Below are 132730 nucleotides of genomic sequence, written 5' to 3' on the forward strand. Positions count from 1 at the left end.
AATGTCCTTTGACCAGGAGCTGGCCACTTGGAATGCCTCTGGTGTCGCTGTGAGAAGGTCCTCCGTTATGCATGTGGCAGGACTCAGGCTGCATTATAGTAAGTGGTCTGTGGTTTGCTCTTCTCCACACTCGCGTGTCGTGGACTCCACTTTGTGGCCCCATTTCTTAAGGCTGGCTCTGCATCTCGTGGTGCCAGAGCAGTCTGGTCAGCACCTTCCAAGTCGCCCAGTTTTTTGTGTGCCCAGGAGGGAGTCTCTCATCTGGCATTAGCCACTGATTGAGGTTCTGGGTTTTAAGCCTGCCACTTTTGGATTCTCGCTTGCTGAGGTGTTTCTGTGAGTATCTCTGTAGATCTTAGTAAATTATTTCTTGATTTTAAGGCATTGTTGTGCTGGCTGATACCCAAATGGGATGGGATGGGCTGGACTAGACGTCAATGCCTTGGTCCTTTAATTTCTGGCTGCTATTTCCTGGCAGATGTCAGGTGATGCAATACTGGCTAAACGGTATGATTTCTCCATTGATATGGGGTGTAGATATCCTGTGATAATGTGGCATGTCTCATTAAGAGCCACATCCACTGTTTTAAAGTGATGAGATGCATTCCACACTGGGCATGCGTATTCAGCAGCAGAATAGCAAAGCACAAGGGCAGATGTCTTCACTGTGTCTGGTTGTGATCCCCACGTTCTGCCAGTCAGCTTTCATATAATGTTATTTTTAGCACCCACGTTTTGCTTGATAGTCAAGCAGTGCTTTTTGAGCATAATATCTGCTTTGAACTGGGGTATCTGAGTCCACACTGCCATATATTCCAGTTCAAAGCATATGGAGCCCACAGTGGCACAGCAGGGTAAACAGCTGAGCTGCTGAACTTGCTGACCAAAAGGTTGGCAGTTCAAATCCGGGAGGTGGGTGGGTGAGCTCCTGCTGTTAGCCCCAGCTTCTGGCAACCTAGCAGTACAAAACATGCAAATGTGAGTAGATCAATACGTACCACTCCAGGGGGTGGCCACATGACCTTGGAGGTGTCTACGGACAAGGCCGGCTCTTCAGTTTAGAAATTGGGATGAGCACCAACCCCCAGAGTCGGACAGGACTAGACATTATGTTAAGGGAAAGCCTTTACCTTTACCTAAAGCAGATAATGTAGGATTTTATTCAGCTGTGTGGAAGGGGTCCAGGCAGCGGAGCCACTTCTTACGGTGGAGATCCAAGCCCCATCCACACTGCCATAGAATCCAATCTCTGAATCCAGATTACCTGCTTTGAAGTGGATTATATGGACTATAATCCGATTCAAAGCAGATATCACTATGGCTGGATCTACACTGCTCTATATCCCAGAATCTGATCTCAGATTATCTGCTTTGAACTGCATTATATGAGTCTACACTGCCAGATAATCTGGGATCAGATCCTGGGCTCTAGGGTGGTGTAGCTCCAGCCTAAGGGCCCTTCCACACAGCCAACTGGTTTATCTGGTAGTGTGGACTCAGGGCCCTTCCAGACACACCCTATATCCCAGATCTGATGCCAGGTTTTCTGATTTAAACTGGATTTTTTTTTCTTCATGTCAGGAACGACTTGAGAAATTGCAAGTCTCTTCTGGTGTGAGAGAATTGGCCATCTGCAAGGACGTTGCCCAGGGGATGCCCAGATGTTTTGATGTTTTACCATCCTTGTGAAAGGCTTCTCTCATGTCCCCACATGGGGAGCTGGAGCTGACAGAGGGAGTTCATCTGCGCTCTCCCCGTGTTGGATTCGAACTGGCAAGCTTCAGGTCAGCAATCCAACCTTCAGGTCAGTAGTCAGCCACTGGGGACTCCCTCTAGATTATATCACAGAATCATAGAGTTGGAAGAGACTTCGTGGGCCATCTAGTCCAACCCCCTGCCAAGAAGCAGAAAATCGCATTGAGTCCGCACTGCCAGATAATCTGGGGTAAACAGAAAATCTTTGATCAGATCTTGGGATATAGGGCCTATCTGAAAGGGCCCATGGTGATCTAAGTCCACATTGCCATATAATACAGTTCAATGTGGATTTTATACAGCTGTGCAGAAGGATTATAGGCATTTCCACTGCCATATAATATGTAACCCAATTTTTCTTCCTAAGATATAGATGTCATTTCCTAATTTGTTCTGTCATAAAAACATGGACAAAGTTTATTAAACTACAAAAATTTATTCTATCATCAATTGGTTCTATAATTAAAACATGGATTTTTAATTATGTTATAGCACATTTTGCTATAGTTTTTCACTTAATATTTCATTGAGTCGCAACCAATTCAACATAGTTTGTAGCAGACACAAAATAAGGTTTCTAGTGTATAACAACTACAGTAGAGTCTCACTTATCCAACATAAACGGGCCGGCAGAATGTTGGATAAGCGAATATGTTGGATAATAAGGAGGCATTAAGGAAAAGCCTATAAAGCATCAAATTAGGTTATGATTTTACAAATTAAGCACCAAAACATCATGTTAGACAACAAATTTGGCAGAAAAAGTAGTTCAATATGCAGTAATGCCATGTAGTAATTACTGTATTTATGAATGTAGCACCAAAATATCACAATGCATTGAAAACATTGACTACAAAAATGCGTTGGATAATCCAGAACGTTGGATAAGCGAGTGTTGGATAAGTGAGACTCTACTGTACTTTAAAAGTAAGAACCACACAATTAAACGGGAAAACAATACTTTCAAACCAGGAACAGATTTTCCCCCAAATTGTGTTACGTAGCGTAATCTGGATCAGTGCCGGATTTAGGACAAATGTGGTCCTGTGCTAGTTAAGTTATGAGGACCCTTATTTGGGCCTTGAAGGAGGTAGGCCTGGTAGGACTACACAGTCAGTCAGGCAGACATGCTCAGGAAATGCAGGAATAGTGAAAATATTACGTGACACTGGGTCAGACATGTACATTGCAACAAATTTAAAGCTATTGCATGTTACCCAAGGCCTCAATTTGCAACAAACTAGATCAAACTTACAAAAAACACTCCAGAAAATGTTGGCATCACTTTAATATCATCACTCAGTGAAAAACAATGGCACACACCAACACACATATAAAACATAACAAAATTAAGAATAACATTAAAAAATCCTATTTTAAAAATATTCCTCAAAATAACTAACTTAACCTAAACTAACTAAGCTAACAATCTACATTAGGTTTGGTTAGTTATTTGGGTTAATATTTAAAAATTGGTAATTTTGATAGAGGTACCTTATCTGGGAACTGCAACTGATCTGAATATTTATTAAAACATTACTTATTCTGATTTTGCTTTGCCATTTTTGAATATATAAACCAAGAGCCCTGTGATGACTCATGGGCCATGTAGTCCCGTTCCAAGTACTATTGTGGCAGACGAAGAGGAAAACTTTGGTTTTCCACCGTTTCAGCCAGAATTGGAGCCCTTGCACCTGCAGGATGTTTGCCCTCCAGAAGTCAGCCAAACAAGCCTTGGGCAGAAATCTCCCCCGTTCTCTCGCCGGGATAATTATAATCGAGATAGAGGCGCTAGGGAGGCGAAGCGCCGAAGCGCCAGGATCGCTGCCAGACAATTAACTGATTAAGCCTGTTTCCCTTGGGAAATCTTAAGGAGTCATGCATCTGGACATAGTATGGGTTTCACTTCTTGTTCCCCAGGGAAGTGTTCCTTGGCGGGAAAACAAGATCCTATATAGGTGTTTACCCGCAAGGAGATCCTTGCGGAGTCAATTCGTCAGCTTCAGGAGTGAGATCGTGTGTAGACTACGCTATCCAGTTCCTTGTTTCCAGGACCTTGTTCTCGTTCCAGCCCTGCCTTGTTCCCCGGACCTCGCCACGGATTTCGCCACGGACCCTGTTCTTGTTCCTTGCTTTTTGTTGCCTTGAATCAAGCCTTGTTTTGCCAAGAATCTAGTTTGCTTCCAGCCTTGTTGCCAAGTTCTATGGACTAAAGGACCTTGTCATTTCCCCACACTTTGCTTGGCAAAGTGTGTGTTTCGGTTATTGGATTATAACTTTGGACTCTAATATCTCATATTGGACATTGATTTCCTGGACTATATTTGACCTTTCCTGAAAGGTCTACTTCTGAACTATATTCTTCACTTGTTTTTATTGACTTTATATATTCCTTTAATAAAGATATTAGATAGATTCTGGTCTCTGTGCAAGGTTATTGGTGCTCTGCAGCCTGGGTCCTGACAAGCCCTCCCTTAATAATTTGGTTTCTATGCCACCGAGTTACCGTCATGACTGCCTGCTTTGTGGCACGCTCCCATTGACTATCTACTCTATCATTATGTTTGGAATCACTCCAAAAAAAAAACTATCTTCAAATTTAGAATTGCACCACATAAGCAAAATCCATCGCAAACTTTTTTTTTGGCAGGAAGCTGGGCCCCTTGACTAACAGGACTCTGTGCTTAAGCACACCTAATCACAATGGTAAATCCGGCACTGATCTGGACTGTATAGCAGTGTAGATACAGTGCTAAATAGGCATTGGCTTCCCAGATTCTCCTTTCATCCAGAGATGCAAAAAAGCATTTTCGATCAACCATAACAATAATATATGTTCTTGCCCAACTCTGCTTTGTCTCATAAGTGTTTGGCAGCATCAGATAAAACGGAATGCACAAGTATTATGTGTGCTCCAAGGCTTCCTGTAAGGTCAAATACGCTTTTCACACCCAACAAGCGTGAAAAATAAACTCCCAGGCTGCCCCCCTCCCCTCCGCCTTTAGTCCACTAATCCTGCTTCCAGTCCCTGCCTTTGTTAGGATCCATAGCATTGCTCCTAGCTCAAACCATGGCAATGCTGTTTACACATAAAAACCACCTTAGTTGTTGTTGATAATAATAATAATAATAATAATAATAATAATAATAATAATAATAATAATTGTGCGGTTTTCTGGCATTGTATATTTTTGCCGCTTCTGTGATTGTTCATTTGGGTTTTGATGATTCCGTAGCCCACTTGTCGATGGATGTCCAGAATCAGCAGCATCCACCGCGGTCCTTTTTATCCTGGGCGATGACCGAGCCAGTATAGACTTTGTTTGGGTTTGATTCTCCATAATGCTAATGGGTTAGGTGCTCTTGGTTGTGCTCCTCAGCTGAGGCCTCTCTGGCTTGGTTGGACCTGCCGGTAGTTACACTACCGCCAGCACAGCCCTCAGTCATCATTGGAGCAGCTAAGCCCCCACCACCACCACCACGTCAAGGTGGCACCTGACCATTGATCATATCCTCAGCTGCTGTAAGAAAATCACACAGACAGACTACAAACAGAGGCAAACTATGTGGCCCAAATGATTCATTGGAACTTATGCCTCAAGTACCACCTCCCAGCAGCAAAGAACTGGTGGGATCACAAACCTGCAAAAGTATTGGAAAATGAGCACGCAAAGATACTGTGGGACTTCCGAATCCAGACTGACAAAGTTCTGGAACACAACACACCAGGCATCACAGTTGTGGAAAAGAACAAGGTTTGGATCATTGATGTTGCCATCCCAGGTGACAGTCGCATAGATGAAAAACAACAGGAAAAACTCAGCCGCTATCAGGACCTCAAGATTGAACTTCAAAGACTCTGGCAGAAACCAGTGCAGGTGGTCCCGGTGGTGATGGGCACACTGGGTGCCGTGCCAAAAGATCTCAGCCGGCATTTGGAAACAATAGACATTGACAAAATCACCATCTGCCAACTACAAAAGGCCACCCTACTGGGATCTGCACACATCATCAGAAAATACATCACACAGTCCTAGACACTTGGGAAGTGTTCGACTTGTGGTTTTGCGAAACGAAATCCAGCAAATCTATCTTGTTTGCTGTGCCATACAACGTCATTGTGTTGATGATGATAGAATCATAGAATCATAGAATAGTAGAGTTGGAAGAGACCACATGGGCCATCTAGTCCAACCCCCTGCTAAGAAGCAGGAAATTGCATTCAAAGCACCCCCGACAGATGGCCATCCAGCCTCTGCTTAAAAGCCTCCAAGGAAGGAGCCTCCACCACGGCCCCGGGGAGAGAGTTCCACTGTCGAACAGCTCTCACAGTGAGGAAGTTCTTCCTGATGTTCAGGTGGAATCTCCTTTCCTGTAGTTTAAAGCCATTGTTCCGTGTCCTAGTCTGCAGGGCAGCAGAAAATGATGATGATGATGATGATGATGATAATAATAATAATAATAATAATAATAATAATAATAATAATACCCTGCTTTTTCTCTTTGCAAAGCAGACTCAAAGCGGCTTTAAAGCCTATCTGCTACAGTGCATGGCATGGCTAATGAGTTAGTGAAAGGATATTATGAGGTCATCTGAAATGCAAGATAGAGTTAGGAATAATACTTCTGTGCCCTTTCCCTTCCTTCATACCATAAAATCATAGAGTTGAAGAGACCACAGTGGCCATCCAGTCCAACCAACCCTCTGCCATGCAGGAAAAGAGCAATCAAAGTACCCTCAACAGATGGCTATCCAGCCTCTGTTTAAAGACTTCCAACCATCACAATATGATAGTGAAGCTGGGAATGATTAATTAGTGTGAACAAAATAAAATGTTTGATTATTTTATTTTGAATGTTTAACCATCTTGTGAAAAGTGGTTGATAAAATTATGGGACATATTGCCATGTCTACCGTGTTTCCCCGAAAATAAGACAGTGTCTTATATTAATTTTTGCTCCCAAAGACGCACTAGGTCTTATTTTCAGTGGATGTCTTAGTTTTCCATGAAGAAGAATTCACATTTATTGTTGAACAAAAAAATGAACATTTATTATATACTGTACAGTAGTTGTCATCACAAACCAGCATAACCAGACAAACTGTGAATCCTATCAAGAATGTCTTGTTACTACCATTATTTCCATGTACAACGCTCTATGGTACGTACATTTACCGATCCTGCATGCTCTGGTGTTCTGCTCGGTGGGCATGCTTCCAAACAAAAGCTTTGCTAGGTCTTACTTTTGGGGGAGGTCTTATATTTAGCAATTCAGCAAAACCTCTACTAGGTCTTATTTTCTAGGGATGTCTTATTTTAGGGGAAACAGGGTAAATCAGAAAACTATTTGCTTCAATGAGAGGATAGAAAACAGACACTGACAGATACTGTACGAACCTTTGAATAAGTTTTCAATCAATTTTTATGGATGTTAACTGTGAAATTTTATATACCGTTGATATTTAATTCTGCTTTAAAGTTGGTATATTTGTAGTTTTTAGATTGTATTGAAATGCTTTGAATGTAAGCTGCTCTGAGTATTCTTTGTGGAGAGAAAAAGTGGGGCATTAATAATAATAATAATAATAATAATAATAATAATAATAATAATAACAACAACAACAACAACAATAATTAATAACAACATTAAGAACAATGTGGATGCTGACATATTTTTGTTGTTAATTTTAAAATAGCACATACACGTATTATATATATATGTATATATATGTGTGTGTGTGTGTATAAAAGCATTCCCAAAGTTACAAACCAGAGGGGCAAGCTTGTTTTCTGCTGCCCTGGAGACTAGGACGTGGAACAACGGTTTCAAACTACAGGAAAGGAGATTCCACCTGAACATTAGGAAGAACGACCTAACTGTGAGAGCTATTCAGCAGTGGAACTCTCTGCCCTGGAATGTGGTGGAGGCTCCTTTTTTGGAGGCTTTTAAACAGAGATTGGATGGCCATCTGTCAGATGCTTTGAATGGGATTTTCCTGCTTCTTGGCAGGGGGTGGGACTGGATGGCTCATGAGGTCTCTTCCAACTTTATGGTTCTAAGACAGGTTCTGTGGGTTTGTTTTTAAATTGAATTTGTATGTGTCAGAACAGGTACATTTTAAAAATGTAACTCCAGCCAAACATATACTTTTAAAGCTTTGGATAGCATAGGAAAGGGTTAACACCCCTGTGGTGTAGGTTTTGCTGTCTGCACCCCTGTTTAGAAGATTTCTCCTCATTTTCTGTCCCTGTGATAATTGGACTTTAAAAAATGGGGCTTGTTGTGGAAACAAGGATTAGTGAGAGAGCTTCAGTGGAAACACCTTTTCACCATGATAACTCTTTTAGGAGTGAATTCCCTTTCCGAGGGGTCACTTTTTCTCACTTCCTGTTTGTAAGTCTGATGTTTGTAACTCGGGGATATATATGGTTTTTCTAAGATAGGAATTGCACATATTCAGAGACATATAATTTTTATGGACAGAAACTCACATTCACAGTCTCTCTCCCTCATGTCGTTCCCTAACAAGTAGAAAAGAGAGAACATTCAAGGCATGAAATATGTTGTACCAAAACAGTCTGAGAATTCAAGCTGAAGTTAAACCAACCAGAATGTGATCAGTGCCTGAATGCGAAAACTATGTAACCTTTTTATATATGTCACTTTGAGTTCTATGGTGGAAAACACTGGGATATAACGCTGTGTTCTACACGCTGCTTCTTCAACAGTGGGTCCTGACCCCAAATGGAGTCCCCTTAGCTCAATGTTGGGGGTCACAAAAATGTGGCAACAGTGAAAGGTTTCTGAATGCCACCGATTTATACAAATATGTTTGCAACAGCATGCAGTGTTTAGTGGATTTTGCAAAAAAAAAAAAAGCTTCAGTTGTATGCCACAAAAAGGAATAATCAGCCTGTTTAGAAAGCTTTGCAAATGCTGATTTACTATCACTAATATTTGTTTTATACGTATTTTATATACCTACTAGCTGTGCCCGGCCACGCATTGCTGTGGCGAAGTATGGTGGTATGGGAAATAAAGTATTGAGGAATTGGTAGTAGTTAAGGTAAAGGGTAAAGGTTTTCCCCTGGCATTAAGTCCATTATAAATGGGTTATATAGCTGTGTGGAAGGGCCTTGAGTCTACACCGCCATATAATCCAGTTCAAATCAGATAATCTGTATTTTACAGGCAGTGTGGAAGAGGCCAAAGTGAGGCCTAATTCTGCCTGTCCCCTGGGCTGAGTGGGTTGCTAGGAGACCAAGTGGGCAGAGCTTAGCCTTCTAACTGGCAGCAATGGGATAAAAACAATTATTCCCCTCCCTCTAATTAGGACTTAATTTTTCTTTTCTTTTTGTTGTATGAACGTAGAGGCATGGATGAGGGGTTGTGTTGCCAAGTTTAGTGTTTCTGGGATGTGTAGTTTTGTTGTTTTGTCCTAGGCCAATTTTTTTTATCCTTTTATATATATAGATGTAGCAATGGTCATGTAAAAATATATCCAGTGGAAAGGGCTCATGAATGGGAAAGATGTAAGAAATCTTGTTCTATCGTATAGGACAGGGCTTTTGCAAATCAAGAATTTATGCTCTTTGGTCTCTTATATTGCATTTTTTGATCTCTCATCACTTCCCATGTCATCTCCATTAGTCTTGTACTATCCTTGGTAACAGTCAAGGTGGGAGTGAAGGGTGAAATAATAGAGAAAGAAGTAATCTGATCTATGTTTTAAGTCTCCTGCTTAGAAAAGTTGGAGATGCCAGTATGGATTTCGAATGTTGTTTCTCTAACTATCCGATCCCCATTCATAATCCAAACGGCAAACCTAGCACAAGGATTTCTAAACTGGGAGTCCATGGATGGAATGCAGTCCATCAACCAGATGCAAAAGTATTTTCTCCCTCAATTTTTCCATGTTACTTTTGAAATTGTGCTTAATTGCATATGTCCATTTCCAAAGCTTTCATTAGATTGTTAGTGTGGTCCATCCTCTCAAATGATGCAAAACCATTGCTTTGAGAACTAGACTTTTGCTTGATGTAGTCATTATAATGGTGGAAGGCAGTGGAATTAGACAGATTAAAGAGATTAAAGCTAGTTGAACAACCTAGCACAGTGATGATTGATAAGAAAAGGGGGCACATTATAACCTTTTTTCAATGTTTCACTTATCACTGTTGAGTTTATAATGTTAAGTTTTAAGTATAATTCAATAAAATACATATACAAAAATGAACTGGGATCCAGGAAGAATCCTAAGGTAGCCAAGACTATATTTTTTATGAATCAGGGTGTCTAATCACTCATCTGGTTTGCTCCCCTTTCAATTTTTGTATTTGATACTCTGGCAGGGATGGGGAAGGGATGCTCTGGGCATCCTAAAACTAATGTCTTTGAAGATGATCATCATAGTTGCAATGAGAAACATGGCACTATCCATCCATTGTAGGGGAAAACAGGTTCCCTCCCCCAGCTGTTTGGTTTTTAGCATTTCCCTTCCTGTGTCCAACTGCATTGCACTGTCTGCTATCTGGGTCTGTGGCATTCTGGCAGATCAGCAAATAATTGCCGGCAGTGGAGAGTGGGGGTAGCTGAGAGTGGCAGCAGTAGCCAGGGTTTTTATTATTGACATTAAACAAATTACACATCCAGAAACAACACCTGGAAGGTGAATACTCTACAGCCTTACAACTCTTACACTGTAGAATACTTTCTGGGCAGGGAAAACTGCCTGCTTACTAGGGTTTGAGAAACCTCAAATGACATAATGCTAAGTAAGGAGTTATATTTGTAGGGAGAGCTTTGTGTAGTGAGACTTGTTTTATGCAGGAACATTATTCCTGCCCATTTTCTGGATACTGAAAAGTATATACAGCCCTGAATTGCCTAAACTTTGGGAAGGAATGTTTCTGTGCGTCCTGCACATGGTGGTATAGCAAGATGTAAAGTACTGTTTCCAACATTTTATTTTTGATAGTTCTATGAGCCCCTTTAATGTGTGGCCGACTTCCCCTGCCCATAAAAAAGAAGCAAAATCTGGGAATAAATAAATCTCCAGCACACTTGGAGAATACAGTAGACTCTCACTTATCCAACATAAACGGGCCGGCAGAATGTTGGATAAGCGAATATCTTGGATAATAAGGAGGGATTAAGGAAAAGCCTATTAAACATCAAATTAGGTTATGATTTTACAAATTAAGCACCAAAACTTCATGTTATACAACAAATTTGACAGAAAAAGTAGTTTAATACGCAGTAATGCTATGTAGTAATTACAGTATTTAGCACCAAAATATCACTATGTATTGAAATCATGCGTTGGATAATCCAGAATGTTGGATAAGCGAGTCTTGGATAAGTGAGACTCTACTGTACTAGCAAAAGTCAAGCATTTTAGATATATGCCTAACATACTCCTTTATTTACTGTCACAGATATTCTACTGAATATCTTCCCAAAAGCCAGAGTACAAGCAATAGTACTATCTTAATACAGTATAACTAAAAAGGATATATTTCCTTTCTTTTATTTTCCTCCGTTTTCTTACCTGGCTCCTGTTTTTTTCAAATGAAGAACATAGCATTGGGAGGAGTGAAAAGCAATTCTCCTCTTGGGCCAAATTCTTGTAGAAGATTCTACCCATAGAGCTATAATTTGCCCCTATGTTTGCCCTTAAAAGGGCAAATAGCTTCAGGGAAGAAGCTTGCATTTTTTGTTAACTAAAATGGTAGTTATGGTTGTGGCGCTTTATCAGTGCTTCACTTCTAATTTCACACTCCATCAATAGAACTGAATATAATAACTTTATTGTCATTGTACAACAAAATTAAATGCTTTATGTATGAACACTGAAGAGCAAGAAAATCTCACTCATCTCTTCCTGTCCTGGCTTCAGATATTAAACATACATTATTATCTTTCTGTTAAATCCAGTGATCCTGTAGTTTCTGGCTTCATAATTCCTTAAGGATGGCAAACTTTAGTTTAAAAGGAGAAAGTGAAAAAAAATTCTTGATTTACTTTATATGTTGATCAGGGCCGGCCGGAGATAATTTTCAATGTTAAGCGGGGGTGCTGAAAAGCACCCCCGCCACCGGCCCCACCTCCTGCGCCCTGGCCCCGCCTCCCATGCTGCGTGGGAGGCGGGGCCAGGGCGAATAGTGTGGGAGGCGGGGCCAGAGTTACCCCCCCCGCCCAGCGTGCCCTGGCCCCGCGTCCCACGCTACTCCCGCTCGCCCGTCTGGCCTTTTCTAGCTGGCCAGACTGCAGCGGAGGTCCCTCCAGGCCGCGATTGCGGCCTGGAGGGACCTCCGCTGCAGTCTGGCCAGCTAGAAAAGGCCAGACGGGTGAGGGCAAATAGCGCTGGAGGTGGGGCCAACTCTGGCCCCGCCTTCCGCGCTATTCGCCCTGGGCCCGCCTCCCACGCAGCGTGGGAGGCAGGGCCAGGGCACGCTGGGCGGGAGGGCGGGGCACCGCCCTGACGGTGCCCCGCCTCGCGCCCAGTGCACCCTGGCCTTGTGGCAGCTGGCCGGGCAAGCCTTGTGGCCTGGCTGGCCTTACCCAGCCGGCAGCCAGCCGGGCAAGGCCAGCCAGGCCAGGGTGCACTGGGCGGGAGGCGGGGCACCGTCAGGGCGGTGCCCCGCCTCCCGCCCAGCCTGACGGCGCCCCCCTGGACCTGCGCCCGAGGCGGCGGCCTCAGTGGCCTCCATAGTGGGGCCGGCCCTGATGTTGATCTGACAAACTGGAAATAGCTTATTATTGGAAAGAGGCAAAGAGGTTTAATTTAGCTCAATGGACAGCCAGGTGGTAGAAACTGATTTTATTCAGAAAAACAAAATTGTCAAACTCAACAGTTTAAGGGTGAATTCCTCCAATGGAATCCAGAAGGACTGGTGCATTTCTTGAGGCTACCATGTTTGGGAAATAGGCTCTTTTGTGGAATACCTAGAATGTGATCTAGAAGAGGGCTTCTTAAACTTTTCCCACATGCAGCCCTTCCACCCCAGAATTTCTGATGTGACCCCCAGGTATAGAAGTGTATAAAATATGTATAAAAACCAAACATCTACTGATAATAAATCAGCATTGTCAAGGTTTGCTGAACAGGCTAATTTCCCTTTTTATGAATTACAACTGAATTACATTCTCTGCAGAATCCACTATAAACACTGCACATTGCTGCAAACAGATTTGTGTAAATGGGTGGCATTCAGAAACCTTCTATTGTTGCCAACATTGAGCTAAGTGGACTCCATTTGGTTTCAAGTCCCACAATTTAAAAATCTCTGATCTAGAAGATGGTTCCTGTGCGATTTTCCACAGATGTCTTGCATTCCTTCATGGGATTCTCCCTGGTGAAGGTGGGAATTTGGGAAGTGAAATGCTGTGTCCTAAAGTCCCACAGAATTCTGGCATTATCTTCCAATTCCCTGCTTGGTTGATGAATCGTTGAGGGCTGGTTTGGGAGAAGTTCCAGGCTCTTTGACAAGACTATAGATGGCATGCTTAGAATAGGTCTTGGAGACTGGTTTAAATGGAATCTGCAGTCCTCAAATGGAAGACTCGAAAGTGGAGAAGGGTATCTGATGGGGATGAAGCAGCTGTCTGTGGCTGGTTTTTTTTTTTGGGGGGGGGATAAGTTTGAAGTTCTGTACAGAATACAGTTGTGTCTAGAACAGCTCATACAACGTGGTTCCATGGCTTAGTGCACGCGTGTTAAAACACAAGGCCTGGGGGCCAAATCCAGCCAACCATGTTATTTTATGTGGCTTTCATAGAATCATAGAGTTGGAAGAGACCACTTGGGCCATCCAGTCTAGCATTGAAAAGGTTTGTCTCTTGCCTGGGGGGCATCCTTTGTTCAGAGTCATTAGCCATCCCTGGGGCTCCTCTACCCTCAGAGTGTTGCTTCCAATCTACTGTTCTGATTTTTGAGTTTTTTAATACTGGTAGTCAGATTTTGTTCATTTTCATGGTTTCTTCCTTTCTGTTGAAATTGTCCACATGCTTGTGGATTTCAATGGCTTCTCTGTGTAGTCTGACATGATAGTTGTTGGAGTGGTCAAGCATTTCTGTGTTCTCAAATAATATACTGTGTCCAGGTTGGTTCATCAAGTGCACTCTGAACAAAGGATGCCCCCCAGGCAAGAGACAAACCTTTCCAATGCTAATTAGGGTGATTAACTGCAACATTAACTGGCTTCCAACTGACAAAGGACTCTTGTCACACCCTGGACTCTCCACAGATATATATTTACCTTCCTTGCCTAGTCTCTCCATGCCTCACAACCTCTGAGGATGCCTGCCATAGATGTGGGCGAAACGTCAGGAGAGAATACTTCTGGAACATGGCCACACAGCCCGAAAGACATACAACAACCCCACATCTAGATTATCACATCTGGATGATATGGCAGTATTAAAGGGTCCCCAGAAAGACGTGGCCCCGCCTGCTTTGGCCCAGCTCCACCCTTCCACTCGTTTCCCAACTTTTGTCCTCCTGACGTTTCCTCTTCGCTGTGCCTCTCACCCTCCTTCCGGGTTTTCGGAATACACAGTGAACGAGACTTCGAGGGTTGGTTTGTTTTGATTTCTGGACGCGTTGTCTTTTAGGGAAACGTCAAAACAAAAACAAAACGAAACCAGAGAGGGGGAAAAACCCTCAGCGCGACGTCACACACAACCCACAGCTGACAAGCCGAGTCCCATAATGCATCGCAACCTCTACTTTGTCGCTCAACCGCACTTGACTTTCCTCCTCACTGTATTATGCCCGCCTACCGGGAGAACTATGCCAACTCTCTATTGGTTGCTGCAGGTGCTCGTCTTGCATGGGATTGTCTCTTTTGCCGCTTGGACCTTAGTCTTGGAAATCGTCCTCCAGCAGAACAGAGCACTCCCATTGGATGGCAGCCCTTCTGTCATGAGAGGCCTGTCCCTGATTGGCTGTGCCCAGGAACCTCGGGTCCGCTGTAACCAGGCAGCGTGGTAGGGTGCGCGTTGTTTCCACGTCAGTGAGAGGAGCGGAGCCGGTGCCTGAGAGACCCTTCTCCTCCGGGAACCCAGCGCTGCGACAGTGGGCTTCACGGCATGCCAAGGCGGCCGTCGACGCCGCCCGCCAGCAGCGCCATATTGGATGCCGGCTGGATGGAGGGGTGAGTGAGAGAAACACACAGGCCAGGCGGCCCTTGACTGGGCCTGTCTCTTCAGGCGAGGCCTGGGGCCAAGGGTGGCGCTCCAAAGATAAAGGTGGAGAAAGAAGGGAGGGGGCAAGCAGGGCGCGGAGGAAAAGGCCTGTATTCGGCCGAGCTCTTTGCTCTGCCCACAAACCCAAGGTATTATCCTCCTGTCATCGAAGGCTGCGAAGGAAAGGTGAAAGGCCGCTTCTGCGTTCTGACGGATCCCAGGCCCGCCCCAAGGCTTGCTCACTCCTTTCCTTCGAGGAAGGAAAGGAATTAAATGCTGCGTGCTTCGGAAGGCCCATTATCTGAGGGCCCATCCACACAGCCATATAACCCAGCATAGTAAAGTGGAAAATCCCACAATATCTACTTTGAGCTGGGTTATCAGAATCCACACTGTCATATATTTCAGTTCAAATGTGGGATTATTCAGCAGTGTGGAAGGGGCATGTTGGGGAGGAGTGTCATCCAATCATAGACTTGTACTCTAATCACACGGAAAGGAGGAGATTTAAAATACAATAGTTTAACAGAGTGACACGAAGGCGGGTGCAATAGAAAGAGTGCCACATTAGACTGATCTCCATCATAGGTTTTATAGTTGACCAGTGTAAAGTAAACATGCACGCACACACAAACCAAACCTCTCCCCCTTTTCTGTCTGCAGTTTACCTTCCAAGCTCTGTCTTTCCCTTTGGCTTCTGTCCTTCTCCAGAGCTTCTTGGGCGCTTTCCACACAACTGTATAAAATCCACATTGAACTGGATTATATGGCAGCATGGACTCATATAACCTACTTCAAAGCAGATATTGTGGATTATGTGTCTTGATATTCTGAGTTACATGGCTGTGTGGAAGGGCTTTTGGTTCTCTGTTCCAAAACAATCCTGTTCTCCAAAACAATTCTCTTGGCCAGTTGCAACATTCATAATTGCCTCAGGTAGATAAGAGTTCTTTCTTCTACCCTGAACATTCCACAAATATATATAAACCCCACTTGCCTAGTTTCCAACAGACCTCACAACCTCTGAGCATGCCTGCCATAGATGTGGGCAAATCATCAGGCGAGAATGTGTCTGGAACATGGCCATACAGCCCGGAAAACTCACAGCAACTCAGGGCCTCTCCACAAAGCCATATAAGCCAGAATATCAAGGCAGAAAATCCCACAATATATTCTTTGAACTGTATTATCTGAGTCCACACTGTCATATATCCCAGTTCAAAGCAGATAATGTGGGGTTTTATTCAACTGTGCGGAAGGGATCCCAGTGATTCTAGCCATGAAAGCTTTCAACAACACAATTTTCCCATGTTTTGCCCCTCCTGTGCTTCTCCCTCCCATCTCTCTCTTTCATGTCATCATGATCTTCCATCATCTTTCACTCATTTTTCTCCTTCTGTGTCTGGCACTATCTTTTTCCAACTCCTTTACTCTGGGCCCTTCCACATAGCCATATCACCCAGAATATCAAGGCAGAGAATCTGTAATATTTGTTTTGACTGGGTTATCTGAGTCCACATTGTCATATAACCCAGTTCAAAGCAGACAATGTGGGATTTTATTAAGCTGTGTGTAAGGGGCGTCAATCACTCCTCCTCCCTTCTCTTTAACACATTCTCAAAACTTTATCCTTATGAAATTCATACTTATAAACTCCTACTCTCTTCATTTTGAAGACATCACTCAGTCCATCCAGCCCAACCTCTTGCCAGGCAGGAAAAGCACAATCAAAGCACCCTTGACAGATGGTCATCCAGCCTCCAAGGAAGGAGCTGCCACACCACTCTGGGGTAAAGAGTTCCGCTGTTGTACAGCAGTTACAGTCAGGAAGGTCTTCCTAATGTTCAGGTGGAATTTCCTTTCCTGTAATTTGAACCCATTGCTCTTAGTCCTAGTTTCCAGGGCAGCAGAAAACAAGCCTTCCCTCTCTTCCTTACGACATCATTTCAAATATTTAAACATGGCTGTCAAGTCTCCTCTCACCCATTTCACACAACCAGGCAAAGTGTGGCCTTGCAGGGATTGCCAGACTGTGGCTTCTATCAACCCAGTAGTGGGCAGGAAGCTGTGTTTTGTCTATGTCTAGCACACTGCTTCTTGAATCGTGGGTCCCAACTCCTTTAGCTCACTGTTGGGTCCACAAAAAATTAGGCTGCAGTAAAAGGTTTCTGAACGCCATCCATTTACACAAACCTGTTAACAATAATGGCAGGGTTTACAGTGGACTCTGCAGAACATGCTTCAGCTGTTCTCCACAAAAATGAAAATCAGCCTGTTTTAGCCAGTCTTGCAAAAATTGATTTATTGTCAATGTTTGATTTTTATACGTTTTATATACTGGTGATCACATAAACATTTCTCAGGTGGAAAGGGGTCACGAGTGGAAAGGGTTTAAGAAGTCCTGCTCTAGCATTCCTGTGCTGAGGATTCCTTTATGAATGCATACAGAATGCCCACCCTTTCCCTTCTTCCAAGTCAAATTCAAGCTTCAGATTTTGACACTATAGCTTCTTGTGTTTTGGCAGATTTGTATGAAACAGTTCCTTATGCATTTACACACAGATGAGGACTAATATCATTTGGACAGAACAGGTTTATCTCTACTTCAAAGAAATAGGGTTTATGTATTTGAAATATCAGGACCCATTTGCAGGGGTTTTATCTGAAAGAGCCAGTGTAGTATAGCAATTTGAATGTTGTACTAGGACTCTGGGAGATCAGGGTTCACATCCCTGTCCAGCTATGAAAAGCTACTTGATAACCTTGGTCAAATCAAACTCTCTTAGCCTCAGCGGAAGACAGTGGCAAGTCTGTGAATAAGCATTGCCAAGTAAACCCAATAATACGATCACCATGAGTCAGAGGTGATTTGAAAGTACACACAGCAAGAACAAATGCATACTCGTATATTTAATAATTATTAGCCATCTACTGTCATTATTGAGGTTGTGGGGAAAGAGATAGCTTGGCAGAAGTTACACCTTCATGTTCCAGGCATGTATGATTGAGTATTACCTGAATGTAAGTAGTTGGTGACCTGAAAGGTGGACAGCACTACATAGATTTCTTTGATCTCTTAAGCCAAACAGATCATCATAGTGTCTGAATCAGTAAATTGAAGTTTAACAAAAAAGATTAGTCTCTAGAACTACAAAAGTAATCCATCTTTTTTGGCAGTTGAGCCACAAGTAAAGATAAAATAACATCTCTAAAACTGAGCAGTATGTATGACCTGGTATGTATGCTAGTCAGACAGGAGGTATATTTAAATAGCCTTGCAGGTTCTTCAACTCTTTTGTCCTTGTGCTATGGTTTGCAGCCCATGCCACTTGCGTGTTAATCAGAAATACTCCTATAAAAATATCTTTGTAGAAACAAAACTTACAATGTATTTCAACAGATTCACCATTAAAAAACCTGTGGCTGTTGGTGAATGTTTTAGAATTACAATTAGAACACTAATCTGAAGAGAGACCTCTCCACCAGTATCTTACAAACATTAATATAGAAATTAAAAGGAGGAGCTTTGGTAAGTGCAACTTGAGGAGGCATACTAGAAAAACAGTTACTTTATTTATCCTTCAAGATATAAACTTTTTAACAAATGTGTAATACTTTAACAAGGTTATCTCTTGTTGGAGAGGAATTATTTTTAAATTTCAATGGCACATATGTATAATGAAATTATTAGCAAGGAAGGATACAGTTCTGCAAGGAATCTGTAAAAGTACCATCTGAAGACTAAATATGCCGATTGGTATTCGTGTAACCAAAACAACTATAACTATATCCTTGGTAGATAACCTGTATTGGGGACTGCAGAATTTTAGCTCTCTTGGATTTCTTAGCATCTTTCAGTACCATTTATTTTTTTATCCTTCTGTATCTGATTGAATTTTATGTAGGATGTACTGTTTCGCTGTGTGGTGTCAGAGTCATATCCTACATTTTATGCTAACCAGCATATAAATATGTGTGTGTTCTTTTGTGTGTGTGAGAGAGAAAGAGGGGGAGAGAGAAGCTGCTTTGGAGTGACCAGGCTGGTGACTCCCAAATTTATTGCTACTTGTCATCTAATACCAGGGCAACATCTGATACCTTTAAATGCTGTTTGGGTTCAGTAATGAGCATAATGAGAATGAACAAAGTGTAATTAACTAGTGAGAAGATAGAGTTGCTGTTGATCAGCAGAAAGTCTGGCCTGGGGATTGGGATTAATGTTATTCTTGGAAAGTTTGTATTCCCTTCAAAAGGTTACATCCGTAATCTGGGATAGTTGCTTCACTTTGCACTGCTCATGTTGTAGTTAAGATAACTGTTGCACAACACTGCTGACTTCATATTGCCCTGACAGTAAAGATCTGCTTTGGTTAAGAGTTGTTCCTTTCTCTAGAGGTCTTGGGCCCAAGGACTGCACTTTGCTCATGAGCTGCACTTTGTCCAATCATGCTATAATGTGTAACTCTTCTAAAAAAATCCATTCCCCAATTGGCTAGTTCTGAGGCAAAGTTATGTACCATAGTGGTGGCTAAGATCTGTCAGCAGTAATTTCCTTCAAACTCTTTTTCTTTAAAGACTACTTAACTAAAGTGTGTGAAAATTGTAAATTGTGACAGTCCTATTTCTTTATTAGTGAATGCCTATTAAATAAATTGCACAGTCTGTTCTTGGAAAATGTTGGTATATAGAAACACTATATCAAAAGTAGCTGTTCTTTTCTGATAGGTGATTCTAACTTAATTTTTCAATTTCAGGGTTGCCAGGATTGTAGATAAGAACATTTATATTGTACAAGGTGAAATCAATACAGTGGTGGGAGCCATAAAGCGCAGTGCAAGATGGAGTACTCATACACACTTGGTAAGTTATTTTGGAAAGCTGCATCCTAATAAATGCATCATTTCTCTCTACAGCTAGCATCCCCAAAATTTGAATAATTATTACATGATAGTGTAGGTATGCTTGATTTTTTTTAGTGTGTGCATTTATGCAAATATGACTAATACATTGTGTAATATACAGTATATTGAATGAATTACATTGCTATCCTGTCTCTTCCTTAAAGGGCTCAAGTTGTCATTATGTAGTTTTCCTCCCGCATATTTTGATCCTTGCAAAGACCCTGGGTTGGAGGGAAGACAGGACTAGCCTGAAGTCATCCAGAGAGTTTAATCGTTCAGTGGAGATGTCTTAGTTCAGTGGTTCTCAACTTGGGGTCCCCAGATGTATGTGGCCTACAACTCCCAGAAATCCCAGCCAGTTTACCAGCTGTTAGGATTTCTGGGAGTTGAAGGCCAAAAACATCTGAGGACGCCAGGTTGAGAACCACTGTCTTAGTTCATGTCTTAACCATTGCACTTTACTATCTGATTATTGAACTGAGAGTCAATGTAGTGTAGTGGTTGGAATTTTGAAATTAGGAAAGATGCAGGTTTAAATTTTCAGTCAGTGAACAAGGTAGAAATCTCTTATGAGTCTACCCTGCCGTACAGGATTATTGTGAGTGTGAAAGGGTATTCATGTGTAAAGTATTGTGAACACTGTGATGGATTTAAAAAGAAATTTTGGGGAAACAAATATATATCCTTCTAATACTTTAGTCCTATACATACTTTAATTAATTTGAAATCCAGCTTAGGGTTACTTTTAAGTAAATATATGTGTTTGTATCATATTTTAATCTTGCCTTGCTTTTGTACTTGGGTGAACATAAATGTTTAAAATTAGAGTCATAACATGAGAAAAGCTTATTTATAGACAAATTCTTGCTGGTGAAAATTGGTTTCCAAATTAATACCAAAAATGGAAAACTACAGAAGATGTGCAAGTACATATTGGAATAGCTCAGCAATGAAAATGAATACAGTAGAGTCTCACTAATCCAAGCTAAACGGGCCGGCAGAAGCTTGGATAAGCGAATATCTTGGATTATAAGGACTGATCAAGGAAAAGCCTATTAAACATCAAATTAGGTTATGATTTTACAAATTAAGCACCAAAACTTCATGTTATACAACAAATTTGACAGAAAAAGCAGTTCAATACGCAGTAATGTTATGTTGTAATTACTGTATTTACGAATTTAGCACCAAAATATCACGATATATTGGAAACATTGACTACAAAAATGGCTTGGATTATCCAGAGGCTTGGACAAGCGAGGCTTGGATTAGTGAGACTCTACTGTAGTTGCATCAAATTTAGAACGAAAGTAATTTGCTGTTGAATGATTGGCAAGCTAAAATTATAACTAGCAAAATTATTTTACAAAGAAAGTAAAGGTTGAGTATCTATTTTACAAAGTAGTACAGGTTGAGTATCTATTATCCAGAATACGACAAAATTGTCCATATGAGTGGCAGCAATAGTGACAACTTAGTGTATATGAATGTTTTCTTGCACAAGATTATTAAAATATTGTACATCAAATTACTTTCAAACTGTGTTTAAGGTGTATATGAAACAAATGAATTCAGTGTTTAGAATGAGGTCTCATTTCCAAAATATCTCATTATGTAGATGCAAGTAATCCAGAATATTAAAAAATTCAAAATATGGACTACTTTTGGTCCATATTTTGGCCCAACCATTTTGGATCAGGAATAGTAAACCTGGTCAGAGAGGCTTTCAAAACACACATTCTGTGATAATAGGAATGCCAGGAAAGTAGATGGGAAGAATCCTCTGTTAACTAAGGGAAGTATTTGTAGAATTGGATTAAACACTTTAATAGAAAAACAGTAGAATATTTGCTTTATTCAGGTCAACTTTTTTGTGTGCTATTATAACTATAAACATCAGTTGTGTGCAGCCAAGTGGCTGCTGCTGCTGATCCATGAAACATATATTATGCTTTAGAATGAAATCACAGTTTTCCCCTGCTTTGAGGTCTTTTGAGTGATTGCACAGTACTTGAAAATTCTCCAGACTGAGAGAAAGGTGGACTGTAAATTGAAAAAAATAAGTAGAAAAAAGGAAATCGTGTTATTATTATTTTCTTTAGTGATGAGTTACCTATTTTTGTTACACAGTGAAAAGCAATATTGTCATATCTTATTTGGTGGCCATTTCTGAATTTGAATGCACAGATGTCTATAGTCCACAGTGAAACAGAAAAAGGAAAAGTATGGTATATAATATAGTTTAAAGTAACTAATTTATAAGTTCTATATTTGTAAGTTTTGTATTTCTATAGTAATAAAATCTTTTATATATCCAATCTGTAACACCAACTTGTATCCAACTTGTATAAGAAAGGGGTTGTGGTGACGTACCTACTTACGTCTGAGCTGGATTTAAATGAAGTCAGTGATAAACCATGACCCTGTCCGTGTTGTATATCCAACAACTAATGTTAATCTATTTGCAGAATTTGTTCAAAAAAAGAAACATATATTCTAAATTAAGTATCCAATAATTATATTATTATGCAACTGGAATTGTATAACTCTTAACATAAATGTATAATATGGCAACACTTCACATAAGTATACCTATAAACCTGTTGCATTGGCTTGGATTTCATAATTCATATTTTTCATATGTTTAGGATGAAGAACGAGATCCCCTGCTGCACAGCTTCAGTGTTTTGAAAGAAGTGTTGAATAACATAACTGGTAAGTTGATTCTGAGTGTCTCGAGGAATATCACATTGCATTTATTTTATATATTTGCCTGTATGTTAGGCCTAAAAAATGAATGAGTGCCTACATATACAGGCACTCAATCATTAAAATATAGTGGTATAATGATATTACTGAGAAAACAATACTAGATCCATAATTGGGGCCCAGATTCAATAAAATTTAATTCAGTTACACATAAACTCAAATCAAAAATAAAATAAAATTATTAGGTAATACCTTTATGGTCATAAACATGCCCAGAATTGTGCATGGACTATAGAGATCTGCAGATGTTTTTTATCAGGCAAAACATTTTTAAAAAGATTGAGTTTGAAAGAAGAGGAAAATCAAAGATTGATGCTGGTCAGTTCACATTATCAGAGGTTTAAGAAAATGGAAATACAGAAAATTTCCTGTGAGATGAACAGCTTTATGACATCCTATGTGGGAATCAATAAATGAAAGAAAGGGCAAACAGGTGTGATTATAACAAGGAACAAAAAGGAAGGAAGCAAAAGGAGGGGCTTTGGTTGGGTGAATGAGGAATCCATGCTGTTATTTTCTTCCCCCCAAGCTTGAGACAGGAATCTTCAGGGAAGGGGAGATAAAATGATGGATGGCATTTTTTAATCTTGTAATTAAGCATTTAACATAATGCTTAAAATTTTTTATCTTTTCAGTCCAAGTGTAACTGAATTAGATATATTAGTAATAAACTGGTTACAGTAACTCCACCAACTTTTCCCTCTCTGGTTCCTGCATACATAAGTGTATTACTAAGTAGGCTTAGAAAATTTCAGATTGGTTCTGAATGTACAAAGTTCTGAATCCTGCTTGCGTTGGAATTATGGGATGAGATGCCACTCTTATATAGATGGGAAATTGAAATTGAAAGCTTAAGGTTCTTTAAACTTTTGTTACATTGCCTGAAAAAAATGCTTAAATGTAAATAACTTCTCTTATCCAAAATACTTTTGTGGTGCCTAGTCTCCAAAAACGATACATACTTGTTTTTGTTGAACCTTTCAATAAAGAAATTCAGCAAACCCCCCAATTTTTCTAGTAGATAAATGTGAAAATGTGATAAATGTGAAAACGGGAGCCACACCTTAAGTCTCAGCTGCTCTCCTTTGAAAACAGTGGGAATTCTTAGGTTATCTTTTTCCCATCGTGATAATAAGAGTGTATCTAACTAAGCCGGTGCAACAGTCAGGAAACTAGAAGAATTAAACCTGGAATTGGCCATAATTATAAGTGTCTTGTATTATGTAGTGTAGAAGAACCCTCTACTTCCTTTGGCTTGTTTGTGTCTCAACTAATGTGAGCATAGTCATGCTCTCCATCCATGTGTTTATCTCCCATATGATAACAACAATAATTCTTACTTGCCTCTCCTCACACTTGACATGGTTAAAGCACTTCATCATAAAACATTATGTAAAATACATATATTAAAATGTATTTCTATGAAATATGTATATTAAAATACACAGAACAAAGATAAAAATGCAATAAACACAGTATATAAGTTTAAAATTCATAGTCAAAATGGACTAAATAGGCCTTCAGGAAGCATGAAGAAGAAAAGGTTGGCTACCTGTATCTGTGGTTCTTAAAGTGGTCATTTATGAACACACACAATCCTCTGTTTAACCCTCTATTGGTTTGCTCAAATTCCTTTGTTGCAGGCTGCAGGCGTGGAATTGTGTGGGTTTGAAAGGGAATTGTACTGAGCATGTGTGGTATATGGCACATGCTCAGTACATGTGCCCCATACCAGGGAGGGCTCAGCCAAGGAGTGTAGCTCTAAGGTTTCTGAAGATGGTTTGCGTAAGTGTTGAGAATCCAATATGTGTTAGTTCACGGATGAACACTCGAAGAAGCACAGTTATAGGTCAGGAACTTACCATTTAAACATCATTTTCAAGGCATGCATTTTTATTGGTGTCTAAGCCTGCTTCCCCAATGCAGTGTATAAAACTACATTACTGAATTTGTGCCACAGACTTTGGAAAAACTTTTATTTTGTCTCTATCTCTTTTTGTCCCTAGTTTATGAGATTTTTTTGCCTTACAAGATTCTTCAGATACTCTAAGAGTGGCTCCTAAAATCTAGAATTAGAAATCAGATATAGGGCTGTGTTTAAAAGAAAGGGGGATTATTACAGTAGAATCTCACTTATCCAACGTAAACGGGCCGGCAGAACGTTGGATAAGCGAATATGTTGGATAATAAGGAGAGATTAAGGAAAAGCCTATTAAACATCAAATTAGGTTATGATTTTACAAATTAAGCACCAAAACATCATGTTATACAACAAATTTGACAGAAAAAGTAGTTCAATACGCAGTAATGCTATGTAGTAATTACTGTATTTACGAATTTAGCACCAAAATATCACGATATATTGAAAACATTGACCACAAAAATGCGTTGGATAATCCAGAACGTTGGATAAGCGAGTGTTGGATAAGTGAGACTCTACTGTATTAGCATAGTATGCTATTTCTAAAACTGTTCTTGATTACAAACTTTGATTTTTATCAGAGGATTTTCTACAGAAACTGTTTTAACATCTCAACCCCAAATCATTGGGCTCATTGGGATGCAATAATTCCATCTTCCTACATCACACTCATCCTATGAACTTGTGTACATCATCAGCATGGCTGCTGTGATACACATGATGTGTAAAAAGAAAAAGGTGACCCAGCCCCAGTCCAGTGACTGGTAGAAGGGCACCAAATTTACATGGTCCTTACGGAAAAAAATGGAGCTGGAATTCTATTTTCAGATCTTACACTAAAGTAAGATAATGAATAGTGTTTCTATGAAAAAATAATAGATATGGACAACTAACATTGGAAAACAGATTTAAATGTTATACTTCAAAGCAATTAGTGTCAAGAAAATTACTAATAATCTACTAATTGATTTGTCATTAGTATTTCTGCTGGCTGCCTTGCTACAGAGTTAACCAAGAGATACCTATGAGGTTGAGATAGACAAATAAGTTCAGTATTGTAAACACATGAAGGTAGACAATTATTTTAGAGTTGGAGTCAGTTGTTATCTAACTGCTAGACTTAGCAGGGATTTCAAGCTGGACACTAAAAGAGGAACTGAGAAAGCTTGTAGGAAAGGAAGAGAAAGGAAAAAAATAGCTGGAAAGAAAGAATTATGCAGCCTGCTATTTTTCCTATTCTTTTCTGGTTGCTCTTGGACTTCTATTTTTTTTCACGTCTCACTTTATATCTTGTCATCTCAGGGCAGCATACAAATAAAATTAGACAGTTTAAAACAGGGGTCCTCAAACTTTTTAAGTGGAGGGCTGGTTCATGATCCCTCAGACTGTTGGGGGGGCCAGACTATGATGAAATAGTCCAAAATTAGGATTGTTGTTGTTGTGTGCCTTCAAGTCGTTTCAGACTTAGGTCAACTCTAAGTCTAAGGTTTAGGACAGGGGCCAGGTAAATGAACTTGGAGGGCTCAATATAATAAATCAGAATAAAAACAGTGAAACTTTTAAAAGAGCAGAGAAAATATTTGAAATGATAATAGTTTTAAAAATTATATTGTGCTAAGTGTGTTTTAGAGTCTGATCTGTGTGAGCTTAAAAGTAAACACTTTGTATTCAGTGGAATTTATTCTTACAGTCGCTGTCCAAAAACAAACCACTAAAAATCCAAAACAACTGCAATCATGGAAGAATACATTACTACAAACACAAAACTGTCTATGACATTTTTGTGTTTTATGCAATAATAATTCACGTAAACTTTGGACAAATTCTAGATGTTTCGTTTAGGAATGTCAACTTGGGTACGCAACCATGATGGTTTTATGGAAAGAAGTAAAGTTAAAAAGACATAATTAAAAGGAACAGAGTGTTTAATGGCAAACTATTACGTGCATTTTTAAATTCAAAAGTTAATTTTTCACATTGGAAAAGAGCCTCGCAACGTCAGTGCTTTTTGTGTGTGTTTAATGGTGTCTTATAGCAATAACTGAACATCTTTTCAAGGTGTTGTTGGAAATAGGACAGCACTAATTCCAGGTGCAATAGTTGTGCACCCTGTTTGATGGTGTCCAGTGCTGTTTTCAGAAACTTCTGAAAGCAAAGTTACAGTGTTCGGCTCTTGCATGGATTTAACTAGAGCATTTCTTCATTAAGTTATGGATGAAGTAGCGTTTATATTCAAATTTATTCAAGCAGTAATCTTTGACATTTGAGTTAGCTTTTAGAACAGTTTTGCATTTATAGTAATATATATTCTGTATTTCCTCAGTCCCTGCTGAATTTGTTTTAATCTGTTCTGGATGCAAATTTCCAACTGCCTTGTCTCACTTCTCCTCTTGCTCCTCTTTCCTTCTCCCTCCTGTGGACTATGTTTGATCAGGTGTGGCAGGAATATCCTTTCTCAAGCTGCGCCCTTTATATTAGTCAATATTACCATTCTCTCCCTCCCATTCTCTTCCATCTCCTCTGAGCTTTATCAGTTGACTTATAATTTTGGAATTCTCATTGGAGTCTGTAATACAGTTTGTTCATTATTTAAACAAAATCTGTTTAATGAGCAGAGGGGGCAATGTAAATGTTAGGCATGTTGCAGTAGAGTACCTTTGTTCTCCTTGGAGTCTTTGCTTATTTAACTGTTTAGGAATGATGTATGAGAGGCCCTGATTTGGGATGGAAAGGTATGTTTCATCGGGTCAAATTTGGTTCTGAGAAAAGAGCTGAGTATCCTAACCAGCTCAGATTCAAATTACCTATTGGCTGTGGAGATGTTGTTCAGCTTTAGCCTCTTGTATCTATACATTTAAGTAAATAAAATGGGGGAAAATAGAAAAACCAATTTGAAGGGGGCTATTGGTCCTGGTCTTTTGGTCCTGTGCCTGCTCCTTCATCCATGGTTGTATACCCTTCCACTTATTTTTGGTTTAGGATAATGCCTGCTAAAAATCAGCAGCTCTCTCAATAGATAACTTGCAAACATTTTGGCCTATCTATGAATATGAACAGAGAAACAGAGGCTTTAACCGAATTTTAGGAAATATGGATTTTTAAAAAGCTATTTTTTCTGCTTAAATTAAAAAAAATCAGCATTTGAGCTTTAAAGATAATTTAACATCAAAGGGGCATAAAGGAACGGATTAAAAAAGAGTAGCCAGACTGACGTAAAATGAGTTCCCTTCCACAGATTTTAACTGACCAAAGGCAAAATTACTGTTGTCCATAGAGGCAAATGACCTTGATAATCTTCTCTTCTTCCCTCACATTTGAATATGAGCATGGTGCCCTTTTACTATTTCTTCTCAAGCTGTTTCTTTTGCTCAATATTGTCTTATTTGTTAGCTAAAATTGTAATTAATCTACAGTGTTAAATATTACCTGAAGTGCTTATGACAAATATGTACATAAATAGAAAAACCTGTATTGGATTTATTTAGTCTATTTATTGAAGAACAACATTGATGGATATTACTTTTCATTTACTCCTCTTTGTGCAGGAAAAAACCCACCAATGACCTAAATTTTTGTATTTTTATATTTCAAATGATGTGTTTGTCTGTATCTGAGTAGTTTATGCAATACATGGTTCTAAAAACCACAGGTAATAGCAGTAGTTTCCAAAAAATGTAGCAAAGGGTTGCAAATGAAACATACACTTTATCGGTATATTTCCATCATGGGCCACACAACATCAGCTTGATGTGACTAAAATCTACTTATGGCAGCCATGTGTTTTTGCAGTTGTGTCAGAAGAAAGTATCTAGTACTTCCTTGCGTAATATAATGTATCCTATTTGTTATGCAAATTTGATACACTGGAATTCAAACTTTCCATTATATTACTTAGCTATGTCTTCTGTTTACTGAGAACATTGTCATGTTATTAGAAAACTGTGATATTTGTATTCTTGGTAATTATAAACATTTAGAAATATTCAGTTGCCCTATATCACTGCCCCTTTCCTCTCTGTAGCAATCCCTGATGTGTCTAATGTGATCATGACACTCTCAGTCTTCTTCTCACCATGCTGAATATGCCCAGTACATGAGTTTTGTTTTTCATATCTCCCATCATCCTTGTCACCCCTCTATGACTTTGCTTCTTAAATGAAGGTGACCCAGAATTGAATGCAATACTTCAGATGAGGCTTGACCAAAGGATAATATAGTAGGTCTATTACTTCCATTCATTTGGAGCTGAACTGAATGATAATCCAGGGCCAGTATGCATGTCTTATGATCAGTCCCAGTATGGCTCAAACAGGGACTCCCCTAGCTGTTGCAGAGGCATGAGGGAGTCCTGACTACCCAGCAGTGTTGAACATGGCTTGGGAAGTTGGCACCAGTGGAAAGCTACTCTAATTATTCTCTCCTACCCTCTGTATTTTGATGGTCTTTGGTTGTGACACAGGTTCTACCTATTTGCTGTTGCCTGCATTGATATTGGCCAGGCCATGGGGTGAGGGAAAGAATCCCCCCTTACCCCCCCTATTTCTGGAGTATCCCATTGCCAAGGCCAGTGTCACTGACGGCTGACAGGTAGGACCTGGATTGCGGCTGTGCTGGAGGGGACGATGAGTTCCATCCAGTGTCCCTAGGCTGCTTGAACCCAGGAACTACAAACTGGCAATGGGAAGGCTTGGCTGGTGGTTAGTGTAGATGTGTTCTTGGAAACCATGTTTACATTAATGCAGGCTGCAATGGATTTCACTTTCTTTACTGCAGTACTATCTTGTCACCAAATAAACAGTTTGAATCTGTTTTATTCTACTCTGTTTTAGCGCTATTGCTAGGCTGATCTATTTTGAAGAAATGAACTGTTGGATATTGATGGAGGGCTTTTTCTACATGCTGAGCAATTACAGTAAATCTGTGTAATTTTTGTATTAAAATCATGGAAAGATTGGGAATAAAATGGATATAAAAGCAACAGTTTCTTCTTTCAACAAAAATACCTTCAATTCCTTCTTCAAACAGAGTGCAAACGATTTACTAACCTTTACATTTCATTTCTCACCAATCCTTAATTATTTAGCCTTTGGGCAGTAGAAAGTAAACAGGAAAGATAATACTAATGTTGACTCTGAGTCACTGTGGCAATTAGTGAGTCTCAATTAGGCACAAACAACTATACAAATGCTGTAGCTGACTTTAAGTGTATGTTTTAGGATTGAAAGGTGGGATATGAACAAGGCTTTAATAAGTGATTAAATAAAAGTTGTTTATTTTCCATCATAAGAGACTATAATGGACATTTTAAGACATGTTTAATTAGCCAGATACTCTGATTAACATACAGGTGTTAAATACCATTTATACATCATTTCGTGAAATTTCTCTTTCAGATCATAACAAACTAAATATCAATACTTTGATTCACATTTTTCCTCATTGCTCCAGGGGAATGTTAATGGCTCATATTTTGATTCCATTTGATCATAAAGTCTTTAATTTGGTCATCTTCCATTTCAGTTTTCAGTGCAAATTTTTACTTGTGTCTCTAATTCTGTTTTATTAAGCTCCATAGCCACGCTCAAGCTCTCCATCAATGGACTTCAAAATTGAGTTTGTTTAATTAATAGATGGTTCTCTTTATTCTTTGAAAATAGTCATTTGTTTCATTATTTTTAATTAAAGCTTTCCCTACTGGTCAGTAAATGCAGACTCAAAAGAAAAATAAGAGAAATAATAGAACAGAGAGGTCTTGTAATGTTATCTAATTAAAATTTGCAAATCATAATGTTTAAATGTGTGTTTTACTTGTTCCATTTATAATCCTGAATGTACCTTTCCCCCTAGTACATTTTATACAATGAAAACGAGAACAAAAGCTATCCTTGCAATATTTTGTCTTTTTTATTTTAACTGATTTGAAATACCATAATTCTTCAACTAATATTTTAATTTTGTAATGTTTCATATGTTTTGTTGTGAGCTGATAGGTCAGAATAGTTCTTTTTACAGTAAAGTTATATGTATGCTAACAGAACAAAGTTTATTAGGACTAATATTAAGATGTTTTCACTTTTGGTCTTGAAACTGTATGACTACTGTGGTAGTTCAAAAGATGAGGGAAGGAGGGAGTAAAGGAAAGATTCTGAAAGAGGAAAATAGCAATGTGTAAGGAAGCCCAGTCCTGACCCTGTAGTCTTTGGCCACATCTACATTGACCATTTAATGCAGCTTAAGCTGACTCCAAGCTGCAGCAGCTAGAAAAAGCACACTGCAGTACAAATTAAAAAGTTAAAACACATTAAGACAACATGGGGGAAAGTCCAAGATAAACACCTGAATGTGCATCAGCAATCCCCAAATGAACACCACAATGCATAGTGAAGTTAGCTCCTCAGAATGCAAAACTCATTGTAGATACTCACCCATCCCGGAGTGTGTTTAAAATTTGAACTGAGGGGGCAGGAGGGCTGTTGAAAAACATCCCAAGGTCATAGCTGGTCAGCAGAGGGTAACTGACTCCTGGGATGGGTAGCTGATTATCTCAATTTCTAACTATCACATTCCCTTATTTCCCTTGCCCCTTTGGCCTCTGGAGGGCTGGTGTGCATCTCACCTGGAAATGGGGAAAAACATACTGCAGCTTTTGGTTCTGGTTTGAGACCAATTTCTATGATAATGTAGCCATCCACTTGGCTTCAAACCTGTACTGGACATGTCAATCTAATCATCCGTACAGTGAAACTAGTTTCTCCTGCATTTAATCTAAATTGCCTAAGTGGTCAGTGGTGATCAATTTCTTGTGCAATTGAAGACAAAAAAGTCTTAGTTTCATTAGATAATATTGAAATATAAAAGGTGAACTTAGCAAAAGGAATATAATTAAGGGTTAGTAGATTGCATAGTAAGGTTGTAATGCAGCAATAAAGGGCTGCATAGATTGCATCAAACTTTGATTTTACTAGTTTGCATTCATACTTTGTTTTTGTTAAGTTTCTTGATAGCTCTGATCTGTTTTGTAGGTAATGTATGTATGAAATTTTAAAAATTAACTAAAATTGTATAATATTTGCCTAAATTATGCTATTAATTAATTGCTTGTAGCAAGTTCTGGTGTCATGGTGTACTATTTCTAATCTAGACAATGGAGAGATATACATAATTAATCATAGGTTTGATGGTGTGCTTGAATCCCAGAAAGGAGAGGGGAAAAATTAAAATGTTCAATAATAATGGGCGCCATTCTTGCAAATCACTGTACACTTACTTGGGAGGCCATTGACCCCCCCACCCGCACCCCTCAAAGGGTAAGGCATGGAAGAATGCTTTTAATCTTGCAGGCTACGGCTTAGTACTTGTGGCACTCTATAAAGTTTTGGCTCAGAATTCCAATCAGTCCTAGCAAGCATAGTCTATTGTGTGGAATTCTGGAAGCTGTAGTTCCAAATTTCTGGAGGGATGTAATTGGCCATTTGTGTTGTAGACTGCCAGTTTCTTCTTCCCTAGAGTTAGTTCACATGAACGGTTAACAATCCTTGGCTTTTAGCTTTCTGAAATCAAAAGGCTACTGAAATATTAGGAATAACAATCAGTTGGATCTTCTGATCGGCACATTTCACTTTTGTCAACCAACACAAATAAGTGGTAATTTCCATATAAAGGCATTTTTTCCTTTTCCTCCTAAAGTGAATAAAACAATGAAAATCTTCCCCCTCTCTTTTTATAAGCTTCAGTGTATTTGGGGTGATTGGCAGGAACATATGTCTTACATACAGCTGGAAATACACTTTTGGGTCAGTATAATGAGTATAATGAGGTGGCTGTCAGTGCATGAGACAAATTGTTCTGGGAAAGGAAGCATTGTCCTTTAAGTCAGAAGCAAGTTCTTTTTTTCTGGGATTTTGAATGCAGACGAAGTTGGCAAGAGCCTGCTGCATTTGCTACAGTCTATATTTTCATTATTGCTTGGGCATATGGGTGGGAGGTAAAAAAAACACAATCCCTATCTGTATAGTGGAAATATTTCTGGTAGAGAATAAAGTTGCTGGTTCCCTGCAGCTTACTTTCTGATTGTTTCACTTAGGAAGTGATTTGGGTTTGAGTATCTGAATCTCAAGATAATAGCTCACTGAAAATCGAGGGACATGTAGGTTATCTTCCTGTTTCCGCTTGTGAAACATATACAATATTTAATTATCTTCTATGGCACTGATAGGTTCCTTTTAGTTTCTGCATCTCAACAGTTACTGCATCCTTTATTTTAATTCTTTTTGAATCATGATTTAATGTACAGAATCTGTTTAAAATACCACTGCAAAATTCCACCTATTGGCATATTGTTTTAAAATATTCTAAGAGCAGGAGATGATTTATTGACTGAAAAATTATTTGCTAACATTTCTGTGATGGAGGGGGTTTGAATAAGCAGCTCCCTGGAGTGTATGAAAAATCACTTAAGTTTCCTTAGTGGCAGAGTGTAAGGAAATAAACATGAAGCATGGAAATTAATTCCCAGCGGAGTATGGGAAGCCATACCAGGGTCTCTCAGGAATATTAAGCCCTCTTCTCGCTTCATTCTTGTGCAGGAAGGCCACTACATTATGAATTTTAATGTTGTGCATTAAAACAAGAGCTTAATAACATGCTAATAACTCATAACTCTCCCTTTTAAAGGCAAAGCTCTTTATAAACATGTAATGACTTTAATCTTTTTTTTGGGGGGGGGGGAGGAGTAGGAAACACTTCTGAACATGGTCATGTGATTAAGTATGGACAAATATACTTCAATTTCTGTCTGTGTTTCTTACATGGGAGTAGCCCTTATTTGCTGCAACAGTAGTCTTTTGATCATTTACACATGGAGTTAAATTATGAGAAAGGAGAAGGTCATACTTGGTGTACAATGTTCATTTACTGGAGAAGCAAACTGTTCCATGTTGTTGTTGTTGTTGTTGTTGTTAACACATGCATAGTTGAGAGGGTGCCATGATTTCGTGGACTGTGTATAGTGATTAAATAGGCATAGTAAAAATCCAGGATTGAAGGTCTGTCAAATTAAATCTGTATTGTATTAGAATCATAGAATCATAGAATAGTAGAGTTGGAAGAGACCTCATGGACCATCCAGTCCAACCCCCCGCTAAGAAGCAGGAAATCGCATTCAAAGCACCCCCGACAGATGGCCATCCAGCCTCTGCTTAAAAGCCTCCAAAGAAGGAGCCTCCACCACAGTCCGGGGGAGAGAGTTCCACTGTCGAACAGCCCTCACAGTGAGGAAGTTCTTCCTGATGTTCAGGTGGAATCTCCAACTTCATAAGCCACCTTGTGAGCATTTTTCACTTAAAAGGATACAGATAAGTTATAAATATGATTTAGGTGAGTTACTTGGTAAACTGATACAAAATACAAAATCCACAAAAGAGAGATACCTTTATTGGCCAACCAAAATGTAGAAAATACGTGGTAGAAGCTCTCAAAGCTTCAGTATCTTCTTTGTTAGGCAGTGATGTTAACAATCATTCAGGAGAAGAAATGTTGTTAGAGTTACAGACCTACATTTTGTCTCTGATGTTACTTTGTCAGTTGAGATGGTATTGAGGAATCTCAGGGCAAGCAGAAGTCATTCCCCTTCTTGGCCATGTGGAGAACTGGGATGAAGTGTAATAAAAGACATAAAATAAAAGTTCATTACCAAGAGAAATGGAACATCCCTTAGTTTCATTATTCTTTCCTGTGTGAAGTAAACTTTTTAAAGCAAGGAACATCGCATTTCTCCAGAAGTCCCTGCAGTGTACACCTGGAAAATCTTTTGAATGATTGCCAATTGTAATTCACATAAAAAGTTTTTCTTTGTTGAAGGTAAAAACCTCAAAGAATCCAGTCCATTGCTAACTTTTGTTATAGGTAAAGTTAATGGTTTTCCCTTGACATTAAGTCCAGTCGTGTCCGACTCTGAGGGTTGGTGCTCATCACCATTTCTAAGCCAAAGAGCCAGCATTGTCTGTAGACACCTTCAAGGTCATGTGGCAGGCATGACTGCATGGAGCGCCATTACCTTCCCGCCGGAGCAGTACCTATCGAGCTACTTGGATTTGCATGTTTTCGAACTGCTAGGTTGGCAGAAGCTGGGACTAACAGCAGGAGTTCACCCCGCTCCCTGGATTTGAACACCGACCTTTCAGTCAGCAAGTTCAGCAGCTCAGTGGTTTAACCCACTGCGCCATCAGGGGCTCCTAACTCTTGTTATAGCCTTCCGTATTGCAGAAAAATCCAGTGTCTTCATATTCAGATGTAGTTTTTTGGCCATTTACAGCAAAATACAACAAAATACAAGGTCTACAAACAAGCAAAACCCCAAATGCTGACAAAAAGCTTTTGTTAAACTGACATGTCTGAATCCTAAGAAACGTAAGAAAAAAGTGGGGGAAGATATGTAGTTGCAGAAAAATGCATAGAGGAAAGTGCTATTTGTATACATATATAGGAAGAGGGAAAAGTAAGTAATTATTCTTCCCTTTATGGAGGTCTGTGGACCCATTGCTCCACCAGACAACTTTTTAAAGGGAAAAGTACTTTTTGCAGGGCTGTTATACACATTTTAGGGGCGTCTACTGTGAATCAGCCTTCTAGCACCTGAATGATGATCATAATGGTGGCCATAATAACACCCTTCAACCTTTCAGAGGAACTAGAAGCTGGGCAATATGTACAGTACGTTTTCACCCATGATATACAAAAAACAGACAGCTGAAAAGTAAGACCACAGAAAGACCTAGATCAGTGGTTCTCAACCTGTGGGTCCCCAGGTGTTTTGGCCTACAACTCCCAGAAATCCCAGCCAGTTTTCCAACCGTTAGGATTTCTGGGAATTAAAGACTAAAACATCTGGGGACCCACAGGTTGAGAACCACTGACCTAGATGTTGACATAACACAGTGACATAACACCCATGGCCCTCTAGGTGTTTTGGACTTCAGCTCCTAGAATTCCTGGCAATTGGACAAGCTGGTTAGGGCTTCTGGGAGTTAGAGTCCCAAACATCTGGAGGGCCCAAGTTTAATATTTCTGGCAGATGGGAATGCAGATGCATGGTACAGTAGATAACAGAATGATCAAGAGGTTTAGGGTGCTAGATGTTTGAGGGCTTGCTATTGATCCCTATACAGGCAGTTCCCAAGTTACAAACAAGATAGGTTCTGTAGGTTTGTTCTTAAGTTGAATTTAGATGTAAGTCAGAACAGGTATATTTTCAAGTGGAAATCCAGTCATATATATACCCACATATATAGCTTTGGCTAGCATAGTGAAGGGTTAACACCCCTGTGGTGTTTGTTTTTCTCTTTGTGCCCTCTGTGCCTCTGTCCCTGTGATAATTAAATTTTGAAAAATTTGGCTTGTTGTGGAAATGAAGATTGGTGCTAAAGCTTTGGTGGACACTGTTTCTACATAATACTTTCATGAGTGAATTTCTCTTCTTAGGGGTAGATTTCTCTCACTTCCTGTTGTCTCACACCTGTTCTTAACTATGAGTTGTTTCTAAGTTGGTTGTTTGCAACTTGGGGACTCCTGGTACTAGTGTTTAGTGACTCCATTAGGTGGAGCATGTGGTCTCACTACATACTTGATGTTTTTTGTTTTGTTTTTTCTCTCTTTATTTTTTTTTACTAGGATGAAGGTGGGAATTATGCAACTCATGTCAATGTTGTTGGACTGTAAGGTCCAGCACGCCTAAGCCAGCATAATCAATAGTGAGGAATTTTGAGAGTTGCTATCCAACAACAGCTGGTGCGTTGTCTGATTCTTACCCTTGATTGTGTATAATTTTAGCACATTTGGAGTTCCTCAGGGATCTTCTGTTGAGGCCCTGACAAGATTTGGCTATATCATGCACTTTATCTGGCAAAGGAGTAGTCCATCTCCATGAAGTGATGAATTGCTCCAGGTTTCAGTCTGTACTTTAAAGAAGCTATAGAGGTTGTTGGATTTTCTCGCAAAATTAAATTAACCATCTATGAGAGCTGTTTCAGATTACAAGACAGAAGATTATCTATAGAATAGAGAAAATAACAGTGCAGTGGCTGTTGAATAACCTGCCTGATTTAAGAGAAAAGTTTTTCCTTTGAATGGGAAAAATTCAGCTTTGTCCCTTTCAATCAAGGAGAAGGGGAGGGCTGTTTTAACATTGTATAAGTGTGAGCCCATTCAGAGCAGTCAGTGTCAGAACATCAGTATGCTTAAGTGTCTTTGCATAATGTTCTTTATTGCAGTTATTTGTATCGTACCCATTTAAAATTATGTGTATTCAAGACTGCTCATAGTCAAATAAAATATCCACAAAACACAGAGACAATAAAGCAGTTATGGAATGAAAGCCCACTTAAGAAAAATAGCATTGTTAAAAAGCCCACTGGAAGAGAAGATTCTGCAAAATAAAAAGAGGCATTGGAAGAGACAGTCATATCCCTGGCTGTGTTTCAAATCTGGGTGCCAAACCCGGATCATTTTAAACTCCCAGGAAGTCTTCAACCACAACAGTTTAACTTTGAATGAGCAAGAGGAGTATACTATCCCAGCCTTGTCTGCATTACTTTTGGAGATACCACACTCCTGGAAAGCCCATTCTGTCCTACTCGTAATTGGAATGCAAGTGTAGTAGAAAAAATTAATGATAAAATGTATAGCTATTCCATTGTATTTTTTTAAAAAGGATTTTCTTTGTGTTGAAAGTGGCATATTGTTTGTGTTTCTTGTGCCAAAAAGAAAGGAGATGGTAGGGAAGGGTTAGCAGATGATGTCAGGATGAAAGCATCATGAGGTAAAGCCCTGGTTCCTCTGATTTTTTTCCCATCCACTATCAGTCTGGTTACTGCAGTCAAAATTGTTTTCATCCGCAGAACTAGGTTTGGCTGAAGCAAGACTGACACAGCCAGCATATCAATGATGGCAATAAAAGGAACTCTTGGCTGCTGCCAGGATTGGAGCATTCAGATGCGTTTTTTTGGATGCTTCATGAACCCATCCAGTATACATCCATCTAGAAAAGTGATGGACAACCTATAGTTTCCATCTTTATTTATGGCCCCTGGACCCCCCCCCCCCCCTTTATTGCTGTTTTATTTCAACAAAGGCAAGGAGAATCATCCTCAGGAAGTCCAGATGAACTACAGTACAATTCTTTTCTTTGTTTTAAGCACAGAAGTGCATGGCAATAGGGGATTATTGCAGTCTGCAGCATGTCTGGTCTGTGTGTGTAGCCCCTGACCCTGACTACGATGTCCACCCTAAGTTAGAATTTCTCATGCAGTAGAAATTTCTCTGCTCTGGTTTAAGCTTCTCTGCTCTGGTTTAAGCTTTTGAAATTTATCAATTTCAAAATATCCCTTATATGATGCATTTAATTTTCTGTTCACTTCCCAAGATGAGATGTTTATGAGAGAGTTGAGTTTCAGCCATATACTTTTTGTCTCACACTGTAATTTCATATTTATTTTAAAAATGGAATTACAGAAACAAAAATCCCTGCATGTCTAAATAAAACTATTGCTTTTCTTTTATTAGCTCAGTCTCTACAATCAGGACAATTTTTTTTTAATTGAAAGCTTTCATTATAAATAAGGATTTTTGGGTGAATTTGTTGGAAACGTGTAACCTTTTGTCCTATCAAACAAGATCTCCACAATGTTTCTGCAAGCTAGTGATGACTTTATAATTGTCAGCCATATATCTAATTTACTTTTTTTGGCTGAGAAAATGGCTGTAGTATATAAATGCTGATCAAACTAACCTTCAGGAACAGTTAGTAATCCAGTCATGTGATGCGTTGAATGGAATGTGGCAAATAGCTAATGGGTTTCTGTGAGGAGTCCTGAGCCTCAACAAGTTAAACAAGCACACAGTACCAGGCCTCTTTGTGTTTCTTTATTCTGATCAGGTGTCGGAAATGATTAGGATCAACTATTTTCTTTTTTGTTTTGTTTTGTTGGCTAATGTCCCATGGTGTACTCGAGGAGAGAGAAAAGGGGGCTAGGCTCAGCAGTTCTGTAATGGTATGGAGTGCATAACTTCTGTCTGACTGCAGATGGACAAAACTGTGACAAAACACTGATAGAAAATGTTTCTGGGTTTGGTGCCACTGTGTTGGCACCCATTATTTTGAAGTAGCTGGAAATATTTTGCAAAAAACAATCACTATTTTTTTCTTTGCAACCCCAGGGAATATGTTTGAATGTCTTCCTCCGTTTCTTATTTATGTTACATTAGTTCCACCTGAAGTGGTATACTCCCCCCCCCCATTAGCATAATTATTCAAGCTTATGTAAGTGCTGACTTGCTGCTTCCATCCTTGCCATTTATGCCTTACTATAATTATAGTGGGGCCTCCGGTGGCGCAGTGTGTTAAAGCGCTGAGCTGCTGAACTTGCAGACCAAAAGGTCACAGGTTCGAATCTGGGGAGCGGAATGAGCGCCCGCTGTTAGACCCAGCTTCTGCCAACCTAGCAATTCAAAAACATGCAAATATGTGTAGATCAATAGTTACCGCTACGGCGGGAAGTTAACGGTGCTCCATGCGGTCATGCCGGCCACATGACCTAGGAGGTGTCTGTGGACAACGCTGGCTCTTTGGCTTAGAAATGGAGATGAGCACCAACCAGAGTCGGACACTACTGGACTTAACGTCAGGGGAAACCTTTACCTTTACCTATAATTATAGTAAGCAAGGAACCTCCATTTTTTTCGTGTCAGGAGCAACTTGAGAAACCTCCATGGAACCTCCATGAATATAGAGCATTCCCAATAATTGATTTTCACCCAGAAGAAGTAGGTGAGAATATCCAGAAGGAGCTTTGACCACTTTTCAAGAGAACTTTTACAGATAATACTGCTATTGAATAGAGTGGCAGCTGAATGCTTTTATTCTGGTTTTGTGTTCCCTTTTTTCTTCTGTATTTTTAAAAGAAGGGCCTTCACTTAATTAAACATGCCTATGAATTTGATAACTTTTCATTAAATATATGTTAAATGCACAATCACTCTAAATGATAAACATACTTCATTACATTAAGATTTTTGGGAATGTTGTAGGTCTGCAACATCTTGATAGGGCTAGTGCTGAGAAATGGTGGGAGTTGAAGCTCAGCAATGTCTGGAGGACTGTACAGTTTCCAATCCATTTTTTATTGATGCTCACATTGTACAGCTGGCAGCAACTTAAAGACATTACCCACTTCTTTTCTCAGGTGATAATGCCATTTAAAAACATATTTGACATAAGTGTTAATACTGAAAATAAATGTATATACAGTAGAGTCTCACTTATCCAAGCTAAACGGGCCAGCAGAAGCTTGGATAAGCGAATATCTTGGATAATAAGGAGGGATTAAGGAAAAGCCTATTAAACATCAAATTAGGTTATGATTTTTCAAATTAAGCACCAAAACATCATGTTATACAACAAATTTGACAGAAAAAGTAGTTCAATACACAGTAATGTTATGTTGTAATTACTGTATTTACGACTTTAGCACCAAAATATCACGATATATTGAAAACATTGACTACAAAAATGGCTTGGATTATCCAGAGGCTTGGATAAGCGAGGCTTGGATAAGTGAGACTCTACTGTATTTAAATCTTATCCCTAGTGAGGATACTCTAGTTTTCATGTTTCTTTAAAAAAGAGTATATGAACTAATTAGTTACTAAATATTGCCTTCAAACTGAATTTGTACAGCATCTCTGGGTCACTTAAGTCACAAATATTCCTAGTTCTCAAATGGGAACTACTGTCTTAATGGATCTTTCAGAAAACACTATTTTAGCTGCTCTGGGTGATGAAGCCATTATATAAACTCTTCCTCGGAAATCTGGATTGCAAACCATTGAACTGAAGGTGTGGTTACTACACCTCAAACCACCAAACCCTTACTTCATACTCATCATGCGTGCTTTGGTGAGAACATGAAGGAAACCTCTCACTTATCTGACAAGTTAGGGACCTGAGTGCTGTCAGAAAGTGGAATCAGTTGAACCCAGATTATTTTAGCTTGCAAATTTATTTGGGCTGCTGATAAACATAAATGCTACTCTTTATATCATTTTGAATGCATGATAAAGTTGAAGGAGTTTTTGCACAGATTCAAAAACAATTTAAGGAGGAGTCCGTTCTTTCCGTATTGTTGTTGTTATTATGTTTAAGGAGACTCAAAGCGGTTTACATTAAAAGCATTTGAAAATCCACAAATAAACATTAAAACAGAACTAAACATTAATGATATTAAAAAATAACAGTTTAAATCCACAAAACCATAGGGAAGCCTTGGGATAATGCACATACATGGAAACCATCCTAAGCAAACATTGTAGGCAAGAAGAACTAACGAAAGAGTGGATTTCTCTGTAATCTCTAATTTTTGAAAGAGCAGGTCCTCAGCAAGGTATCTAAAGGTGTGGGGAAGCCTGTATCCAGATATGGATTCTGTCTTCTTTGAGTGGGGGAAAATTGCTCTTTTGATATGCCAAAGATTAAATTAAATAGGTTCTGAAAACAGTGAGTTGTAACTGTCATTGTAGAATGGTAATATTTGGCCGGGAGATGTCAGTGTCGTTTATTGCATTTAGCCCGCACTAATTTTTGCAGCTGTTCCAAGAAAAACAACTGCAGGAATAAATGGAACAATTGTGCTATTAATTATGAAATAAATGATGAAGACTACAAATGCAATGCCTAGATCTACAGAGCAATTTTGTGCAGATTTGATCATGTCAATTATTGTTATTTGTGTTTAATAATTATTATATTCAACTATGGTGTTTGCTTTGTACTACATGTTGTGGTGGTATATTTGCTAATTCTGTAATTATTTTAGTGCTTACTTATTTGACTAAAATTTTTCAATTTCTTTTAAACTCCATTATATTTAAAGAAGTAATGAAATAGCCAGACACAGACAGGAATTACCGTACCCTAATTATTTAATTAATTATTCCAAGAATGAGAGTTTAATATGCTTTCATAATTGAGTCTACATCACTGCCAGGAGTTTCAATAACACTATGTAACAAAAATTTGATTTTTTTTCTGTTCCTGGCTTGAAAGTGTTATTTCCTGTTTAATTGTGTGGTACTTAGTTGCATTTAAAAGTACAGTAGTCTCTCACTTATCCAACATAAACGGGCCGGCAGAACGTTGGATAAGCGAATATGTTGGATAATGAGGAGAGATTAAGAAAAAGCCTATTAAACATCAAAATAGGTTATGATTTTACAAATTATGCCCAAAAACATCATGTTATACAACAAATTTAACAGAAAAAGTAGTTCAATATGCAGTAAAGCTATGTAGTAATTACTGTATTTACAAATTTAGCACCAAAATATCATGATTTATTGAAAACATTGACTACAAAAAGGCGTTGGATAATCCAGAATGTTGGATAAGCGAGTGTTGGATAAGTGAGACTCTACTGTAGTTGTTATACCTCAGAAACTTCATTTTTGTGGCTGCCATTTTTAACCTTTCAATGTGCCATTTTTAACTTTTTATATGCCTTTTTGCAGTTTAATAAACATTTTCCATGTTTTTATGATAGAACCAATTAGGAAATAACATTCATGATCCAGGAACAAAAATTGTGTCACATAGTGTAATTATATTGTTAACTGAAAAAAAGTTTATAGAATTGGGGAAAGCAGAATAATCCACCTAGTTTTCCTATGCTGAATTTGAGCTGGGAAAATGCTTAAGGAATAATTCCTTTTCAAAATAAAATCTGAAATAATTTCATTGCATGCTATTAAAATAATTATCATAGTGGTTGTTATTTTACAGAGTGTTTCAGAATGATGGACTCAATTTCAAAGCAGTATATTTTATTATGGCAACATACTACAATTACATACAAACTTACAAATCTTTTAATGGTTATCAAGCTATCAAATGTTACTAACAATTTTGAGCCAGAGACAAATTTTAAAAAATAACTCTGCCAATGGAGGATATCAGTAGGCTTTATGTTGTGGGGTTGCCATCTTGCGAATGACTGAGACTACGGGCTGTTTGTGTGTTGGAAGATGCATCTAGCAGCAATCATTTGAAACTATACACCACACCCCTCTCAAGTGGTAAGAGTTTCATTCAAGGGAAGTTTGTGGTTGCAGAGATATAGTGATTTTAAATCAGGCCCAGCTTTTTAAAACACTGAATATGTTTAGCCTGTGTAAATAATAATATTTATTTATTTATTTATTTATTTATTACTCGCCTCTCCTGATGGCTTGAGGTGGGGTACAAGAAATTCAAAAACATATAAACATAACATTTATACAATAAATTACATAGATAAAAACAAAAATATAAAAACTTGCACCAAACACAGAAACAGAATTGACATATAGTAGCAATGGAATATAATTCATAACTCATGATTGAAAGTTGACTGGGTAGTCCTGCTGGAAGAGATAGGTCTTCAATTGTTATTTTAAATTCCAACTATGTGTACCTTCATAAGCACTATTGAAGCAAAACTGAAATAATTTTTTTCCGTAGTGTACTGTGCGTATGAAACTTTCATCCTACTCTAATTTGTTTGATGCTACTTCCTGTGAACGGTGAATCTCCAAAGTCTTAGGCAGAGACCGGTCGCTTTGACATGGCTGTTTATTAATACTCAAATTGTAGAATAAAAATGGTATTACAGCAGGGCATATAGATCAGGCAGTTTGGTCATGTGGTAAGATTTTGGTCAGCTGCAGAGATAAAATTCTGTGTAGCCAAAACCACTAGTTTTCATCTTTGTTTTTCATAGCATCATAGCATTGGGGTGACCACAAGGGTCATCAAGTCCCAACTTCCTGTAATGCAGGAAAAAACAATCAAAGCACGCTAAACAAATGGACATCCGTTCTCTCCTTACATATCTCAAGAGAAGGAGACTCCATGGCAGCATATTCCCCTGCTTAATAGCTCTTACCATCAGGAAGTTCTTCCTAATGTTTAGGTGGAGTCTTTCTTCTTGAAATTTGAATCCTTTGCTCTGTGTCCTAGCCTCCAGAGCAGCAGAAAAAAAAACTTGCCCTCTCTTCTCCTCAATGTAACATGCCTTCAAATATTTAAACATGGCTATCATGTCCCCTCTCAGCCTTTCAATAGTATTCTTTTTGCCATCCCTCTGAGAATTTGTATTTGCCATGTATTTTACCTTCATATAATCATATCATGTTTTCTCACTTTTACAACAGAAGTGCTATTTTTTTAAGCTTCTGCAACCATTTCTTTTAGTATTGCAGTAATGTTTCCTTGATATAATATGCAAAAGAGGAAATTTGCTATCTTTATTGCAATTTTGTCTTCTTTGTTATTTGTATTTGTTCTGTTATTGATGAACTCATCGAAGTGAATCTGATTTTTGTGGCAGAATAAATACAGAAAAGAGAAATGTTCTGTGAAACTACTGCTTAATCTCTTAATTTTTGAACAGAACTGAACGTTTTTCAATCAAGAATTTGAACTAGAGAAAAGCCCCTTTAGAATTCAGAAAATTTTATATGTGGAGATGAATTATTTTTAGAAATGTGAATTTGGGTGGTGTGTGAAGGCTGAAGGATTTCCACCTTATTATTAGGGATTATAGAATACAAAACGGAGGATTAGTCATGCCTTTATCAACTTTGAAGTACTGTGGTAAACAACTGTCAGAGGTCTAGTGTCTTTTGCTGGATGGGTTGTATGTTTCTGTTTATTGGAGGTGACATTTGCAGTAGAGCAGTGGTGAAAAGGCCATGTTGCCATTGCTAAATATACATCTCTGGCTGTCTGATAATAGGTTCCAGGAAGTTCAGTGGAAAATTAAAACAAAGCAACATTTATAGCTGATTGAACTTGAAAAGCAGTTTTCATGCTGAATGGCAAATATGTGGACTTCAGCATTCCAGGAGTCTGATGCAATCCTGCTGGATGTGACTGACCTTGTGTGTACAGAATGGACTGTGGACACAGCGGCATGCAAAACTGCTTCATCTCTGAAGTGCTTTATGGGAAGGCAAATTTTGCTCCCCACACTGAAACAGTTCTTGTATACACATCCTTTATTTATACAGCACACATAGTTCTAAACAATTTTTGTTACTTCATCAGAAGGCAACTTCACTGTGATCATCTGCTCCTCCTCCAAAATGTACAGCTGACTTTTCCCCATAATGCTTATATTATGATAAAGCATTGGCAGTTGTGTTGGGGCACTGAAGTGAGATTCTCCATGTTGTTTTGGTTATTTAGATTTTGAGTACTAATACTGTTAAATCTATGTGGGTTTGTGTTTAGTTTGACTTTCCTAGACATCTGCCATATAATGGATTATCAAAGGAGATAATTATCTGCTTTGAACTGGATTGTATGTCTATACTGCCACATAATCCAGTTCAGAGAAGATAATCTGGATTTTATATATGGCTGTGTAGAAGGGCCCCCCCCCCTCTGACCAATACACCCTCCATCTTGAACTCAAGGGAGAAGCTCAAGGAATATATTTTCAATCACAGTGTTCACCTGGATAGGCAGGCTATTAATAACTCAAAATTTTCTCACTGGTACAGAATGTACAAACTTGACCATGAGAGGGTTATCTACCTGACTAGGCTCACATTTCCAAAACTTAGGCAAGCCTTCACACCCCTTCGTTTCCAAAGTATGCCCACAGCTGTAATTGATGGTAGATATACAGGCATCCCTTTGGCTCTTCGTTTATGTGTGTGTGGGGCCCCAGAAATTGAGGATTTGCCTCACTATTTGTTTTCCTACCCTCTGTATTCTGAGCCAAGAACTAAAATTCTGGGACCTATTCTTTATCCCCTCCTAATGAATACGGTGTCAGAAAGGATTTTCTACCTTCTGTCTGACATTAACCCTGCAGTTACTCATAAGGTGGCCCTTTTTGCCCTGGCAGCTCAGAAAATCCGGGCAAAACTGATCTCCGATGTCGCGGTCAACTGTGCTGGGGATGCTTTTAACTAATAGTGGTTTTTTATATCCAAGGTGTTCACTGCTTGGGTTTTAATAATGCTGTACTTACTTGGTTTTATCTTGTTTTTAATTATGTTGGTGCTAATCCATGACATATGTAGTAGTTGAAGGGCATATCCTGACATTGATATTTGCAGCATTTTAATGTTTTAATGATTTATATAGGGTTTTAATGTCATGTTTTATATTGTATTTGATGGCCTGGCTTTTGTGGATTTGTTTGTTTGTCTTGCATGCGAAAGACCTATGGTCTAAGCATTAAATAAATTTGGATTTGGGTGTAGAAGGGGCCTGAGTCTGGAGCATCAGTGTGGAAAGGCATCACCTTGGAGACTGAAAGAAAGACATTGGAAGCATAAGATTTTGTAGACTAAGGCCCCTTCTACACTGCTATATAAAATCTAGATTTTCTGATTTGGATTTGATTTGGATTGGATTATATGGCAGTGTAGACTCATATAATTCAGGACACAGCAGATAACGTGGATTATCTGCTTTGATAATCTGGATAATATGGCAATGTAGAAGGGGGCTGGGGCTGCTTTCTCTGGTATAATACTATAGTAATACAATGAATAATGTTGGTTGATTGAAAGCTTAGTTTTCTTTATAGAGATTTGAGAATGTTCATTTGTATTATATGACTAAGTTTTTCATCAATTTTTGCAGTTCTTTCATTAATGAATTGAATATAAATACTGTTTTTTTGAACTATTTCCTAAGGAACTGTTGTGAGACTTGAAAGTAATAAACCATTTTACTGAACATCTTTGAGATCGCTTCTATTTCCATTTTTTGCTATCCTTATTTAATTCTCTGGAATATGCTGCCATGGAGCATGATGAAGTTTCCATCTTTGGAGGTTTTTAAGCAGAGGCTAGATGGCAATCTGTTGGGAGTGCTTTGATTATATGTTCTTGCATGGCAGGGAGTAGGATTGGTTGTCCCTTGTGGTCTCTACCAACTCTGTACACTTAAAAGACTTATAATTAGTGATTGTCACACTGAGTTATAATTAATATAAATATAAATATAGTTTATTTGTTGGATGGGCTATCTTAGGACCTAGACCAGAACTGTGTGCAATTCACAACTTTATTGGACCTTTCAGTTACTTTCCATATTTTATGGTGTTTTTTGGAAATGTTTGTCCAAATGAGAACTTTTACATATTATTTAAAGGATGGTTCCAGTTATGACCCCAATTTCAAATGGTGATGTTGTGGGACTCCTGATTGACACTGTGCTCATTAGTTTATGGCATTCCCATGATTCCCGCTTGCTTAAGCATCTAACTAAAACTGTTCAACAAAAGTAAACAATTTTTATAAACTTTTCAGGTCAAACTAAAGATTTTATTTCTATGGTACCTTATTCCACTGTCAAAAAGCTCTTACCTTCAGGAAGTTCTTCCTAAAGTTCAGGTAGACTCTCTGTACCAGCAGTTTGCCTTTCACCTGCTTTCCCGCCCAGCTTTTACTTTGGAAAAAACCAGCTGATGATATGGGCAGCTCCTTACATCCTAAAGTGATCCTGAACAGCTGCACTTTCTTCCTCTGAATGGCAAGCTCCCCCTTTCCTGCTTCAGTGCCAGAAAGTTTAGTGGGATGGAGTGCTGTTGGTGCAGCTGCTAAACAACTTCAAACCTTTCTCATGACTTTCCATCTTTGAAAATAGTATTGTCTTGCAGTAGCTGAAGTAATTCCTCTATTCTTTCAAAGTTGAACGGAAAGTTATTTTCTTGTGCTCAGAAATAGTCACCGTACCCTCCCTTGGTGAACAAAATTTCTGGAATGATTGGGGAAGCTCATAATACAATGTAGCACAGTGGGTGGAAAAAATATGGCAATTGTGGTCTCTACAAAATCTCAAAATTTCATTTGGACCTTTAAGGTTTCAGTCACAGTTCTCTTGTTCCTTCTTTTTTAGTTAAACTTATTCATTAACTTGTTGTTGTTGTTGTTGTTGTTGTTATCTATACCCCAACATTTCTCTCTGAAAAAAGTCTGAAAGCAGTTTACATTAAAAGCAAAATGATACAATTTAAGATCTAAAAATATACAAACATTAAAATACACTTAAATATTAATGGTATTAAAAATAAACAGTTAAAACTCTCAAAATAGATCAAAGACCTATTCACAGCAAAAACTGCAGCACCCTTGACTTGATCTTAAAAACCTCCTCCTTTAAGTCTGCTTCAATAAAAAGGTTTTAGCCTGCTCTGGAAGGCTTCCTGGGCAGAAGGGAGTTCCAGAGTCGAGGGGCAGCCATAACTCTTGTTCCCACCAACTGAACATGTGATAAAGATGGGACTAAGCGAAGGGCCTTTCCTGAGAATTACACTCCCCAACCCAGACCACTATTGATTTTTTTTTTTATGAAACAAAAACACATAGTATTGACAGTCTGACCTTCTTGACAGTATATTTTAATCTTGTTTTTTCTAGGGTGACCTATTTCATACGGTATATTAATGATATAGTGTTCAGCGAGATAGCATAATAAGCATATTGCATTAGTTTGTTGAATGCAGTTTTAGTTATACATGAAGAGCTTTGAATACCATAGAATTCCACAGGAGGGACCTAGTGATGCCTAGAGAAATGTTTTAACTAGGACTTCAGTGCAAGTAGAAGTCGTAATACCACAGTCTCATGGTCTGAAAATCCTCAAATCTACCACATACCTGTATCTTCAGTGCACAGACAGTTGAAAGGCAAAATGAAATGCTTTGACTGGAAGCTAAAAAGATACAATTAATTTCAAGTAATTAAAATAGGATTCCTGATTTTATTAAGAAATAAGATTACAGAAAGGTTCCTGGAACCTTTATTTAATATGCAGGGCTACTGTACATGATTTGCAAATATACCTAACCAGTTATGATTTCAGTTCAGATCATGCACTTAAAAGTACCAGTATTTTAGGCACCTCAAACAGGCTATCAATGTGGGCTACAACAACTAACAAAACAATCTTGTGGCATTTAAGGCCAATAGACTTGTTTTAGTATGAGGTTTCATGTATGATCGCATGCATGAAGCATAATATTTTAAATTTCAAGTATGTAGGCACAGTGTGCATAGTTGGGGTGTGTGGGGTCAGAGCCTGACAATCATTATTATTGACTATTGGTTGCATGTTGTTGCCACACACTTCCTGGAAATAAGGCAATTAATGCATGATAAAGGTAAAGGTTTCCCCTGATGTTAAGTCCAGTCATGTCTGACTCTGGGGGTTGGTGCTCATCTCCATTTCTAAGCCGAAGAGCCGGCGTTGTCCGTAGACACCTCCAAGGTCATGTGGCCAGCATGACTGCATGGAGCGCGTGTCAGGAGCAACCGGAGTTGCTTCTGGAGTGAGAGAATTGGCCGTCTGCAAGGACGTTGCCCAGGGGACGCCTGGATGTTTTGATGTTTTACCATCCTTGTGGGAGGCTTCTCTCATGTCCCCGCATAGAGCTGGAGCTGATACAGGGAGCTCATCCACACTCTCCCCGGGTGGGATTCGAACCTGGCAGCTTTCAGGTCAGCAACCCAACCTTCAAGTCACGAGGCTTTTATCCCCTAGGCCATCGGAGGCTCCTCCTAATGCATGATAAGTACCTGTTAATTGGTACAGCTATACAGGCAGTCCCCAAGTTGTGAAAAAGATAGGTTCTGTAGGTTTGTTCTTAAGTTGAATTTGTTTGTAAATTGGAACAGATACATTTTTAAAGTTTAACTCCAGTCAAATATGTGTGTACGTGCTTTGGAGAGCATTGGGAAGGGTTAACACCCTTGTGTTGTTTGTTTTGTTATCTGTGCCCCGTTCCGGACATTTTGTTGCATTTTCTGTTCTTGTAATGGATTTTGAAAAATTTGGCTTGTTGTGGAAACAAGGATGGTAAGAAAGCTTTTCCCCTTGATAGCTCTTTCAAAAGTGAGTTTCCCGTCCTAGGGGGAGATCTCTCTCACATCCTGTTGTTTCACCCCTGTTTGTAACTATGAGTACTTTGTAAGTCGGATATTTGTGACTCGGGGACTGTCTGAACATTTAGTTTTGCTTTCAAGAGTGTGTACTTGTTTTGTTATGCTGAAACTGGAATGCCCTGTTGCATTTTTGTAACCTTTTTATAATTTGCTCACCCATAAAATGTGAAAGCCAGCCTACATTCATTTATTGTCTGCCTTTGTTTGTTTTGCTGTGTGATTTCTCTCTTTTTCAGGGGCATGAATTGCGCTTTTGCCAATTTGGTGGGAGAATTCTGCTTTCTGTTGCTTTGGAGTTTGAGTTCTGACATGATGTAATGAAGTGGGGTTATAAGCTGAGAGAAAGTGAAACATTAACTTGGTTTAGGTGGAGTTAGTAGTGCTAGTTTTGTGTAGCTGCTCTCTCTACAATGTTATGAACAACAGAAGCTTGTGAAAAGGATTGAAAAGAAGAAAGCAGCTGCTGTGACTTGTAATATCTGTAATGGTATTGTTTACTTTTCTGTCCATGGATGTAGCTGCAACAAATGCAAGCTGTTCAGATTCAGGCAAGAAGAAGAAAAAGAGTTTTTGGATAAAGCAGAGCAGACTCTGTTGAAAGAGTCACAGATGAGAGATTTATTCTAAAGGTGGGGAATTAACAAATGCAGAAGACAAATGGCTGGATGAATGTAACCTACAGAAGCATAACTATTTGGAACAACACAACTAGTTTTAGGCCTCTCCCCTGGACAATAATTTAGAGCCATGGGGGCAGTAGACTTCCTACTACTTTCCAGAGGACAATAAGACATATCCTGTATCTTATATATAAGCCTAGAAATTTTAGTGAAAACATCAACCCACAAAACGTTGGACTATTTCTTTAAGTGTGATCCATAGTTTTTCCTCATTTGTACAATCAAGGGCCTTGCTGTTTATCTATAAAGCACAGGCTGATTTCCCACTGAAAAATTTAAGTATGCTCCATTATCCAAGTTATGTTTGGAATATGATAATAGTTCCTCTTTCTTTCTGGAACCCAGCTTGGACATTTGGCATTTTGAGCATGACTTTGCTTGCATTGGACATTAATGCAATGGTCCTAAGGTTACTCAATCCCTGGTGCCCTTATTCTTAGAAACAGGTTTGTATATTCAGTTTCTCCAACCTGTGAGCCATTATTTTCTATATTCTCTATGTGTGCTAGAGTAATTGCATTCACCACCACATCGGCCATTGGTATTAAATGCATGTAAATGGGTGGGTCCAGTACTCTGAGAGAGTTAGTGTAGTGATTTGACTGGAAACCAGGATTCCACTTCCCATTCAGCATTGGAAACCAACAACTTTACCTTGGGCAAGTTAGTGTCTCAGCCTCAGATGAAGGTAAAGGAAAACCTCCTCTGATCAAAAAATCTTGTCAAGAAAACCCAATGATAGATTAGCCTTAGATTAGAATGGTAAAGTTCATAAACTGGAAATGACTTGAAGATGCCATAAGTTGAAAAAGGCAAAGCAGCAACAGAACTGTTCTGAAAAGTTTACTTCTATGAAATTTGGATCATTTTTGTAATTCATATATAGTGTCAACCATAAAAACAAAGCCCTTACAGTAATATTTTGGGTGCAGGTCAGGAAGCAAACCAGAAATAATTTTATCTAAATCTAACACAGAGAGGTTGTTGTATGTCTTTTGGGCTGTGTGGCCATGTTCTAGAAGTATTCTCTCCTGACGTTTCGCCCACATCTATGGCAGGCATCCTCAGAGGTTGTGAGGTATGGATAAACTAAGTAAGGAAAGGAAAGAATATATATCTGTGTAGAGTCCAGGGTGTGGCAAGAGTCCTTTGTCACTGGGAAGCCAGCATTAATGTTTTAGTTAATCACCCTAATTAGCATTGGAAAGGTTTTTGTCTCTTGCCTGGGGGCATCCTTTGTTCAGTCATTAGCTGCCCTCTGCCCTCAGAGTGTTGGTTCCCATCTACTGTTTTGATTTTAGAGTTTTTTAATACTGGTAGCCAGATTTTGTTCATTTTCATGGTTTCTTCCTTTCTGTTGAAGTTGTCCACATGCTTGTGGATTTCAATGGCTTCTCTGTGTAGTCTGACATGATAGTTGTTGGAATGGTCCAGCATTTCTGTGTTCTCAAATAATATACTGTGTCCAGGCTGGTTCATCAAGTGCTCTGCTATGGCTGATTTCTCTGGTTGAATTAGTCTGCAGTGCCTTTCATGTTCTTTGACTCTTGTTTAGGCGCTGCGTTTGGTGGTCCCTATGTATACTTGTCCACAGCTGCATGGTATCCGGTAGACTCCTGCAGAGGAGAGAGGATCCCTCTTGTCCTTCGCTGACCGTAGCATTTGTTGGATTTTCTTTGTGGGTCTGTAGATAGTTTGTAGGTTGTGCTTCTTCGTCAGCTTGCCTATGCGGTCAGTGGTTCCCTTGATGTATGGTAAGAACACCTTTCCTCTAGGTGGATCTTTGTCTTGACTCTCATGGCTTGTTCTTGGCCTTGCAGCTCTTCTGATGTCTGTGGTGGAGTATCCATTGGCTTGTAGAGCCCAGTTTAGGTGGTTTAGTTCACCTTGGAGGAGGTGAGGTTCACAGATTCTTTGTGCACGGTCTGTCAGGGCTTTGATTGTGCTCCTTTTTTGACTTGGGTGATGGTTGGAGTTTTTATGAAGGTATCTATCTGTGTGCGTAGGTTTTCTGTAAATTGTTTGGCCCAATTGTTGATTGGGTTTGCGCATGACCAGAACATCTAGAAATGGCAGTTTTCCTTCCTTTTCTTTTTCCATGGTGAATTGGATGTTTGGGTGGATGCTGTTAAGATGGTCCAGGAACTTGCTGAGTTCTTCCTCTCCATGGCTCCAAATTGTGAAGGTGTCATCTATGTATCTGAACCAAACAGTTGGTTTTTTTTGGTGCTGTTTCTAGGACCTGTTTTTCAAAGTATTCCATATAGAAATTTGCTACTACTGGGCTGAGTGGGCTCCCCATGGCCACTCCATCCTTCTGTTCATAGAATCCAGTGTCCCACTGAAAGTAGCTAGTGGTGAGGCAATGGTGAAACAGAAAAATCACCAGTAAAAAGAACACTCTAATCAAGAACTCCTCCATTAACTTTGACATACGCCAACAGCTGTGCAAATCAGAAGCCCTCCCACCCAGGCTTTACGGACTCCCCAAAATCCACAAGGACTCCATCCCACTCAGACCCATTGTAAGTGCCATTGGATCGCCGACTTACAACCTGGCAAAATTTCTGGCTACACAGCTACAAACCCACATTGGGCTCACTGCACACTATATCAAGGACTCAACACACTTCATAGAAAAGATCAGCAACCTCAATCTAAGCACCAAGGACATCCTGATCAGCTTCGATGTGGTGTCCCTATTTACCAAGGTCCCAGTAGCTGACACCCTCACACTAATCAAACAAAACTTCCCAGAAGACATCATAGCCCTGTTTCACCATTTCACATCTAACACAGAGAACCCATAACTTTGTATTGTTTTTAAAGAAGTAATACATCTTCACGGGAGTATGAATTCTGTTGTCCTCCAGACGTTGGAGATACAGTTTCCATCATTCACTACTAACTGTGTGGGCTATATCTGCTGAGAGCTGCAGTTCAATAACAACTGGAGAGTTTCAGAATTTGCAGCTTTATTTTACTCAAATGCTCAATTTTGTCATACTACAGGAATAAATAGAGAAGGGCCATATGCTATTTGCTCTTTGTTGGGTGCTGAAGATTATTTTTGCTTATTACAGTTCAATTACGTGACTGACTTCTGGATGTGGAACATGGTCAAAATTCATGGTACCAAAACACATGCAATAGCCAGACATGGTAGGAAAACATAATAAAAGAGTGGAGTGGGGACTGTGTATGTATACTTTTGGCCAGTGTTCCATCAAAGCACCAGACTATAGGAGAATATGTCACAAGGCAGTTGCAATCAGGTTTCTGGATTCATTCTTGGATCCTTATCCATGCAACATCCATAGGGAATTCAGGAGGCAGCTGCTGCAATCCCTCTTCTTGAGCTGTTCTATCCTTAGCTGGTAGCAGAGGTGGAACAGAAAAAAATGGGGGGAAATCATCATTTCTTCATGCCTTATTTTCCCTTGCTCCTTCAACTCTCCCATCTGTGCTTGAAAATTTATGTATTTTTTAGGATTTTGTTTCCTTCAGAGGATTTTCTCCCTTTAAAGATAGCATATGTTCTTCAGTGCCAAATAAATATGAGTAAGGATTGCTTTAGTTTGACTTCCAATACATGATGCAAAGTAGTTTGTGTCATGTTGCTTTCATGTTTGTACCTTGTGTTCGAAGAAGATGGATTGTCTGTTTGGGATGTGTCATTACTTTACTTGACAAATCCCAGCAGGTGAAGCATATGTCTAAAGTGGTTGCTTATTCTCTGCGGCACCTTTAGTCACCTGTTGGACTAGTGTGAAATTAAGGAGGCTGCATCTAATGTTTAAACTTTCTGGGAAATGTACCTCTGATATTATATTAACCTCTTTTGGTCTTTTGCTATTCAGTCTGTTTCCTAAAATGGATGAAAGAACTTGTTGATTAGCAAGAGAAATCTAAAGTGTGTGTGTGTGCATGCATGTGCACACATGTATTGTCACTTCACCTATTGACTTATGCTGTCCCAATATTTGTGTTCTTAATTTCTTAAACAGAATGTTCTCTAAATCCTAAATGTTTGAATGTGTATGCATTTCTAACATCAGAGCTTCAAGTATTTTGTTTATCCACCAGCATAATGTCGTCTGTTGTGTAGTTTATTAATTAATTGATTTTTGATTTTTTATCTGGAGTATTTATACCATTTTTTAAAATCAGTTTTGATGAGCTTACTGGAAAATAAAGGTTTTAAGCTGCCACTGATAGGAAAACCAAGAGGAAGTTATCCTAGCACTCCAAAGCAACTGGAGAAGACCTTATCCTATGCCCCCACCAACCGTATGTGTGAAGGGAGTGCGATAGAGAGTAGTAGTCACCCGCAGATCTTAAATCTTAAACAGACTCATATGTGAAGATACCTTCTTTCAAATAGCCTGGATCTGAATCGTATAAGGTCAACGCCATCATTGTAATAACGGAATTATGTGTTTCCTACTAACTAGCCCAGTTAGTAATCTGGTTGCAGTTTTTGGACTAGATGATGTATCCAAGCACTCTTCAAAGGCATGTCCATGTAGAACAGTGGTTCTCAACCTGTTAGTCCCCAGATGTTTTGGCCTTCAACTCCCAGAAATCCTAATAGCTGATAAACTGGCTGGGATTTCTGCGAGTTGTAGACAAAAACACCTGGGAACCCACAGGATGAGAACCACTGATGTAGAAAAGCTGTAATCCAGCCGGGATGTAACAAAGGCATATATCACCAAGAGTCAGGCATCTCAAGGAATAAGCATATTTTAAATGTGTAAATCATCCCCTGATCACTGTGGAGACCTCAAAAGAAAGAATAAAAAGGAAAGGACACAGTAGAAGAAACAAAATAATGGACTAAATAGACTAGCAGATGATGAGCAGTACTGCTTTTATATGAAGATATAATTAATATATATCTATTAACGTGGATTGTTTTTGTGTGAAGCTAGAATATCACCCTGAGTTATTTTGAAGGTTAGTAGAAGCCATAGAAATGTGTTTACTCGATGGAATATGAAGGCTGATAAGAGGAAGCTTATTTCAGAAGTACATTTGCCTCATTTATAAATCTTACTCTTTTCAAGACAGTCTGTTTTCTCAAAGTGGTATTAATGATTCTGTTTTTACTACTTCTCCAAAGCTGTAGGGCATTTACTTTAACACCATAGTGAATTGACGGTGAAGAACATATTAAGAACATGAAAAGCTATAGAGAATGATAAAATATTGTTATACAGTAATATGTTTTTCATTTCTGGGCTTTTAATTTGGCCAGATAGATTAAAGAATAAAATCTGGTATAAATACTAAAGAATAAGTCAATTGTGTGTCATAGAGCAATTGCTTTCTCTAAATACACATCAAACTTGTATTTGTGGCAAAAAAGACAAATTAGTCATTTTCCAGACTGTACAGGACATTATTTCTTTGGGCTTCATCTTGACTGGATATTGGAGCATTTCTCTCGTCTTGAAAGAATCTTGTAATACCTGACTTTCATTCATACCAAATCCATGATCGCTAACTATCCATGTTTACACATGGGAAGACAAATTTCTCATAGCGTATTGCTTGTATTTAGTTTTAGCACAGGAAGACCTCCTTATCCAAATATTCAATAGCCACGGTTTCACTTATCCATGCTCAACCCCCTCCTCAAAGTTTCATTGAAACAGATTGTTTATAGGCACTGAACTTTCAGGATATTGCAAATTCATTCATGACAGTGTCTGACAATAGTCTTTTTCTTTCTGAAAGTTTAAATCATCTGATATTTGTAATCAAAGTGAACTCTGAAATGTACCTGTTATACTTGCACCCTAATGAAATGGTAGATTTTTTTCTGAAATGTTTTAGTACCTCTGTGACACTTGTAGCTTTCCAAATGTTTTGGTGTTGTGCTACTGCTTACATTAAAGTAGATGATCTAAGGGGAGAAAGATGCAACTAGCTGATCAAATCTCTCTGATTTAAGGTGGATGCTATCTATTTATTGGATATGATGTCTATGGCTGTCTTGGTCACATATACTTTGAGCACTTCATGACAAAGACTGACTTTGTAACTGAGGGGAAGTGGTAGTCTCATCTACCCTTCAAGATTTTCTTTTGCCACTCACTTCTGAAATTGCAGAATTGATCTGGAGTCATATATTGTTCCACTACAGTTGTGGAAACAGTAATAGAAGAGAACACATTTTATCTAGATATAGTCTTAATTAGCATAGATCCATTGAAATAAATGGTACTTAATCTTGTTCATAATTACCTTCAGTCTAATTGATATCAGTGAGTTCTACTTATATATGTGGATGGAAACTCAAATTCTCTCACTGTGTGTGTGTGTGTGTGTGTGTGAGAGAGAGAGAAATAATTTGTTATCATGTCCCGCAATCTGAAGTCAAAGAACCATTTCATTCTTTGATTAATGCCAAGAAACAATCTACATTTATGTGAGAAACAATCCAAGGGTGCATCTACATACATAGAATTAATGCACTTTGATACCATTTTTATGTTATGTATTCCTGGTAACTGTAGCTTTACAAATTCTTTAGCCTTTTCTGCCGGAGAGTATTGGTGTCTCACCAAGCTACAAAACCCAGGATTACATAATATTGAGTCATTGCAGTTAAAGTGGTGTTAAACTGTATTACGCCCAAGAATGGGGGTAATACATTCTAACGCCACTTTAACTGCATTTTATGTTCACAAAATGTCCATTTTAAAAATTTGAGGAAAGAGTGAACTTCAGGCTGCTATTTTGTTAAAAAGTCAGGAGCACTCATTAACTGCAATTGTAATTAAGGCCATTTAAAAGCTATTAATTGGTTTTTGAGAAACCTTTGTAGATCAACATCTAAAAAGCTTTTTCCATAAAAAAAATAACATATTTATCTGATTTAGTTAATCATGTTTGAAATGCAAGGCTAAAAATAGATTTTAATATCTGTCCATTTAAATTGAACATTGAGTCAATAAAATGGTACAACTTTGGTCTGTCAGACTCAATTTTCAGGTGAATAGATGGCTGTTCCATCAATAAATGTATTTCTATCTTTGCTTTTATGATAATATACTTTAATGCTATGCTATTGTGTTTTATTTCAGAGCTTTCAGCTATTGAGCCTATTGTCTTCCTTCGACCTTTTTTAGAAGTTATCCGTTCAGAAGATACTACAGGTCCCATCACTGGATTGGCTCTAACATCAGTAAATAAATTCCTTTCATACGCACTAATAGGTATGGATCTAGAGCAATTGTTTCCTCTTCTTATGTCAGATAAAATTAGGTTTGATAAAACTTGATGAGAAAAATATATCTGCATTCCTTAGATGATTACAGTCAATCTGAGAATGATCCATGCTGGGAATATTTTAGAAATCTTTGTTAGTGTCAGGAATGTTTTCCATCAGAAGGTTGCCAGATATGATTGGAGTAATTTAGAAAGACTGTGGCATCCTACCACAAGTGTACTGATGATCAAATGTTCAGAGTACCCAAATTTGTCAGTATTGTAAGAAGAATACAGTGAATCCTTTCCAACTGGAAAAAAAACTGTTGGAAGAGGAAAAATCCAGAAGGCAGTGTTATTCTGGGTGTGATCTGATTTTGCAAAAATGTATTCTGTTTTGTACAGATACTAACCATGAGGGCACAGCTGAGGGAATGGAGAACATGGCAGATGCTGTCACACATGCCCGGTTTGTTGGCACAGATCCTGCAAGTGATGAGGTTGTCTTGATGAAGATCTTACAGGTGTGTAATAACAGGTCTAGTGTTCTACATACTCTTTTTAATAGATACTGGATTGTGGAAGTGGTATGTTGTAACTTGGCTACAGCTTTATTTTTAAGCATATAGTCCATTTTCCTGCTCTAAAAGCTTATTCTGTTCTCTAGTAAGAATTCTTGATCATCTGTAGCAAGAGTTGGGCTTTCTTGATACAGGGCTCTGGATTCTGTTCACATTACATGACAATGTATTGTTTGCTTACTTAAGCAATTCCATTTGTAAGTGCTGTCATGAAAGAGGGACATTTTCCTACTCTTTCTGCAATTGTCAAGTATTTCTTTATTGTTATATGTTGTTATATCTAAGTATCTGAAAAGATGTTGGAATGGCACTAGGATATGTAATTTCATTATGTTTTGTTCTTATTTCAGGTCTTGAGGACTCTCCTTCTTACTCCAGTTGGTGCTCATCTTACCAATGAATCAGTGTGTGAAATCATGCAGTCTTGCTTTCGTATATGCTTTGAAATGAGACTTAGTGGTAGGTTTTCAGGAATTGGAAGCATAGCCTAAATGTTCACAAAGGAGTAACTGTTTCCAGAAAATAACAGTCCTCAAGAATGGTATTTAGGGAAACACAGACAAATATAACATAACCACATTTGTTCAGTAGAATTGCCACAGCTAAGGAAAATGTGTTTTTGAACTCTACTTTCTGTTCATTCATTATTTTCTCTTTTCACCCCCATTCAGCTCTGTAGCGCCACTTAGTGTACCTTTGTATATTTTACTGCACAGCTGCGGCTGGAACTGGTTTTAATAAATTTTCAGTAATCCTTTGTAAACAACACTTGGAGGGGAGTCTACACAGAGAAGCCTCTAGATAATATCACACCAAGTAATGACACCTGTGTTATTTGTTTTTGTCTTCAGAGTTATTGAGAAAATCTGCAGAGCACACTCTGGTCGACATGGTACAGCTGCTCTTCACAAGGTAAACCTTCTTATGTTTGTCTCAACACTGCTCAGATGGCCCTTCAAGGGCAGGAAGATCCCACACTTCAACTGCGTACGTGTCTCTCTCTCTCTGTGTGCATGCGTGTAGGCACCTTAGAAAGTCATCCAGACTGAGCATTATCAGGACTTTTCAGAGCTCAACAAAGCTTAAAATGGATATGCTTTATGGGCAGGTTGTAGTGTTTGTGTATATATATCATCCACTAGTCGAGAGCCAGCCCAGAGCAAGCCAGAACACAACACTATGTTAAATTAAACTACATAGTGTGAAATAACATGGAATTCAAGTCAGATTAACTAAAAATAGAAGCTTTAGTCATTTGCCATCAAAGAGTGCCATAATAAGAAAATGGGAAAGCTTGAATGCAAGCAACTTGTAGAAGATGTTAGTATTCCCACCCTTAGTGCCTTGTGAGTGACCCTTGATGGTTTGACCAGGCTTAAGTTCAAAAGCTCTCAAGTCAAGAAGTGCTGGAAGGAGGATTTGAGGCATTTAGACTTGACATCTCACCAGCTTACTAGTAACTGTATAAAGAAGTGTGGCCGAAGCTTCTGGTAGACCAATCATTGTCTGCAAATCTTTTTTTTTTTCTTCCTTGTGTTTATTTGGCCAAGTTGTTTGGGTTAGTTCTTTGGACTCCAGCTTCTAACTGATTTTGCATTTGGATTCTTCTAATGAGATATTGTGGATCAGATGTTTTGTTTTTGACTGCTAGCTCTCTCCAAATACGACTTGTACACATTTCTTGGAATCCTTGTCCTGTAATCACCACCAACATTGAACTCCTAGGCTTGACAGTAGCACATAAATAAGATTTTTTAAAAATGCTATTAAAATTAGTAAATGGAAATGAGGAAGATGATAATATGAATGTTTTATTCTTAATAGGATTTAGCTAGTCACATTATAGAATTGGAGCCAGTTTCACAGCACTGAAATACTGATTCTAAGCTAAGAAACTCTTTTTTCCATATTGTGTGTGTATTGGTGAACCATCACTGGTATTCATCAGTTCTGTTAGTTCATTAACATTGCAGATTCTCATAAAGCAAAATATGAAAATTTTTGCAGTCTTGCTTTGGTATTAGAAAGGACAGCTGTTAGTTTAGTTTGAAATTAAATCTCACATAGGCATTGTTATCCATTTATAAGATTGGAGAATCTAAGATGATAAAAATCCAAAGTGTTACACTTACCTTATAGAAAATTCTAAATGGGTGCCAATATTCCCATCTTAGGGGGAACAGTACCTAAAGAGCACACAAATCTATCCACTATTATGGGTACTAAAATGCATTCTGTACTTAGTGTTGTAAAGTGATCAAATTATAAGAGTTACTCAGTCATTGAAACAGTTTGCAAATCAGCAATTTGGGAGAGTAATAATACCTTTTGTGAGGCATAGTCTTTTCAATATATTTTCATTTTCCATACTTGTGTTTGGCATTTGAACCTTCTAGAAAGTAATCACAGCGTAGATTGTCACATTTTACATCAGGAATGCGCTATCCTTTTATATCTACAGGGAAAGATTAACAAATGATCATTCATAGTTCTAGTTTGGAGGCAGCACCTCACCTCAAAAATCACACACAGAGGAGACATCTTCAGAATTGTAATTCTATTATAACTGATGCCTAATAGGAGCATTTTCCCTTATTCTTTGTTTGTAATAATTTTGTTTATTTATGTTATTCCAGATTACCTCAGTTTAAAGAGGAACCTAAAAGCTATGTGGGGACTAACATTAAAAAGGTAAGACCCAGGCTCATTATTGTTCTCTCTGTTGACTCCCTTGGCTTTAAAACAGTGTTCACACTATTCATGAAAAAATAATACTTTTGATTAACAGTGATGAATGTGTCAGTGGCACAGTGTTGAATCTTATGCAGGTTTACCCAATGAATTGATTTGGGCACTGAATCTTGATACCTGAATGAACCAAACAGGCACCTGTTATATTTAGCTCAGAAACTGTAGGGTAATAACTCCTGCCTATGGGAGCTATTGCCTTCTTCCAATCATCACGTTCCTTTGTGGCTTTTGTAAAGTCCTATCTGTTTGATCTGAACCTGTATAGATACATCTTCAGAAATCGTATTTCATATGAGATTCTAGTACTCACTTTTTCTTCCCAGCATGAGAAGCTGCCTGTTTCTTAAGGGTGGGATCTCCAGTATAATGCATTCTGGCACAAATGTACTTGTGAAGATCTCCTCCAGTCTCTGTGAACCCTTTCTGCCCCTGCTGCCACAGAATTTCTTCAGCTCCCATTGTCAAGAGGGCTCAATCTTGTATAGTACATAGAAGTGAAAGAAAGAGTCAGAACAAGGCCACTTGAGCTCAGTAGCGGCTAAAAATATGCTAGTAAATATGTTGGTAATATATACTTCATGAGGCTTTTGGATATATATACATATATATTAACACCCACCCCCCCAAACACACACAAATAGTCTCTACAGTTTTGCCAATTTCTTACAGTAATGAGGCCAGCTTTTGGACTTTTTACACATAAGTTGCAATGCGAAGTGTCTGTAATTTAGCAGGTTTATTTATTTCGTGTCAAAAGCATTGGTACAGCAAATACATTTCAAATAGTGGAAATAAAATAAAAAAAGAAAAGAAATCACAAGCAACTAAATAGTTTTGGACCAAAAGCGGGCAACAGCAACCGCATTGTCTGCAGCTTTAAACAACTCCTCCTCCGTACATGAGGCAGGGCATTGTGGGCAAGCATACATATGTTGAGTTGTTCGTTCAGCTCCACAGTCACACAAGGTGGAGGATTCCTCCAGGTAGTGCCACCTTGCCAAGTTGTCTTTTGATCTGCCCACTCCACTTCTGAGTCTGTTCAGGGACTTCCAAGTTGCCCATTTAGCAGGTGAAGTTCTGGGATTAATTCCTACAGTTGACGGTGCTGTTTGCATGCCCTCCCCTGTTTTTGCAATTACTTTGGATTGTCTTCCACACATTTGAGAATATGTCAACTACATCTTGGTTTTCTTTTATTGATCATGTCATGTCTAAAACCATGGTCCTCATGTCTCATTTTTTTCTTCTGGTCCCTTTTGAGACAGATCTCGTATCTTGGGGCAAAGGCAAAGTCTTCACCCTGAGCTTTGCTCCCTGCACCTCTCTTGTAGGAGGCGTTTCTCCAAACATTATTCTTCTCTGAATTTGAACCAGTCTTTAATATTCATTAGGATATCTTGCAAATATGAATACTGTATGTTCCTGTCACTTGTGGCCTTGGAATAGTTTATTCCAATATTCCTCTTGCATTCCTTTAACTTGAGTTTCTTTTGAATTTATATTTAGACTTGGAACTTCTTTTGTTCAAACTAAACATGACAGCAATTTCAGCTTGTATTTCAAGGATCTTTTTTTTCTCAGAAGGCTTTGTTAAACCTTTTCTTAAAGGTTAATTGAACTTATTCATTGAACATCTTTTCCATCACCTTCAGTAAGTCCCTTATTGCCTTCTTGGAGTTTGTCTATTATGCTCTTTCAGTAATGTGCAGGTTCTTTGACATTATAGGCATTTGTTACAACTCTGTGAAAATCAGTCTCCTGTTTTTATTGCCTTTACCCACTAAACTGGAGAACTGCATCATGATCCTCCTTGTCACTAAGTCTACAGTGCCAATGAAATTCTGTACTTCAACTTTACATTGTTATTCAAAATCATCTCTTTTCATTTTCAACAGGAAGTAGTCTTTTTTATTATTTATCTCCAGATGTCAACTGAAAGCTAGCTGGGTTGTTGTATGTCTTTCGGGCTGTGTGACCATGTTCCAGAAGTATTCTCTCCTGACGTTTCGCCCACATCTATGGCAGGCATCCTCAGAGGCTGTGAGGCATGGATAAACTAGGCAAGGAAAGGAAAAAAAATATATATCTGTGGAGAGTCCAGGGTGTGGCAAGAGTCCTTTGTCACTGGGAAGCCAGCATTAATGTTTCAGTTAATCACCCTAATTAGCATTGGAAAGGTTTTGTCTCTTGCCTGGGGGGCATCCTTTGTTCAGTCATTAGCCGTCCTTGGGGCTCCTCTGCCCTCAGAGTGTTGGTTCCCATCTACTGTTTTGATTTTAGAGTTTGTTAATACCGTAGCCAGATTTTGTTCATTTTCATGGTTTCCTCCTTTCTGTTGAAGTTGTCCAAATGCTTGTGGATTTCAATGGCTTCTCTGTGTAGTCTGACATAAATGTTGGACAAAACCTTTCCAGTGCTAATTAGGGTGATTAACTGAAACATTAATACTGGCTTCTCAGTGACAAAGGACTCTTGCCACACCCTGGACCCTCCACAGATATATATTTTTTCCTTTCCTTGCCTAGTTTATCCATGCCTCACAGCCTCTGAGGATGCCTGCCATAGATATGGGTGAAACGTCAGGAGAGAATACTTCTGGAACATGGCCACACAGCCCAGCCCGAAAGACATACAACAACCCTGTGATCCCGGCCATGAAAGCCTTTGACAACAGAAAGCTAGCTGTTCCCATCCTGGCTATTCACTGTGTTCTAGCTTTCAATTTGCACTGTACCTTTTGTGAGTGTTAGGACATTGTTCATTTTTAACATCCCTCCTACTGCAAAGGAGGCTATCTATGTGTTATCTCTCTCAGTAGATTAACACTGTTGCTATAGAACTAACAGGCCTGCACTACTCGGCAACAGGTCAAAATTAAGATAGGCCAAACTTCTTAATGTAGTTTGGCACCACTTTAACTGCCATGGCTCAGTACTATGGAACCCTGGAAATTGTAGTTTTCCGAGATGCTAAAAACTTACCTTTGGGTCCACTGTAGGTAATGAACGACCAGTTCTTTTACAATTCCTCACAACTCTAGGTTTTCTGATGGGCTTTGGTAGATGATAAACCATGAATTCACATAGAATAGCACCTAGGAGCTGTGACTCGTGATGACCTACGTTGGCAGTGCCTTGTGCTTTTGAACCTTTGCTGAAGGCATGCCTGGAGGCCCTGGGTTTGGTGAATATATACAAGGTCGCTCATGGGAGGCAGAGGGCAATGCTGATTTACTGAAAGGGCTGGCAAGGGCACTGGTGGCAAGGGAACCAGTGAGAGTTCCAACTTCTTCAGGCTACCTGAAATCCTTTGGCAGGCCACAAGTAGCCTGCAGGCCATATGTTATGCAGGTCTGGTCTAGTGCACCCTTGAGAGCTTGCCCTGCCTTGCCCTCTGAATGAGCTGTGTACAGCCACAGTGTGGTTGACTCCCCATCTTTATTACACATTATGCCATTGAATGTACTTAAGGCTACTGCCAGGTGCTGTGCACAAAGTTAGTACATCCAGCTTTCAGCATGTTCACTCACTAGTGCCCTATGAATCCACTTGCACGAAGAAAAACAAAATGATAAGTGATGAACCTGAAATATATTAATGGTAGCTTCAGGGGCAGCTGTTTTCAAGGATGATGGGAGGTACAGTTAATAATAGTTAGGATAATGGTTCTTAACCCAGGCTTCCCAAGTTCCATAAAGTGGATGAAAAAAAAGTTTTTTTTCTTTGATTTTCTCCTGTTACTTTGAATTTTCCCATTAAATTTTAAGGTTAAAAATATTTTCAAGTTTTTACTATAAAAATGTTCCAGACTAGTCTTTATGTAATTTCCAATGCAATAAAATAAACACTATGCAAATTTGTGTGTATATTTATGGAGAAGGATTTTTCTGGAGAGGGAATCCATACTTTTTCAGCTTTTCAAAGTCTATGATTCCCCCCCCCTCCCCCAATGTAAAAATCACTGATCTAGAAGGGGAAAGTTTGAATTGTTCACCTTATCCATTATGATATTGTGGATTCAGGTTTCCTACCCAGCAAGTTCAGGATTTTGGGTTCAGCATTTGCAACACTAGGAAGAATATTGGAGTAGTTCTTGATTGCAAAAAGCGATTCTTACACATATGTGCTGTGTTTAGAAAATAGGTATATCACAAAACCCATAGACATACAAGACTGAATCATTTTCTCTATGCAAATAAAATATTAAAGCCTCTCAAAGATCAAGTGATTGCAGCTTTCATCTGATAAAGCTTCCAGTTCTTCTGTCCTTGCTTGTCTTTGCATTCTATGCTTTCATTTCATTCTGTGCATTGTTACATTGATTCTTTGTTTGGACTTAGTTTTCTTTTTCTTTTTTCAAACCATACATGTGACTGTCTTTCACAGATGTCTCCATATCTCCTCAGCAGCCTGGATCTGTGTAGTGGGGAACAGTCCAAAGCGCTGAACCAGTTAGAGAGAGTACTGCTCTTTAAGAAATTGAAGGTCTCTCTTTTCCTCCTTCCCTTCTGCAAGCATATGGGATGCTAGCTATGTCTTGTGCAGCAAAAGCTTTGTTCATCTTTCTTGTGCAGCATGGCTTTGGGAAGAATGCATGTAGTGAGTGGGCATCGGTTTGGAATACTGCTAGAAGGCTTTACTAGATGAGGAAGTAAATGGCATTATAAACAAATGTAGAGTTTCACTTGTAGAATAGAATTTCAGGTATCCATATGCATCATGGTTGACATCTACTATTTATACTCATGTATAAGATGACCTCATGTATAAGTGAAGGACAGGTTGTGGGGCCAAAATGGATTTTGATATGTCTCATGACTAAATCAAGGACCATTTCACACAGAGGGGAAAACAGCATTGCTTTCTCAGGGGAGGGGAGCAACTGCCATTGTCCACTGCTTCCATTCTTTGCCTAGGCATTCAAAAAGGCCAGAAGAAGTGCATGGTGGAGGGAGGAGGAGAGGGTGGGTGCTTCTTTTAGGTTTCTGGTGGGTGGCTAAAGCTCTTGTCTTTGCCACTTTACTTAGAGAAGAGAATGGTTCCTTTTAAAGATATGTGGACAGTACTAACATTGACCTGTGGATACATTAAGTGGATTATTTGAGTAAAATTTATATACTTATACTTCATTATAAAGGGTAGTGTGACACTGGTGAATGCAAAAGAATAGGGATTTTGATCAGGATGAACATAAGCCAACAGTGTAGTGCAACACAGAAATTGTATAGTTCTAGGATGCATCAGTAAAAGTGTTCAGATCTCAACAAGTAATGGCACCACTTTATTTGCATTGTTCAGATCTCTCCTAAGGTACTATGTCTAGTTTTGGATCCCATAGCATAAAAAAGATATCAAAATCATGTCGAAAAGACTGTAATGTGCTTGGAAACCCAAGTCCTATTAGTTGTAACAAGCTTGGACACCCATATCATATGATGAAAGATTAGAGAAACTGGTCATGTTTGGCTTGGAGAAGATAGAGACACAGCTTTTAAAAACAGATCTATGCAATTTAGGACTAATTACACCTTATATATATCCCCGAATAGTTGCGGAACACCTACCTTTGTTAGTTAGATGTATAACATCTTAGCTCTAATAATTTCAGTTGAATTTTTGAGTTTTAAGAATTTAATATGTTGTAAATGTGTAGAACGTATGATGTTATGTCTATTTAAGCTCTTATTTTTTATAATTTTATTGAGTTTGTTTTGACTTGTTATATGTTATTCTTGGCATTGAATGTTTGCCACTGTATTTTATATTGCTGGAATCCACCCTAAGTCCTTTTGGGGAGATAGGGCGGGTTATAAATAAAGCATGATGATGATGATGATGATGATGATTATGATTATGTTTGAAGGCTGCTATGTAAATAATGGAACAAATTTAGATTGGAGTTGGCAATTGTGGAAGAGTAAGGGTGGTGCATTAACTCCTTAGGAAAACTTATGAGGCTGCACCCCCACTGCACCCAATTCTGCAAGAAAACCCAAAATGGTTTGTTCCAAGTGCCACTAAATGCCTGCTCAGGGACATGAAGGTATTTTTTTACCATTGGAGGCCTAGGAGAGACCTTTTAACAACAAGCAGTGACTGGAGGTACTTCTTGCTTTAGAAAAGACCCCTCCAGGCCTAAATTGGACCCCCCCCCCCCAAAATCTGGTAGGATCTCCTTTAGGGAATTTGCAGGCAAAAACAATTTGAACAAAGGCTGGCTGAACAAGCTGTTTGACAGAGATGCAAAATCCCTTGGAATTGGCGAGTGAGGATTTAAGTAGGTGGTAAATGTCTGCCTGATCATAGTGCTATACTAGTGAGTTTCTTACATTGAAGGGGGCTAAACAAGTTCATTTTGTGGCTTTCAAATCTGATTCTGTCATAAGGAAAAATGCAAGTTGGTCTAAAGTACAGTTGCTATTCTTAACTGGGAGCGGGCAATATTTCCCGAGTTCTAAAACACTATATTACCATTTAGTTATTTTCTATGCATGTTTCAAATGGTTCATTTTAGCTTTTGAGATCCAATATATCTCGAGTGTGGAGTAGCTAAATAGTTGCTTTCTTAAATTAAGCTGACTGGTTTTTAGTGGCACCTTCTCTGTCCCTGCTGCCAATGGTTATGATGTTGGTAATCAGGGTCTATTCACTTGAGGAGTCCTAGAGAAAGTTACCTGCTACTAAAATAATGCATTTCAGAAAACCAAGAACTTCTGATTTTTAAAATACTGATAACGTTACTCCTTACTTAAATGTATTGTTATTGTTGGGTGCTATTTTTGTGATATGTGATATTTGTATTTTTCATTTTACATTGTTTTCACTTGACACTATTTTGGAGGTTCACACAGAAATAAATCATTTTAAAACAATGACTGTAATTTCCCTTGCAATAGTTTAGATATATGGATTTCATTACCTGAAATGTAGGAATTAGGTAAGGGAATCATGGGAAGAATTTGCATGTTTTGATACTTTTTTGGTATCATCTCTCAAACAATTTAACTTAGAAGTATAGTCCTTACTTTTTGCCCAACATCACAGGCTGTGGCAGTTTTCATATCTGTGGATAATAAAGACTTTAAAGGCAGAGTAAAACAAAGTTTGTTTAAGGAATTGTGCAACTTATATTAGTTTATTATAAAATGCACCCAGAGCAATGAATGACACTTCTTTCTGATGAATTACACAGGTGTTTCATTACTTTATCAGGTGAAAGAAAGCCACTTGTGGCTAGATAGAACTATGAGATTTAAAAGCAACACATTATTTTAGTGATTTATTTTACAGATATTTCTAAATTGCAATTGAAATGTATGCCTGATTCATTAGTCCTAGTAAAGTATATATATTATATATATATGTGGTAAAAGGCATTTATTTCATTTTTCATAATAATATCTGGATGTTAGTAAAATAATACGAGATTCAGAAATTCATGCAGACAAAACGCATAGATGTTTTGAAGATATGTGCATAGGCAATTTCTCTTTCCTTGATCACTGGATGTTTGGGTGGATGGATAATACCCAATCCAGTTTGTGCTGGTAACAGATGTAAGATTGATGAGGACAAGGAAAAACTGCTTTCTTTCATGTGTTTTTTAAGCTGTGTAACTCAATGCCACTACACCCACTTCAACTGTGTCCCGGCTTACAGTCCATTTGCTTTGTCCCATGGACTTTGGCATGAGTAATTAAAAACAAAAGTAAACCCTCATAACTTTTTATTCTGTTTCTTGGTTATACTAGATATGACAGAATGTTGGGAGACTGTGATCATTTGGGAACTGATTTATGCGCACACACAATTCTGCATTTTTGCGTCAATGCAGGTGGAGGTTGAATCCCAATTTTAATCAGAATGTTAATTGAACTATCCAGGATGCTGGATACTATCCCCAAAATGTGGATTCATTGGCTAACTGCCGTATACAGAGAAGCCAGGGATGTGTAGCATGTGTTCTAAGTCATTGCTTCTTAAACGGTTGGCCGTGACCCAAATAGGGGTCCCCTTAGCTCAATGTTGGGGTCATGGCAGATTTGGCAACAGTAAAAGTTTTCTGAACGCGTCCCCTTTTACATAAATCTGTTGGCAACAGCATGCAGTCCTTACAGTGGACTCTGAAGGAAATGCTTCATCTATAGTTCACAAAAAGGAAATCAGCTCGTTTATAAAGCCTTGCAAATGCTGATTTATTATCAGTAAATTAGCTTTATACCCATTTAATTTACCTATATACCTGGGGTCACATTAAAAAAATCTTCTCTTTTTATTTTTTATTTTTCTTCCTTCTTTTCCCCTCCCAAATCCCTCCTCCCATAGACACATGTTAAGCTTATTTCAATACAATAAAATTATTTAAAAAGAAAAAAAATGCTCAAGCAGAAAAGGGGTTGTGAGTGAAAAATATTTAAGAAGCCCTGCTGTAAGATATATATTTAACAAGATGTTATATCATTTATATATTGAAGCTAAAAGATAAGGTAACTGATTTCCAGCTGATATTGTGTTGGATCCTGAGCTCATGAGATAGAATGCTTCTATAAATTGGCAAGTTATGGGGCTCTAGGATTGATTGTATGGAATGCTGGTCCCATTCTTCAGGCCATATGAGACATTCCCTGTGTTTGCTATTCACAGCTTAAAATGAGAGCAGGGGGAATGAGTGATTCATCAAAATGGAAAAAACAGAAGAAATCGCCAAGGAATTCTTACCATGCAACCAAAACATCACCAGGAACAGAGCCATCTTCTGCCAATGGTACAGGTATGGCAAGTAGCTCATAGAGTTGGATGAGATCATACGGGCCATCCAGTCCAACCCTCTGTCATGCAGGAACACACAATTAAAGCACTCCCGAGTGATGGCCTTCTAGCCTCTCCTTAAAACTTCTAGAGAAGAAGACTCCATCATTCTTCAAGGCAGCATATTCCAATGCTGACAGCTCTTACCATGAGGAAGTTCTTCCTAATGTTTATGTGGAATCTTTTTTCCTGTAATTTGAACCCATTGCTCTATGTCCTAGTCTTTAGGGCAGCAGAATACAAGCTTTCCCCATCCACAATATAAGGTTGTCTCCTCCTAAATTGCTTGTTTTCTTATTAGCTTCATTTAATAAACGTGTGTCCTACTCTTCAGCAGTATTCTTGGTTTACACAAGTAGAACTGAATATGCAAACAATAATGATAAATAAACATACAGTTAAAATGCATATTTACGCTTAAACATGTTCTCTACTTAAGCTGAGAAAATAATGGTTGTTCCAGGCAGGCCTCCTTGGGGCAAACTTTCTGTAAAGGGTGCCTTTGTTGAAAAGACTTGCTTTGAGATGGGCAGGGGAATTTTGAGAATAATAAAAACAAGGAGAAGTAGGCTGAGAGATAGCCTTTATCTTAAAGCTGTTACTATATTGAGCTCTGTAGTTTCACACTGATATGGCATTAGGTTTTGTGCAATATCAATTAGAATGTGGAAGGATGGGTGCTTTGTTTTGTAATTTGTACATATATAATGTGATTGGAGATGGCATTTAATTTTGTTGTATGATGGACAATAACAATAAAGTTATTCTAAGAGAGAGAACTCTGGTCAGAGGGGCATTGAGGAGAGTATCTGAAGATGGACCTAGTGAATGTCAGCCTCCCATTCACTTATTATCCTCCTCTGAGAAGGAAACTAAGCTGTGCATCCTTAGGTGAAGATAATAAATGAATGGAAGGTTGACCTCAGTGACAAACACATTATATACGGTACATAGGATTGTGACCCTGAGCTACTAATGGGTATTTGGCTAACATTGCTATTGCTCTTCTCAACAGGTGGAGTAAATTTTATTGATGCACCTTCTTCTATCTCATCTGGAAGTTCAGAAAACACCTCTTCTACGGTCAGTCCTTCTACTGACAGTGGTGTAGATATTTCTTCCCATATCGGCTCAAAGGAAGATCTTACTGACTTGCAAGTGGTTAATTCTCTGGAAATCAATCCAGCAGTGCCTTTAACAGAGCATGGAGCCAGAGAGCTACTTGAACCCCAGGTACAAATATACTTATTGGAAGGGCCCAGAAACTAATAGATTGTTGCAAATGCAACCTAGAGCAAAAGATTGCCATGTGAACAAATTGTACCTCTAACTGTGATATTTAAGTGGTGAACTTGCACAACCTTGTCCATTCTTCCCTTGTCATGCCTTGCTGTATAGTGCTGTTATAGCATCCATGGGACTGAGGGTTTAGGCAAGAATCAGAAGGAAATGAAGCCCACAAGGTGGGTGGTGTTACTGATAAAAAAACTTATGAAACAGCTATAGAAGATTCCAAACAGTGCTGTGTGCAGATGCATATAACCTATTTATGTGAGCTCACAGATGACCACTCAAAGAACTACTGTTAACATGCCACCTGTCTTCCTCTTAGGCTACTTTTCCCCGTGAGAGCTATAATATTGAATTCAAATTTACAATGTGCATCTTTACTAATTTCCCAGACTAATTATTATCTTTATTCTAAAGGGAGAATGCCCTCGAGAAGAAAAGACTCCATCTGCCTCAGTGGAGTCAATTCCAGAGGTTCTTGAGGAGTGCACATCTGTGGCTGAACATTCAGACTCTGCTTCAGTTCATGATATGGACTATGTCAATCCTCGGGGAGTGCGGTTTACTCAGTGTTCTCAGAAAGAAGGTGAGTGTAGAGTCTTCTGCCTTTATGCATCCTTGATCAAAAAGGAAGTAAGGATTTGATCTTTGCCACTGCCAAGAATAATTTTGTATCCCTAGACCAAATTGGAAAGCAGTGTTTGTAACAACTTTCTGCCCACTTTCCTCTCCCCAACCAGGAACAGCATTAGTGCCGTATGGGTTGCCCTGTATCCGAGAATTACTCCGCTTCCTCATTTCCCTCACTAACCCACATGACCGACACAACTCTGAGGTGATGATCCACATGGGATTACAGCTGCTCACTGTTGCACTGGAGTTGGCTTCTGTTGCAAACTTCCCATCCCTTCTAGGACTTGTTAAGGAAGAATTATGTCGATATCTTTTTCAAGTGAGTTTAAACAACAAATGCTTGCAAAATATTAAATGCTGAGCGCCCCTTATCCAGAATTCCAAAATATATCCAAATTCAAAATTGTTCATATGAGTTGCTGAGAAAGTGACACCTTTGTTTTCTGATGATTTAACTCTACAAAATTGATTTCATGCACAAAATTAATTAAAATGTTTTGTATAAAATTACCTTCAGCCTATTTCTATAAGGTATATGTGAAACATACATTTAATTTCATATTTAGACTTGGGTCCCATCTCTGAGATATCTCAACGTATTAAGGAAGAATTATGTCTATCTTTTTCAAGTGAGTTTAAACGACATATCTTGCAAAATATACTGAAATGCTAGTATTCCTAAATTCCCCAATATCTGAAATCCAAAACAGTTCTAGTATCAAGCATTTTGGATAAAGGATTCTCAATTTGTATTATGTTTTAGGCAGTATCTTTGTATTGCAGCAACTTTGTATTGCAGAACAAATGTTTTCTGTTGTGATTTTGGTTTGCTTTCCAGATTGGAGAAAAACAAATATACCGTATTTACGTTACTAATCGTAAATATTTTTATAGTAATCGTCTTTCCATTTTTTAATTCCTCCTCAGCTACTGAGTGTGGAGCGGCTTAATTTGTATTCAGCCTCCCTTAGGGTTTGCTTCCTCCTTTTTGAGAATATGAGAGAACACCTAAAATTTCAACTGGAGGTATGTCTTTTGAAGTATAATCATTTATTCTTTGAAACAGATAATTAAAAATGCTTTTGTAAGTTGTAAATGAAATGCTGTCTAAGGATTTTGGATGATTTTGATATTCTCAAGTTCCTTCCTGTGTTATACCAAATTTTAAGTATAAGTATACTTATAAAAATATAAGTATTGTAGCCATAGTGGACAATTGATTGGCCAATTTGATGCCAATCACATTCCATAGATAAACATAGCACGGCTAGGACTGTGCTAGACGTATTGTAAACAGCAATGGAGTGGTCTAGTTACCAGAAAGCTATGGCATTTTGCTCATATAAAAACTTTCTTGAGTGGTAGCTGGCTTCAAAGGTGTCTCAGTATAAATAAAAAATATAATTCTGAATCTGAGTTGCAATGAGCTAAACCCATCTGACATTGCCTTAAGTCTGGTTTGCATAATCTGCAGCCCTACAGATTTTTTTGAACTTCACCTCACTGAATTTCTGACCATTGAACAAGCTGGTTCGGGCTTCTGGAGGTCAAAGCTGCTGGTTGTGTAGGTTGCCTTAATGGGTGCTACTTTGGTATCCTCCTTGGGTTTCTCCTCACTGTAGCAATGTCTGATTGGTTCAATTTATTGATGCTTAGGAATATACTAAATGGTACATAGTTGCAGAATTCATTCTGAGGACAGGGCCAGAAAGCACTATGTCTGCATACAAACTAGGCAACACTTCCATTGATGAAACCTGCAAAAGTGAAGTGTCCTATCGAATGAGTAAGCACTTTGGCTAATAAGACAGGTGCCAGTGATCAGTGTGGTGGGTGTTTGGTCTGTTTCTTCTCTCCATGGAGGAAATACACAGATGCATAACTGCCTTGGTTACTTTTTTTAAAATCTTGTCTCACTTTCAACATGAAAGCCAAGCCTTTACTTTATTGGGATTTGTAGTAAGAACAACAGTAGCTGCCAAGTAGAAGTGAAGTGATAGGAATATTCTCTGTCCCTAACCGCAGTATATCCCTAATCGTTCTTGTGTTCTGAGATAACATTATATCTCATTCTGTAAGATATATTTGAATAAAAATATTTTTTGTCCTTCATATGCCTGGGCAATAATACGATTGCTGTGTATACTGACATTTTTGTGTTATTTAACTACCCATAGTAGTATTTTCTTGTCCAAATAGTTTGTGTCTGCATGGTAAAAGATGAATAAAGATAGCAACTGCTAGTGTACATCTTTGAGACTCCGTTTGCTCTTTTTGTTACATGCAAAGCCATGTTTTGAGAGAAGTTTCATATGTGTGTACCATCTTCATTTACAAAAAGTGGTAGAAACTAACATAAAGGCTATCATATATGACATTAATAACACTTCTTTTGTATTTTATCTCTTTTTCTGCTAGATGTACATTAAAAAGCTGATGGAGATCATCACTATTGAAAATCCTAAGATGCTCTATGAGATGAAAGAGATGGCACTAGAGGCCATAGTTCAACTCTGGAGGATACCTAGTTTTGTCACTGAGCTCTACATCAACTATGACTGTGACTATTACTGTGCTAATCTATTCGAAGATCTCACCAAGCTGCTGTCCAAGGTCTTGGAAAATTGTTTTGTTACTTTCTTTTCAGCAAAGTTACATGCATTTCTATGCAGCCGAAAAACCATAGCTAGGTGTGGTGCTTCTTGAATGATAAAGTAAGAGCAATGTGTGTGTCTTAAGAGGATGAGATGCATGTGAAGTGTGGCTAATGTGCATAATTTCTTCCATGAGGTGCAGAATAGACTAGACGACTAGGGGAAAAGATAATATGCTATAATGCCAATTCAGTTAAGATGTTTTTCTACTGGTAATTATTAATAACAGTGGGAAATCCAATCATGGGCCTTCTACTGTCAAATATACTTTAGTGGTTTTTGCCAGTAATGTTTAAATTCATCTTTAAGAAGAATTTACATGTTCAAAGATCTGGAAATCTACTGCTGACATATTCCAGAGAGCTTCAACTGAATGTGGATCTCTGGCATATGTCTACATACTGGGTATCAGAGAACATATACATAATGTTTGGGGGTGAGCATCTTTGATACCATATTTCACTGCTTGATAGTCGCACTTTTAATCCCGTTTTTGAATCTAAAAAGAGGAGTGGGCCTATTTCATGAGAGGAAAAAAATCTGTCTCTGATTCTCTGGTTTGTGAGGTTTTTTTAAAAAAATTGCCTTATCTCCAAATGGGGGAGGAGGAGGGATGATCTAGCCTGAAATTAATAGCTTTGTTTCTGTTTGTTTTTTAAAACTGCTTTGCCTCTAAGAAAGGAAGAGGGAATAGTCTCCCTTTCTTCCTTCTTTCTCCAAAGGCAAGACAATTTACAAAATCTGAAATGGCTCTCCCAGGAAGAGGGAGGGAAAATTGAGGTCCAGAGACCTCCATTTTAGATTTTTAAAACTATCTTTGCCTCAAAGGAAGGAAAGAAGAATAGAGCTCTAGAGACTTCAATTTCATAGATTTTAAGCTGCCTTGCTTTCTGAGAAAGGAAGAAAGGAAGGCGGAATCAGCCCTAAATGGCTCTGTCACTATTGTGTGAGGAACACAAGAATACCAATTTTGTCACCCCCAAAATGGGGGTGTGACTTATGCTGTGGTGACTATTATACGATGAAATATATTGTTTTCTGTTGCATACATTGATATACATGAAGCATCACAAAATGTGAATCAATATCAGGGCTTGAGTGAACATTTACAGAGTTGGGTCAGCAAGATTTCATGTAGAAAACAAATTTACATTATTTGTAGGGGAAGGATTTTTTTTAGGACTGGGATATATGGAGGTTTGATTGTTTTTGTGGAACTTTGAGCAGAAGCCCCGTCTTGTCTTGTTTAATGATTACCAATCCTTGATTTTTCCAGAATGCTTTTCCTGTTTCTGGTCAATTGTACACCACTCACCTACTATCCCTTGAAGCATTGCTGACAGTGATAGACAGAACTGAAGCACAATGCCAAGCCAAAGTACTCAGCAATATATACCAGCAGGAAAAAGCAGCACTAAAACCAAGCACGGAAACTGTTGGCAGTGTCAGAGAAACAAGCTCTAGTGAGAATTTTTTGTGTCTTATTTTTTATCTTGAAGTCTGGTCTATTTTCTTTTTTTTGTCTTGAAGTGTTGCCTGTTTTCCTCATTTCATTCTAGATAAGGCAGCTATTCTGTTCTATAAATGTGTCACTTCATTGTTGTGGTTATTGTGTCCCAAATCTCTTAAATGTGGTGGTGTAGCTTTAGTAAGATTTTTTTTTCAATGAATGAATTTCATTTTTAATTTTACACATGAATTTGATATGGGCTACAGCTATTTGTCTCAACAATATTATCTCAAAATAGTTGTTGATTATCTGTACTGTACAAAATAATAATATTACGTCAACATTGTCCTTGATAACTGTAGTTATCATCTGTGCTCTGTAGTTGCTGAGCGGACAGTTATAGTAGAAGGCAAGTCAGCCACTGAAGAATTAGCAGAGACGTCTCCACCCGCAAATGGTTGCTTGGTGACAAGCCATATGAATTTGGAAGTGGGAAGTGATGCAGGTAAATTTGAGTTTTGGTTACCATTTAGGTACAGTGAATGCCAGTTGTGTTTTTGTTCCTTATCTAATTCTCTGCAGCTATTAAACCATGTCCCTTGGAATAGTGAAAAATATAAATAATGTACATTTACTTGAAGATTTTCCTGCTTCTTGCAGGGGGTTGGACTGGATGGCCTGTGAGGTCTCTTCCAACTCTACGATTCTATGATTCTAGATGTAGCTACATCATGAAGTGATGTAAAAGTGATTTGCAATTTTTGAAACAAGGGTGTGAAATTCTCTGTATCACTTTATAAATCACAAGAGTGCATGTTAAAATATATCAACAGCTGCTTGTGCGTATTGTGTACTTTTATGATGAAACATTGCTTTTTAAAATGTTCTTAAACAGAAGCTGAATGGCCATCTGTTGGGAGTGCTTTGATTGCATGGCAGGGGATTGACATGGATGACCTTGTGGTAGTTTACAACTATGCTTCTATGTATGAAGTGCGCCTTTGAATGTTTGCAGCTAAATTGCAAAGTTTTGTTCCTTATGAACATAATACTGCTGCTAGCTTGTCATGAGGAGGGGGGAGAGCAGGTTGTTTATTGCATGTAATTAGCAGTTCTGCTTTGAAAGGATCCACTGTGAAATCACTGCACTTTTATTTTGAGCAGAAAAAAACACTCCAAAGAAGCCTACTCGCTTTTCCTGCCCTTTACCTACAACACAAGAATTGATAATGATCAAGAGTAAAAAAAAGGTATGATCTGTTGTTTATGAAGCATCTGTATTGTAAATAAGTGTTGTTTAAAGGTACAGGATGGAAGCTCATTTGGTCCCTAAAGCTTTTCACTTTCTCCATGGGCTACACAGTAATTCTTTGTACAACAACAACAATAGTAGTAGTAGTAGTAATAATAATAAATTATTTCTTACCCACCTCTCCCTGCAGCTCGAGGTGGGTTACAACACAATGAAAAAAACAGGAACATTGCAAAATTTAACGAACGTTTTTATGGCAGGTTGGATATTTTTTTATTGAAAAACAAAGTTTTTTAAATGGCATGGGGGGAAATCTGTTGGATTCCACAATCTTTTCACTGCACTTTCTCTACCCCAAATGAAAGTTGGAAAATATTTTTCGTGTCTTATAACAGGTATGTAAAGGAGAATGCCCATTTGGTTCAGTACCAAAAGTATTTGGGATTCTAGATTTACAATAGTATAGGCTCTACTTGTTTTATTATGCATATTACAAACTAACCATAGATATGCAAATGCAATAATACTCTCAGCACATCTAAAGGGGTGAGTTTATATCCATGAAAGCTTATGCTAAAATAAAAACCAATCAGCCTTATAGGTATTGCCACATTTTTCTCCACTCTCTTCTTCCTCTTTATCTTAATTGTATTGATTTATTGACAGAACAACATATTGTAATTCACGACATAATGGTTGACATCACATAATAGTCACACTCCTCTTCCCCTGAAATTTCTATTTTTTCCTTTCTTCATGGAAATTAGAGTTGGCTGTGTCTGGGGCTCTCCCTCCTCAGACCCAGGTAGCACATTTTGTATTTCTTTTTGAACTCTTTCCTCCTAGGGGGAAGATAGATCTGGGGCTTTCCCCTTCTTACTTCTGAGGAGGGAGAGCCCCAGTCCCAGCCTCCTCCTTAGAGATAAGATAGTTTTTTAAAAAATGCAAAGGGAGCCAGCTGAGTGTAGGGATTTTCCTTCTCTTGCCTGCCTCCTTGGAGGTAAGAGGGGAAGAGCCACAGTTGGATCCCTTTGCACTTTAAAAAAACTCTCTTGCCTCAGGTGGATCTATACTGTCATACAATACAGTTTCAAAATGCAGATTAATTTCATTGTACTAAATTATATGAGTCTATATTGACATATGGGGCCCCTGGTGGCACAGTGTCTTAAAGCGCTGAGCTGCTGAACTTGTGGACCAAAAGGTCCCAGGTTCAAATCCCGGGAGTGGAATGAACTCCCGCTGTTAGCCCCAGATCCTGCCAACCTAGCAGTTCGAAAACATGCAAATGTGAGTAGATCAATAGATACCACTCCGGCGGGAAGTTAACTGCGCTCCATGCAGTCATGCCGGCCACGTGACCTGGAGATGTCTATGGACAATGCCGGCTCTTCGGCTTAGAAATGGAGATGAGCACCAACCCCCAGAGTCAGTCACGACTGGACTAAACGTCAGGGGAAACCTTTACCTTTACCTATATTGCCATATAATTCAGTTCAATGCGGTTAATCTGCATTCTTAAACTGCCTTATATGGCAATGTAGATCCGGCCTCAGAGGATGCCCGCAGATGTTGGGACTCCCTCCTCAGAGAGGTTAGGCTGGCACCCTCTCTAATGTCTATTCACAGACACATAAAGTCTTTTATATTCTGACAAGCATTTGATGTATATAAGGCCTGCTTACACAATCCACTGGGTATTGCCAATTGTTATACTTTTGTGTATGTGTGTGTAATATGTGTTTTAACATGGCTTTACTTTTTTGATTGTTTTATTTTGTTTTAGCTTTTGTATCTTGTTGATTTTCAACAATATTTTAATTGTTCAAAGTCTCTAAGTTCTGCATCTGGGGAACAAGCAGAATACAAATAACAATAGTATAGGCTTTCATTCATACGGCACTGATGAGAAAACCAAGCACATTCTCTCTTTTCTGGAAGTCTTGGAAAAGTTAGTGATGTAATGAATAATGTGTGAGCCACACTTTGGAAAATTGCCATCTGTACAACCTTTTTTCCCGAAGTGACTTGAAAATGATATATCCTTGTATGATGTCACTTGAGATCTTGAATGCTTATGTCCATTACTTGAAAATTCATGTTGCAGTGACTAAAGTGTAAGCTTTTTCTGAAGGAACAAAGGAGGATGCTGTACTGTACATATCCATACTTTCCTAGTGTCACAGTCATTGAAGTGTTGCTTCCTGTTAGTGATGGGCAGCAACCGAAAACTGACATTTATTCTGGTGCTTTGGTAAAGTTCACATAAATGTTTGTACTGGATCTCTAGTCACACACAACCTTTTAGTTAACCCTCTCTTGGGTAACTGCTTATGACATTATCCACTTATATTATGTATCCCTGAGCTTTAGATGCTCTGTTCTGACAAGTGTGGAAAATGGTTAAAATACAAACCCTATTGTTACTCAATAATTTACTACATCCCTCATGAAGAACATAAAGATAAATGTGTCATGTTTCTGCTATATTTTTAGGCCTCATTGTTATCTACATAGTTTTCAAAAAAAAGGCCAGATTCTGCATTTACAGGATTTGGTTTGCTGCTAAGAAAACCAGCTATTTACAGTTCTACTAAATTTACTAAATAACCAAACACTTCTTTCTCAAAACCAACTCAGTATCCTATATTTAGGACTATCTGTTTTCTCTTCAGGTTTTGAGGGTCCAGTGCTTACTTATTCCAATAAGCAAGACCTGAAACACTTTCTTCTTGCTTACAATATAATATATGTAAAGCTGTGACAGATGAAAACCATTAGGTTATGGTTTTTAGTCCTTGCCATTGCAAGTGACTGGTTAAGATATTAATTTATTATTATTATAATATTTTATTTTTATGCCTCACTTTTATCTCAGGAACCGAGATCCAATGTCTCATGACCTTTAAAAACTACAATTTAAAAACCTACAAAACACAGCACTATTAGGGTAATTTAATCTGTGTAGAATTTTTTATTTAATAGCATTTATTTGTCTTTTAAAGCTCTTGATAAATGGTTCAGAACAATTCAATCAAAAGCCAAAGAAAGGAATACAGTTTCTTCAGGAGAAAAAACTCTTGACTACTCCCATGGATAATAATGAGGTGGCAAAGTGGCTACGGGAAAATCCTAGGCTTGACAAGAAAATGATTGGAGAATTCATAAGTGACCGGAAGAATGTAGATTTACTGGACAGCTTTGTCACGTGAGTAGAAAACTTGAAGCTCCTATAATATTTGGTCACAAGTGGGAAAGCAGTTTTGAGAATGCTAAAACCATAGCTTTGAAAGGAACATGGAGAAAAATATTTAAATGATTTCTGAAAGATTTCTAGATAGCTTCTCCTTAGATATCTCTTTTAAAGGATAGCCTATCTCTTCCTGAGATGCTTATCCACTATCAAACATTTCTTACTTTTAAAATGTTTCTCACGTTTTCCTGAAATCCTTGTCTCTCTTATTTCTGCCTAACAATAATTGTAATCTTGTAACAGCTGGGAGAATGGCAACAGAGCACTTTCCCCATTTCTTTCAGATATTTGAAGACAACTGTCATATCTCTCCTGATATGCTAAATGTTATGAACCCTTTCAAGTATTGCTTATAAAATTCAATATCCTGTCAATTCACCATCTTAATTATCTTGCTCTGATCAGAGTCCAGGTTGTCAATATACCAGGCTAAAAATTGCTACACTGATTGTAGATTTCCAGATGTTTTGCCAGACCAATGTAGAACAAGGGCACGGGCTGTGGCGCAGGCGGGAGAGCAAGCCAGTGCAATTAACTGCAATGAATCACTCTGACCAGGAGGTCATGAGTTCGAGCCCCGCTCGGAGCCTATGTTTGTTTGTCTTTGTTCTATGTTAAAAGGCATTGAATGTTTGCCTATATGTGTAATGTGATCTGCCCTGAGTCCCCTTCAGGGTGAGAAGGGCAGAATATAAATGCTGTAAATAAATAATTCATAAATAAGGTGGAATATTAATTGAAATATTACTGTTCATGATTTAGATACTATATTTCTGTTAATATGATTTGAGGCTGCATGAGCATTTTAGCAGCTGCATTACTATACCTTTTAAAAAGCTATTTAGATCATTTCCATTGTTGCCAGGCTAGGTCTTTCCTAGCCAAACCTGTTGTTTGATTTGGTCTCTGATTAGTTTCACCTTGTCACTTTTGGCTCAGTGTCCCAATCTGCCATTATTGAATCTTGATGGTGGCTTTTGTTAATATTAAATTTCCCTTTCAATTTTGTGTGTGCAAATTTTGGTAAGCATCCTTTCTGCACATCTATTCATGTTAGTTCTAAATTTTTTGAACAGTACAGGGTCTAAAACAGAGCCACCCACATTGCTGCAGAACACCACTCAGATGGTCAAACAAGATAAGAAAAGAGGGAAGAAGGAAAGATTACATTTGTTTTTCCAGTTTGAGCAGGGAAGGGGTATTGGGGCAGAAGCTTCTTGTCGCTGTCCTTTGACACCTACCTTCATGTTGGGTTCCTAATAGAGGCAGGTTGTTTTACTATCTTTTCTCCCTGGTTCCCTTTTTTTAAAGGCTGCATTCTCATTATTTATTCTTATTTATATCACTTATATTCATTTCCTTACTGCAGAGACAGGCTGTTTATCCTGATTTTAATAAGTTAAACTAGAAAATTCACTAACTTTCACATTAAAGGTGAAGGTAAATAGGTTTTGTCAAAACCTGCACAAACTAGCTAACTCTATAGCATAGTTGAAGTTCTCAGTTCTTAGCAATAATAATACTGTTAGAGCAGGAACCAAAGCTTGAACAAAGTTACTGTATTGTCTCTTACCCTTCAGATATACTGTGCTGAGCCTACCTTCTAACTATTTTGCTTGATTTTTTTTGTTTTTATTCTAGAACTTTTGGTTTCCAAGGTTTACGATTAGACGAAGCCCTACGACTCTATCTAGAAGCCTTCCGGCTGCCGGGAGAAGCTCCTGTAATCCATAGGCTGTTAGAAGTTTTTACAGAACATTGGCGCGTATGTTTTAAAATGGTCATAAACCTTTGTTTTGCCTTAGCCTTCCCCATTCCCATGTCAAGCAGCATTTTTTTAAGCTTACCTCACTTCAATTAGGAAGCAGGGAAGGAAATGTCATAGAATCATAGCATCATAGAGTTGGAAAGAGACCACAATTGCCATCCAGTCCAGTCTTCTGACATGTAGGTTTACCCAGTCAAAGCATTCCCAATAGATGGACATCTAACTTCAGAATAGGAGACTTCACAACCCTCTGAAGCAGCATATTCCACTGCCAAACAGCTCTGACTTCCAAGTTCTTCCTAATGTTTAGCAGAATATCTTTTCCTGCAATGTCAGATTAAGACACATTATATTTGTCCCAACTTGTAGCTCCAAGAGTCATTTCTGTGAGAAAGTTTCAAAACCAGCAAATGACAAACAGTGCTCAAAATAAAATAGCAAGGAACACTTGCGCAGTCTCATAACCAGAACTAAGGAAGAACTTTAGTATTGCATTTCTGTTCATTACAAAACATCTGACTTGCATTGTTATTCTGCTTTTCAGAAATCAAATGGATCTCCCTTTGCTAACAGCGATGCTTGTTTTGCCCTGGCCTATGCAGTTATCATGCTGAATACTGACCAGCACAACCATAATGTTCGCAAACAGAATGTACCTATGACCCTTGAGGTGAGAGTTGGCATTATCACAGGGTCTGCTATGCTTTATATCTATTTAGTTGGTTCTGGCATTACTGATGTAGAAGCAAAAAAAGCATAGAACTGAAATAGCTCTGTTGTTACAGTACTTCACTTGTAATAAAATACCAAGAAAAGTACAGAAATAGCTGTGCTGCCTCTTTTAAGCAAGGTTCAAAGCAATGCAGTCCAGACATGCTTCACATGCTTTATTTTCCTCCACTGCTATTTACAGGAATTCCGAAAAAACCTGAAAGGAGTAAATGGAGGCAAAGACTTCGAACAGGACATGCTGGAGGATATGTACCATGCTATCAAGTAAGGTTTTGATTGCCCGCCCCTGAATTCTCAGAGAGACCTTTGATGATAAAAGAATCCCCTTTAACACTCTTCTTAAGACATTCTGAGATGTAAAATATCCATTCACAATTCATTAGGCTGTTATCGTGCCTTGCCTGCTATAGTGTGCTGATGCAGAATGTTAGTAAGAAGATGTGTAATGTTTTTTGCAATAATTTCCAATAGAAATGAAGAGATTGTGATGCCAGAGGAGCAGACAGGTCTAGTAAAGGAAAACTACGTATGGAGCGTACTGTTGCACCGTGGGGTCACTGACGAAGGCATTTTTCTGCATGTCCCACCTGGAAGCTATGACCATGATCTCTTTGCCATGATCTGGGGACCTACTGTTGCAGCCCTTTCCTATGTGTTTGACAAGAGCCTAGATGAATCCATAATCCAGAAAGCCATTTCTGGTTTCAGGTACTCTTTTCATTATGCAATAGTATATACAGACTGTCTTACCAAAACATGTTTCCATGAACAGTCTATTGACACATTCTGGAAAGTGGGACATATACTAGGGTCCAATGAAAACATAGTAATGCATAAGACAGATTTAGGTGGAGCTAGTCTTTTTGTAAAGGCAGACAGATTTGTCCTTCAATTTATAAATTCAATTTTTAAACAAATAAGATAAATAAAAAAACCAACAGTGCCTATACATAGTTAAATTTCTCTCACCAATAAACCTCTTTACTTTAAATGTAAATCTGAAATGCACACATAAATAAATACATCTATATATAAAGGTCAAGTTATATATGCATATTGGTTGATTGGTTTGTACCACAGAGGCTCCTACATGGCTTGATGGACCTGGGCCAGACTTGGCAGATCCTTCATTATCCAACATTATACAAATTGGTACCCTTCATTATCCAACATAAAATAGTTGAGATACCAGTTCTTGGAGAAATAGGGCGGAATATAAATAAAGTTATTTATTTATTTATTTAACAGAGCGGCTTGGTTATTGCTAGGTGAAGTGGCTCTCTGTCATTGACCTGGGAAAGAAAGGGGTGAAGCAGATTGAGTGCTGCTTGGTGATATGTGTATGAGGGGGGAGGAAAGGAGGAAGGAAAGAAAGAAGATAAAGGAAGGGAGAAGGAAGGGAGGGAGGGGGAAAGAAAAAAAGTGGTAGTTTAGGAAGGAAGGAAGAGATTTGTAAGGGGAAAAGGTATGTGGGGAGGGAAGAAATAGAATGAAGGGAAGAGAAAGGAAGAGATCAAGGAAGGACAAAAAGGAAAGAAATAAGAGGGGAAGGCATATGAGGGAAAGCGAAGGAATGGAAGGAGGGAGGGAAGAAGGGAGAATGATGTAGTATTTTGTGACTTTAAAAAAAAATTTTTTTTGAATTGTATGTTCTTGTTTCTTGTTCTTTATTATGTTTAATTAGTTATATGGTTTTCTTTGCCATGTTGGAAACCGCCCTGACTCATCTTGAGGAGATAGGGCAGTCTATAAATTAAGTTTTATATTATTATATTATTATTTATATGAGGAAACGGAGGGAAGAAGAAAAGAAAGGTGAATACTTAACAGAAAACTCAGTGTGAGATTCCTTCTAAAATTTTGATGGCTTTTCTTTCAGAAAATGTGCTATGATTTCTGCCCATTATGGTCTCAGTGACGTTTTTGACAACCTCATCATTTCACTCTGCAAATTTACAGCTCTTAGCAGTGAGGTGAGTATTCAAATGGAATATTATAGCTTGGGGCAGATTTCAGAGTCTTAAAATCTAAACTTTGCTAGTGATAACCTTGGTTAATGCTGAAACCGGGAGCAGAGGCAGGATTTGAGTAGTGGAATGATGGAGAGAAAGAGAAAATAGATCCATAGATAATTTTTTCTACAGGCTTGGGCATTTACAACTGCATTTGCACAAACTCATGTGGTAGCTAAAAAGCTATGATGATGCTCGGCTACATCAATAGGAGTATAGTGTCCAGATCGATGGAAGGTCAGATGTCATCTGGAATACTGTGTCCAGTTCTGGGCAACACAATAGAAGAAGCTGGAACATGTCCAGAGAAAGCTGACTAAAATGATCAAAGGTTTGGAAGCTAAGCCCTATGAAGAGTGCTGAGGGAATGTGTATGTTTAGCTTGGAGAAATGAAGGCTGAAAGGGGACATGATCATGTTTAAATATTTGAAAGGATGTCATATTGAGGTGGGAATAAGCTTGGTCCCTGCTTTGGACACTCGGACACTGAGCAATGGATTCAACTTACAGAAAAAAAGATTCCACCAAAACATTAGGAAGAACTTCCTGATGATAAGAGATGTTCGGCAGCGGAATATGTTGCTTTGGAGCATGGTGGAGTCTTCTTCTCTGGAGGTTTTTAAGCAGAGGTTGAATGGCCATCTGTCAGGTGTGCTTTGATTGTATGTTCTTGCATGGCAAGAGATGGACTGGATTGCTCTTGTGGTCCCTTACAACTCCCTGATTTTATTTTTTTAAGAGCACTCCCATGGCAAATGTGATATTGTTGAAGCAAATTCCTACCACAGTGGTGGCCATGAACTGTGGAATCTTCCTCTAGCATATTGATAGTTGACCTGAGATCTTCCTTTGACTGCTTTGTCTTCTTTACCTGGTTTATTGTGGGTTGGGGACTCACTGCATCTCCTTTCCTTTTTCACCCCGTAGTCTATTGAGAACCTGCCTACAGTTTTTGGAAGCAACCCTAAAGCCCACATTGCAGCGAAGACCGTATTTCATTTGTCTCATCGCCATGGTGATATTTTGCGAGAGGGCTGGAAAAATATCATGGAGGCTATGCTGCAGCTTTTCAGGGCAGAACTGTTGTCAAAAACAATGGTGGAGGTAAAAAAAAAAAAAGACCACATGAAGCTTATGGTTGCTTTCAAAGGGTCACTGAATCCATGGATGGAGAATCCGTGGATACAGAGGACCAACTATAATTGTTTTATATAGTGGTTGGTGCTCTTTAGTTTTTACCCAAATTTAGATATTGTTGAATGATAACTCCCATAACTTCTGATTATCCCCAGTCTGTATGGAATGATAATGGAGTTGCAACACATCAGCACTTGTGGCTCTGGAAAAGTTAAAGGACTTTTTAAAGTCACACATCATATCCACAAGCCTTGTATCTAAATCTAAATCCCACTCTCCTGACTAATCAGAACAAACTGCAGCCTCACAGGTGAGACTGGACCATATCTGCCATCAGGACCTAGTCATGATATCTAATGAGAAGGAATGCAGGTGTTTTAGTCCAGTAGCTGTAGCGCCACATAAAATGACATGGTGGGCTGGATTCGGCCCATGAGCCTTGTGTTTGATACATGTGATCTACTGTATACTGTTTATAGTTAAGCACATCTAATGAGATGAAACCAGCTGGTGTAATTTTCTTAATTAGAAGAGGAAAGGGTTGGTGGCAATCATTAATTTCTAATATAATCTAGTGGAAATCTGTATTTGGAAAAGAAAAAAATACTGAGGTATTTGCCAGGAATTGAAGATTAAAGATAAGGCTAAAGCTTTGTGAGATGCTAGTAGTGTTAGAGAATGAAAAAGACAAAGAGATTCAAATGAGTAAATAGCATATACATGTGTCTTAATCCAACTGCTTGTGCTTATAAGAATGTATAGATTGAATTGGTTGCTGTATGTTCATCAACACTTATGTAAATTTGAACCAGTTTTTTTTGAAGACTCTGCAATTTTTCAAGTATTAACTCTAAACCATAAGATGAAGCAGCTTATGTCAGATAGTAGAAGGAGACAGGTTTCAGCATAACTAGCGCAGCAGTTAAAAAGGAACTGATCAGTATCATTTTCTAGTTGCATACACTCAGTGAAGAGGGATCCCCAACTTTCTGGGCAGAAGATTATGAGTGAAGTCTTTATACAGCAACAAAGCCCATGTGTCTTAAGTCTGCTCAGGACCCTTCCACACACCATATATCCCAGAATATCAAGGCAGAAAATCCGACAATATCTGCTTTGAACTGTTTTTGTTTGAGTCCACACTACCATATATTCCAGTTCAAAGCAGATAATGTGGGATTTTATTCAGCTGTGTGGAAGGGGCCTGGGTTATCTGAGTCCACACTGCCATATATTCCAATTCAAAGTAGATATTGTGTGATTTTTGCCTTGATATTATGGGTTATATGGCTGTGTGGAAGGGCCCTTTATTGTGTCTGATGGGACAATCCTGACTAGTGTCACCAAAGTTTGGTGGATGAGGAATAACGGAACCTCCTCAGTTCTAGCACTGTAGTTGTGCAACTACTTTTATGCCAGGTGAAATCTCAGGCCCCATCTACACTGTCCTTATATCCCAGTATCTGATCACAGGTTATCTGCTTATCCCAGATTATATGGCAGTGAAGAATCATATAATCCAGACCTGGGATCAGATCCTGGGATATAAGGACAGTGTAGAAGGGGCCTTAGTTTGGCTGGTCATTTTAGTTTATGGTACTCTTCTGTATTTCCTTTTTTTTTAAGGACTATATTATGTTTGCACCATTTTATGGTAGAGAATCATTTAGATCACCTTATCTCTTAAACTACCCTGGTATCTACTTAATGTAGAATGATTCAACAATACTAATATTAATAAAATAATGTTTAAATTTTGGAATATATTGGTTTGGTTTGTAGGTTGAAGATTTTGTGGATCCCAATGGCAAGATCTCTCTCCAGCGTGAGGAGACACCTTCCAGTCGGTGAGAAACCCAGGAAGTTTCATAGATCAGCTGTTGCCAGATCCAGGTTATATTGAGTTCTGAATGCAAGTCTATTGAAAAGAAGGCTAGTGACTGCTAGAGGGCGCAATCTACATTTGCAATTAAATGTGGAATGCTTTTATTTGGAATGCAAACCTAGAAACCATCCCACAGGGGATGCTCAGTCTTCATTGGGTCTTTGTAGCCCCTCCTAGACTTTTGTAAGGTTATTTATATTTTTGCAAGATGTCGGATGTCAGATTAGCAAAGCCTGCTAATACCTCACAAAGCCCTCGCATGTGTGAGAGAATGATGGTGCATTCACTACACAGGAATTGGGACTCTCAGAAAGAATGTCCTATTCCCACACTGATCTATCTATCTTTTTTGTAGTGGCGAATCTACAGTGCTAAGTTTCGTTAGCTGGCTGACACTCAGTGGCACAGAACAGTCTGGAATGAGGGGACCTTCTACAGAGAACCAGGAGGCAAAAAGAATGGCACTGGAATGCATTAAGGTAATTCATGGCCACAAAGAAAATATTACACATATATTAGGAGACAGTGGAATCTGTTTGACTTGCAGAACTGCACTATAACAATTTTTCTACAACATAATATTAAATTGAATTTCAAATGTGCAAATCCTATCTACCTAAAATAATGCTGCGGTGGCACAATGGGTTAAACCCTTGTGCTGGCTGAACTGCTGACCTGACAGCTGAACTGCTGACCTGAAGGTTGGGTTGCCGATTCGAATATGCAAGACAGGCTGAACTCCTGTCTGTCAGCTCTAGCTTGTAGGAACGTGAGAGAAGCCTCCCAGCAACACATCCAGGCATCCCCTGGGCAACGTCTCTGTAGACGGCCAATTCTCTCACACCAGAAGTGACTTGCAGTATGTTCTCAAAGTTGCTTCTAACACAGTAAAAAAATCTTCACAAAATGTTTGTAAAGTGGGGATTTGCTTCTCTCCCAGTCAGCATGTATTATGAATTCTATCCAGCAGTTTTTTCTAAGAGCTCAAAATTGCATTTTACCGTACGATCTTATGAAGTTAAGCTGACAGAAAGAATGACTTCGTATCCATATGGAACCTTGTTTATGAACTGATCTGTAGCGTGAAAAAGATGGTCTTGACATAATTAGCACTTTAGCCCAGTTTCCTACAGATCTTATCCATGTTTTTATCATGATGTATTGTATGTGTTTTTATAACTTGTTTTATTGTTGTTTGATTTGTTTTACTGCTTGTTTTTATATTGTCATGACCGGGCTTGGCCCCATGTAAGCCACCCCCAGTCCCTTCAGGGAGATGGGGCGGGGTATAAGAATAAAAATTATTATTATTATTATTATTATTATTATTATTATTATTATTATTATTATTATTATTATACTATATAGAATATTTTATGTTAAATAAATAAGAAAACCCTATCACTCTATGGTAGTGGGTTATATGGTAGTTAGATTATGTGGATGGCCTTCCAGTTATGCAATGGGTGCTCCATTTTTCATCCTCCCACATTTTAGCCCCCCATGTGTCTTCCAAATCTTCTCCAGAAAGTTCATCTGGAGTTCATTGTTTTGGAGGAAAAACACTGGATACAACCAGTGTGAAGGATCTTTTGTCTTGAGACGGGATGGGGAAGACAATTGCCACATAGTTATTTTCTTGTACAACTCCCACAGCCCCCTACAATTCACCATGCCAGTGATCCTACCTGAATCAATGTTCAGAATTGAGGCATATAAGAATATAAAAGCACAATTTATTCAGAGAAAATGAAGTTATCTTAATGCTGTGAGTTTGGGGATTTTTAAGACATATATAAACTTGGTTTGTGTCCTAATGTACATACTTATTTTTTCTTTTATAGCAATGTGATCCAGAGAAATTAATCACTGAAAGCAAGTTTTTACAGCTGGAGTCCCTGCAAGAATTAATGAAAGTAAGGGATAAGTAAATCTTCCAAGCAAGCTGAATGTATGTGGTCTGTGTAAGGATGAATATAGGCTGTGTGCTCTTGCAAGCAGGGATTCATTTTGGTGGAAATGTTAAATGATACATCTTTCCCAGGAACAGTTCTGTTTGTGAGTTGGGAATTTTCTGGTGAGACTGTAAGCTTTATCAAGTGTAGTGTTCTGAAAAAAGTTATTTCCCTCGCTTACATATATTGTATATGGTTGCATAACCAAACTGGGCAAAAAAGTAAAATGAAAGTCCATATTGAACCAATTTCTCTAATTAGGGCTCCTTAATTTTAACAGAATGTTGTAAAGTACCTCAGTTCTCCAGAACTGTTTTTTCAGCAAAGAAAGCAAAGAGGAACGGGCTAATGTTTAAGCCACAGGCACTCCTTAGTCTTAAGACAGAAAGTAGTAGGAGGCTCCAGACATTTAACATAGTCTGTGCTAGATACTAAGATGTTACAAACTACCTGGATTGCTACCAAAGGAAGCAAGAATATTTTATGTGCATGTGAATAGATGGGGATGCCTCCCAAAGTTGTAGGCGAAATGTCAGGAAAGAATGCTTCTGGAACATGGCCATACAGCCCGGAAAACTCACAGCAATCCAGTGATTCTGGCCATGAAAGCCTTCGACAACACAATCTTTTTTTAGTGTTGCATTTGGGAAAATATAAATTCCAGGCATTTGTACATTTTGCAGGATACGACATGAGTTCTTGGCAAGAGAATGGGTGTATATGGAGATATGTAGAATGTTTATCCATATTATGCTCTAAATACTGTGCATTTGTGGATGTTCTCTTATTCCTTCAGGCTCTTATTTCTGTGACTCCAGATGAAGAAACATATGATGAGGAAGACTGTGCCTTTTGTTTGGAGATGCTTCTAAGAATTGTACTGGAGAATAGGTGAGCCACATCAATGTCCCATCATTGATATTCCAATTCTTCAGTTGCTGACTGTAGAATCTTTTGCTCTGAGTCAGTTGTGTCTAAATTTCCATGTTGTTTCACCAGAAATTTTTAATTTTTTAAAAAAAAACCATGACTCATTAAAATTTGCAGTAAATGTCAGTCTGATTGGATGCTGTTTTGAGAAGAGATATGAACTCATGTGCTTAATCCATCTGGGTTGTGGACCATCTGATCACAATAAGTTTTCTCCCTCCATCTTTCTCTAGGGATCGGGTAGGCTTTGTGTGGCAGGCAGTGCGAGACCATCTTTACCACTTGTGTGTTAATTCCTTGGAGTACTGCTTCCTAGTGGAGAGGGCAGTGGTGGGGCTGCTGCGGCTGGCGATCCGACTGTTGCGCAGAGAAGAGATTAGTGCTCAGGTAAAAATGACTGCAGTCATGCATATTGCTCTTGTTCAAGGAACTACTTTCATTCATCTCTGGAATGTTTGCTTTGTTCTGCTTTATGGTAGTGTAGCCATCAGGGTGCCCATCGGCCGTCCTAGTTTAAGCACAGAGCAAGATGCAAAAAATTGAACAATTCTCTTGATGTTTCACACTTATCTGACTGAGAGTGGAGGCAGTGTCTCCAAGCAAAGATCCAGAATGAAGCAGGTGTAGATGTGTTTTGGCTTTCTGGTGCTCACCATTGCTTACCTCTGTAGGTGCTGCTCTCCTTGCGCATCCTGCTCATGATGAAACCCAGCATGCTGAATAAGGCCAGTCACCAGATTGCATATGGACTACATGAGCTTCTCAAGACAAATGCTGCCAACATCCACTCTGGAGATGACTGGTACACCCTCTTTACACTCTTGGAATGCATTGGCTCAGGAGTAAAACCACCGGCAGCGTTGCAGGGCACGGCAAGAGCAGACAATGACACAGGTAAAGTTGACCAATGGCTGTGGATTCTATCATTGAAGAATCTTGTGGCAACTTATAAGGTATTATTATTATTAACTTTATTTATAACCCTGCCTTTCTCCTCAAGGTGGCTAACCACACAATGTAGAAACAATTTAAAACAAAGTAAATACAAAAATTAAAAAATAATATTTAAATATTAGCGTGTTGATGTAAAGTTAAATAACAATAAATACAATTGAAATTGCATTTAAAATCTACCCCATCCCCAAATCCCAACCACCCCAGAAGCAAGCTTCTCATCCAAGTCGGAATGCAGGGAAAGGGCCATCCAGGTCTTTCTTGGGAGGAAGTCTCAAAGCCTAAGAGCAAGTACCAATAAGGCCCTTGTTCCCACCAAATGTGCTTGAGAGAGTGGTGAGAAAGAGAGAGGACCCTTTCCAGAGTACCATAGATATCTGATAGGTTCATATGAAATGGGTGCCCTTGCCTTTTACTTCCCAACATTATTCTAAATATTAGACTAGATGCAGAACAATGGCTTCAAACTACAGGAAAGGAGATTCCACCTGAACATCAGGAAGAACTTCCTGACTGTGAGAGCTGTTCGGCAGTGGAACTCTCTCCCCCGGACTGTAGTGGAGGCTCCTTCTTTGGAGGGTTTTAAACAGAGGCTGGATGGCCATCTGTCGGGGTGCTTTGAATGCGATTTCCTACTACTGAAAACCAGCATTGGTGTGCAACCTGTTACTGATTATACCAGTGGTTCCCAACCTTTGGGCCTCCCGGGGTTTTGGACTTCAACTCTCAGAAATCACAGCCAAGCTTAACAGCTGTTAGGAACTGGGGGAGCTGAAGTCCAAAATATCTGGAGGCCCAAAGTTTGAGAACCACTGGATTATACCAAGTACAAAAGGAATTGGTTTTGGAGTTTGATTTTTGAAGAAACCAGTGCCCCAGTATATATATTTGATAGAGATTTAAATAACTTTTGGATTTGGAGCTCTTTGCTGTAACTTTTAATTTTAACTGACCTAAATAATTTGATGTGACTGTCACATCTTGGCAACGTTACTGTTCACTCTAAAATCAAGCCCATCTGCGCACTAGTCTCAATACAGATCCTCCAAGGGCTCAACTTTTGGAAAACAGTTCTCACAAGTATCAGGAACTTATTTGCAATGATATCCTATAAACTATTACACCTTCATTCTCAAATGGGGCAACTGGCGATTAAAGAAGTGTGTTATTTGTGGAAAGAGGACTCAACTGTAATCTACTTGAGATAGCAAAGGTAGGAATCTTGGTACAGTAGGATACTTTGGAGTTTCCTGTGACATGGTTCAGTTGTCCATTGAAGCATCAGAGATGTGTTCAAGATTTTGGCCAGAGACTCAAAAATTGGAGAATTTTTAAAATATATTTATCTGTTTATATTTATATTAAAGGGGCACAGTCAGACAGTGAGATTTCATGTCATTCAAATGAAGCCAGCCTGGATCGTGGCTACACTTCAGATTCAGAGGTTTATGCAGATCACAGCAAGCAAGGCAAAATGCACCGCTCAATAACTGATGTAGATGTGGTGAACAGTGGCTGGCTTGTGGTAAGTAATGATGTTCACCTGCTTTATGGCCTCCCACCCATCTCCTTATCCAGTGGTAAATAACAGGAAGCTGCTTACAATTAGTAAGACCATCTGTCCATCTAGTTGACTATTGTCTACACCTGACTAGCAGTTCTCTAACATTTCAGACAGGATTCTGTACCCTATCTTTAGATAGGGCAAATTGGATCTGAGATATTTTGCATGCAATTATTGTACTAGGTTATTTTCCCACTCCATAAGATTTGACAAGTTGAGAAAGGAAAGGAACAAAGGTCACTTTCCATTCTAGTATTTGGCATGCTTTTGTGAAGCACTTGGCAGCTTTGTTTGTTTATTATTTGTGGGTTTTTTCCCCACCTTATTGACCAGTATTTTATAGATTGTAGGCACAATGATTAAAGCAAAACTGAAAATATACAGGTATTTAAAATACAGTCATTGTAATCTTAAAAAATATGAATACTATAGGTCAGTTTCAGAAACAAAAAATCCAACGAACACCTACAAATATATATTTTAATAGTGTTTGCTTATGCTCCAATGACCTGAGTAAGTATCAGACATACAGAACTGGTGCCAGGAAGGCTTAACTGGGGAGAACATTCTGTGTTCTGGGTGCTGTCATTGAGAAGGTCCACTCCCAAATAGCCACCTGCTAGTTTTCATTTCGCAGCAGCATTATGAGAAGGACTTCTTAATAGTTTTCTCAGAGTCTAAGGTACATAGTGGAAGAGATTAGGTAACCTTTTGCCAAGTTCTGTGGGGCCTTAAAAGTTAAAAACAGAACTTTGACCTGATTCTAGAAACACACCGAAGTCTTTTGTCCAGTCCTAATTAATGGAATGGTCTACATGTGAACAAGGATACTGCATGATAATATCTATATGCAAGAGTAGCTACCATCCAGTAAGTGGGTGGAAATAGTAAGTGGTGATGAGAATCAAATTCCTCTTCGTTGTCAGATTAATAACAGATTGTGGTGAGCATTAAAGGCTCTTGTACTCCTGTTTAGAAATCTGGAAGTACAGTGTTCCCTCGCTTATTACAGGGGTTACGTTCCAGGTCCACCTGCGAAAAGTGAAAATCCACAAAGTAGGGACACAATATTTGTGTTGTTTACAATCTCACTGGCAAGTAGTGTCTCTGTCCCCTCCTCGCCTCTCAAGCACTCCCATTCCTTGTGAGGTGAAAACAAAGCTGCTTCAGCCTCCTTTTCCCTCCCTTTGGCTTTTCCTTCCTTCCTTAGGCTTCTCCTTAGGAAGGAAGTAGAAAGAGGGATTTATAATATTATTTTATGATTTATACTATTTTAGTGTTTATTTTAAAAAAAGTGAAACAGCGAATCCGCAAAAGGCGAACTGCGAAGTAGCAAGGGAACACTGTAATCAGTTTCAATTAAACCAGTAGCACTGGTAATACTCATTCTCACATAATCCACAAAAGAAGGCAAGTGGTTCTGTATGGATGTGTCTAAAATTTGCAAAGTAATGGTCTCTTTCTATTTACTTACTGCATACTGAATTGAATGAAGAGGCCCAGAATAATTTGTATCTGTAGGGATTTTCCTAAAACAATGGAATAAAATTCCAAGTGGTAATTAAAAATAAGTCTGTAAAGCACAGTCCATTTTTATTAGCTGTAGTTAGGAGTGGAGGGTGTCCCATGGAACTCAAGTACTTTTTATGTTTCTTCAGGTTGGAAAGGATGACCTTGACAACCCGAAGGCCATGGCTGGACTCTCTAAACTTGGCAGCTCTCCTTTGGTGAATCAGTACAGTCTGACTGTGGGGATGGACCTTGGCCCACATAATACCAAGTCCCTAATGAAGTGTGTGGAATCCTTGTCTTTCATTGTACGAGATGCTGCCCACGTCACCCCTGAGAACTTTGAGCTCTGTGTCAAAACCATCCGCATCTTTGTGGAGGCCAGTCTAAATGGAGGTATGTTGTATGCTAGGTCTGTTCTTCGTCAATGGAGTAGCAGACTATATCCATAATAATAGCACGGGAATACTCTGTTCTCTTTAGGGGACTTTAAAACAGATCAGCAATACCAATATTCTAAATACCACCCTCCCCCAGTTAATATTTCCAGTACTATTCCATTATCTGGGCAGAAGCCACAAGGGGGTACTAGAGAGAGAAGAATACTTCATTTTACAAGGAGGGAGTTGAAGGAGGAAAACAATTTCCCCCAGTTTGGCTGGTTATTCCTCCTCCCCACTTCCACAATCATAAACAAGGATTGTTTTCGCCACGGGGACACGGGTAGGTGGAATAATAGGAAAATAGGGGGAAATGGTTTTACTCCTTTAACCCACCCCCCACCCCCTAAAATTGACTATCCGTCTCTCTCTGACACCTCCTAGTGGCCTCCGCCCAGATTATGGAACAGTACCACATTTCCATATTTACTTACGTCTTCATGAGGTATCTTAGCAGTCACAAACAACTTCCTGACATGATTGCTATTATCAAAAGCAAAATGTAGGTAGATAAATAGGTACCACTTAAAAGCGGGGAGGTATTTAAGGCACCCATAAGGAAATGCCAGAAAATGCCAGCGATTCGACCAAGGAGGAAGTTTATGAACAAAGCTCTTCGGCAGGGAAATGGAGCGACAACCCCCCCCCCCCCCAGTGGCCAGAACCGAGCACAAGCCTCCAAGATGCCAAAGATTGGAAAGCCTATATATACCTCTTTCTATGTACAATTGTCTGTCTTTTCTGTGTATAAACAGCATTTTTTGTTTGCTTCATATGTATGTTCTGTGATCTGCCCTGAGTCCTCTTCAGGTTGAGAAGGGTGTAACATGTACTATATCCCCACAACTACATAAAGTATTCTACAAACCTCACACTCATAGTTTATTTGTTTTCTTTTATTTCTTTTTTAAAAACAACCTCCAACCTGTTCTCTCTGTTTCACTGTTCCATAAAGGATTTACTGCCAGCAATGATCAGTTAGTCTATGTAAAGATATAGACATAATCTCCAGGAAGGGGTTTGTCAACACTTAACATAATAAATCTGTCACATTCTATTTGTTTCTCACACACATTTACTCACCTGGGGCTAAAATAGGCGTAAAGCTGGAAATCTCAGCTTCGTATTACCTACTTTTGTCCTTTCAATAATTAGCAGCCCTGTGTTGGACAGATTTAGAGACTGAAGAAATTACATGGGTTTTAGATTGAGTAGGCCTGGTGAGGAGGGTCTCAAGGAAATATCTATTAAGGAGGACTTGATTTGGGAAATTGCAGAGGGGAACCCCTCCATGCTACTCCCCTAGATTTCAAAATTCACATTTTGGCATCAACTCTTTAGGGAAAATTATGCGAGCTCTTATTGTTCATTTCCCACATTGCCCTGCTCACATGCAGTGTATTATGCGAATGCTGCCAGGGTCACACATGGCTTCTGTTTCTTCAGAAATGATCTAGAATTCAGAATCCTCTGAGAAACATTTCAGTTTTACTATTGCATATCAAAGAACTGTTTTCTCGGGTTGTTACTTTGGCATTACAGTGGGGATGCATTTAAATAATTATCAAAGCCTAAATAAGCCTTTTGTATCCATAGGCTGTAAGTCCCAGGAGAAGCGAGGAAAAAGCCACAAGTATGATCCGAAATCAGCTCGCTTCAAGAAGAAACCAAAGGAGAGCTCTCTGAGGCACTTGAGGGCCTCCAACCAACATCAGCACCGTTCTCCCGACGAAGATGAAGATGAGGATGAGAGTGTCCCTGCCAGTTACCACACTGTGTCTTTACAGGTTAGTCAGGACGTAAGTATAGTCAGGATTTTTTCATTGTCTTTCCCTGCTGCTGGTTTTCTAATTGCAGTTGCTTTGGGCCAAAGTAGACATTATGTTATTCATGTTGCTTGGTCTTTCATGGCTATGCTTTAAAGAGAAATAACTGTTGCCAGAATGTGGTGGGACAAGGTAGTCATATTTTGATCATGATTGTGCCAGTGAGGCTTTTCCTCCCACTGTAAAGAGGAGTTGCTAAAGGAGGAGGCAGCGACTGGATAAAGGCATTAAGCCCCTTTCCCGGTACCCACCATGATCCCTGTCTAGCTCAGAAGACCCCATAATGGTTCTTTGCACAAAAATAAAGTAGCTTCATGAAGTCAAGCAGTGTGAATAATACTGTGACTAGTTTGATCCTTAGTAATGCACTGGCAGGGAGTTTCTTTTGTATCAGGGAGTACTTTCTTGGGAATCTACCATCTTAGACTTTGTTCTGGGGATATGTGTAGACCTGCAGAAAATTAGTATGTGATCACTGTTGATATGATATATATCAGTAAGGAAGCAACATATGTTGATTTTTTGGCTGGATTAGATAAATACGGTTGATGCTTCTTCGTGTCAAGCAGAAGCCTCTGTGATCATGTATTCCAAATAACCAAATGATGTTATTATGCTTAAGAGTATGCGATTTGAGGAGCCACTTCTATACTAATAGAATAAATCTGCTGATGAAAGAGAGTTGAGAATATTATAATTTTCTGTTATTACACTATGTAACATTTTTCCCTTGAATTATAAATGTCATATCCTAATTGGTTCTATCATAAAAACATGGGGAAAGTTTATTAATCTGGGAAAACTTTGTTTTTGCAGTTCATCCTGCAGTTGTAGTTTTGCTATAGTTTTTCAATGAATGTTTATGAATATGTTGAATATTTTCAACATAGTTTGTGGCAGCCACAAAAATGAAGTTTCTGGAGTATAACAACTACTTTCAAAGTACCGCACAATTAAACAGAAAATAACACTTTCAAACCAGGAAAATACTTTTTCAAATTTTGTTACATAGTATTATAGAAGAAATCATCAAAGAACAGGTTAATTCTTACTGCTTGTGAAAGGCAAGAGATCTGTGATTTTGAAAGACTTTTAGACTAGGTTTTTGGTTCCGCTTATTAGTTTCCTGACTTTTCCTTTTTGTTGTGTCTTCATCAAAATCATTCAATTCCTTGTCTTATTTGGTTGGTATTAGTAGTTCACTTATTCTTAAATGTCTCCTGCCTTCCAAATAAAGTTGAACCTTCATATTACTTCCCAGTGTACTATTTTGTTTTTTGATGAACAAAAAAGATTCCATAAATGGACAAATCGCGTTTTATTTAAAACAGCGGTTCTGAGCCTGGGGTCCCCAGATGTTTTTGGCCTACAACTCCCAGAAATCCCAGCCAGTTTATCAGCTGTTAGGATTTCTGGGAGTTGAAGGCCAAAAACATCTGGGGACCCCAGGTTGAGAACCACTGATTTAGAAGATAAAGTTGATGGTGGATATATAAAATTAAGAGGCTTATGCACCATGTGGTTTGAAGAATTCTGGAACCATTAGATTAGAGGAGTAGGGAGAATATTGATGCCAATGAATCCACTATCAACCTCTGAGAGTCTTTCATAAAGTTAGATAATGCTGAATGTGTATCTTAGTCTGACAGAGGCATAATTGCACATAAACAGATGTGTATGCTTAGTCACTTAACACAGTTTATATTTTAACTAGTATTATTCAAAAACATAGGCATGTTAGTGTGAATGCAAATGAGTCATGTAGCACCTTTGAGACTAACTGCGAGAAAGACGTTTGCGACATAAGTCTTTTTATGAAAGCTTATGCCACAAATCATTTCAGTTTTGAAGGTGTTAGAAGATCCCTTTATATCAGTCCTCCTGGCCCTCCAGGTGTTTGAGACTCCACATCCCAGAAATCGGCTTGTTCAATGGCCAGGAATTTTGGGAGCTGAAAGACAAAACAGCTGGAGGGCTGCAGATTTAAGAGGCCTGCTTTATATCCTTACTATTAAGGATGTCCTGTGCATACACACCTTCCTTACACATTTGAAATCGTAGCGGAAGAAAAGTACACCCTCTCCTCACTTGGACCATATTGTGCTTTTCCAGATATAAGTCATAAGATACAAACTATCTTGGGAATAATAGTTTTGTGGAAAGATCTTGAGAGTTAGGGCAGGCAGAACATTTCTTTCCTGTAGGAATAAAAGAGTATGACATTTCTGAGCTACCCATTTTTGTCATTGTTAGAATATTTTTCTATGAATCATTATTGTCAAGGTCTCATTTTATTTAGAAGTAACAGATGATGTTATTCCTTGCTTACTTTACGTTTTCAATTGCAGCTGTTGGACCTGATGCATACCCTTCACACACGAGCTGCTACCATCTACAACTCTTGGGCAGAGGAGCAGCACCATTCGGAGGCTGCAGGAAAGAAAATTGAAGCAGACTCTCGGACATTATGGGCCAATTGCTGGTGCCCTTTGCTGCAAGGTAAAACAAAAACATCCAAGGATCTGATAGATTCACCAGAATAGAATATGGGGTGCCAGGTTTCAGTTATGCAATAGTCTAGGAACAAGTCAAACTTATTTAGGTTTCCTTAAAGCTAGAACCAGATACTGTGTGCTTTCAACACATCTGCCTGAATCTTATTGGAACTCCCAACTAAAGTCTATCCACTGAATAAGTGAGATTTATATAAGAATTCCTCATTCAGCAATTGATAGTTCAACCAAAACATTTGAGTGGTTGGATATGAAAAAATGGACTGAAATGTGGTATGATCGCTGTTCTATTGTGTAAAGGTGAAAATAATACATTGCCCACTGCCATGAGATTTTTGGTCCTTGAAAAATAGCAAAAATATGGAAGCTTTTTTCAGTAGAAAATGTGCAGTTTTGGGGGGGGAGTATTTTTTTTCACAAAATAGCTTTTTGTATAAAAAGCTTTCGCAAGATTTGTACAAAAATGAAAATTCTCATTGACTTGATGCCTCAAATATTAGACCTGTTTCCAGGTATATTTGACCTGCTGATTCCAAAAATTGCATCAGTTTCCCCCCATCAGCTCTAGTTTTTAAGATACAGAACATATGCCATGTAGCAGTCGCCATCTGCTTGCTCATAAGAAATCATGATAACAATATCTAAGAAGCTAGAGTTGATGATGTCTGTTCAATGCAACCTTCTGAATCAGTGCCCCAAATCACTCCAAAAACTGGCCTAAAACCCTAAGACACCAAGAATCTTTTGTTGTTGTTGTTGTTGGGTTTTAATAATCAGCATGCAGAAAAGGTCTTGAACATTTGGATAGGCTAAGGTTTACTTCCTTGCAAGCTTTGTAATCTTGCCTTCTGATATGAAGAGGATAGGAACCAAACCAGTGAGTTCAAATTATAAGAAAGGTAGTTTAAACTAAACAGGAAGATCTTCCTGATGGTGAGAGCTGTACAATGGTACAATGGACTGTCTTAGTGGCAAGGATGGACTGTTGCTTTCTTTAAGGTTATTTAATGAGAGTTGAGGGCATAAGTGGTGATCTCCCTGCATCATTCGGGAGCTGGAGCCCTTTGCAACATTAGTCTATCGTTTTAACTTTTGCTCTGTACAGGTATCGCCTGCTTGTGTTGTGATGCACGCCGACAGGTGCGGATGCAGGCCCTGACTTACTTACAGCGGGCTCTCCTTGTGCATGACCTGCAAGCTCTTGATGCTTTGGAATGGGAATCCTGTTTCAACAAGGTACTCAACACAGAATGCCACAGAGAGTGGAATGGGACTCTTGCTTTCTGCAGGGCTGACACCCTTCAGTAATTTGGCCCAATGTCTTATTCCTTTTGTTCCCTAGACAAAAGATATATCTTAGTGAGTATACAATGCATGGTAGATTTCATGAAGTCAAATCCTTCTAGTCACTGTTGGGAAACGTTGCCACCTTGACAACCGACAATATGAACCTATGGTCATTCTTAAGGGAGAGAGTTGTCTTTTGTTTTGTTTTGTTTTGTTTTTTGAAAGAAGTATATAAAGAAAGTTCATAAATGTTCTCATATGAAACATCCACTTGTGAAAAATGCTGTAACAGAGTGACATTTTTAAAGCGGTGGATTGGCAGGAAAATTAAGATTATTCTACTTCTTCTCTCTAAAAAAGAGATTCAAAGCATCTCTCAATAAAACCAAGTACAGTAGAGTCTCACTTATCCAAGCCTCACTTATCCAAGCTTTCAATATATCATCATATTTTGGTGCTAAATTCGTAAATACAGTAATTACAACACAACATAACTGCGTATTGAACTACTTTTTCTGTCAAATTTGTTGTCTAACATGATATTTTGGTGCTTAATTTGTAAAATCATAACCTAATTTGATGTTTAATAGGCTTTTCCTTAATCCCTCCTTATTATCCAAGATATTCGCTTATCCAAGCTTCTGCCAGCCCGTTTAGCTTGGATAAGTGAGACTCTACTGTACAATAAAACTAAACCCTAAAATATTCAAACATTTAAATCAAATTGAACATAGTCTTAAAATTAAACCGTTAAAACCCGTAAAACTGATTAAAACCCCATTCCTATCTAAAACCACAGCACCCCCTGGCTGGATCTTTAAAATATTCTTCCTTAAAAGCCTGCCTTGATAAAAAGATTTTTATCCCCTAGGCCATTGGAAGCTCCAGCCTGCTGCTGGAAGGATAGCAAGGAGGGGGCCATTCTGGTTTCCCTGGACAGGGAGTTCCAAAGTCAAGGGAAAGGAACTGCTGGAAGAAGGATGTAATAATAATAACAATAAAACTTTATTTATACCCCGCCACCATCTCCCCAACGGGGATGTACTTTCACAGACTGCTGAGGGAAATGGAGACCGGGTTCCTACTAGAACTGCAGTGAGCCTCTGTATTAAGTCATCCTCAGTGATAACTAACTTGTCAAAGGATGTGTTGCCAGTAAAGCCCAATGCAGTATAACATGAGGAGGACTTTGAGGGACACTGGCATAGCCTTTTGCACTGCAGTAACAAATGTACTTAAATAATGCAACCTTACAATTAATTCCTTACTTGCCCCATCCTTGTGGATAATATTTCATTTCTTGATGAATCAATATGCTATCTCTTTCATAGTATTTTAGCTTGTGAAAAAAAATTAATCTACACTTCCTATACTTTAGATTTTTTTCCACTGTTCTTACTTTTGGTTCTTGGATCAAACAGGTGCTATTTCCATTGCTGACCAAACTCTTGGAAAATATCAGTCCAGCAGACATTGGTGGGATGGAGGAAACCAGAATGAGAGCTTCAACTCTACTTTCTAAGGTACAGGACCTCTTCTCTTTTCAAACTCTGATGCTTTCTAATTTTAAAAAAGTACATCAATATAAAGCTTCCCCTGACTAATCCTGTTATGCAAAGGAAAATAAAGACCTAAATAAAGGACACACTTTAGACAGGTTTATTCAATTAAGCTGATAGTCCTCTCTCAGTGGAAGTGGGTTTAGCGCACTCATGCCCCATGTACTATCACTAAAGAAAAAGAAGAAAGCCAATTTAGCCACCAACAAAATAGTTATTGGGTTGAGATGTCTGACAGGTTTCCTTGATGAATTAATGCATATTTTCAAAAGACATTTGGTAGAAGCTCTTTTTCTTGGACTATGGATTTTGGAAAACAATTATGGATAAGTATGTGATCATGACTCGGGATTTTATATGATTTTTAATCTGTCCTATTGATGCATGTTTTAATTGTTTATATGTTTAGACTGTTTTATACTTTGATGGATGTGTTTTTTCTGTGTCTGTGCGGCATTTAATTTTTGCTGAATTTTGTAAGCCGCCTTGAGTCTCCTCCGGGGTTGAGAAAGGTGGGGTAGAAATTAATATATTATTATTATTATTATTATTATTATTATTATTATTATTATTATTATTATTATTATTAAATCAATTTTGGTTTAAATATGTAATATAAAATAACAGTTAGGGCAGAAGTTCAGCTTGTTATGGACACTAAAAATAACCAGAGGTTTATTATAAATAAAACAGAGTGTTACTTCACAGCTGAAATGCAATTACAATTTACCAAAAATTGTTTTAATGCTTTACCATGTTTCTACAGTAAAGTGAAACATAACAACATTTCATGCAATTCCTACTCATTTTGTCTTCATGTTAATAATGTCTTAAGATTAAGGAAGGGTGTATGGTTTTGTCCATTTAATAGCACTATTTTTTGTCACAGAATGCAACCTTTGCAGTCACAGAGTTTGTGGGAAAGTTCTCCTTTTCCAAGCTGTAGGTCAGTCAAAAAGCGCTGATAGGGTGCATGCTGATATTGTGCAGTGTTTCTAGTTCCAAAGATTTGAGATCTTTTGTGGAACTTCAGTTCTATAAACCCTAGTAAGGACAAGAATCCATAACAGCTTTTTTCCCCTGGTGATCACCGTTTTCTTCTTTTTCTAGGTCTTCTTGCAGCATTTGTCTCCATTGCTTTCTCTCCCAACATTCGCTGCTTTGTGGCTGACAATTTTGGATTTCATGGACAAATACATGCATTCTGGCTCCAGTGATTTGTTGGTATGTGATTTGCTGCTCTTCCATGTTTCCAGTAGCTCTCTTTGCTAGATAGACTGAGTTTTAAACACATGTGAAAGTCTCTTTTTATCAGTAGTATATTTTTACTCTGTTGTACTTGTTTATTTGCAATGTTTGAGGGCATTACTTTTGTCTGTCCCTTATCTTTACTTCTCCTGGCCATTTGAGGAGCCTAACTTTGTGAAGGAATGCCGAGTGTAAACAGCCACACAGAAACATCCACTATCTTAGCTCTTCGACATGTCTTGCTTTCCAGCCAGAGGCCATTCCTGAATCGCTGAAGAATATGCTGCTAGTAATGGACACAGCTGGAATATTTCACAGCTCTGACTCACGGACAGGCTATTCAGATCTCTGGGAGATCACCTGGGAACGCATAGATTGCTTTTTGCCAAAATTGCGGGATGAACTTTTTAAGCAGACAGTCATCCAAGGTAAGTATCTGTGCAGGAAGCTCTCTTTGTATTATGTACAACCAGTGAATTAGATTGGTCTTCTGAGAGAATATTCAGAGTTCAATAATTTTCCTTATGTGAGGAGTGGCCATATGTGTGCCTCTGCAGTCAATAAGGTTTGAGGTTATTGAGTGGGCAAAGACAGTGTCAGAATAGTGTCTTGTGTCATTGAGAGGTTGAGGTTGGCATCTCTCATGCTTTCTTTGAAAGGGGGTCTGCAGTTGGGAGACCCGTCATTTGGAAAATGCAATCTTGGTTTAAGAAAAATTCTTTGTATCCAAAGTTTTTCTGCTTACTGCTTTTATTTAGACCCAGTTCCTACTTTACCGGTAGAGATGCATCCTCCAAAATCAATAGTGTCTGCTCTGCCACATTCCTCTGGAGGGGATGCAAGACCGGCCACACATTCAACATCCCCTGAGAAGTCGCCTGAAGTGACGTTAACTGGTAGGTCCCATGTTTTTTGCTACTTGTTTCCAAAAACAAATAAACAAACAAAGCATGGAAGAAAAGTTACGCAAAATGACAAGTGTCAGTGATGATCTCACACTAGTATGCTTATCTATAATTTTCATTATGCTAAGATTTGATGTATCTGTTAAAATTAAATTTAAAAGGTCAAAACATAGAAGCAAATAGGTGCTATATAAATCAGATACAATCAGTTGAAAGGACTATATATATGGGAGGAACATGACAGGTCAGTTAATGAAGCCAAAGTCTTCTCTTAAAAAAAACCCCAACTTTGCCTGCCAGCCACAGGTTGGACAGGCATCCTTTGGAGAAAGAGGAAAGTAACATAGGACAAAGGAGAAGGCAAGGATAAAAACTGAATCCAAAGTATAAAAATGGGCTTTGAAGGGAGAGAAGTGGTATATTCTGGAAGGAAACTCAATCATTAGAAGCATAAAGTGGTGGTTCTCAACCTGTGGGTCCCCAGTTGTGTTGGCCTACAACTCCCAGAAATCCCAGCCAGTTTACCAGCTGTTAGGATTTCTGGGAGTTGAAGGCCAAAACATCTGCTGGGCTTTAGAAAAGCTGTAAAGACATGGCTGTGTGCCCAAGCGTTTAATAAATAAGCATTTAAGTTGACATGGCCCGAATTAAGGTTTTTGCACAAGGTTCTGGATGAATGGATTTAATTATATATATGTTTCAAGCTTTATAATGTATTTTGAATAGTATTATTAATTTTTATATGTATTGTGCTGTTTTTATGATTATGTTTTGGGCATTAAATTTTGCCAATCTCTGTCAGCCGCCCTGAGTCCCCTCGGGTGAGAAGGGCAGGGTATAAATGCTGTACATAAATAAATAAATAAAATCTGGGGACCCACAGGTTGAGAAACACTGCAGTAAAGAATAATAGCAAACCTATGTAAAAGAATGGATTCTGTTGATCTCCTAAGTCTTGTGGAGTTAATGTAGGAAGATCATGGATAATGAATGTATGATGGCTAGAAAAAACGACTAGTAGCCAATAATAGGGATCTGGGATGACATGGCACCTAAACTGGGTCAAGGGCTAGGCTGTAGTGATAGACCGAAATTAAGCAGTCTCTTAAAAAGAAAAAGATTCCCAACTAGGGAAGGATGTAGACATCATCTTCCCTCTCTCTCTGCGCCTGAGAAGCAGAGCAGACCCATGTTGTCTTAGAGACAGGATTGAAGATAGGGGCCCATAGCACCTATGCATCCATGTTGCTAGTCATACAGATTAACACCAGAACTGGGCTTAGAGTGAGGTTGGAGGAATTTAGGAATTCTTGGCCTAAAGTCATTTATGAAGAAGTGGACAATCTTTTCTCTTTTCTCTCCAGACTCAGAGAATGCCTCAGTGCCTGGTCCAAGCACATCCAGTGTCCCTGGTCAACCGTTTGTCTCTCCTGCTGCAACAGTGAAAGTGAACGCGGCAAAAGATGTCTCCCCAACAATGGCACAGCAACCTCTTATCCTTCAGCCTCTGGCCTCCCCTTTGCAGGTTGGAGTGCCCCCAATGACTCTGCCTATAATCCTGAACCCAGCCCTAATTGAGGCCTCCTCCCCTGTTCCTCTTCTGGCCTCCCAACGGCCATCTGACTCCATAACAACTTCTGAAGTCAATTGAGGAGAGGTGCAATTGGGAACCATGGCTGGAGGAGTGGTGATGGTAATGGATACAGACCTGCTGTGTCTGGTAGAAGCCATGATTGCTGTAGTGGAGGGCCTAGCAGAGGAGTAGCAGCTCATTTTCCACTGTGGTGGTTCTTACCGGTGGACATAAAGCCAAAATCATCCTCCCAGAACATCTGTTTAATCCCTGATTCTCTTGAGTAAAGGGAGTCTCTGCATGGTGGCCAATTCCTGTTCTCTCTAGAGATAAAGGGCAGCACTTACTTTTTCATTTCTGTCCTCCTGGTGTCTGTGATCCAAAGAAAGGCATGATCTTCTTTTCACTGGAGAGCAAAGAAGCCAGATTCCTCAATTAACCAAATGGAGAAGGTCCCAGTATGTCTTTGCCTCATTTACTGTGCTTGGCAGTGATTTTCCTTCGGCTCTTAATTCTTCAGGGCTTTATACTGGGTACCTGTGTGTCATACTGGGCCTTCTGGGAGAATCTGGAAAATATTGCTGCCTGTGACCAGAGAATGAAAGAAGGAATACGAGGCTGGAGCAGTAAACATATTTCTCTGAAAGTTCTGAGTGAGCAGTTCTGTTTTGATCAAGTTCTCTACTAGAGGCTCTCCTCCTGTCATTTGACCCATGTTGGGCATCTCAAGCCACTCTGAATTTTTGCTCACTGCCTTTTAGTGAGAGTGGGGTTGGGGTGAATAGTGCATAGTTAGTAAAAAGCTTCTGAGAGAGCGCAGCCTTTACTGCAGCTGCACCTTTGAGAACGGAATGCTAAATTTTCCTTGCAGTCCTTCAGTAGTCGTTCACATTAAGGCAATGCCATTGCTCTCCTGCATCACTAGGCTGTCAGCACGAAACCAGAAAGTAAAACGTGACTCATCTAGTGCTTCCTTCCTGTTATGCATTAGGCTAAATTTTTCCACATTTATTGCAGAATCCCATTGGGAACTGAAGCCAGTGTCTACTGTGTGGAACAGCAAGTGACTGTGTGTGTATATATTCATAAGAAGTCAATTGACTTTTTACAGTGGAATAAATATGACCTGTAAATTAAATACCTGGCTTCAGAATTCTGTCTGCCTATTTTGCACCATAAGATCACAAGTATTTTGGATTCATTTTGGGTGGGAGCAACTAACCTGTTTGAACTCTTGAATCAAGGTGGGTTATTGGGAGATCATTTCTTCCACGGTGGGAGATTCAACTGTAAGTAGGGGAGGGGCAGATTCCAAACTGGGAATATCCACTTGGTAAAAAGATGATGTGCATACACATATTTCATATTTGTATTGCTTCTTGTAACATCTTTCAGAAATGGCTTGCTGGAATTCAAATATCATTTGTTACTGGAGTTGGATTCAAATATAACTTGTGTAGCTTGGGTTGGGCTAGAGACCTTTATTCTTGGTGACTGAATTTTTTTCCCTAATGTGTATGAAAGGAAGCCTCTCCAGATGGCACCTTCCATTTGCATTCTGGTCATTCCACTTCACTATTTTATAATGTTGCATGTTTAGATATCACCTAAAGGCAAATTAATATTGACCTCTGTGATAGAGGTAAAGGTTTTCTCCTGACATTAAGTCTAGTTGTGTCCGACTCTGGGGGTTAATGCTCATCTCCTTTTCTAAGCCAAAGAGCCGGCGTTGTCCGTAGACGCCTCCAAGGTCATTTGGTCGGCATGTCTTCATGGAGCGCCATTGCTTTTCCGCCAGAGCGGTATCTATTGATCTACTCACATTTGCATGTTTTCGAACTGCTAGGTTGGCAGAAGCTGGGACTAAGGGCGAGAGCTCACCCCGCTCCCCAGATTTGAACCTGCAACCTTTTGATCAGCAAGTTTAGCAGGTCAGCAATTTAACCCACCACCAGGGACTAACCTCTGTGATATTAACTTTTATTTTCATTTTCCAAAAGGAGATATATTCTGTTATTTTTGAGTTCAGATTGCATTGGGGGCATGTTTCACATACTGTTTCCAAATCGTTCTGAAATCTGTAAAAACCACATTGCCTTCAAATCATTGCTGTGACCCTGTTAGCCGCATGTTCAGCATCCACTTCACAGGGATGTCAAGTGCTTGCTGAAGTAAGCACAGTGATGCTGTCTGTTCCTACAGGGCCTGTGTGCCTGAATGTTTTGTATTTCTTTCCAGTTTGGTTTGTGTACTTGCAGTCTTTCACTCTATTTTTGTACAGCTTTGCTTATTATAACAGCAACCATGATGCCAGTGGAACTTCACTAGTAGGGAATAAAGAAGATGTTCTCCTCCTGTTGAATATTCAAAAATACTTTGCCTTCAGATACTGTGCTACAATTCAGCTGTTATGGCTGACAACACCCTTTTTAAAAAGCAATCCGTATCTGGTGGCCATTAATTACACAAAATAAGAGTCTTATAGGATCACCCCAAGGGTGCATCTATTTCCAAAACTGGCTACCCAAATTCATCCAGAATTCCAACAAGCAGCACATAAAGACAATAGCCCTCCCCCCTCTTTAATCTATATATATAAAAGAGTGATGGCATCACGGCGATGCACAAAACAACAAATCTACAGGCCCCCCAAACTCGAAAATTGGCAACGCAATCCATCATCCCCGCCTCCAGTACGAAACAACAAAATATCACACAAACAACAATCACAGGGCCAAAAACCACAACAGACCATGTGCGCCTGCGCCAACACACAATCCTAGAAACGCTTCCCCCGCGCGCGCACACACACATTCCCCTCGCCCACACGCTCAACTTCTCCCTCCTCCGGCACCTCCTCCTCGCCAATCCTTCCCTCCACCACCTTCCCCCCAACGGAACACTCTATCCTCCTCCTTCTCTCCAGGCCTCCGAGGTAAAAAAACCGAAAAACGGAGAGCCTCCATTCAGCGGCTTCTTCGTCAGCCACCTTTTCCTCTTCCAGACACTATGGCTTCCTTTCTCTCCCCCTCTCTCCTTCCTCCGCCTACCTCCCGATTCGAGGCGAGATTCCTGAGGGAAGAAGGGAAGAACCACCACCAGCAGCACCTTCCGCCTCAAAATCATTTTCTTCTCCCTTTTCTCCGCACACCCCCTCCCTCTCTCCCTTCCTTCTGCCTTACTGTCTTCCTTTTAGTACTCCTTTCCAAAACTTTCAAATGTTCTCAACTGCTGTGAATCTCAAAGGCTCCTTTAAGAGCCAGCCTCTATTCTGGGGAAACTACAGTTCCCATCATGCTTTGCCATGCCTCTTCCCCAATGGCAGGGAGAGTTTACAACGTTTCCTTAGCTACTGGATGGAAAACTTCCATTCTTCCTCCTTTGGTTATACAACAGACAACCTTGGGTTATACAAAACCAGCACCTCGTGGCTCAAGTGACTTCACTCCAATCGATATTAAATAACAATCATAAAACAATACATTAATCAGTCAATAAATAGGCAATATACTTTCCTCCTGTTTTTCTCCCAACAGTTTCCAAAAAGCGAACCTCTGAGGATGTGCAAAGTTTCTTTTCTCTGCCATTCTATTCTCTCTATTGTGTATAAGGGGTGGCTTTTAAATACCCCATAATATTATAATGCTATCATAATAATAAGGCTTTTTAATACTCCATACTATAATAATAATAATAATAATAATAATAATAATAATAATAATAATAATAATAATAACACTTAACCATCATTGGATCTTCAAACCAAATCTCATCAGATTAATTACCATTGAATGACCTTACAACTTCAAACCCTGCCTGCTTCCTACTTAGGGGAATCCTTTCTTGGGAGGAATAATAATAATAATAATAATAATAATAATAATAATAATAATAATAATCCTTTGGAATATAATAATAATATTACATCATAATAATAAACCTTTTAAATATAATAATATTACATAGTAATAATGAAAATAAACCTTTCAAATATAATAATAATATTAAATCATAATAATAAACCTTTGGAATATAATAATAATAATAATAATAATAATATAATATAATATAATACAGCAGGTTGTATACACACACACACACACACACTGGTATATATGGATAACCCATACTCACCATACACCATATATAGGTGTGGGATACATACATATATGGAATATATATAGGCAACTTCAGATTATTTCTATATGAGAAACAATCTATATACATATACACACATTTGTATATGGATACAACGTACAACAGATGCTCAACGTACAACATATGACTACTTCCTACCAAGGGCAACCCTTTGTTACCCAGCTTAAATACAATTGAATATCCTTTCACCTTCTAACCCTTGCTCCTTCCTACCTAAGCTAAACCTTTCTTGACCACTTTTAATACCATTCAATACCTTTACACCATCAAACCGTACTTCCTTCAGACTTTAACTACTAATGGACTTACTGGAAGTTCACTAGACATGATGTGAGCTCAAGATCACACACAATCTTATCCATTCTCTACATATATACAACCATAACACATATACCACGACTTCCTCATTACTTTATTTTCAACACCACCACACTCCTCCACATCAAGAGGTAAAGAACAACACTCTGAAAACAGATGAATTCCACACAAGAAACAAACACAGCCACCTAACACATCCCAACAAACGATTCCCATCATTCCAGCTAATTGAACCATTCATACTTCCGTCCAAACGACAAAAAAAAAAAAAAGGAATAACCACAAATACTGCATATTCACAACCTTTTGGAAATGACATATACCAACTACCACCAATTGCTCAATACTTTATTTCCCATATCACCAGGCTTCGCCACAGCAACGCGTGGCCGGGCATAGCTAGTAGCTATATATCTATATTTTCCGTATTCTATATCTTTTATACTCATATCGATATATGCTTCCATATCCATATCTATATATCCATATCCATCCATAATAAAAGTAAAAGTTTGTATGTATGCAGCTGGGGCTCCCACTTCCACAAACAACTATGACCCCCACCACTGAGGAGCCACCAAAGACCCTCCCTCCAATGGCATTGCAGGTTATAGAGAGAGCCATGAACATGGACAAAAGCCACCAACCCTGACAATGTCCTCCGCAAACAAAATACCTCCCACCACTCAAGTGAATGTTTTCATACGGGGACAGTTTCATCCTAGATTTTTTTGTTTTTCCTCCACCACAGACATCTCAGTGTTTCTTATTCTCTCCATTGGTGTGAAATTTGCATGATCCCGCCCACTGCCCCTCTCATAACCCTTTCCTACTCTTTTCTATGTCACATAGCAAACAGTGAGGAATTCATCAGCAACTGAACATACTGGAGGGGTTTGGCTCAACATGATGGAAGTTGTAGTTCACCCTGTATCAAGACAGAGCACTGTGACCTCCACTGATAATGAACCTAGTCCAAATGTGGCACACAGAACCACCATGACCAACTGAACATACTGGAGCTGTTTTGGTGGAATTGACCTTGATTTCTGGGAGTTGTAGTTTATCTACATCTAGAGACACTGACCCCCACTGACAGTAGACCAGGACCAAATGTGGCACACAGAATCCCCATGGCCAACTGAATCTACTGGACGGGTTTGAGGGGGCTGACCTACAAAGGTGGGAGTTGTAGTTCACCCTGCAACCAGAGGGCACAATGAACCCCATTGATGGTGCCAGCAGACTTGCCACACATGCCCAACATGACCAACTTAAGTATTGATGGAGTTTGAGGGGGTTAACCTGCCATGATGTGAGTTGTAGTTTGCCCACAACATACATTTTCTTAATGGGGCTATTCATAAATTAAAAATAAGACTTTTTCAAGTAACCCAGGCATTGCTAGGTACCCAAGATAGTTTATTCTATAAACCTGTCTGTCTAAAAAAAATGATGTCCTCTTTTCCAGAATTCTGCCAGAGCATCAATAAATTTTATTTGGATATCTTCTTGTGGGTACTCTGAATCAGTCTCAGTCATACACAATATTCCTTCTCCCTTCTCTCATGTAAGCCCAAATATTCAATTTGTTGTTGATTCTCTGTTTGAGCAATCAATTCCGGTTTTACCACACTACATCAGCTGGTGTATTGACTGATGGTCTCCTTACTATAGTGACGCTTAGACTCGGTAGCTCTGCTGACATTAAAAAAACTAAATTGTTTACTGCATATTTGGATATTTTGCAAAACAATTTAACTGCTGTTATATATAGAGCCACTAGGTCTCAAGGGGCAGTGCCCTTGCAGGGGTGGGCCTAGGCCTCACTCTTTCCAGCAGACTCCCTGCTTTCTTCACCTCCAAGGCTGCAATTGCAGTTCTGTCAAGTTTTCCACACTTTTTATTTTCGGTCACTCTGAGTGAGTCCCAGGTCCCACATTCTCCTCAAGCAGGACAAGAAAACCGTTGGATGCAGCACTTTGGGCATGGGCCATTCTCTCAGCCTGAGAGGGAGGCGAGGGCAAGCCACCCCTGGCCACCACAGCAGGACCTGGAGCTGGAAGGGAGCCCCAAAGGCCACCGGTACAGTCCCCTTCTGCCCTGCAGGACACTCCTCCCCCAGTCCAGGCAGGCAGCAAGAAAAGTGAAGTGAGCCTGGGAGGCTGGCATTGGCCTCCTGCTACTAGGAATCCCTGATGTACTGCCTAATAAGGGGTCCTTTGTAAGGCCTGTTGTAGGAAGGAGGTTTCTCCTGTTACAGCACAACAAGGTCCTATAGCAATGGCTTTTCAAACTAAGATGCACCATGTTATCTTCATAAGCAACCCCTCCTGGCCGAGTTTGATTCTCTTCCAAAATTAGATTCTTGGCAGTGGGTCCGTAATTGACTGTGGAGACATATTCTGGATCCTCGTGGTCATTCGGAATGAGGACGTAGATTTCCAAATAGAAGGTGGTCCCAACGAGGGTTTGCTTGATGTTCCACTTGGCACGTTTCTCCCTTGTACCCTCTATTCGAACCTCCTCAAAATCTGGTTGTTTATTCTCTGTTTGAGCCATCAATTGGTAACAGCAGAGTTCCAGTTAGAACACTCCAGGATCAGGGATTCCCAGTTCTCAGTGTTTATTCCACATACTCTAAGGTTAGCTTTAAGCCCATCTTTCAGTCCACTGACATTCCATTTTCCGTCCTTGAGCTGAGAATAGAGTATCTGCTTTGGAAGACAGTGATCAGGCATTTGGACAATGTGGCCAGTCCAGTGAAGTTGATGGCGGAGGATCATTGCTTCAATGCTAGTGGTCTTTGCTCCCAGTCCCCCGTGTCGAGATTTGCAGAATATTTGGGAGGCAACACTGATAGAATCTTTCCAGAAGTCAAGAGTGATGTTTGTAGATAGTCCATGGATCTTATCACATTGAGATATAATCAGTTTTTGAGACTGAGAATGATTTTGAACGGGTCCCATCACATGATGTTTGCTTCGTTCTGTCAATATTCTGTCAGAATCTATCTGCAACGCATCGCTGAAATGAATTATTTGCAGACAGAATTGTAATTGCCCTTTTTGAAATACTACAGATACAGTAGAGTCTCTCTTATCCAAGCCTCTGGATTATCCAAGCCATTTTTGTAGCCAATGTTTTCAATATATCATGATATTTTGGTGCTACCTTCGTAAATACAGTAATTACAACATAACATTACTGCGTATTGAACTACTTTCCAAAATCATAACCTAATTTGATGTTTATTAGGTTTTTCCTTAATCCTTCCTTATTATCCAAGATAATCGCTTATCCAAGCTTCTGCCTGCCTGTTTAGCTTGGATAAGTGAGACTCTACTGTACTTGCATTGCTAAAGTACTGTTTTTGTGTGTGATAGGAAACTCTGTATGCATCCCATCAGCAACTGTTGGGAAATCAGAGCAGATAGGCCCAAAAGTAACCCTCAGTTCGGGTGATTCCACCATAATATAGCAGAGTACCAAAACATCTGTTCATAACCAGCAAAAGGCTACGTGTTGTGAGGAGAAATAGCCTTTGTCCTTTTAGGATAGCTAAGGATTGCAAGGGCAATCTTATTTATTCTGGAAAAAGAAATACATTCGGGATAGAAAAGTCCTGGAGCTAGCTAACTTACTTTAACTTCATGTTCTAACAGAGACAGAAGGTAAAAGGTTCATGCTGCTTAATTTTGTCTTTACAAGAGGCAAAATGCATCTCCACAAAGAGCATAGAAGCAAGGAAAAAATAGGCCCGACCGCATGGCCTAGCTCAGAGGAGAGACACACAGTTCCATTTGCTACATCATCAAAAGGGAGAGAAGACCGTAGCAATCAGGTAATAAGACTCCTTAGGCATGTGAGAGAAGGAAGGGATTCCCTAAGCCTGTCTAAGACTACCTTTTTGACGACTGGACACTTGACATGGCCAAAGGGGTGAACTCAAAAGCAACTATACTTTTTTAAAGGTCATAGAGTGATGTAAGGGGTGTTTTGAATGAATTGAAAGTGAAGGGGCAAAGATGTAAAAATACTCCTCTTAATCCAAAGTCAAAAGCAGGAGGCCCCTTTTCTGTGGAGAGTGTGAGGAAAGACCACAAAAGTTGGATCTTCAAACTACAAAAGAACTATTTATTGCGTGGCCATAGCAATGTGACAAATACATGCGTACATGCAATCAAAGGATTTGTCCGACTTTCAAAATGGTTGCAAGGGGTTTTGATCACTTCCACAGAAAATAGTAAGCATATCCTTATTGGCTTACAAAGATCATTTACCCCATTTGTGTAATGTTGTCTACGTCACAAGCATCTTAACCGTCATGCAATTCCATTGGTTTTCTATGCTGATTCTTTAGACAATGGTGCTTTCATGTTATTGACCCTGACTTGTTGCAAGTATAGGTTCAAAACCGTATGGGAAACCGGTTCTGACTTGATGTATTGTTATTACAGTAGAGTCTCACTTATCCAAGCCTCGCGTATCCAAGTTTCTGGATTATCCAAGCCATTTTTGTAGTCAATGTTTTCAATATATCGTGATATTTTGGTGCTAAATTTGTAAATACAGTAATTACAACAGGTTGCTCCTGACACGAAAAAAATCCCCTGCATTTTCTGTCAAATTTGTTGTATAACATGATGTTTTGGTGCTTAATTTGTAAAATCATAACCTAATTTGATGTTTAATAGGCCTTTCCTTAATCCCTCCTTATTATCCAAGATATTCGCTTATCCAAGCTTCTGCTGGCCCGTTTAGCTTGGATAAGTGAGACTACTATATTTGAAAGTAACTTCTTTTCTCTGGAATAACTCTTTCCCCAAACATCAGCATTTTCTCTCAAGCGCAGGCCTTCCTCAAACAAAGGCCTTTTGCAACTTAGGTCAATCAAAACATATGGGACTTATAGTCATTACAAGTATCTTTGAAAATTCTTTTTAAACCCACGTCCCTCTCAATGTAAGGGGTGTTTTGAATGAATTGAGAGGAGCCAGCCTTCCATGGTGTGATGAGTCAAAGCGCAGTATTTTCAAATCATAAGAATTGTAATAATCGGGTGTGATGAGGAAGGTATGCATCCTGTCTCAATACAGACTCTTTGAAAAATAATCTAAAAACCATGCTTTTAAAGATAACATTTGTTGATAGGATCCTGTTTGTTTTCAGCAGTAGTCTGTGACTTCCCTTCTCTGACCGGTGTGTTTCCTTAAGACATGCCTCATTTCTCCCAGCCAGTGGTTCATTTTTTTGCACTGCATATTTTCCTCGTGTGTGTTGTTTGTTTTTTCAATAACATAACTAGTCTTCAGGTTTGAAACCAATCTGTGCATAAAGTACTGTTTGAACTAAAATGTTGTCCCCTAATTTTAAGGCAACATTTCCTTTTAATCTAATGAAAAAGGGGCCACATGTATGCCTAGTGCTCTGTGGGTGGCTCAAGACCCTTCCACATAGCAATATAAACCAAAATATCAAGGCAGATAATCCACAATATCTACTTTGATCTACTGAGTCCACACTGCCATATAATCCAGTTCATCCTAGATTTTATACAGCTGTGTGAAAGGGGCCTCAGTCAAATAGACTGCTGTAAATATATATGGGAGACAAAACCCTTCACTTACCCTTTTATCATATCTAATGGAGTTTCAAATAGGGTAAGCTCCTATAATTCTTGGTTTTACACTAGCCTGACACCATTTAAATCCTTAAATGGGCTGTTCCACAGATACTATAGGAGTGGCTAGTATCAGGATTCATATCTCACATTAGGCCTGCTTTACCAGGGTGTTTTACATTGATTTTTTCTGAATGAAACTCTAGATAGTAGGCTTGTGCAATTTGGCTGGAGGGTGTTAGCCATCTTTAAATCCCTGATGACAGATCCCTTTCTAGGATGGAATTAAAAGTTCAGCCTTGGAATTCTTTCCTCGCTCCAACTTAATTCTTTCCTTGGGTTGGCTATTTGGGCATTAGATTGATTATATATGGACCTGTGGCTCTGGGGTTGTGTTAAATTCACTATATTTAGTATAATAATCCCTCCACCAAACTTGATGTCAACAGGCTGAGACAGTGGCAAAAGCCAACAAATAAGTGGAAGTTTATGAAGACACATGGAATTGATAACTTTATCCTTGAAACTTCAATCCTCCCCAAACCCATATTCTTCTCTCTTTCTGTCCTGTCTCTATACCATCTATTCTTGGAGAGATGTAGTGAGGTGAATCAGGCTTCGAACTCTTCTCTTCATGGAAAACTACTTTGGGCAAGTGACCTTCTCTCAGCTTCAGAGGAAATCAAAGACAAGCAGCCTCTGAATAAATCTAACCAAGAAAAAGCCATGCTTGAGTTGCCTTGGGATTGGCTCAAGTCAGAAATGACTTGAAAGCATGCAACAACAAAGAAGGAGAAGCCGCATTCAGAGATGCAATCTTCACCTTTTGCAAACTCACTTACCTTGCTACCTTTCTGCATAATGGACATATTATTAGAGATGCCGTAGTTCTTCTCGCACAATATGATGTAATGGGACAGACTGTATCTTTCCCCGCAATGTACCATGGATTGGCACTAAATTAATGTCCATTGGGTGCAGATGTTTCTTTGATTTGCCAAGGAACCAACAGGCAATGGCTCAGGAAGCCGCACTGGCCACAGAACCATCCACTTGAGGAACATTATTCCAGATCAATGCCATTTAAAGTAGTGGATTGGGATGCTACATGAGCCATTGGCTAAAAGGCTCTGTGAAAAATATACCTGCCAACCCCACAGTTTGAATGGCTTAAGGATTAATGCTCTGGCCCCAGAGCTGTTCTTGCAGTCAATGGAATGGTCTCTTGAAATGGAAACTCACCCGCAAAGAGGAAAATGATAAACAGCAATGGCAGGAAGACTTTTTCTTGTTGGAGGCTGAGGTCAATTTTCATAAGATAGGCTTCCATTTTGTGGCTACAAACTCCAGAATCCGCACCATCCGCAGTCCTGCTTTGTTCTTATCCAGAGTTAAAAGGCTTGAGATGACATGTGGAATGGAGACAACTCCAAACAATGCTGATGTGGGTATTTTTTTTCTTATAAAAAAACCTTCTAAAAACTTTCAGTTTCATCTCTTCCCGTCCTCTGCCTCAACTTCCACTTTTTAACAAGAAATGATTCCTATTTCCTGACGACCTTGTCTTTTAGTATCCCCAGTAGGAGATACGCGCTCTTGTTGCATTGGTGATCTTGGTGATTTTCCTGTAGTTGGATGCTTGGCCAATGTGGGGCACAACACTGGCTTTGATAGTTCTGGTCCAGAAGGACTGTATCTCCCATCCTTATCTCCTTCTCCAGATAGGGACAATGGCCTTTTAAAGGCGGCTGTTTTCGTATCCAAAATCCCAAGGACAGCAGGGAGACTTACGTTGGCTTCTTTTCAAGCATCTCTCCTGCTTTATGGAGGATGGTATTCCATGTTGAATTTATCCTGCAGAATGGGATCACTTGACCTGTCATGACCACAACCTTTGAATTCTTGGGATGTGTAGTTTGGTGACAGACTTAGGCCCCATCTGCACTGCAATATAATCAATGTTCTGATTCAAAATATTTGGCTTTGAACTGGATTGTTTGGCAGTGTAGATCCAGGCTTAAGAGTTCTGTTATGGTTGAGCCTTCGGGCTCCGGTAATAGAAGAAGGGGTCGTAAGACTCCTCGAGAGTCAGACTCCTTCGAGGAGCGTGAAAGAAAGCGGCTCCGGGATTTGTTTGCAGAACCGACAGATGAGGACTCATTTGAGGGTTTTTCTGAGGGTTTGGAGGAAGAGATGGCCAGCTCGGAGGAGGACGACATGGAATGGACTCGTGTGAGGGAGGATTTGGGTGTTGGGGAAACAGGCAATGAAAACATGGGAGGTGATTGGCGGGTTGCAGGATCAGACCCATGGACTGGCTGGAGGGATGGAGCGGGATCCACAGCTGGGGATGCTGTGGGGCGTAGTCAAAGGTGCTTAAGCTCTGATGAGGATGATGATGTTGGGGCGCCTGGAATTGGGATGGCAGCTGACAGCGATGATGAGCTTGAACTGGGATAAAATGGGGTTTGGGATCAATGTCTAATTGCGTTGGGCAAGGTAATCTAGACGGACGCTTGGGCTTTTGTTGGGGAACTTCCTGAAGACGGGTGTGCTTCGTTACTGGATACGTAAGTTTACCAAGGACACTGGGCATCGACGGCGGGAGGAACTGTGCGGGGTTTTTCTCTGTGCAACTTGTGTTTAATCTCGATAGCTTGGACCTCCGTCGTCTTTTTGACGGGCAATACCTACTCACACTGGATTGACGCTGGACTGACTGACTTCGATTCCGGATTATCCCTTCTGCTGGCTATCGGTGAGACCTTTGGATTCCTTGACGACTACGCTTGGCTAAAGACCTCTGGACCGGATTGGGACCCTGCTGACTGCCGTTACCCTGACTACGACCACGCTTTTCGTTCGCTGCAGGAAGGAATAAACAAGCCTGGTTTATCCCCCTGCTGTTTCTGAATAGCAGAGAGGAATCTGCCACCAGTCTGTTGTTTACATTCTCACTCCTGCTGATTCTCTTTTGTTTGCATTGTTTGCCAGGCTGAAGTAAGCACTTTTGATTTAATCCGGATTATACTTCTGTTTAACCCGGTTTATCCATTTGAACTATTTAAGCTCAAACTGAGCTGTTTTTTGTTACTTATCACACTGAAGTCAAGTGTTTGCCCTGTTCTTTGTTTCCTACGGGCATTTTTTAGTTCTATAACCTCAATAAACTGAGTTTTGTTTTACTTGCTGGCGTTCTGTCTCTGACAAGTTCCCTCCCGGAGAGTTTTTGAATTGTAGAAAAGTTCTCAAGAAACAGTGGTTCTCAGCCTGGGGTCCCCAGATATTTTTGGCCTTCAACTCCCAGAAATTCTAACAGCTGGTAAACTGGCTGGGATTTCTAGAGTTGTAGGCCAAAAACATCTGGGACCCCAGGCTGAGAACCACTACCCTAGAGCGTTCTCTGGTGGAGAAGTCAAAGTCCTCTGACAAACTACAAATCCAATTATTTCTTGGAAGGATTCCATGGCAAGTTCTTTATCTAGTGTGGATACCCATTGCTTCTCCATTTGAAGCATTTGCTCAAACCAAAAACTCTTTAAGATGACATTAGTTACTTGATGCTAATGAGGAACTTCAGTTGCCTTGGGGTTGTCTATTAGCATGTAGAAGATGGGTCACAGAAAGGGCAGTAACTGGAGACTTGCACGCAATTTGCTTGCTATGGAGAGAAACGTTGTGTTTCTAATTAAGGGTTCATCTACACTAGAATTAATGCAGTTTGGCACCACTTGAACTGTCGTGGCTCAATGCTATGGAAGCATGGCAGTTCTAGATAGCTTGGTGAAGCATCGGCAGAGAAGGCTAAAGAAGTTGTAAAACTATAACACACATAATTTTACAGCATTGAGTCAGGAAAATTAACGTGGTGTCAAGCTGCACTAAGTGTACAGTGAAGAGGCACTCTTAAATTGCAGTAACTATTCTTCAGGTACATAAAATCTCCCCCTCAACGTAGGAATTGCAGTTTATGCTTCCTCCTTTGAAAATGTGGTTGGAAATGGCCCTGAATGATGTGCCACATGATCACTTGACCCTATTTGCAAGAGCCACATGGTGAGAGATATGTATAGGGTCTCTGTGTGTACAGCAGATGATGGAGAAATAACACGGGAACTTGGTGGCTGCTTATGGATGGCTCAGGAAATCCAACAAGATTAGATGGACTCCATATCTTTTGCCATGCTCCATGCTGTGGCTCAAAACAAGAATATAGTACAAACCATTGCAATTTGACTTACCACATCCAAAAAGAATTTTCTAGGATCTCAGGGAGGATTTGCAAGCTGCAGAGGCAACAACAGCCAGTGGAAGGGGTCAAGCACACTAGTCAATTGATTCACCGTCTCTATTCTGGAAATAGCTGCTTTAATGTCCACATTTTCCCAAAAGCCTGTATTTGGTGGACAGCAGTCATTGCCCTACTGGACATTGGTGGAGCTCCCCCATTAAACTTAAGCTGGGGATCAACCAAGAAAGTCATCTTTGTTTGTCTCAAATCTGCAACAGCATTGGGTAGGTATACCCCATGGTAAATCAGTGCCCACTAGGGTGGGCCAAGGGGGCCAGCTGCCATTTTGTAGGCAAGCAAGAAGTCTCACGCAAGGAGATACTGAATTTTCACGATACAAGGAGATGGTATTTAAACAAATGCAACCTGTTCTTCCTCCAGCATAAATTACTACTATTTCTGAATCCTGTGTTAATTCCAGTTTAGGATTTTTAACATGGAATGAGTTCCACCTAAGGGGAGAACAAATGTTGCCCATTGTGAACGGATGCTTTGAGAACAATACAACCAAATGAAAGAAAAAGAGACAAAAAGATACAACTGTTTCTATGATTGTGATTTTTATTAATTTTGCATGATCTCGTTGCCAAGATCGATTTGGCAAGTTTTAAATGTAATATGATTAATAACATTCCTAACTGGTGGCCGCTGCCGGATGCCCAGAGGAAGGCGAAAAACCTCCAGGGTCCGGGGCCAATTGGCCCTGGAGGAAAATTCCTTCCCGACCCCAAAAATGGCGATCAGTGCTACCCTGGGCATGTCGGCAAGGGCCACAGACCTCCATCCCATTGGCTCAGAGAAGGAACCTTGTACCCATTGTGCCCTAAGAGTTGGCTTCCCCCCTATTCCCACAAGAAAAGTTGACCCAGATCTTCAGATGAATCCTTTTCAAAGACATCAGATCATGGCCAGATCCAATACTCTTATCCTATTCCTTGGATTTCTTTCTTCTGGACCAGTGCGACTTTCTTTTCTTTTTTTGACATTGTCTCTTCTCCAGTGAGGAATGCTTCTCTCCCATCATTGAGATACCCACCACAAGGTATTGGAAAATCATAATCATCACCACCATCATCATCACCATTATCGTCATCCTTCCTATTATTTAAAGAAATTGCAAATCAATACATTTGAACGTCAATATAAATTAATCTCGGTATAAGAAGATGGTTAAAGAAGAAATAGCCTAAAATACATATAGCCACATGTATGCTTTACTTACCTGGTACTTGGAAATCATTCTTTGAAAATTCCTTACCTGGTGTTTGCAATTAATTAATTGAAAAATCACTTACCTGGTGGTTGCAATACATTCCATGAAAATACTTTACCTGGTGGGTGCAAATCGATCCTACAAGTTTTCAGCACTGATCCTTGCACGTCGACTAGCCAGTGGGTCACACCGTCATTGCCACCAGGCGAATTTAGAATTCGAATTCTTTCATGATACATATAGAAAGGAATAATTTATTTCCTCATATATCATTTCTTTCCTCATAAATCATTCGTTGAAAATGACTTACATGTTGTTTGCAAATCCCTCTTGAGAACCTTATGTTAGTAAATTCTGGGTGTTACGTAATCACCTACCTTCAAATACTTTACTTACCTGGTAGTTAGAAATAATTCATTGAAAATCACTTACCTGTTGTTTGCAAATCCTTCTTGCGAATCTTATGTTAGTAAATTCTGGGTGTTACGTAATCACCTACCTTCAAGTACTTTACTTACCTGGTAGTTAGAAATCATTTGTTGAAAATCACTTACCTGTTGGTTGCAATTCATTGCTTGAAATGCCTTACCTGGTTGGTGCAAATCGTTCCTACAAATCTTCCACTTGGTGCAGAGATTCTTGGACATCAAGCAGCTAGTGGGTCCCAGGATCATTCCCAGCAGGCGAATGTTCAATTCGAATTCAGTCATGATACATATAGAGAGGAAGAATTTCTTTCCTCATATGTATATTGAAGAGAAATGGATGCAGATAATAACACATCAATATATTCGCATATTAATGTGAAAGCAATTCCGCAAAACAGGATGGGAGAAGAGGACCTTGCCAGAAAGACCTATATCCAGAAGTAGGTCGGGAACAAGAGTGATCATGTGCATCGGCAAGAGTTTTTCATATTCAGATAATCGCAAATCAATATATCCGCACGTCAATATCAAGGCACGGCCGCATGACTGGATGGCTAAAGAGAACCTTGCCAGAAATGTGTCTCTATCTGCACATGTATGGCAGGAAGAAGAAAAGAGCAATCATGCAAATCGGGAAGAGTTTCTCATAAGGAAGATAAAACGGATCAGGAAAACTATCTCTCCACCTTTTTTGCAGAACAATAGGAATGCTGTCCGTAAGACAGGATGGCTAAAGAGGATCTAGCCAGAAATGCCGATATCCACATTTCGGAAAGGAAGAAGAAAAGAGGAATCACGTGAATTGGGAATAGATTTCCCTGAGCACCAAAAGATGTGGCAGTAAATCAGTCTTGCCGGGATGTGTCTTACCTCCTTTGACAATGGCAAATTTCACCATTAATACCATTGAGCTTTTGAACATGAGCATCCCAAAGTCACCAGCCATGGCTCCGGCTGGGAGCCACAAACCAGTTCTGAATGTCGTCTGAGAAAGAGCCACCTAGTTTCGAAACGCCAGGAAAACAAGATGCTCCCAGCCATTGGTCTCTTGTCCTCCTCCTTCTCACTTTCTTTTTCGCTTGCTATTAGAAGTCAATCGTAAACCAGAGATATCTCCTTCGGGTTCTGATGTATTTGGAGACATCGCTGGAATCACTTACCTCCCGACTTTTCATTTCCAAATTCCATTGTGGTCTTATGTTCCAGAGAGAAAATGCAAAGTTGTGGCTTCAAGTCCTCTTCCCATTCACTCCGAGTTATCTGATGTGCTGCGGGGGGGGGGGGGGGGGGGGGAAGCATTATGCATTATTGATAGGTGTCAAAAAAGATAAAATTGGGTCTGCAAATGTCTTCAAGAACTTTTAGAACCAAAACATGTGTTTTACCTTGCAGTGTACGATCGGATGATGTGCTCAGACAGTCCCTGGTATCTTCATTATGGACATTATCCAACTTCTCCCGATGGAATGCTTTCGAGCGGATTAAACCTAGAGGAAGCTAGTAGTCCCCAAATTATAAAAGGAGTACGCACTTACCTGTTGTTTGCAAATCCTTCTTGAGAATCTTAAGTTAGTAAGTACTGTGTGTTACAGAATTACTTACCTTCAAATACGTTACTAACCTGGTCGTTAGAAATCATTCGTTGAAAATCACTTACCTGTTCTTTGCAAATCCTTCTTGAGAATCTTATGTTAGTAAATTCTGGGTGTTACATAATCACCTACCTTCAAATACTTTACTTACCTGGTAGTTAGAAATCATTTGTTGAAAATCACTTACCTGTTGGTTGCAATTCATTGCTTGAAAATGCCTTACCTGGTGGGTGCAAATCGTTCCTACAAATCTTCCACTTGGTGCAGAGATTCTTGGACATCAAGCAGCCAGTGGGTCCCAGGATCATTCCCAGCAGGCGAATGTTCAATTCGAATTCAGTCATGATACATATAGAGAGGAAGAATTTCTTTCCTCATATGTATATTGAAGAGAAATGGATGCAGATAATAACACATCAATATATTCGCATATCAATGTGAAAGCAACTCCGCAAGACAGGATGGGAGAAGAGGACCTTGCCAGAAAGACCTATATCCAGAAGTAGGTCGGGAACAAGAGTGATCATGTGCATCGGCAAGAGGTTTTCATATTCAGATAATCGCAAATCAATATATCCGCACGTCAATATCAAGGCACGGCCGCATGACTGGATGGCTAAAGAGAACCTTGCCAGAAATGTGTGTCTATCTGCACATGTATGGCAGGAAGAAGAAAAGAGCAATCATGCAAATCGGGAAGAGTTTCTCATAAGGAAGATAAAACGGATCAGGAAAACTATCTCTCCACCTTTTTTGCAGATCAATAGGAATGCTGTCCGTAAGACAGGATGGCTAAAGAGGATCTAGCCAGAAATGCCGATATCCACATTTCGGAAAGGAAGAAGAAAAGAGGAATCACGTGAATTGGGAATAGATTTCCCTGAGCACCAAAAGATGTGGCAGCAAATCAGTCTTGCCGGGATGTGTCTTACCTCCTTTGACAATGGCAAATTTCACCATTAATACCATTGAGCTTTTGAACATGAGCATCCCAAAGTCACCAGCCATGGCTCCGGCTGGGAGCCACAAACCAGTTCTGAATGTCGTCTGAGAAAGAGCCACCTAGTTTCGAAACGCCAGGAAAACAAGATGCTCCCAGCCATTGGTCTCTTGGTGTCCTCCTCCTCCTCCTCCTTTTCTCTTGCTATTAGAAGTCAATAGTAAACCAGAGATATCTCCTTCGGTTTCTGGCATATTCGGAGACATTGTTGGAATCACTTACCTCCCTACTTTTCATTTCCAAATTCCATTGTGGTCTTATGTTCCAGACAGATTTTCTGGCTTCAAGTACTCTTCCCGTTCACTCAGAGATATCTGATGTACTGCAAGGGGTGGGGGGGAAGCAATATGCATCATTGATATGTATAAGAAAAGAGAAAGTTGGGTCTACAAATGTCTTCAAGAAATTGTAGAGCCAAAACATGTGTTTTACCTTGCAGTGTACAATCAGATGATGTTCTCAGAGAGTCCCTGGTATCTTCTTTATCGACCTTATCCAACTTCTCCTGATGGATAGCTGTTGAGCGGATTAAACCTAGAGGAAGCAGGGTGGTCCCAAAATGATAAAAGGAGTATGCACTTACCTGTTGTTTGCAAATCCTTCTTGAGAAACTTAAGTTAGTAAGTACTAGGTGTTACAGAATCACCTACCTTCAAATACTTACCTGGTAGTTAGAAATCATTTGTTGAAAATCGCTTACCTGTTGTTTGCAAATCCTTCTTGAGAATCTTAAGGTAGTAAGTACTGAGTGTTACAGATTCGCCTACCTTCAAATATTTTACTTACCTGGTAGTTAGAAATCATTCAATGACAATCCCTTACCTGATGGGTGCAAATCGTTCCACCAAATCTTCCGCTTGGTACAGAGATTCTACCTTTCATTTCCAGATTCCATTCTGGTCTTATGTTGCCTGAAGTTTACATTGTCTGGTGGTTTCAATTGATCCTACAAATCTTCCACTTGGCGCACAGACTCTTGGATATCAGCTTCTGTAACATTGTTTACTGTGGGCTTCTTGGGTTGATATATCCGTTTTAAGATCATTCCCATTATCTTCAATAATAATTTCCTCAGGAAAACTCAGTATGCCGTATTTGTAATCCACAAACTAGTCCTACCTATTGAACAATCATCTAATTTTAAAATGCCAGCAAAAAATCTGTTTTCCAACCATTCTTTTTTCTGGCCCTTCTCTTTCATTTTTTCTCTTCCCTTCTCTCCTTCTTTCTCTCCTTCTCTTTTCAGCTTAACACTCTTATTGTTGTGACTGCGCCTTCGGGGATTATGGTTGATGGTGATGGAATTCGGAGAGGAAGAAAAAACCCTCGTGATGAGGGTTCACTGGAGGAGTTGCGCAGGAAGCGACTTAGAGAGCTATATGGGGAATCTTCTGAGGAAGATTCAGATGGGGAGATGGATGCTGAGGAACAGGTGGTGGCTGGGGAAGCGGGCACTGAATGGGCACAGCCACCGGAGATGTCTGGGGATTTGGGGCTTATGGATACTTCTGAACCTGGGGTTTCTGCAGGAGCTGATCCCAATTGGGATGCTTGGAGAAGGGAGGATGGTTCTTTAAGTGTTCATGGGGCTAAGTGTGGGCAGGATGATTGGGACTCCGACGAATTGCTAGGTACTCCAGATCCACGAGCTCTAGCTGTGTGGAGTTCAGATTCTGAGTAGATTTGGGACACCTGGTTTTTGGGTGTGAGTGTTTGGTCACCCAGGAGGAAGGGGAATAAAATGGGAATGTTTGGCCACTGCACTTTGCGTGTGGCAAGGTGTTGCTGAGGCGCCATTGGGATCTCTGTGTTTCTGGACTTGGACTGTGATTCGGATCTGCTGATACCATCTGGCTTGGCTCTCGCTGTGTCTTATCGTGGACCTGTTTTGAATGACTGCACCCTCTTCGGACTTTGGATTGAATTTGACCTGGCTTCTGTCTACGCCCTCTGACTGACGGCTACTCCCGGCTTCTGACTATTGGTTTGTCTTTCGGAATTTCTGCTGCCTCCTGACCTGACCTTGGATTCTTCTGACGACGGCTATTCATCATCCCTTTGAGGCTCTCGGCTTATCTGCACCGTGGAAGCAGCTTTACTGCTTTTCTAGTTTGTTTATTTTCCAGCAATTAACTCTATTTGTTTTCCAAAGCTGAATTGAAGCGTTATTTAGTTTTTTATTGAATGCCAGCATGGGAAATTAGCGTGGCTCGTTTTTGAGTTATTATTGTCCAATCTACTCTCGAAACACTGAAAAGTGAAGTGTTTCAAGGATATTTCCTGTGTTTATGTTATTTTTTGGCTTATCTTCGGAATAAACTTTGTTTTGTATGTTAACTGGCGTCTGACTCTTGACACTTATTCTGGCACTTGTCTTTCTTTTGTCTTTCCTTCCCTCCTTATCTTATCATTCGTATTCTCTTTTTCTTTATTCATCTCTTCTTTGTTTTGTGTTGTCAGGATGAGGCACTTTTATCTTTCTACCTCTTTCTCCCAATTTTTACTTACTTTAGGGATTGACACTCTCACATTGTTATTGATGTTATTTGTTGTTATTATGATGTTTATTTATATCCCGCTTTTTCTCTTCTGAAGAAGACTCAAAGTGGCTTATAATAATAATAATAAAATTATAATAACTTTATTTTTATATCCCGCCTCCATCTCCCCACAATGACTCGAGGCAGCTAACCTGGGGCCAAGCCCAGGTAATCACATTAAAACAGGATAAAATGCATACAGAACAAAACAAGCATTATCAGCGAAAACAATTAAACAGAATAAAACAGTAATGTAGTGATTAAATAAAAAAACACCATATAAAAGAGAAACAGCAATTAATAAAAGAAGACTGGGCAAAAGTGCGAGAAGTGTATAATTAAAAACCTGAAGAGGTAGATAATAAAGTGCTGCAGTGTTAACTGGGAGATTTGGAGGTGGGGCAAACGAGAGATTATTACCAACTAAAGGGGCAGAGAGACAATACATCGGGCACAGTGGTTATCAATGTGGGGGGAGGACTGTCATTGTAGTCAATTATCGAAGGCACACTGGAAGAACCAAGTTTTAAAATCTTTCTAAAAGGCTGTCAGGGTGGGTGCTTGCCTGATCTCCATGGGAAGGGATTTCCAGAGCCGAGGGGCCACCATGGAGAAGGCCCTCTCCCTCGTCCCCCCAAGCCGAGCTTGCGATGGAGGCAGGAGCGAGAGGAGGACCTCCCCCAAAGATCGAAGAGAAATGCCATCATGAAGGTATGCGGGTCCCAAACAATTACAATTAAATGTATAACCACAAAATTTTAAATATACAGATATGCAAAGATTCAAACATAACATTATTAAAATTCACAGTCTAATTCCATTAAAACATACTCAAAGCTAAAAATCACATTGGGAGGAATGAGCCTGAATCCCACACTGGGCCATGTCTGCCTCCTCCAACCCGCCTGCCAAATACACAGATAGATTTCCATCAAACTCACCCTGCAGGATCGCGACCAAACCAACAAAGCTGAATAGGGCAGGAGCTCAGAAGCAGCTGATCTCTATCCATCCCTTGGGTTGAATCCGCTTTGCTTTTCCCTCTGGGCTTCTCTTCTTCCAGAGGGATCCAACATCTCCTCCAAACCCCAGCTTTGCCTCCTTTGTCCCAAAGGGAAGGACACTCCTCTCCTTTCCTCAAAGGAAAGCAGTAACAATACAACAAAACAAGGAAAAAACATCCGTAGCCCACATCACTGGCTGTTTCTTCATGATCCTTGTTGAAGGAGACAGCTGCTTCACTCTGGGGCCCTTGCTTCAGCCTTAACTGTCATGGAACATCTGGTGCATCACAATGGAAGGCCTGGCGCATCATTCATGCCCAGGGAAAGCCATAGGTACCTTGTATGGGGAATATGGCTCTTTTGGATAGATGCTCCTGCAGTGATAAGAGTAGAGTTGGAAGAGACCCCAAGATCCATCCAATCCAACCCCCTGCTATGCAAGAAAACACAATCAAAGCCCTCTTAACAGATGGCCATCTAGCCTCTACTTAATAGCATCCCAAGAAGAAGACTTCACCAGTCTAGGACTTGCCTTGATTTAGACACTTGATTCCTATTGATGCAATCAAGAATAACATTGGCCTCTTTGGCTGCAGCTTCACACTCTTGGCTTATGTTCATTTTGTGGTCTCCTAATATTCCTAGATTCACATGGATTTTCCGCCTCCTTTCAGACAGCCCCTGTGGCAAAGTGTGTTAAAGCACTGAGCTGCTGAACTTGCAGACTGAAAGGTCCCAGGTTCAAATCCCGGGAGCGGAGTGCACGCCCGCTGTTGGTCCAGCTTCTGCCAACCTAGCAGTTTGAAAACATGCCAATGTGAGTAGATCAATAGGTACCGCTCCGGCAGGAAGGTAACGGCGCTCCATGCAGTCATGCCGGCCACATGACTTTGGAGGTGTCTATGGACAACGCCGGCTCTTCGGCTTAGAAATGGAGATGAGCACCAACCCCCAGAGTGAAGGGAAACCTTTACCTTTACCTTCAGACATTTTTATTTATTTATTTATTTATTTATTTATTAAACTTATATACCACTACTCCCAGTTTGGCTCGGAGCGGTTTACAGAAATAGATTAAAACAATACACTTAGCTTTAAAATAACAATAAAAGCAACAATAAAAGCAACAATAAAAACAGACATAGCCCCGAGTTTTTCACATGGACAGGGTGCAAGATGATTCCTGGGAAGACAAAGAGGTGGAATAAAAACCCCCCAAAAATATACATCCAGAAAAGATTTGATCAAGAGCACATTGCAATTCAAACTATCTAAGCCTGTTGTGGTACAATATGTAAGAAATCACTTAATGTGTGTGCGTCAACTGCAAAATAAGATTCATGAAGCTGATTGGTTGAGCCTTGTCTGGAAAACTGTTACGCCTGGGAGGTTTTGATACTGTTGCATTTTTGTTCAGGCTTGGGCTAAGCAGTTGCAGAGATATTTGGAAGAATGAAACAGAAAGAGACAAAGACTATAGGTAGTCGAAACCAGTTGTGTATCAGGGGTCTACTCATCCTTTACAAAGAATCAAGAAAACAAACAAGAAAGCTTACTACATTGTGAATGTAACTACCATTCATCATACTGTGAATGCGACAGTTTGATTGTGATTTGTAACCACTTATCTGACATTTATATTTATTTATTGTACATAATACAATGTTTAATGATATCTAATACATTGTTATTATTCTATTAGTGGGTACTTGTCAGTTAAACCCTTGGGAACCCATTTTTTCTTATAGGAAGGAATTTATTCACATGGACAAAGGAAAGGCTATTTTAAATCTCTCATGAAAGGACATTATATGAGTTGGTGCAACCGAGCATATTGTATATATATTCTGGGTTCAAGAAGAGAAAACCACTTGTTCTTTATTGTTCACCTGCGTGGCACATATTTTCTTTCTCTGGTAAGGCAGTGCGGGGACTACATATTTTGATTTTTCATTGCGTCACATGTTGTTCCTACCCGCCAATGTGAGGCACTCTTCACTCACCATTGCTCACTGATGGCCTCAGTGCTACAGTGACTCTCTTAGACTCTGTAGCTCTGGTGATATTTTTAAAAAATCTAATTTAAATTGTTTACTAAATATTTGGATACTTTACAAAACCGCTTAACTGCATATATATATATACACAGTTCGCTTATCCAACGTTCTGTATTATCCAACACAGGTTGCATTTTAGTAGTCAATGTTTTTGTGGTCAATTTTTCAATACATTGCAAAGTTTTGGTGCTAAATTCGTAAATACAGTAATTATTACATACTGCTTTTTCTGTCCATTTGTTATAAAACATGAGCGAGAGAGAGAGAGAGAGAGAGAGAGAGAGAGGGCACCACTAGGTGGTAGCTGTTCATCAGCTCAGATTCATTCAGCTTGTAAACATTTCCACAGTAGGTACTGTATATACTCGAATATAAGCCTAGGTTTTCAGCCCTTTTTTAGGGCTGAAAAAGTTCCCCTTGGCTTATACACGAGTGAGGGTCCTGGCCGGCTTCTATTCAGGTCAGCTTATACTTGAATATATAGGTATTCAGAGTTGGACATTCTTATCTTATTAAAGTCTTATTATTATCTTAAATTATAATTTTATATAAATATTCAAAAACATTTAACGTACTGATGCCTCAAATAATGCAATTTTATTAATATCTATTTTTATTTTTGAATTTGACCCGTAGCTGCTGCATTTCCCACCCTCGTCAATAAGTTTTCCCAATTTTTGTGGTAAAATTAGGTGTCTCGGCTTATATTCGGGTCGGCTTATACTCGAGTATATACGGTAGTTTATGTCTATCAGAGTCCTATCTAATCTCTCACATCAAGAATGTATTTCATTCAATCATTTAACCCTAAATATATTTAGTTTCTCCTTTAGCTATTAGGTAAAAGTTCTTGTAAAGCTCAGACTACTCGAATGTAAATTACACCCAATTTTCTGGTATGGTCAATTTTGTTAAACAGAATAAGGGGACTTACCTCTGTTCCTTTTCACTCCAAAGAGAAGATGCTTCTTTAGTTAACCCAGATTTGGTAACAAAAATTTTTTAAGAAATCTAATGGGTGAATTTAAAAGTCTAATTAAAGAATGGCTTGACACCCAGTAGTCAGACAAGTGTGTCTTGCTTGCCCTCTCTATCCATTATGGCTACTGTTCCTGGTGGTCTCATAGGGAGTTGTGCTTCTGGGAGTCATTGTGACTAATCAGAGAGAAATTTCTACAGTTACCCCTCTGCTCCCCTCTGCCCAGACTGCAATTACATCTGGAAACATTTCTGGGAATGAGCATACTCTCGGGAATGTCCATGAACCATCTTCTCCCAATGCAAGTCAGGATGTGTTCATTTGTGTTATAACTACACACACATCCTAAGGCTTCAGCAAACATGGGCACATTCCACTTGATCTGTGGTGATAGCCACAACATTTAAAGTAGTGGCATCCTTGAAATAGAATGGCAGAGTGAAAATAACAATCCACATTTATTGCTTTATTTATTTATTTATTTCCAGTATTTATATTCTGCCCTTCTCACCCCGAGAGCGGATCACAGTGGCAAATATTCAATGCCATTAGACATACAACACACAGAGACAAAGACATAGAGGCTATTTAACATTCCCAGCTTCTGGCTTTCTGAGGGTATGCTTGATTCTGGCAACAGGAGAAGCTGCTGCTGCTTCATCATCCACTGTGACGCTGAGTCCTTGATGGAGTATTTCCTCATCTTATGGCACGCACACTGGACATTTTTTATGATGATGTAAATAAGTTAAATTAGCCTCCCCACATAAGCAGTCCCTAAATTTCCTACTTGACAGATGCAACTGTCTTTCGTGTTGCTTAGGTAAACAACGAGCTGGGGCTATCTAATGACTAGTTGATGGTCGGGCACTCAATCCGACCCGGGCTTTGAACTCATGACCTCTCGGTTGGTAGTGATTTATTGCAGCTGGCTACTAACCAGCTGCACCACAGCCCGGCCCCTATCAGACATTAGAAATTTAAGTCTGGACAAATAGCATTTATATAATACCATACAGTTTTATTACGGTCCATAGACCCAAACAAACAGTCATTAATAAATTCTCCCATCTCAGGAGAAGAACATTGTCCAAGATTAATATACATGGTTTCAAGTAATACCCCTATCCGAGGTTAGTTTTTTTCTCAGCCTTGTTGCCACTGCTAGGAATTTTGCTACTAAGAGAGTCATCCTGTGGCACTTGTCCTCTAAAAGGTGGGAGTGGCTGGTCTTTCGGAACACAATTGGATATAAAAGTTGGCTATGTTGTACTGTATAACAGCAGCATAGCAATAACATGTGTTCTATCGTTTCTACTTCATTTCCCTCACAGGGGCATAGTCTTTGGGAATAAGGAATTCCAGTCAGTCTGTCTCTTAGTAGCTCTGAGGAAATATGTTTAATCTCACCTTTGTAAAGAATCTGTGATATTTGATCACTGTAAGGCTTTTAGGTATTCACATGTCTCAAATGGCTCTCTGTATGGTAAGTTTGGGGGAATATGGTGAGTTTGAGCAGGCTCTAAGCTCTCCCAGCGCAATGTCCTTCCACCTTTGCTTCAGGGATTCTTGTGCCGTTTTGAATCCCAAATGGAGCAAAAGGGTTGCAGATAGTCCAATTTCTGTTCAATCC

At 39.3% G+C, this 132730-nt stretch overlaps 1 protein-coding gene across 4 annotated transcripts; it reads left to right on the forward strand.

The window, feature by feature from the left end:
* Nucleotides 1–14728: 14728 nt before the first annotated feature.
* gbf1 (golgi brefeldin A resistant guanine nucleotide exchange factor 1) lies at nt 14729–107032 on the forward strand. 4 transcript variants are annotated; one of them, XM_062975894.1, is made up of 41 exons: nt 14729–14915; nt 19701–19806; nt 22496–22562; nt 57302–57433; nt 57831–57949; nt 58357–58465; nt 58858–58918; nt 60643–60697; nt 65143–65241; nt 69400–69526; nt 70580–70797; nt 71272–71440; nt 71595–71806; nt 72415–72513; nt 73906–74100; nt 75418–75604; nt 75974–76096; nt 76756–76841; nt 79849–80051; nt 81738–81861; nt 82409–82534; nt 82778–82860; nt 83068–83304; nt 84476–84569; nt 85537–85713; nt 87529–87593; nt 87987–88110; nt 89476–89547; nt 90383–90477; nt 90750–90903; nt 91188–91410; nt 92838–92995; nt 94693–94939; nt 96580–96782; nt 99158–99308; nt 100428–100558; nt 102031–102132; nt 103279–103392; nt 103667–103844; nt 104175–104312; nt 105686–107032. In XM_062975894.1, the coding sequence occupies exons 1-41, from the start codon at nt 14851–14853 to the stop codon at nt 105970–105972; spliced, it is 5715 nt and encodes a 1904-aa protein (XP_062831964.1). In that variant the 5' UTR covers nt 14729–14850; the 3' UTR covers nt 105973–107032. The 4 variants fall into 4 exon arrangements, with proteins under 4 accessions (XP_062831964.1, XP_062831965.1, XP_008112437.1 ...); XM_062975895.1 differs by having other exon boundaries at nt 96580–96770; XM_008114230.3 differs by lacking the exon at nt 65143–65241 and having other exon boundaries at nt 14730–14915.
* The last annotated feature ends 25698 nt before the right edge of the window (nt 107033–132730 follow it).

Source organism: Anolis carolinensis, chromosome 3, assembly GCF_035594765.1.
Source record: "Anolis carolinensis isolate JA03-04 chromosome 3, rAnoCar3.1.pri, whole genome shotgun sequence".
In the NCBI taxonomy this organism is placed as follows: Eukaryota; Metazoa; Chordata; class Lepidosauria; order Squamata; family Dactyloidae; genus Anolis; species Anolis carolinensis.

Bases quoted from the DNA above. Each gene is read 5' to 3' on its own strand.
- gbf1 (XM_062975894.1), top strand. From the start codon at position 14,851: ATGCCAAGGCGGCCGTCGACGCCGCCCGCCAGCAGCGCCATATTGGAT. The intron at 14,916-19,700 runs GTGAGTGAGAGA...TTTCAATTTCAG, and splicing joins GATGCCGGCTGGATGGAGGG to GGTTGCCAGGATTGTAGATA. The intron at 91,411-92,837 runs GTAAAGTTGACC...TTTATATTAAAG, and splicing joins AAGAGCAGACAATGACACAG to GGGCACAGTCAGACAGTGAG.